At 34.6% G+C, this 138,911-nt stretch overlaps 1 protein-coding gene, 2 long non-coding RNA genes, 1 other non-coding gene and 2 pseudogenes across 4 annotated transcripts in view; 4 read left to right on the top strand and 2 right to left on the bottom strand.

Annotated features, from left to right (window-relative positions):
- Positions 1-252: 252 nt before the first annotated feature.
- On the bottom strand, positions 253-2,402 carry LOC110643679 (serine carboxypeptidase-like 45; annotated as a pseudogene).
- A 16,787-nt stretch (positions 2,403-19,189) lies between these two features.
- LOC131178498 (F-box/LRR-repeat protein 13-like) lies at positions 19,190-21,578 on the top strand. The gene is made up of 3 exons (XM_058143459.1): positions 19,190-20,585; positions 20,758-20,946; positions 21,206-21,578. Exons 1-3 carry the CDS (start codon positions 19,377-19,379, stop codon positions 21,464-21,466), a joined length of 1,659 nt encoding a protein of 552 aa, XP_057999442.1. The 5' UTR covers positions 19,190-19,376; the 3' UTR covers positions 21,467-21,578.
- Positions 21,579-22,009: 431 nt separating this feature from the next.
- Positions 22,010-83,861, bottom strand: LOC110643695 (serine carboxypeptidase-like 45; annotated as a pseudogene).
- Positions 83,862-87,736: 3,875 nt separating this feature from the next.
- LOC131179036 (U6 spliceosomal RNA) lies at positions 87,737-87,844 on the top strand. The gene has a single exon (XR_009148043.1). It is a non-coding gene; the product is annotated as a U6 spliceosomal RNA (small nuclear RNA).
- A 27,099-nt stretch (positions 87,845-114,943) lies between these two features.
- Positions 114,944-116,998, top strand: LOC131178497 (uncharacterized). Its single transcript, XR_009147427.1, has 2 exons — positions 114,944-115,118; positions 116,764-116,998. It is a non-coding gene; the product is annotated as an uncharacterized LOC131178497 (long non-coding RNA).
- A 21,649-nt stretch (positions 116,999-138,647) lies between these two features.
- Positions 138,648-138,911, top strand: part of LOC131178496 (uncharacterized) — a 2,050-nt gene continuing 1,786 nt past the window's right edge. Inside the window, exon 1 of the long non-coding RNA XR_009147426.1 lies at positions 138,648-138,822. This is a non-coding gene — a long non-coding RNA (uncharacterized LOC131178496). The remainder of the gene's footprint in view (positions 138,823-138,911) is intronic.

The following is a 138,911-nucleotide window of genomic DNA, read 5'->3' as shown; positions in this document are numbered from 1 at the left end:
CTTTTAGATTGGGCTCCTGAATGTCAAACTTAAGCCCAAAAATCCATCCCACTGTTCTTATTACTTTAATGTCTAAATCTTTAAAGATATTCATGTGTTAATAAATATTTTATTTTTCCCTTTTTATGTACTCCATTTCTGTAAAGATAATCAGAACCTGATATTAATATTTTTGTTTTAAATGAATTTTTTTTTTTTGAGAATGAAGTTCTGAAATGCAGCTACTAAGAATTACGTTCTGAAATGCAGCTACTAATAAGTTTTCTCCGTAGTTAAAACAGGATGTTGCCTGCAGAGTTGGTGGGTTCCTAGAGTGCTTACAGGCTGATTAGAAGCTTCTTGTAGATAAAATTGAAACTTTGGTTTCAAGGGATGATTGTGGACTTTGAATTGTGATTGCCCATATGAAACGCAGATATGAAACGCAGACATCGACAGTTACATCATAATCATCAATTTCGAAAGGAACTTCTGAATTAAAAAGCTGAAAGAGAGCCTCTCATGCGCTCTCTCCAAAGCTGTGAAGTGTTACATACTGAACTGATAAGTTCATAAGCAGCATCTGATAAGAAGCTGTGAGACCAGTAATAGTCACCCTCTGAGTTGAGATCAGTATTATACTCCAAGAGAGGGTTTCCTATCTGAAAATGTAAATAGCTTATATAAGTATGGAGGGAAAATGGGTTTCAATGCTTTACTTACAGTTATGCCCTTCAAACTGAAATTTAGTCCTGACTCAACAATGAGCTTCGCAAGTTGTGGAACATAGTGACCTGAAAACGAGAAGTCCAGATAATAAGGTATCTGACAAGGAGACAGGAATTTCCTACGTGTTTCCTTGAGCTAGATTTACCTGTATAGCTATCTCCAGGGATGAAGAAATCTCTGTTCTTGTACTCAGGAAATTTGACAAACCACTGCTGCAAGAATATGAGATTGTCTTGTGCTAAAAAGAAAAAGAGTCTGATGTCAACACTTTTGATTAAAGCAAATCCAGAAAATAAATTTAAGGCCTTTCTTTTTTGGCTCCAGGGAGCCATTATGTTTATTTGAAAAAAAAAGAAAAGGTGAATTACCATAATTTCAAAATATTAATCCAGAACTTAAACTGATTAAGCAAACAGGCCATAAAGTCTAGATTGCAGTGCCTGAGACCCCAACGTTTTGCCATTTATTTCAATGTGTCCAAAAAAAATGTTTCTTTTGAATCTGTAGGCATGCAAAGGTATAATGTTAAGCATTAACCAAACTTATTTGGAGTAGAAGGTTATCTTAACCTGTAATAGTGTCGTTCGCAGAGTCATATAAAGATTTATTAGTAGAATAAGAGAAACAAACCCCGGCTGGAGATTCCAAATATACCATATTTGCTTCTGCAGAGACGAGGAAAGCTAGAATTATGTACTTTAAACAAAATAGTATTGGAGGAATCTCTGCAACTCTTGTGAGATTACAAGCTACAACCCCAGTTATATGGGGTTGGTCAATGCACACAATTAAACGAAAAACAATACTATGTAACAACTATAAGGGGAAGACCAACCCCACATATATTCTGAATCAAAAAGAAAACAAAGAGAGGCAGACGTGGACAATGTTATATAGGCAAACCTTTATTCCAACTATATTCATTTAGGATAAATTTTAACAACCGTCCTTGAATTTATATATTTGTAACACTGCAGTCATTTAACTTTAAAATATAACATAAAACCCCATAAACTTTCAAATTTTACACACTAAAATCTAAAATCTTTCTGACTTTCAATTACTGATTTTTCAGTTAGAAACTGATGTGAATAGCTCCCGCATGACGCTTAGTCAACATTTCTTTCTCCTCTCTTATGCAAAGTATGTAAAATTATTCTATTTATGCATAAAAAATTATTTTGTCTATAGAGAGAAGAACGATTCAATTTACACATGGCTTGAGAGAGAAAAGAGGAATACTGACTAAGTTCCATGCTGGAATTGTCTATATCAGCGTCTAACTGAAAACTAGTAATTAGAGGTTATACGGATTTTACTGTGTAAAATTTGAGAGTTGATGGAGTTTTATATTACATTTTTAAGTTGAGAGACTGCAATGTTACAACTAGATAAGTTCAGGGATAGTCGTCAAAATTTATCCTATTCATTTATGATGAGATTCTCTCCACCACTTGGCCTGCATGGGCCATGCTCATAGAACAGTTAAATAAAACGAAGGTTTAACCACAGAACAAGAGGCTTTGAAGCAGGGTCTGTTTCTGCTTCAACAAAGTAATAGAAAAGAGCTCTCTGTTGTTTTTTTATCAATGGTAATGTACCCTGCATATTGCTGAAAACTGACTTGTGGTTGCCCTACTCACTATTTTATCATCTTCTTTGGAGGAAAATCCTTCTGCTGTGAATATTTGCATGAAAATTGTGCAAATTGTAGCAAATAGGATTATCCATAACTGAGATTGCAAGGCGTAGAGAGAAAGGGAGAAAGAAAAGTAGCTAAAAAGTAAAGGAAAGCACAATGTATAGGGTTCCAAATTATACACGTTTTATAGCCTTGCAACTTCAAATAAGATAAAATTGCGCTCAGCACACTTGAAAATAGTGTACGAACTACCTTTCACTCTCAAATATGAAATTGACATAAGAATTAGGCTAATGTAATATTGAATTGACTTTATATTATATTGATTTATGAAATAAGAAAATGAATAAGGCCAGTTGATAAATGTACAATTGACCAATTATAGAGAGAGCGAGAGAGAGTTTTAGCTAATGGCTGAAGGCATATTGATATTAGAAACACAATAAATTAACAGCTGGCTAAATTTGATTGGCTTTTATAAGCTTGCCTAAGACATGATGACCTGAAACCAGCTAGTTGGCTTAAAAACCTGTGAGTTTGAGTTCCAATCGGACTCAATAGTATTAAAAAAAAATTACTAGTCATACATCATAATTTAAATTTTTATTTTTCATTTTTATTTAATTTAAATTAAGTTAACTTTAATTATTTAAATTATTTTTCTCTATGTATTAACAAAAAATTTAGTATATATATATATATATATATATATATATATATATATATATATATATATATTCTTGATTTAATTTTTTTTATAATTTTAATTTTTTATATAATTTGTTGTTAATTTTTTGTATATGATATAATATATGAAAATTCTATTAAGTTCCTAATACTAAATATAGAGTTTCTTTTTCATTTTTTTAATTTTATAATATTTTTATTTTACTTAAATATATTTATTTTCAATAGCCAATTAAATTTAATCATTTATTATCATAATACAATATAATTATGTGTTTTTTTTTGTCTATCCAATTATTCCCTCCTCTTTCCCACTTTTATATACATTTATCATAATATAATATAAATAGATTATGAATTAGGCCAAATACATCATCAGACATCCGAACTTTTTGACTTTTGCTTATTAGACACCTCAATTAATTCTTTTACCCATTAAACACCTGAACTTTAAAAAAAAAAATACATTTAAACACATAAATGCACATCAGCATGTATTGTAACACCCCTATGTTCGGTAGTGCGTTCTACTGTTCCAGTGACCAGTGTCGGTCCGGACAGCTAGGATGCCTAGAATTACATTTAAATGTTAGTGAGGAGACATAAAATAATGAAATACAAAAAAAGAAAATACAAGAAAAACAAAGGAAAAATAATAGCAATGAAATGTAACCAAGTTAAACGAGCCGGAAATCGTAGCGATGGGTGACCGCACCGGGAAGTTGCGGCGTGGACCGTTGACTAGCCCTGGACCGCAGGGAACCCTGGAAAATATTTTTAGGACTTAAATAGACCCCTATTGAAGTATAAATACCATTAGAAATATTAAATAAAAAATTAAATAATTAGTACAAAGAAAAGTGAGAAATCAAAAAACGGACAAAACCCGGTGTTACCAAAAAAATCGGGAATGCAACCCGAACAGGGGCATTGTGGTCATTTGACACCCCGAGTTGTCTTTTGACCTAAATGTTCATTAAAAATAAATGATATTACACTTTGAAAATATCATGAAAATTAAAATTGTGGTATATTATAGGAATAGTAAAAGAAATGAGGTAAAATGAGTGAATTGTGAAACTTTGTATTATTAAATCTTAAATAATGGTTAGTGCTCTGCTAACTTAGAATTGTGGGACACTTAAGAGCTAAAATGGGAGAAATGAGATCATCTTTAAGCTTGGGAAATAACCAGCCGAATTCATCCTCCATGGGACTCCATGGCCACACCTTGAAGTCCTCCATGCATCCATGATCCAAGCTTCTAATGGTTATGGTTTCTTCATTAAAAGTGATCACCATACACAGTAGATAGGCAGCAAGAAGACCAAGTTCATCTTATGAAGACACCAAAGCCTAGAAATGACTATAAGCAAGTCAAACAGCTTGCACAAGTTCGGGTCCAAAAACTGGCCGAACCAAAATTGACCTAAAATGACCTAAAGTGACCAATTTTGATGCACTTTGACCAGCAATAGTAAAATGACCATAACTTGGTCTACATAACTCAGAATGACCTGAAATTTTGCCCCGCGTGCAATATGACATAGATCTTCAAGTTTGTAGTTTTGACTGAAACCCAAAAATCGAGGGAACTAGGTCGTCCGGCTAGGTCAAACTAGTATCCCGAAATCCAGCAAATTGCAAGAAAATGCAAGATACATGGAAATGAATTTGGTAACATTTACCAACCCTAAAAGACTATCAAATGTGACATATTAGTAACATTAAAACCTAATTTACTTAGAATGCATCGAGGGTCGACATATTAGGTTGACTAAGTAAATAATAGAATTCAGTGAATTAATTATCAAACATTATCGTTAGAGACAGTTTAAATGAGTACTGAAACATTTCAAATTGTGTTTCTCAGTTAGCAAAGACTCAGGGAAAGGGAAGGAAACACTGAGTCAAGGCCAGGAGACAGTTATCAAAGGTTTGTGCACAATAAGTATTTCTTTTGAATTTTTCAATTGAAATAAATTACGATTATTTATATGTTATTGTTTTAAATTGTGTTTGTGCACAATAATTTTGACTTCTCATTTTCTACTTAAAAATTTAATTCAACATTATAGTTTTAAATTGTGTCCGTGCACAATACTTTTATATTCACTGCTTTTACTAGCAAATTTATTTGAAGAAATGAGTTATGAATAATTTTTGATTGCTTTGGTCTTCAGAATATTATTTGGAACTTATTGTGTTGCCAACTTTGCAAATGGAAATTTTGAGATAAAATGTGATTTATGGTTTGTATGAAATATTGTGATTTGAAATTGTTTTGATTCACACTTGGCATGACACTGTTACTATGTTCCTCCTCCATTTATGGGGTGAGTTGATATATTCCTCCCTCTTTGACTTATCAGTCTGGGGTGAGTGTGATTATGTTCCTCCCTCTTTGACTTATCAGTCTGAGGTGAGTGTGGATGAGTACTCATTATTCAGCTAGCTTCCTCCCTCATTGATTTCGATTATTGGGGTGAGTGTGTCTTGTCGTGGTGTACAACACGGTATGTGTGGAAAAATTGTGTCATGGCCTAAATTGTGATATTGATCGGCAACACTGTATTATTCAATTATTTGATCAAATAGTGTTATTGATTGGCAAAACTGTATTATTCAATTATTTGATCAAATTGTGTTATTGATTGGCAAAACTGTATTATTCAGTTACTTGATCAAATTGTGTTATTGATGGGCAAAACTGTGTTACTCAGTTATTTGATCAAATTTGTATTATATGAACTTTGTAAATTTTGTGAACTATTTGATTTGTGAATTGTCAATAAAAGATTTATATATCGCATTTCAAATTGTTATTGTGCACCACTGAGTAAATTTTACTCAGCGATAGCTTTTCATTGCTGTCGCAGGTAGACAGACTGACAGGGCAGCGGACTAGGCTGCTAGTACTACATTGAGAGATCATCGGGTATATTGAGTATACCACATTTTGCATTTTGTACTGTAATGTATGTTCACTGTATGTATATATTGTTCTTGGTTTTGAGCAGTTGTAAATTAAAATTGTACATTGAAGTTGTAAAATAAATTATGAGTTATTTTGACTTGTAAAATTTGTATTATATTTCTTTTATCTCATCCTTTGAAAATATTGAAAAATTATTGTAGATTTGAGTTGAGAAATATATTTGAAGTGCTTTTTACAGGTTTTCTGAAGAACTGTTTTATTCAAAATACAGAGGGCACTCCGCCAAAATTTTTACAGAAATTCCTAATAATTCAAATGTGTTAGCTCTTTCACTTAAGTTCAAAAAAATTTTTAACACCTGTAAATAGTGCTCACCACTGTAAAAAGAAGTAAGAAAAGTTTTAAAATCCCTTGTAGTGTATTTAATGGGTTATCAGTAGATGAATTTGGTAATTCATTAGGTATACTACGGGATCATGTTATGCCTTACAGAGGGGTAGGGTGTGACATGTATCATGAGAGCACACACCAAGAAGCACGGGAAGGAGATTTTTTCAGCCTATGTAGCATGTATAATGGCCAGCTAGTGCTAGTGCTTAAAAATGACAGTTGTTCTTGACATTTATTCATTCCTCTTCCACTTGCTTTGAATCTTTAACACCTTCTTTGAAATTTTTCTTTGAATCTTCTTTCTTTGTTAGCGTCTGTAGATCCTACACATTCTGAGTAAAAAGAACCATTATTTTGTGAATTTGAGGAAAGTGGTGAAATCAGCGTTTCTAATAGAATCTAGCCCAATCAATATCGTGTATCCAATATGCCATTGTGGAACAGTGAAGGTTTCTTGGACAAGGATGAATCCTGGAAGAAGATTTTTTAGTTGCAGACATTATAGGATGAGTTCAACATTCTTAATTTATGAAATTTGATTATGTTTTTTCATTGTATTATTATTATTATTATTATTATTATTATTATTATTATTATTATTATTATTATTATTATTATTATTATTATTATTATTATTATTATTATGTTCAGAGATGAAGACTGCTATTGCATTTGGATTTTTCTATTGGTGTGATCCTCCTACACCTAAACTATTATTTTTTGTGTCTTGAATTTTGGATATGTTTTTCATGGACCCGAATTATGACCTGATCCGAAAGTTTTTGCGCTGCGACCCGATTGAGATAAAAAGTGAGATCTGTAGTGGTAGCGGAGGGCACGGGCCGATAGGCCGGGGCTTGAAGCCCACCATTGATCTCCTTAGGGGTGCGAGGGCAATGCTCCCACGGTATGGAACAGTATAAATATTGAAAGATTCTACCCTTTGTGATAGAGTTGTGAGATATTTGAGAAGCACACTGGGGTTAGGGTTTGAGAGTTCTGATTGACTATATCTTGCTCTTTTCATCATAGTGGAACTTTTTTTTTGTCTTGCCCGTGAACGTAGACCTTATGGTTGAACTGCATTAAATCTTGTGTTATTCTTCTTCTCTTTTCAATACTGTGTGATTGTGCAATTTGTATATGTGCCTTAGATTTGCGTGCTTATTATAATAAACTGGTATTAGAGCTTTGTAAGCAAAACCTAGGATTTACAGATGGCATCATTTCCATTTGTCTAACATGTATACATCTGTCATGTCAGGCACAAGGCCAGCAGGCAGGCATGAAGCCAAAAATAGAATCAGGCACAATGGCTAATGGGCAGGCATAAAGCCTGTAGAATAACTATATCAGACATATATTGTCTATCAATGGTTATTCCTGTGGGCAGTACTGCAATCTATAGTCCCTAATTGGTATACTAATCGATTCATGCTATATAAATGAGTCTAGGTATACTTTGGGCAAAATAGTATTTTTAAATATTTATAGTTTCATTAATTCATGTTATGCACTAATTGTGTTTCATAACATTTTCATGTCACTTGTAATGAGAAACATAAGTCCCACATATATACGCTTATTATTTTTATGTTTAACAAGTCATTTTGATTAATTTCATATCATATGCTAAGTCATTTTATGAACCTTTCTCAAAGTCCAAATTTGATGTCTTAAGTTCACCTAACAATTGGGTCAGGATGTGGCCACTGTTTGGCCACACTTCCTCCATGGAAGTTGTCCCTCTATGTCTTGTCTTTGTTTTCCTTTTTAAATTAGGTCATTTGAAGTTTTAGAACTTAAGGTTCCTTAACTCACTCTAGTTTCAGAACCAGGCAGATTCTAGAGTCACTTTTTCCCTAATTATTTGGACATGTTACATCCACTTTTAGACTTAATGTTCTTCATAGAAGTTGTTACCCTATGTCTTATGATCACTCAGAATTTTGAATTACAATTTTTCAAGTTTTGTAGAATTAGTTATAACTAATTAACTATCCTGAACTCAGGTACCCTATGTCTACAGGAGTCCAGGTTCAGGTCAGTGGCTTTGACTCCCATTTTAGGATTCTTACACTCAAATTTTGAGAAAAGTTTCTAATCAAAGTTGAAGCCCTATCTCTTAGGTTTTCAGAACAGTTTGGCTCATCCCATTTGGGATTTCTTAGTGGGAGATATGTTGTAAATACTATTCTGGGGTCAACTGGTGGTTTAGTCAAATTTAAGGTTTTGATGTACTGACTTTTTCTAGCAATTTGGCCTAGTTCCCTTGGGTTCTAGGTTCTGGTCAAAACATCAATATTGTATATCTATGTCTTATAAAAATTTTGGCATTGGTTTTATTACATTTGCAATTTTTTAGACCAAGTTATGGCATTTTTGCCAAAACTGGTCGAATAGGTTCAAGTCCAGAATTTCTGACAATTTGGTTCTGTATAGTTTTGTTAACCTAATTTTTGCTAGCAATTTGGTTTAGTTAGAGGTAATTCTGGGTTCTGTCTTCTTCATCAAAGTTATGCTCCTATGTCTAATCTTTTCAATGGTATAAAAATCAAGTCATTCTGACCTTTCTAGGGGAAGTTATGGCCAAATGAACATGAATTTGGTCATTTTTCTGGGTTTAGGGTATGGACAGCCGGATTCAAGCAGGATTTAGGTCAATTTGTGGACAAAATTTGGGCATAGTTTCTTCATGAAAAATGGATTATTTTGGCCCTAGTTTCATCTCCAATTGGCCTCGTACCAACTGGAGCAACACATTTCTAGTTATAAGTCAAAATCCTCACTGGACTCAAAGAGTCCCACAACCTGCATAGAAAATACGCTCCCAATTCATTTCCTCCAATCTCCCAAACTACAACTTGGCATTCATGGCACTTCTAAATATCATCAATTCACCTCAACAAAGTCAAATTCTAGCAATTACACAAAATTCTCAATTTATTGTCAAAACCCTAATTCTAATTATATAACTCAATTAATTCAATTTGTACCACTTTCAATACATATATTCATATCAAGCATCATCTTTAAACTCATTTACATCATTTAAAAACATCAAAGTCCAATAAATTTCTTGACTACAGAAAATTAGGGTGTTCAATTCCACAGCCATTTCTTTTAATTTCATGTAATTCACACCTAATTTGGCATGCATACTACACTTAGGAGTTGAAAGAGAGGTTTTACAGTGCTAACCTCTTGTTGATTACTTCTTGGCTTGTGTAAACTTTGAAATTCCTTCACTTCTTAGCAGCCAAACTCTTTCTTATGGTGTGGGGATAAATTTTAGTGAAGGGAGTTTAGGGTTTTGGGGTGAGATGTGGGGAGAAATCAAGCTTGGAAAGAATAAAAATGGAGGAGAAGCTGAGGGAAGAATTCAGCCATGGAAGAAACAAAAGGAAGAAGAAGACTTCATTAGGTGATTTTTGTCTCATTTCACTCTTTCTTATCCCTTTAATAATTATTTGTTAAGCTTTAATTGGTTAAACTTTTTAATGATGTCATTATGACATCATGCTCATGTAATATATATTATTTCCTTTTCTTTTCTTTTCTTTTTCCTAATTCTATACATAAATTTCACAATTTAATTTATTTTATGTATTTTAATCTCTCTCATTTTAATTGACATTTGGGTCAAAATTCAACTATGGGACTGAAATGACCAAAATACCTTTCGTTAAGCTTGTCAGGTTATTTTTGGTCTGTACCGATTAATAAATTTCTTTGAATTTTCTTTGACATTTTTAATGTCATTTGTACCTCAATAAACCTTTAATTAAGTCTCAAAAATTTATTTTATAGGGTTTCTCACAGGTTTGGGGCCGGCAACTGTCTTCACAATTGCTTTCCAATATGGTTACCCATCGCCTAAACCTCGGCTCTTTAACCTATTGGAATCTCATTTCTTTTATTTTTCTTAGCTTTTACTTGGTCTTTATTCCATCATTTTATGTCTCCTCACCCTAGTTTAATTGTAGTTCAAGAAATTTTGGCTGTCTGAATAGATATTAGTCATCGAAACAGTAGAATGTATGGACTACCTAAAGTGGAGGCATTACAATAAAAGCCAAATGCAGTACTGCTAATCTTATCCCTTATTGGCATGCCAATCTATCCAACCCTTAGACTACTGTCTAGGCATACTTAGGCTAATTATCATTGTTAACAATTCCACATTCTCAATATTTCATCATTATGTCATCATTTCATTCATTGTGGGAGCATAGGTCCAAAACACAATTTCACAAGTCATTCATGTAGATCATGCCATTGGAATTAAATACCATTCACAATTTAAGCCATTATATTGACATTTCATAGTTTTCAAAATTTTACCTCAACTTCCTTAACAATTTTGACCAAAGTATAACAGAAATTAATCCATACATTCTTCATGAGATTTGTAGATCTATGTTTTAGGCTTATTTTGGCTTTGGAATCACTCAATTTGCATATGTGTAGCTTAAGTTATAGCTATTTTACCAAAACTGGTCCAATGACCAATTTTCAGTGTCAAGGCTTTCTAGAATTCAGATAGATTCTAGACCCATTTTATCAAGCTATTTTGGATCATTGTAGTCATAATTTAACTTTGTGTTCCCCACATGAATTGTTCCCCTGTGTCGTAGGATTACACAGGTTTAAAAATCACTTAATTTAGGGTTTTGTAGAGTGAGTTATGGTTAAAAGATTAACCCTGGTTCACGGATGCAGTACCTTGCAGATTCCAAGTTTCCAGGTTTTCAGGTCAATTTTGCACTCAATATTTAAGTATTTTACACCTAGAATTTGAGCAAGGTCTCTAAAACAAAGTTGTAGGTCTATATCTTAGATTTCCAGAACATCTTGAATCACCTCAATTGGATTTATATGATAAGAGTTATGCACTATTTACTACATGGGGGTCATAAGGCAATTTGCTGGAATTACAGGAAATTCCAGATTTAGCAATTCTAATTTACTCTAGAAGTTCAACTAAGTTACCCTAAGAATTTGGTCTAGGTCAAAACACAAAACTTGTAGGTATGGGTTTCAACTTTAATTTGGCTTTGGTTTCATAACAATTGAAGTTGTGTAACTCAAGTTATGAGCAATTGAATTCACTAGACTCAAGTTGTCCAGAATCATTTCCAAGGCACAACACTACATTCACTCAATTGGTTTGCCATTTCATCAACATTTTACAACAATTACATACCAAATGATCTTAATTTATGCATAAACACATTAAATAAGTCACAAGAATTGAAAACCCTAATTTCATAAAACCCTAATCCAATTTACCATAAACTTCAAAAACAATAAGTTCCATAGCACTAACCTTGTGCACAAGCTTCATTTAACTTCAATCAATTTTCCAATCAACCAAAAACTTGATCTTCAAACTTTTCTCACCCAAACCAAAATTCCCCTCCTTCATTACAATCCATAACTTCAATTAATTCAAAAGAAAATCTCATAATCAAGCTTAGAATTCATGAATTCACCATTAACTAAGCTTAGAACATGGCTTACCTTGATTTGGTCACACTTTCTCTTCACCAAAACTTCCAAATTCTTTGAATTTCTTGTATGCTCTCTTCAAAATTTTCTCTCAATACCAATTTTTCTCTCAATTTCCTATAGGATTAGTGGAAGGATTTTAGGGTTTCAAGCTTGGTTGTAAGCTTTAATGGAGGAACAAAGTGAAAGAGAAATGGAGAGAGCGTAGCCGGCCGATTTGATGAAGACGATGACTTTTTATTAATTTTTGTCTCTTTAGTTGATATTTATATTAATTAAATTACGTAATGGAAAAGTTGTAAATAATAAGAATGGCAAAATTGTAAATATTTGAACATTAATCATCATTAGGTTTTGACTAAGTAACTAATTATGTTTAATTTTTATAATCTTAATTAATTAAATTAATCCTACTTAATTAACTTAATTACTCTAAGTCAATGTTAGGCCTTTAAATTTAATTGGCCTAATTTTTCTCTTACTGGGTTTATGTTTATCTTTTCTATAATACCCGATAAGTCCTTAATTTTACTTTTTACCTTAGCTTTAATTTGCTTATTTGTCCTCATTTCTTTTCATTTTATTGACTTATTAATTCATAGAAACTCCTCAATTAAGTCTTAAACAAAAGTCTCATACGGTTCTACATGAATTTGGAGTACAACTAAATCCACAGTCACTTCCCAATGGGGTTACTCATCGCTGTGTCTTGTGCTCATTTAACCGATTTGTATTCCACTTCTTTTATTTTTCTTCAACCTTAATTGATCTTTATTTAATTTAATTTTGACTCCTCACTCTAATTTAAATGTAGTTCTAGACATTTTAGCTGTCCGAATAGACTTTAATCGCCGAAACAGTGGAATGTACGAAACCACCTAAAGTGAGGATGTTATAGTTACATTTTCTATTATGCAATCAAGTCATGGCAATTTTTAGGTATACTCTTATCTACATGGGGCATGTTCTTCTTTAACATGTCCTGTGTCATTTCACGTATACTTTAACATGCCCCATGTCGTTTCACAAGTCTAGCAACACAAGGTATGTTTTGATACTTTTGGGATTTCTTTTGAACACATTCACTTATACTTTCATGTTTATATCTTTTTGAGCAACAATTTGCTTATCCATTGCACCTTAAACATTTTGAGTTCCTAATTATACATATTTTGAGCTATTTGTTTATTCATATACTCTTTTGCCATTTAATTTGAACCAATGAGGAAATTGTCTAATTTGAGTTTGGGCATGGGCCAAATTTTTGTAAAATTTTTTGCTTTTTTGGAGTATTTGCATTAATTCATTGCATTTCATTCATTCATTCTTAGTTAGTTTACACATATGCATATACCTATACACGCATACAATTGCATATACTTACCATATAGATTGCATATAGCGTTTATTTAATTTTTGCATTCATTTTAGGATCATGCATAGTATAAAAATAATTTTTACCTAATTCTTAGAAGGGTGAGAGTTGCTTTGAAGAGCAATTAAGCTTACCTTTAAAAGGGTTTGATGGATTGAAAGTTCTAGATAGGTGCAAGGTTCTGAAATTCTTGCTTAGATTTATATCTTCTCAGCCTAGGGCCACCCAATCAATTACATTGAGTTTGAGTGCTCAGAGCAAACTCTAGGGTAAGAAGTAGCTAATTGTGTCTCACCAATCCTAGAATAAGTCTTCTAGACCTTTGAGGCAAAATCCTAGCATGCACTTGGAAAATAAATATTTAGGCATTCTTTTGGATTTTAAACCCTCATTTTAGCCTTAACCAACTCTTACTTAAAAATTACCCTTTGGAACCCATTTGAGCCTACATTTATCCCCTTTAGTTCCTTGGTACCCATAATTTCACTTAGCCCTTAACTAAAGCACTCCCTACCTTTAATGAGAATAATTGTTTAAATGATAGACACACTACATAAAAAATTAAAAAAAAAAGTAATATATATATATATATATATATATATATATATAGAAATAACTAGATGAGAGAAGTAACTAAAGTAAAAAATGGTAGCTATTGAATGATATTATGAAAAGAAATTCACTACCCAACTATATAAAGAAATGAGTTTGGAGGTGAATTAAAAGGAACAAATGAAATTCAAATTCAACGTTATTTATATAGTCCCTCAAAAATTTCAAATTTGTTATGCTAGCATTGTTGATTCATTGTAAAGTTCTTCCTCCCATTTGATTCAAAATAAAGAAGAAGAAGAAGAAGAAGAAAAAGAAGAAAAAGAAGAAAAAAAAGAAGAAAAGAAAAGAAAAAATATATATATTTGTGTTTCTTGATCTTTTAATAATTTAATTATTCTCATACTTTGTTTCCCTTATATTCTTTCTTTGTTAGTCAAATTATTACCCCTTAGTCCCATTATAACCCTTAAAAGACCTTTTGATCATTTGCTTGTGTATTACTACATTAGTGGAGATTGGAATAGTTGGTTTGCCTATGGGATTAGAAAATATTCATCCATTTATCTATTTCCATCATCAATATAGAGACATTTTAGTTTATGGATGGTTCCAGAGTCTATTTGGGCATGAGTTCTCTTTGAAATTAATTGGTTTGGGTTTGATGAGGATGATAATTGACCCAAAGCTAAACGGTGATAGCTTTGATGAGAATTGAATTTCTCATACCTTGAAGGTGAGCATATGATCTTTTGATGGCTAGAGGTAAGCTTGAGAGCTTGTATGAGTGATTTTCATGATTCTTAGAAGAAGGTACCCCAATTGCATATTTTATTTTTAACTTACTTGAGGACAAGCAAGGATTTGAGTTTAGGGAAATTTAATACACATATTTTGTATAGGCATTTTATGGTCATTTTACATCCATTTTGCCTTTTTATTTTAGTGTTTTATAGCATTTTAGTCTTTAATTTAGTTAAATTGCTAATTTTAATATTTTATATTTAATTTTTGAAATTTTTATGTTTTTAATAGGTTTTAAGGTGATTTAAAGATAAAAATGAATGGAAATAATTTAACATTATTTAAAGGCTTAGAGTAGTGAAAAAGTCGAAAAAATTTTGCTTGGAGAAAAGCCAAAATTTCCTTGAGAAGTCCCACGGGACATGCTACTTCTCAAGTTTGTTAAAGGCAAAAGGTTAAGGGAGGTAGCAATTTTCAAACAAAGTCACATGCCCTATGTGACTTCACCAGTTTTTCCACAAGAGGCATGTTGAAATCCAATATGGGGCATGTTGCCTGGCAGATTTTTATGCTGATGAGGATTATTTTTTACACCTCACCACTTTTCTACCTTTTGTCCTTATCCCTTTTAACCTATTTTAGGGCAAATTTTTAGAGACATATAAATTCATTATTTTCTCTTTTTAGAAGTGGGCAAGCCAAACAAGAACAAGCCATAAAGAAAATAAAAGAAAAGAAAAAGAATAAGGAGGAAAGGAAGAAAAAGATCATGACAAAGTGAAGAAGAGGGAGACGCCATTTTCTGGATTTTCTCCTGCAAAAGTGACTTACAGCTGCAGATTTTCTGAGCTTTGGGACTTTCCTCACATGGGCTTTTCTACTCTTAACTCTATTTCATATTTCTTTTGCTTATTTTGAGAGATTCCATTATAAATGTCTGTTTGGCATTGAATTTAGAAAGTCAAAACTACTTTTCTAAATAAAAGTATAATGTTAAATGTTAAAAAAAATAGTTTAAAAATTCTAACTATTATATTTAAAAAAATATATTTTTTTTCAATAGCAATTCCAACAGTAATATCAAATAGGCCCTAAATATCACTATGAGTGAGTAGATTTTCTAAGATTTCAGAGTTGGGTTGTAATGTTTTGAATTAATTTGTGAATTTGGATGGGTTTTATACAAATTTATGATATTTATGAGTTTTGATTCATTCCTTGTGTACTTTATTGACTTGCCTAGTATTGGATCCAATTGGGTATGGTTTTTTTTTATTGAAGGATCGAAAGGTGAAAATTATTAATAGATAATCAAGGTTTTGAACTTAATTACCTAGTGTTAGAGATAAACTAGGGATTAAGAAGATTAATTGGTTGATTAAAAAGTTTAATGGGTTTTAGGTAAGTCAAACATCGCACGAGAGTAGGGTTTGATTTTCTTAAAACTGTCTTTAGTTTGCTTAAGAAAATCATTAATAGATAATTAAGGATTTGAACTTAATTACCTAGTGTTAGAGATAAACCAGGGATTAAGAAGATTAATTGGCTGATTAAAAAGTTTAATGGGTTTTGATTAAGTCAAATATCGTACGAGAGTAGGGTTTAGTTTTCTTAAAATACTAATTAGTTTGCTTGAGAAAGAAATCAATGGATATTAGAATTAGCCACCTTCAAAACATGGATTTTCTTAAAAATTGGATGAACCTAGCCAAATCCCATTTGGTTTAAAGTACGAACCCCAACTCTGAAGTCACTTTTATCATTAATTAACTTTTGTTCTTGTTTATTCATTATTAATTTAGTTAAATTTTACTTAGTTAAGAATTTATCTACATTACTCATTGTTTATTTTCTTTATTTTCACTTAAATTGCTGCATTTAGTTAATTTAGTTCTCCTATAAATTTTCATTAGTCTAAATAATCAAAACAACCATAGTTTAGTATTTATACACAATTCCTCGTGGGAATAATACTCTATTACTTAATACGGCCCGTGTATTTGTGAAAAGTACACATCAACTACAAAAGTATTACTTCATATTTTTCACAAGTCTAAATTTTCATAACACTTTGGGTTTTAAATGCAATTGGATATTGATATTTAAAAAAAAAGAAATTAAAACTTTTGAATTATTTCTAGAAAAAAAGGTTAATTTATAATTTTTTTAGTTAACTAAACATTGATCAAAATTAAAAAAAAAAACTTCCATATTAACTTTTTTTTTTAAAATATGAAATTTTATTTTTAAATATTGTTGTTATAAAATTTTATTTTGAATTAAATAGATGTTAAATATAAGTGGGGTAAAAATTTTAAACTTATATAAAAGTTAAAATTAATTTAAATCATGAAAATTATATAATTATAAAGAATATAAAAACTCAAGAATATTCTTAGCAATCAAATTGGTCTCCTCTTTTCCATATATATATATATATAGTCTGTATCTATTGTATGTACTCATTATTTAATTTTTTTATGTATAATTTTTTTTTATTAATTTTCATATGTAATATAATATAATATTACATACTATTTACATTATTAAAAATTTGGGAGGACAAAATATATAAAATAATAATTTTCTATATGTAGTCTTTTGGTTTCTTCGATGACACTGTTGCAACAAATTAGTTGGTTTCAAATTATAGGTTGAATGTAGTGTTTAAATCATTAACTTCGTTTATATACCTGTTTAATACAATTTTTTTAGATATAATCATTTTTGTTTTTTTAGATAATATTTATAATTTAACTATATGACTTATGAATTTATAAAAAATTTTACGTTATAACGAACTTTTGTTTGTCAATGCTCTAAATTTTCACACTTTTAAGTTATAATGGAATGGAGAGCAATTAACTCGATTATATTTCCTTGTACTTATTTTATTAGCGTGACGAAATTTTTACCTTTTGATATAAATAAGTAATAATTGAATTTAAATAATAAAAATAAAAATATTAGAATAATAATTACCTTTTGATAACAATTATAATGTCTTTTTTTTTTTACTTCTATCTTTATTTTTATATATTATTTTGATATGAATTATTTTTAGTAACCAGTTAAAATTGAATAAAATGATAATCAAAATTATGACTGAAAGAGAAACTAACAATCAAAACTATATTAAATTAACTGATTTATCTCAATTTTGACTATAGATTAAAAAATAATTTAAACCATGCTAAAATTGTTTTAAAAAATTAGCTATAATTATAAAATTTTGTAAGTTTTTTTTTTATATTAAGCCTTTAAATTACATATTATCATTTACTATCAACAAAATTATTTATGATTTAGGATTTTTATCTATATAAATATTTTTTGAAATAAGAATTATAATAAACTAATATTTTAATATGTTAATTTCTCTCTCTTCTCCCTCTCTTATCGCCGCGTCTGGCGATGCTGCCGGTCGGCTGGTTGCTCGCCGGTCAGTGGTAGTTGACTGAAGCAGCTTGGTCGCCGGTCAGTGGTAGTTGACCCCTCACCGGTCGGAAAGTATAGAGAAAAGAGAGAGAAGAGATGGGGGAAAGAGAGGTCTACTGGATGTTTGGTTTTTTTTTTTTTTTTTTTGAAATTCTGGGAATGAATATGAACAGACATGTTGTCCAGATTCATTCCTGGAAAATTTTAAATTTTAAATTTAATTTTTTATTTTTATTTATTTTTTTATTTTTATTATTATTTTTTTTTGGTTGTTACAATTAGGATAAAGTTTTTCTTTTTCCACAATTAGCTCCGAATTTCTGTTTCTATTGAATAAATTTTTATATACTCTAGGAGATGTATTTCCATTCCTAAGGCTAAAGAATTGTTTTTTTTTTTTTTTTAATTTAAATTTTTTTACTCTCCCCATTATTATAACATAAATATCTATACATAATTTAAGATAATTTGTATATGACCGAGAATTCAATTCAATAATAATAAGAATTTTAATTCAAATAAATTTATAATAAAATTTTCGTACTTTTTTTTTATAAAATTTGATAAATTATTAATAAAAATCATTAGATATGTACATCATAATTTTTTCATAAAAAAACTACAAATATAAACTATTAAAATTTTTGGTTTAGATATAATCTGGATAGAGAAATAATCTTCTAGTGGTCTTTTCTATTTGAAATTCACTATTTAAAATAATAGTTAATTTAAATTATATTATTTAAAATAAATAACATATAAATAATAGTTATTTATATACTATTTAGCATATAAATAACATATAAAAGAAATTCTATTCAAAATAGGAAAGCTAAAAAAGATTTTAAATATAATTTCAGCAACCTAATCCTTCTCTGATAAGGATTCCTCGAATTCAACTCCAGTATACATAGCAGCCTAGACATTTATAGTTGCACGTAATTCTTTCTGGCGGAGACAAAGCGAGAAGGAAAAAAAATAAAAAAAAAAAAAAGAAGAGATTTTTCTCTCTCTCTTGCATTTAGCAATCCACGTCCTTTTATCAGGTACGTTATTTTGATTTCTATATATTTAAAATTTAAACTTTTTGCGTTTCTCATATTCAAAACTAAATCCAACAATACATTAGATTACTAAACCCTTAATCAAACCCGACCATCAAAATGTTTAAGTCAGTATTTTTTTAGTTAAAGTTGATCAATTTATTAGTCTAATACATTGACCTGTTAATCCAATTGTAGTTGCTTCTGCTTTTCTCTTTTAATCCAAATTTATTTCTATTTACTAATCCAAGATGGACATGGAAACCTATGCTAAACTATTTTAGCTCAGAATCTTAAATTCTAATCAAATCAGAAGGATCTGTGCTGACAGTTGGTCGCGGTACGAGTATGGACGAGAGGGTAGAAGCAGCAGTGGATTATATTTCTCTACTGCCAGAGCATATATTACACCATATCTTGTCTTTTCTCCCCATCAAACAAATTGCGAAAACCAGTGCATTGTCAAAGACTTGGTGTCAAGCATGGAACGCGTTCCAGATTTTGGAATTTGATTTTAACGCTATTTTTAGTGGCAATCGAAATCTTTACCGCTATCCAGATTTAGAGAACAACAGACAGAAGTTGTATGACACTGTTGAACAGATTTTGTTACGCCGTCGCAGGCAGATGATTACTCTCACCAAGTTCACAGTTATCGTTCCTGCGGTTTACCAAAGACCAGAAGTAGTATCCACTATGGACAGATGGATTTGCCATGCCTTGGGGAGTCATGTAAAAGACCTAAAAATTGCAGTTGGTCCATCCGGCAATGAAGAAGAGTACTCGTACAGCTTGCCTCAACCTGTTTTTAATGCAATTTCAATACAGGTCTTGGACTTGGACAACTGCAAGTTGAAGCTGCACCCTGGCGGAGATATAAAATTACCTTCCTTGAAAAAACTGTCTCTTACTACTGTTTTTGCAGATGATATCGTAGTCAGCAAACTTTTGGCTGGCTGTCCTCTGATTGAAGACTTAAATTTCATTTGGTGCTTTGGTTTCAAGACTCTACAAATACTTGATCATCATGCTAATCTCTTAAAACTCCGCGTGGAATGGCTTGAACATCTTGAACAAATTAAGTTGGAAGCACATAATCTCCGTTCATTGGAACTGCATGGTCCATCTTGGCCTTCTAGATTGGAGGTGGTCTCCTTGAAAAATTTGACGAGCTTAATAATATCTAAAGCTCCTATTACTGATAAGTGGCTGAATGAGCAATTGAATAAATTTGCTCACCTGGAAAACCTGGATTTGTTTAGTTGCCCTATGTTGACGAGTATTAAGATTTGGAGTTCCCATATTCATACACTTCACATAAGTTCTTGCAAAGAGCTAGCAAGAATTGAGATTGATACGCCTAATTTAAGCATCTTTTCATACTCTGGCGATATAATTTCATTTTCTTCAAATGATTTGATCCTATCCGAGGTTATGTTGTGTTTAGAATCTAAAATTATGGATGTTTCTTGGTACATTAGATGGATTGAATTTCTCGATAAGTTCAACCAACATTGCAAGGTACTGAATTGGAAGTTGACAAGTGGAACAGGAAAGGTATTTTTTTTATTTGAATGTTTATGTACATATTCTTGTGTAGATTTTAGTTCACCATGGGCTTTAGAAATAAAAAAGCCTTCTTAGCTATGTCTTAGCTGGTGGTGAATTAATTATTTGTGCAGAGTTTATTTTACTAATAACTATGATTTTCTGTGGTTTATTTGTGCAGAGCTTTCTTATTCCAAAGGAAATAAGACAAATATTATCCCCTCCATTATGTAAAGTGAAAGAATTGAAGCTTTCAATTTCAAATCAAGATGAGAGTTTTACAACTGCTGAACTTGTGGATGCTATGCTCTGGATTTCTCCTCATCTGCAAAGTCTACGCATATATTCCAGCTTAAAATCTTTTTTTAAGGTATGATGAATTCAATTGGGAATGATAGTATATAAATTTAGAAGTAATTCCAAATGTGAATTAATGTTGAATTAATGCTGTGTTTAGGAGTTACTTGAGTAATGTTTTCTCCATTAAGATTGTAAATGCCATTATAGCTTAATTTTATTTTGTGGTGAAATAAATGCATATCAATCTTAATGGGAACTTCAATTGCAGAAGTGAACTTTGGAATTTTTCGTAACTTAATAACGTTACTATTATTCATCATTTGTTCCAGTTTTCATATAAGCAGCCAACAAATGAAGGAGAAAGTGGTTGTTACAAGTCTCTCCCTGTTTCATGCTGGAACCATTGTATGGAGGAAGTAAATATCAAGCAAATTTCTTATGCTGTGATACCAACCTGGCATTATTACACAGAGGATGTACAGATGAAGCCAATCTCTAATCATGAAGAAAGGAGTTACATTTTGAAGCAAGACATTTGGGAGAAGATTGAAAGTGGTCTTTTAGATTGGGCTCCTGAATGTCTAATTTAAGCCCCAAAATCCATCACACTGTTCTTATTACTTTAATGTCTAAATCTTTAAAGATATTCATGTGTTAATAAATATTTTATTTTTCCCTTTTTATGTACTCCATTTCTGTAAAGATATTCAGAACCTGATATTAATATTTTTGTTTTAAATGAATTTTTTTTTTTGAGAATGAAGTTCTGAAATACAGCTACTAAGAATTACGTTTAACTTCGTACTTATAATAACTAATGCACAAATCAACATCTTGCCATAATTACTAGATTTTGTTAAACTCCTTATTTTACTTTATATTTACGTGGGAGTGTATATGTAGCTTCATTATTCAATAAAAAATTTCTTTAATATATTTATTAAATTTCATGAATGTTTTTGTTAAGCTGTTCATAAAGGCTAGACAGAGATTCAATAGTAAATGAATTGCATCAACATTCCTTTTTTTCCAAAAGAAAGAAAGAAAGAAAGAAAGAAAGAAAGAAAGAAAAATGGCAGTGCTTTATCAAGGACACAGAATTCACTGCTGGAAATTTTCATCCATGTTCTTAATTAGGCAAGTGGAATGCCTGCTAGAAATGCTTTAAATAATGCTAGTGATCTCTTGGGTGATGAAAAGGGTGCCATCTGAGATCCGTCTCTGATACTTGTAAATGTTAGGATCTGTCCATATACTTGTGTCCATCCACCAACCTGTGAAAAAGAAAAATTAAGAAGTTAGGTTAGAAGGGAAAGATCAAGCACCAAGTCATCATTTAGTTCAGGCTAGAAAACCTGTTTATCTTCAAACAAGGTCTGTAAGTTGCAGTTGAGACCAAAATCCTTGTCCCAAGAAATGGAATAACTGAATCTTGATCTCTGCTGCACAATTTCTTTCAAATATGTTAATATGACTAGAACTTGTGTCCGTTTACCAAAGATGTTAATATGCTTAACGATTCATACCTGTACACTAGAACTCGAATGCCTAAACTGACCAGTGAGCCCACGACATCAATAGTAGGTATCTCTAGGTTTTGCCCATCATAGTTGACTACTCCGCAATATACATATTTTATATCAGAAGATTCAGAGCGTACAATTTCATGATTAAGAGCAAAATTTAAATCTAGGGGGTGAGAATTATTAATTACTGGCTGCAGAAGCTCCAATTGCTGATTCCAACAAGCTGGGCATGAAGAGCTTCTTGCACACCTTTCCTGTTCAAGTAAACATAAGTCTTCCTTGTACACAAAGATCAATATTCTCTCCAGCTTCCTGTATAGAGACAAGCAGTATACAATAATAAGTTTTCGCCGTAGTTAAAACAGGATGTTGCCTGTAGAGTTGGTGGGTTCCTAGAGTGCTTACGGGCTGATTAGAAGCTTCTTGTAGATAAAATTGAAACTTTGGTTTCAAGGGATGATTGTGGACTTTGAATTGTGATTGCCCATATGAAACGCAGACATCGACAGTTACATCATAATCATCAATTTCGAAAGGAACTTCTGACGAAAGTTGAGCGCTTACTGCTCTACAAGCAGCTGAAAGAGAGCCTCTCATGCGCTCTCTCCAAAGCTGTGAAGTGTTACATACTGAACTGATAAGTTCATAAGCAGCATCTGATATGAAGCTGTGAGACCAGTAAAGTCACCCTCTGAGTTGAGATCAGTATTATACACCAAGAGAGGGTTTCCTATCTGAAAATATAAATAACTTATATAAGTATGAGGGAAAATGGGTGTCAGAATTCACTTTTGTTTCAATGCTTTACTTACAGCTATGCCCTTCAAACTGAAATTTAGTCCTGACTCAACAATGAGCTTCGCAAGTTGTGGGACATATTGACCTGAAAACGAGAAGTCCAGATAATAAGGTATCTGATAAGGAGACAGGAATTTCCTACGTGTTTCCTTGAGCTAAATTTACCTGTATAGCTCTCTCCAGGGATGAAGAAATCTCTGTTCTTGTACTCAGGAAATTTGACAAACCACTGCTGCAGGAATATGAGATTGTCTTGGGCTAAAAAGAAAAAGAGTCTGACGTCAACACTTTTGATTAAAGCAAATCCGGAAAATAAATTTAAGGCCTTTCTTTTTTGGCTCCAGAGAGCCATTATGTTTATTTGAAAAAAAAAGAAAAGGTGAATTCCCATAATTTCAAAATATTAATCGAGAACTTAAACTGATTAAGCAAACAGGCCATAAAGTCTAGATTGCAGAGCCTGAGACCGAAACGTTTTGCCATTTATTTCAATGTGTCCAAAAAAAATGTTTCTTTTGAATCTGAAGGCATGCAAAGGTATAATGTTAAGCATTAAACAAACTTATTTGGAGTAGAAGGTTATCTTAACCTGTAATAGTGTCGTTCGCAGAGTCATAGAAAGATTTATTAGCAGAATAAGAGAAACAAACCCCGGCTGGAGATCCCAAATATAGCATGTTTGCTTCTGCAGAGACGAGGAAAGTTAAAACAAACCCCGGCTTGTCTATCAATGATTATTCCTGTGGACAGTACTACAATCTGTAGTCCCTAATTGGTATACCAATCGATCCATGCTATATAAATAAGTCTAGGTATACTTTGGGTAAATTAATGTTATTAAGTATTTATAGTTTCATATTAAGTGCTAGTTGTATTTAATAACATTTTCATGTTACTTATGATGGAAACATAAGTCCCACATGCATATTCATGTCACTTTTATGTTTAACAATTCAATTTGATTCACTTCATATCATATAACAAGTCATTTTATGAACTTTTCTCAAGGTCCAGATTTGATGTCTTAAGTTCACCTAACAAATTGGTCAAGGTATGGCCACTGTTTGGCTATACTTCCTTCATGGAAGTTGTTCTTCTATGTCTTGTCTTCGTTTTCCTTTTTTAATTCATGTCATTTGAAGTTTTAGAACTCAAGTTATGGTCAAATAACCACAACTGGTTCATAGTCTCATTCTGAGTCTAGATTCAGGCTGATTCTGAAATAAATTTTTGTCTAATTAATTGGACATGTTACAGCCACTTTTAAGCCTAATGTTCTTTATAAGAGTTGTTACCCTATGTCTTATGATCACTCAGAATTTTGAATTACAATTTTTCAGGTCTTGTAGAATTAATTATAGCAAATTAACTGGCGTGGACTCAGGTACCCTGTGTCTACAGGATTCCAGGTTCAGGTTAGTGGCTTTGACTCCCATTTTAGAGTTCTTACACTCATAATATGAGGAAAGTTTCTAAATCAATGTTGAAGCCCTATCTCTTAGGTTTCTAGAATAGTTTAGCTCATCCCATTTGGGATTTCCTATTGGGAGATGCTATAAACACTATTCTGGGGTCAAGTGGTGATTTAGTCAAATTCCAGGTTTTGATGTGCTGACTTGTTCTAACAATTGGCCTAGTTCTCTTGGGTTCTGGGTTTTGGTCCAAACATCAATATTGTAGATCTATGTCTTATAAAAATTTTAGCATCGGTTTCATTGTATTTGCAATTTTGTAGACCAAGTTATGGCATTTTCGCCAAAACTGGTCGGGTAGGCCTATATCCAGTAATTTCTGGACAATATGGTTCTAGACAGTTTTTGTGTCCTAATTTTGGCCAGCAATTTGGTTTGGTTAGAGGCATTTCTAGGCTTTGTGTTATTCATGAAAGTTGTAGTCCTATGTCTAAGCTTTCCAATGGTATAAAATTCAAATCATTTGGACCTGTTTAGAGGGAGTTATAGCCAAATCAATGTGCACTGTTTATTTGGTCATTTTTCTGGGTTCAATGTATGGTCAGCCGAATTAGAACAGTAATTTAGTCAAGTTTTGAACAAAATTTGGGCATGGTTCTTCATGAAAAATAGAGTGTTTTGGGTCAGGTTTCACCTCCAATTGACCTCATACCAATTGGATCCACACAATTTCAATTATAAATCAAAAACCAAACTGGACTCATTGAGTCCCACAACCTGCACAAGAGAGCACTTCCAATTTCAAGTTCCTCCAACGCCCTTACTTCAATTTAACATACATGGCACTTCAATTAAGCAATAACCAATCTCAAGATACCAATTTCCAATAATTTCACAAAAGCCCTAATTTATAGTCAAACCCTAATTCAAGATTTATATCTCAAGTATACTAATGAAATTTAACTCCAATTACATTTAATTTCATTCATCAACATCACTAATCAAGCTTAGGTAAGTCAAAATTTTCAAACTTCTAAGGTTCTTTAAGCTACCAAAAATCCATGATGTTCATTCATAAGTGTTTTATCTCATTTACTTACAATTTTTAACTCCAATTAAACCCTTAACATAGAATAAAGAGAAAGAGAAGAGATACTAGCACTAACCTCTTTGGAGCTCAACCTAACCTTGTTCAAACTTAAATTTTCCTCCACTTCTTGGCTGCCCCTATCTTCCTCAAGGTGTGGGATTAATTATTTATGAAGGGACTTAGGATTTTGGGGTGAGAAAAAGGGAGAAATCAAGCTTGAAATCAAAAGAAAAATGGTGGAAGGAGTTGGCTCCCATGGTTCGGCCAAATGATCAAGGAAGAAGAAGATGGTGGTTTTTAATTCATTTAGTCAAATTTGTCTCTATTTAAGCTCTTCCTTATCCCTTATAATTGGTTGTTAAATTCCCATTGCTCATAATGTATTAATGATGTCAATATGACATCATGCTTGTGCAATTAATTTTTATTTCTTTTTCTTTTCTTTTCTTTTCTCATTTCTAAGCATAATTTCATGATTTAATTTATTTTATGTGTTTTAATCCCTCTCATTTTGATTGAAATTTAGGTCAAAATTCAACTCTGGAGTTGAAATGACCAAAATGCCCTTCACTAGATTCATTGGGTTATTTTTGGTATATACCGATTAACTAATTTTCCTGAATTTTTTTTAACATTTTTAGTGTCATTTAATCTTCATAAATCCTCTAATTTAATCTCGAAAATTATTTCCTAGGGTTCCTCTCAGGTCTGGGGTCGACAACTGTCTTCATAGTCGCTTCCCAGTAGGGTCACCCATCGCTGTGACTCCGGCTCGTTTAACCGAGTCACACTTCGCTTTTTTTACTTTTCTTTAATTTCACTTAGTCTGTATTTAGTCAATTTATGTTTCCTCACTCTAGTTTGAGTGTAGTTTTAGACATCCTGGGTGTCAAAACAGACATTAATCGTCGGAACAGTAGAATGTACGAATTACCTAAAATAAGAGCGTTACAATATTGATATTAGAAACATAATAAATTAACAGCCGGCTAAATTTGCTGGGCTTTTATAAGCTTGCCTAAGACATGATGACCTGAAACTAGCTAGTTGGCACCCAAAAACACTTGAAATTTTCTTTGCCAGTTTCTTGATCTCGGTAGCATCCTTTTATATTAAAAAAAATACTAGCCATATCATCAAGTTTTAACTTAATTATGTTGAAGTGGTCTTAAAAAACTGTGAGTTTGAGTTCTAATCGAACTCAATAGTATTAAAAAAAATTACTGGTCATACATCATAATTTAAATTTTTATTTTTCATTTTTATATAATTTAAATTAAGTTAACTTTAATTATTTAAATTATTTTTCTCTATGTATTAACAAAAAATTTAGTGTATATATATATATATATAAATTCGTGATTTAATTTTTTTTATAATTTTAATTTTTTATATAATTTGTTGTTAATTTTTTTATATGATATAATATATGAAAATTCTATTAAGTTCCTAATACTAAATATAGAGTTTCTTTTTCATTTTTTTAATTTTATAATATTTTTATTTTACTTAAATATATTTATTTTCAATAGCCAACTAAATTTAATCATTTATTATCATAATACAATATAATTATGTGTTTTTTTTTTGTCTATCCAATTATTCCCTCCTCTTTCCCGCTTTTATATACATTTATCATAATATAATATAAATTGATTATAAATTAGGCCAAATACATCATCAGACATCCGAACTTTTTGACTTTTGCTTATTAGATACCTCAATTAATTCTTTTACCTATTAAATATCTGAACTTAAAAAAAAAAAATACATTTGAACACATAAATGCACATCAGCATGTATCATGAGAGCACACGCCAAGAAGCACGAGAAGGAGATTTTTTCAGCCTATGTAGCATGTATAATGGCTAGCTAGTGCTAGTGTTTAAAAACGACAGTTGTTCTTGACATTTCTTCATTCCTCTTCCACTTGCTTTGAATCTTTAGCACCTTCTCTGAAATTTTTCTTTGAATCTTCTTTCTTTGTTAGCGTCTGTAGATCCTCCACATGAAGGAGCGGAAGCATGAAAGTTATTCATTAGAGCATTGAATTTCAAAATTTTTCTTCTAGGGTTACATGCATCATGCCACATCTCTTATGTGTCTAATTAATTTCAATGCTCAATTGCATATTAAAATACTTTTAATATGTATTAGGATCTTTGTTTGCCATTCAAGATTGTGAATTAACAAATTAATTCATTTAAACCTTAGTTTACAAGAGAAGTTAGAGCACTAATCTCTTTGATGCACAATGGATGTAATTGGCACTTTGAGGAAGAACCTAGGACCCCAAGTGTTGTCCCTTTAGCTTGTCTGTAACACCCCTATATTCGGTAGTGCGTTCTACTGTTTTGGTGACCAGTGTCTGTTCGGACAGCTAGGATGCTTAGAATTATACTTAAATGTTAGTGAGGAGACATAAAATAATGAAATACAATAGAGGAAAATACAAAAAAAAGGAAAAATAAGAGCAATGAAATGTGATTAAGTTAAACGAGCAAAAAACCGTAGCGATGAGTGACCGCACCGGGAAGTTGCGGCGAGGACCGTTGACTAGCCTTGGACCACGGGGAACCCTGGAAAATATTTTTGGGACCTAATTAAACACCTATTGAGGTATAAATGACATTAGAAATTTCAAAGAAAAATTAATAAATTAGTATAAAGAAAAACAAAAAATCAAGAAACAAATAAAAATTGGTGTTACTGAAAAATCGGGAATACAAACCGAATAGAGGCATTTTGGTCAATTGACACCTAGAGTTGCCTTTTGACCTCAATGTCCATTAAAAATGAGTGATAGCACACTTTGAAAATGTCATGAAAATAAAAAATGTGGTACATCAAATAAATGATGGAAGTTTGGGGCATAATTACAATTAAGGGAAAATTTGGATTATTAAACATTTAATCCACCTTAGTGGAGCACTATGGATTTGTATATTGATTAAGTGGACAGCATATCCCACTTCAGCCACTTCTTCTTCTTCATTTCATCTTCAAGCAGAATCCAATCCTCCCAAAAACTCCATGGATGGCTAAAGCTTCAAGCTCTCGTCCACCAAGATCAAGCCATGAAATCTTCAAGGTTCTTTCATTAAACTTTATCCTCATACCTTGGGCAGCATATTGAGAGCAAAAAGAAGGAGTTTTGTTAAGGTTTGACCAAGCTCCAAAAAGAGGTAAGGGTCCAATTCACTTCCTTTCTTAAGTAAAGTTTATGTTTAGCTTGAGATGAGTTGATTGGTGATGAAAATTGATGGAATTGTTGAGTTATTGGACTGCCCAATTTTAGATAGCCATGGGAGCCTATATTATTTGAGTATTTTGCCCAATTTATTTTGCTGGAATTGTGCTGAATAAATATAGAAGTTCCAAGAATGAATATTGAAGTATTGGGAGGAGGAGGATTGCCAAATTGGGAGTGTGAATTCTCTTATGCAGGTTGTGATTGTTGGCAGTGTATAAATTAGGTTATAAGTGTAAAGTTGTGACTCCAATTGGTATGAGGCCAATTGAAGATGAAACTAGACATAAAATAGGCCAACTTTCATGTAGAAGTATTGTCTAAATTCGGCCAAGAAGTGACCTAAAAGAATGACCAAATCCGGAATTGCATGACATGAAAACCCAGAATTTTGACCATATGAATAGTAGTCAGTATTTTGGCCATAACTCACTCAAAACAGATCCAAATGACCTGAAATTTATACCATGAAAAGCTTAGACATAGAGCTACAACACTTATGAAGACACCAAAGCCTAGAAATGACCAGAACCAAGTCAAAATACTTGCACAATTTGGGTTACAAAAACTAGTCGAATTGACTTTGACCTAAAAATGACCTAAACTTTGCAATATAAGTGCAACTTGACCAGCAATAGTAAAATGACCATAACTTGGTCCATATAACTCCAAATGCCCTGAAACCAGTGCCAAATTTTCACTAAGACATAGGCCTACAATAATGGTATTTTGACCAAAACCCAGAAACTTAGGGAACTAGGTCAATTAACTTGATTAAATTGGCATACCAAATCTGGAAATGATTTAAATGACCATTAACTCCAGCAAAGTGTTTTAAGTATAATTCCCACTAGAAGTCTTCAAACAAAATGAGCCATACCATTCTGGAAAGCTAAGAAATAGACCTTCAACTTTGTTTTAGACCTCTCCCTCACCTTATGAATGTAAGAAGCTAAAATGTTGGGTCAAACTACTGCCCTAGTTGAACATCCTGTCACTATAAGACCATTGAGTCCAGTCCAATAACTTGACCATAAGTAACTCTACAAGGCTTAAAAAATTACAAAAAAAAAATTTTTAGTGACCATAAGACATAGGGTAACATATCCTATGAAGAGTAATAGACCTAAATATGGCAGCAACCTACTCAAATAAAATTGGCAAAGTGTAATACTAAAACTGCCTAGTAAGGGAACCAAAATTCAGAATTGACCTAGTTATGGTCAATTGACCACAACTTGAGTTATACAAATCCAAATGATATGATTCAAAAAGGAAATTAAAGAAGACACAATGAGAAACAATTTAATGAAGAGAAATCTGTTAAATTTACACTGTAGCTTGGTCCAATAGATAGTAAACATTGGCCATAAAATTTGAATAATTACAATAAAATGCAATAAGCTTTGAAATGAAATTGGCAACATATGTCAACATGTGAGGAATGAAAAATGGAACATATTAGTGACATTAAAACTAATTCACCTAGTGTGCATTAAAGATCAACATTATAGGTTGAGTAATGAAAGGAATAGTATTAATAAAATTTAATTATTGAACTTTATTATTAGAAATAATTTAAATGAGTACTGAAACACTTTAAATTGTGTGTTTCAGTTAGAAAAGACACTGGGAAAGGAAAAGACCCATTGAGTCAAGGCCAAGAGGTGACTCATCAGAGGTTTGTGCACAACTAGTTTTTAATTGATTTTGTTCTGAGTATTTCATATGATTAAATGACGTTATTTTCCTTATGCATTATGTTTATCAAGTATTGGATTTAATTCAATGATTATTGAAATTATTATAGTATGTATGAATTTAGCTTTGTGAAATGGTATTTCAACAAGTATTAAGCATTGTTGTGGATTGAATAAATTATGTTTTGGAAAATTGTGATAGAATATATTTTGAATTGTGATGGGCAATTTGCATGGAAAAATACAAATTTATGTTTAGAATTGTGATGAGCATAAAAATTATTGGACATTGGAATTGACTTTGAATTGAATTGTATTGTGATTTATGCTCATAAAAAGGATAAAGAGATTGATGATATTGTTTTATATCTCACTATAGATGCTTGACTAGGTTATTACCCGCCTCTCTCATTTGTTGAGGAGACAATGGAGTTAGCTTTATTTTGATTACCATGGTACGTGCACAGGCTTAGATTTTCCTCTTATTAGAGGTTAGTGAAGGAGCGGAAGCATGAAAAATACAAGTTTGTACCATTGAATTCAAAAATTTTCACCTAGGGTCACATGCATCATGCAAGATTTATTTTTATCTATTTGATTTCAATGATAAACAACATATTAAAACTCTTCTAATATGTTTTTGGATCTGTATTTGCCATTTAAGATTTTATAATTAATCAGATTAATTTTAGAACTCTAGATTAAATCAAGAACAAATACACTAACCTCTTGATGCACTGCAGCGTATTTGTGCCTTTGGGATGCGTCTTTAGGACACCAGATGTTGTCCCTTTAGCTTGTCCACACCAAGATCACCTATGACAGCTCTTGAACAGCTTCTAAAGTTTTTTCTATTAATTAGAAAATCAAGTTTTGCCTTTTAAGAGATTAAAGATATAAACAGGACAGTAGAAACGATTTCTAGTATTTTTAATTCAAGAGATTGTTTGCTAATCTCTTGGAATAGATGAGAGATGAAGAAGAAGAGAGAATGGAAGCCTCAAGGGTGGTGGCACCAAGGAGGCAGCAGCTGGTTATATTTTTTACTTTTCATAACAACACTTATATAGCTAGGTCACAACTTAAAACCCTAGCCACATGTCACCTTTTGATTGGTTCTAGGTTTAATTGACCCAATCACATTGTGCCAAGTGTCAAACCTATATTTAATCTTAATTTTAATCATCTTACATGATTAAAAGACATTTGGCGCTTATGTGTAATGCCATGTGTCACCATCTCATGGTGCCACATGTCACCTTGTGAAATGACCAAAATGCCCCTGTGTCTTAATTTTGAGTTCTCAATCCAAAATAATTATTTCTCTTCTTCTAATCAATTTATATCAAATATAAATTAATTAATTAATCTCTATTAATTAATTTCTCATTAATTAAATTCATATTTAAACACTTTAAATATAAATTTAACTTATACTATAAATCCAATAATCTAGATTTGGTTTCAAGTCATGCTAGGGACTTTGCAATCTAATTGCAAACCAAACCTATTTAATTAATCAATTAAACTCTTTAATTAATTAATTAAATCATATTTAATTTGGTGATTACTTGTGTATGTGTGTGACTTACTAGGCTCATCACTAATTGGCAATGAGACATGATATCAACTCTTAATATCATCAGAACTCTTTCTTACCATAAATGATTTCTCTAAATCATTTTATGCACCTCATAGACCATGGTTAACACCTAGCAATAAGGTTTACCTTAAATGAACCTATAATCATATGTTACCATGCACTAGAATCTCTCTGTTACAAAATCCCAATTCAAGTTGGAGTCATGATTTATGTCAAACCCCATTTGCTATGAATATTATGTTCTCTTTTAATTCCAGTTCTTGATTAAAAAATTTTCTCATCAGAAACTCTTTTCTGATTAAATCTATCTGTCCTGGCCAGGAACTTGAAACATCAAGAACAATTAAATGAACATAGGATTTTATCCCTATTTACTTAGAGGAACAGATTCCATCTTGATCAACACCTACCTCCATATATAACTAGTAGGAGCCAACACATGCCCATATACCCATACACAGTACAAGTATGAAAACAGTATCAAACTCAAACCACCTATATACAAGATAAGTGTGCTATCTCAGGTCTAAAGATTATATGCACTGATATGATTTATGACAATACATTGACAAGAGTAAACTCTATGTGCTTGTCATAAGCGTCACTGGTTCGGCCTACTTATCATATATAAGTGTCTATCATGTTTGTCATATGGCATGAGACTCACCATTCCATCTTATTTATATCTCATATAAATAACTTGGGAACAAACATGAATATAATCTTTCTGGATAAGTCATGTCCTTATTATGAAGTATCCTCGATTGTGAACCTATTTATGATACTTTGTGCTAGAGATACTGTCACTCATATTCTTAACAACTTAAAAATAGAATTTCTAACAAAATATCAATGGACCTTTTCTATTACACATAAATATATTATGTAAACGGAAAAGTAGAAAATGCCTTTTATTAATAAAATATGTACAAGATACATACTAAATGATATGCTCTAGGGCATACTACTAACAATCTCCCACTAGCACTAGAGCCATTCATTACAATATCTTAGACCCATCTTCTCAAAATGTCAGTCTAGCTGAGTTAGTGACATAGGCTTAGTGAATGGATCAGCTGGATTTTCAGCTGATGCTATTTTCTGCATGGTTACATCGCCTCGTCCAACTATTTCTCTGATAATGTGGTAGCGCCTTTCTATGTGTTTGGATTTCTGGTGAGACCGAGGTTCCTTAGCCTGTATGACTGCTCCATTATTGTTACTGTGTAGTGGAACTGCTAACTCAATGGAAGGAACTATTGCAAGTTCTGTCATGAACTTCTTTATCCAAACAGCTTCCTTTGCAGCATCTAATGTAGCAATATACTCAGCCTCGATAGTGGAATATGCAGTCGTACTCTGTTTGGAACTCTTTCAACTGACTGTACCTCCATTACAAATGAACACATACCCAGAGGTAGACTTTCTATCATCGATATCTGATTGGAAATCAGAATTAGTATAACCATCTAATTGCAAGTCTCCACCTCCATATATCAAGAATAAATCCTTAGTTCTTCTCAAGTACTTAAGGATATTCTTGACAGCCATCCAGTGTTCTAAACCTGGATTGGATTGATACCTGCTAGTCAAACTACCAGCATATGCGATATTCGGCCTAGTACACAACATTGCATACATTAAACTTCCAATAGCCAAAACATATGGAATCCTAGCCATTTTATCTCTTTCTTCAGGTGTCTTTGGAGACATCTCTTTAGAAAGGTGGATACCATGTCTCATTGGTAACAATCCTCTCTTGGAATCAAGCATGTTAAACCTCTTTGACACCTTTTCCAAGTATAGACTTTGGGATAAACCAATTATTCTTTTCGCTCTATCTCTATAGATGCGAATCCCAAGAATATAGGTTGCCTCCCCTAAGTCTTTCATGGAGAATGTATTTGACAACTATACCTTTACAGTTGTCAACATACCTGCGTCATTACCCATCAACAGTATATTATCCACATATAAGACAAGGAAAGTGATAGCACTGTCACTAACCTTCTTATATACACATGGCTCATCCTCATTTTTGATAAAACCAAATGATTTAATGGCTTCATCAAAATGGATGTTCCAACTCCTCGAAGCTTGCTTCAACTCATAAATGGATCGCTTTAGCTTGCATACCTTGAAACCATCTTGGGATTCAAAACCGCTAGGTTGTTCCATGAAAATGTTTTCTTCAATGTATCCATTGAGAAAAGCTGTTTTGACATCCATCTGCCAAATTTCATAATCATAGTATGCAGCTATTACTAATAGAATCCTAATTGATTTAAGCATGGCAATAGGCAAGAAAGTCTCCTCATAGTCGATTTCTTGCCTTTGGAGAAACCCTTTCGCTACTAGCCTTGCCTTATAGGTCTCTACCTTTCCATCAGAACTAATTTTCTTCTTGAAAACCCATTTGTTCCCTATAGGTACAATACCTTCAGGTGGGTCAACAAGATCCTAAACTTGATTCTTATACATGGAATCAATCTCGGATTTCATAGCATCAATCTATTTTAAAGAGTCTATATCTGATATAGCTTCTTCATAGGTAAGTGGATCATCTCCATGAACCACTTCTTCATGAGTAGACAACTCTTGTTCTTCTTCATGAAGGAAACCATATCTCACTGGTGGGTGAGATACCTTGGTTGTTCTACGAGGAATGGCTGTAGATGTTTTATCAATGGGTGTAGGTTGACTAGATGGATCTATATCCATCTGATCTGTTGGTTGGTCAGAATTCTCCAATTCTAACTCTATTTGCCTTCCTTTGCCTCCTTCTTGAACAAACTGTTGTTTAAGAAATGTGGCATCTCTACTTACCACAACCTTTTGTGAAGTAGGCAAATAAAAATAATATTCAAAACTATCTTTTGGATATCTAATAAATCGACCCTTTTTTGATCTGGTTTCCAATTTATCAGTGTTCAGCTTTTTGATATAAGCTGGATAACCCCAAATCTTAACATGCTTAAGACTTGGTTTTCTTCCATGCCATATCTCATAAGGTGTGGAAGAAACTGATTTTGATGGAATCCTATTCAGAATATATAAAGCTGATTCTAATGCAAATCCCCAAAAGGAGATTGGCATATCAGTATAGCTCATCATACTATGTACCATATCCAATAGGGTACGATTTCTCCTTTCAGATACACCATTCAGTTGTGGTGCTCCTAAAGGAGTCAGCTGGGAAACAATGCCGTGCTCTCTCAAGTATTCATCAAATTCAGTACTCAAATATTCACCTCCACGATCTGATCGAAGAGCTTTAATGCTCTTTCCTGTTTGATTTTCTACTTCAGATTTAAATTCTTTAAACTTTTCAAAGGATTCATGTTTGTATTTCATTAAATACAAATACCCAAACCTTGATTTATCATCAGTAAAGGTAATAAAGTAATGAAAACCGCCTCTAGCCATTTCCTTAAATGGACCACATACATCACTATATATTAGCTCTAAAATATTTTTAGCCCTTAGCCCTTGTCCAACAAAGGGTGATCTAGTCATTTTGCCCTGAAGGCAAGATTCACAAGTTGGAGTAGGCTCAGAGCCCAATGAGGATAGAATCCCCATTTTCTCCAGTTTTGCAATCCTATCTTCTGCAGCATGACATTATCTTAAATGCCAAATATATTTTTAACTTGAGTTGGTTTTCACCATGGCATTGCATTCATTTAGATCACTTACATTCATTTTGTGTTTGTCATTATTATCTAAATAATAAAGACCGTCATTCATATAACCCGAACCAATATATTTATTTTCAAAATAAATATTGCAAACATCATCTGTGAACTGAAATTCATAGCCATTTCTAGTCAAACTAGATATAGAAATGATGTTCTTAAAAGCATCAGGTACTTATAAAATATTATCCAAACACAAAACATGTCCAAACATGTAAAAAGATTTAGATCCTATGGCTAAAGCTTCAACAGTTGAGCCATTGCCAATCCGGACTCTAACATCTTGAGAACGCAAGCTGCTACTATTTACTAGTTCCTGCATATCATGAGAAATGTGAGAACTGGCATCAGTATCTAAAACCCAAGCTGTAGATGAACTATGAGTATCATCAGAATCTATATAACAAGATATGGACATACCTTCTGAAGGTTTATCCTTCTTGTCCTTCAGAGAAGCAAGATACTCTGGGCAGTTCCTTTTCCAGTGCCCATCCTTCTGGCAGTGGAAACGCTTTCCTTTGCCTCCTTCAGCTTTAGTCTTCCCTTTCTGTTTAACTATTTTATTGGAAGGACCAGGAATCTGAGATTTCTTTTTCTTATTGCCCTTCTTCTTGTTGGACTTTCCAGTAGAAGAAGATGCAATCAAAGCTACCTCTTTTCCTTTATTGCCTGGCATATTCTTTTGGGCAATAACTAGCATGTTGAGTAAACCAGCTAAGGTGCATTCTTGTTTAGTCATATGAAAATTTGTCACAAAATTCCCAAAAGACTCAGGAAGGGACTGAAGGATCAAATCCGTCTGTAGTTGGAAATCCATGTTGAAGTCAAGATGTTCCAGCTACTCAATTAGCTGAATCATCTTGTGGACATGATCCCCAACATTCTGTCCCTCAGACATCCTCATACGGAATAGCTGCCTAGATATCTCATACCTAGCATTCCTGTTGTGCTCACCATACAACTCTTGTAGGTGAAGGAGGATCTCACTTGCACTCTGCATGTTCTCATGCTGCTTCTGTAACTCATTACTCATAGAAGCAAGCATGTAACACTTAGCTCTCATATCATGCTCCTTCCACTTGTCCAAAGTTTCATGTTCCTCTTGGGTGGCCTCTGGAGGTAAGGGACCAGGAACATTTGAGTCTAGAACATATCCTATATGTTCAAGGTTCAGGACAAGTTTCAAATTTCTTAGCCAATCAGACAGATTAGGTCCTGTCAACCTATTGCGATCAAGTATGCTTGCAAGGATATTGAATGGTGGTAGTTGTTCTGTGCTCATTATTATCAGAAAATTAACTGCAGAAAATAACCAGATTTATTAGTAAATATATCATGTAATTAACCATAATGATTATGGTCTTTTAATCAAATTAGTCCTCCCACTAACTTAGCGAATCCTACACTTCCAAAGTAGAAAACAGAAATCCTAGTTGGATAGATTTCTAGTGGGTGATTGAATTCTTATAATTCTATTGATCATCCTCAGGTACATTCGTTATTGGAATTACAATAAACTAAAAGTGAGCAACTCCTTGCCCATCATATCTCATGTGAGGTTCAATCCTTTATCTAGCCCCTAATGCTCAAAATCTCAGGTACATCCATTATTGACTTATCTTGCATTAGTTAAGTTGATCCCATTGAGCCAGTAATTATGCAAATAATCTTAATGTTCTCAGGTACATCCAATATTGGCCACCAAACCATTTACATATTTACAACATCTCATGCTTAACAATTATTCTTAAGAAAATCTCTTAAATTAATTGCATCTTATGCAAGCATTTAAAATTTCTTAAAATAATTGCTTCAATGGAGGGCCCATGTTATAATTACTTTAATTATAACATTTCCAACTTAATAATTTGTTTGGAAGATTTTGTGGTCATCCTAATTACTATTAAGGTCTCACTATGCACATTATCCATTTAGCATGCATATATCACATACTGCATACATTCACATACATCTCATGTATTCATGGACAATAAATAAATATGGTATGATCATGGACTTTCTAATGGATTCAGTTCTGAGCCACCAAGAATTGAATCAGGGCATTCCTAGGTTTATTTTATTCATTTATATTATAAGAGTTGCTGAAGGAGTACATAATCAACACTTGATATTGAATTCCTCCCACTGGTCCCACCAATGCTCTTGACCTCCTTGATCTTCTTGCAATCCAATATTACATAGTAATCCTTGGCATACCAAGGTGAATTTAGAAGAACTAAATAAATGAAATTACAACCCAAAATTTATTACAACCTTAATAATACATGCCCAAAAATAAATTAAAATAAATTAATTTAAATTACAATCCCAAAGAAACATAAAAGAATAAATCCAATCACATTGGTCTTTTATAGTCCATGATCATCCATCATGCATATCACCATTTAACAATTAAATAAAACATACATACCTAAATTAAATTGAATATCTCATATTCAACTTAAAAATACAGATTTGAATATGATTCAAACAAATTTAAAAATTCAGATTTGAATCACATTCAAACAAATTTAAAAATTCAGATTTAAATCACATTCAAACAACCTTAAAAATTCAGATTTGAATCACATTCAAATAATTTTTAAAAATCAGATTTGAATTACATTCAAACAATTTTTAAAAAATTCAGATTTGAATATTATTCAAACAACTTTAAAAATTCAGATTTAAATATGATTCAAACAACTTTAAAAATTCAGATTTGAATCACATTCAAACAACTTTTAAAATTCTGGTTTGAATCAAAATTTAATTGTGTAATTAAAACTACTAATTAAACACTTTAATTAGTCATAGGATAGGCCTTAGATCATACAACAATTGCAGAATTTAAAACCAAACCTTGCGCCACCCATGAAGCCCAAACCATGCGCACCATGTTGGAGTTCATCAAGCATGCCGCCACACATCCATTGCAACCAGCAATGGATAAATCATCTCATGATCAAAACACACAATTAAATCATATAATCAACAATCTAAATGTCAAATATAGTGGCTCTGATACCAATTGAAGGAGCGGAAGCATGAAAAACACAAGTTTATACCATTGAATTCAAAAATTTTCACTTAGGGTCACATGCCTCATGCAAGATTTATTTTTATCTATTTGATTTCAATGATAAACAACATATTAAAACTCTTTTAATATGTTTTTGGATCTGTATTTGCCATTTAAGATTTTAGATTAATCAGATTAATTTTAGAACCCTAGATTAAATTAAGAATAAATATACTAACCTCTTGATGCACTGCAACGTATTTGTGCCTTTGGGATGCGTCTTTAGGACACCAGATGTTGTCCCTCCAACTTGTCCACACCAAGATCACCTATGGCAGCCCTTGAACAGTTTTTTCTATTAATTAGAAAATCAAGTTTTGCCTTTTAAGAGATTAAAGATGTAAACAGGACACTAGAAACGATTTCTAGTATTTTTAATTCAAGAGATTGTTTGCTAATCTCTTGGAATAGATGAGAGATGAAGAAGAAGAGAGAATGGAAGCCTCAAGGGTGGCGGCACCGAGGAGGCAGCAGCTGCTTATATTTTTTTCTTTTTATAACAACACTTATATAGCTAGGTCACCACTTAAAACCCTTGCCACATGTCACCTTTTGATTGGTTCTAGGTTTAATTGACCCAATCACATTGTGCCAAGTGTCAAACCTATATTTAATCTTAATTTTAATCATCTTACACGATTAAAAGACATTTGGTGCTTATGTGTAATGCCATGTGTCACCATCTCATGGTGCCACATGTCACCCTGTGAAATGACCAAAATGCCCCTGTGTCTTAATTTTGAGTTCTCAATCCAAAATAATTATTTCTCCTCTTTTAATCAATTTATATCAAATATAAATTAATTAATTAATCTCTATTAATTAATTTCTCATTAATTAAATTCATATTTAAACACTTTAAATATAAATTTAACTTATACTATACATCCAATAATCTAGATTTGGTTTCAAGTCATGCTAGAGACTTTGCAATCTAATTGCAAACCAAACCTATTTAATTAATCAATTAAACTCTTTAATTAATTAATTAATTAAATCATATTTAATTTGGTGATTATTTGTATATGTGTGTGACTTACTAGGCTCATCACTAATTGGCAATGAGACATGATATCAACTCTTAATATCATCAAAACTCTTTCTTATCATAAATGATTTCTCTAAATCATTTTATGCACCTCATAGACCATGGTTAACACCTAGCATAGCATGCCATGGCCACCCAATTAGTAATAAGGTTTACCTTAAATGAACCTATAATCATATGTTACCATGCACTAGAATCTCTTTGTTATAAAATCCTAATTCAAGCTGGAGTCATGGTTTATGTCAAACCCCATTTCCTATGAATATTATGTTCTCTTTTAATTCCAGTTATTGATTAAAAGATTTTCTCATCAGAAACTCTTTTCTGATTAAATCTATCTGTCCTGGCCAGGAACTTGAAACATTAAGAATAATGAAATAAACATAGGACTTTATCCCTATTTACTTAGAGGAACAGATTCCATCTTGATCAACACCTACCTCCATATATAACTAGTAGGAGCCAACACATGCCCATATACCCATACGCAGTACAAGTATGAAAGCAGTATCAAACTCAAACCACCTATATATAAGAAAACTGTGCTATCTCATGTCTAAAGATTATATGCACTGATATGATTTATGACAATACATTGACAAGAGTAAACTCCATGTGCTTGTCATAAGCGTCACTGGCTCGGCCTACTTATCATATATAAGTGCCTATCATGTTTGTCATATGGCATGAGACTCACCATTCCATCTTATTTATATCTCATATAAATAAATTGGGAACAAACATGAATACAATCTTTCTAGATAAGTCATGTCCTTATTATGAAGTATCCTTGATTGTGAACCTATTTATGATACTTTGTGCTAGAGATACTGTCACTCATATTCTTAACAACTTAAGAATAAAATTTCTAACAAAATATCAATGGACCTTTTCTATTACACATAAATATATTATGTAAACGGAAAAGTAGAAAATGCCTTTTATTAATAAAACATGTACAAGATACATACTAAATGATATGCTCTAGGGCATACTACTAACAGTTAGATCTAATTTTTTTTTTGTTATGGCCCTTTCAGAAGTTTCATTATTGTGATGTGTACTGTGCACGATGATTCGACCTCCCCGACCATAGGGAATTAGAATCCGATTTGACCTCCCCGATCATGGGAGTTAGAATCACCCCGAAGATGGCCCTTTCGGATTAGTCTTGCATAGTTAGTGAGATAAAGAATGGTTTTTGAATAGTAAAGAATTTCGATTTCAAATGAGATTTATGCATAATTGATTTTGTTAGAATTAATCTTTATTTCCATGATTGCTGGAATTACTTTAAATGTCCAGTTGTAATTTGATAAATTGAATTTCTTGCTCAAAGTCATTTTAACTAATGATTTATATTATTGGCAACGAAGATTTTGACTTTTGGAATTTTGTTGAATTTCGAGACTTTCAAATTAATTGTTATAATTTTGTCAATGTATATTGTACTATGTTTTAAATTATAGTTGTGCACCACTGAGTTCACCACTCAGCGATAGATTTGTATGCTATTGCAGGTGAAAAGAGCATAGAGCAGTTGAGTAAGCTTCTTTGAAGACACATTCAGATCAGCTCCAGGTATATCATAGGTATACCCATGTACATAGGTTTTGATGTATGCATGTAATAATATGTATGTATGTAATAATATGTATGTAAATTATTTGAGCAGTTGTATAAAAACTCTTGTAAAATATTTGGTATATAATTAAATGTAAATTATTGTATTGTAAATTTGAGATTTCATTTACCTGTATAGTTTTGTAATATTAATTTTTGAGTCTTGTAATTAATGAAATGTTTTTTTTATGATGAGGTTGGTTTGAAAATGAAATGATTTGAATATTGAGATTGAATTATGAGATGAAATGAAGTTTATTTGAGTTGTATTTGAGAAAACATATTGGGAGTATTTTCCTTTTCAAGTTTGAAGAACTGTTTTCTCAAAATACAGCCGGCACTTTGCCAAAATTTTGAAAAAATTTTTTTATAACACCAGATTTTAATCGATGATTTAAATTTCACGAAAGTTGAGTTAAAATCCCTTGTAGTATATTTAATGGGTTACTGGTAGGCAAGTACGGTAATTCATTAGGTGTACTACGGGATCATGTTAAATCTTATGGAGGAATAGGGTGTGACATGTTTATTGGCATCAGAGCAATGGTTTTAAAGTAAATTTTGAACTGTGAATTTGAAATCTTTTTGTCAGTAAATACAACTGCTCAAATATTTGATACATATAGTACATTTACATAATAAATATGAACTAATGGAGAGAAATCTCCTTGTGTTGGTTGTACAGGAAATAACAAATCTAGTGAAAAGATATGAAAGAGAAGAATGAGACAATAGAACAGTATGTGATGGCGGAAGTACAAGGTGAGGCCCCAGCCCCTCAGAGAGTCAGAAGCCCGACTTTATCAGCCCCACCTGTATAAATTATTGCACAAATGGCCCAGCAAATGGCCACTTTCTTTTAACAAATAGCTAATAATCTGTCAGCCCAAGCCCAAGTACAGACCCAACCCCCACAAGGGTAGCATGAAATAGAGAAGAATGAAAGACCTAGTGATCAGAGCTCAAATGGTAAATTGGGAAAAAGGAAGAACACTGGAGAGCCTAGTGGTTATGGATCTGATAGAGGCGGATCTTTAGGGCAGAGGCCACCAAGGTATAGTCGTCGAACAACTAGAAGTTCATATCCTCCTCGCATCTGCAACTCTTGTGGCAAACTACATTGGGGTATTTGTTGTAAAGCCACTGGAGCCTGCTACAATTGTGAAAAGCTTGGACACTTTGTTAGAGATTGTACTAGAGCACCTCGATCTACTCTCCGGAGTTCACAGACAGTCGGTCAGAGTCGAGATAGAAATAGAGTTGGTACTCCTTGTAATCATAGCATAACAAATCAACCCGAACATAGTAGTGCATCAGTCAGAGCGTCCACTATGTGCCAAGGAGAAAGAACAGAAACTTTGGATGTAGCTGCTAGTAAGTTCTTAATTTTTGAAAGAAATAATTAGTTATTATTGGATCCCAGCACTACTTATTTGTATGTTAGTGTTGGAATTATATGTTCTGTTGCTATTCTTTTACATGGGAATAAATTTTGATGTATTAGTGATTAGTCCTTTAAGATAAGGATTGTGATAATGAGTGAAATTAGTTTTGGAAGAGTTTGTTAGCGAAAAGTATTTTCTAACACACCATAAATTATAAAGCTAATTGGCAAGCCTACTTAATGTAAGGCAAGAGGACCTAAAAGTAAGTTGCAGTAATAGACTTACTCTAGACAAGGGTAAAGATGTTACAGTTAGTAATTATTAATGGATATTGTAATTAGAATAAGTTTAGGATATAAGTGAACTCAAAAAGGATAAGATATAAGAAAATTTGATTTATTGGAATGTATCGTAGTAACTATGCAATATTCTTGATGTTTGTACTGTAAGCTGCAGATTATAGTACTGACTTGAGATTATTGTGTAGAACTATGTACTACTCGATAGTACACCAAGATGAAAATAGTTGCCAACGGCATCTGTTTTGGTATAGTTATGCCAAGATAGATTTTTATTGTTGGAAATGAGTTTGGAAATCCTACTTAGGGATTTAAAACTCAAAAGTTAGAATATCGAAAGGTTATAATTCAGTACAAAAGGAAGTAAATTATAGAATATTGGTAGATAAACGAGTTGTGGAAGTGAAAATTTGAATAGTTGATTTAAATGAAACAAGAAATGTTACGAATATGAGTAAGATTGTTGACTAGAATGGTCAGAGGACCAATGATTAGATAAATAATTCTAACATGACCACAATGGTCATTCGATAAGGAAACATGAATTGAAATATTAGACAGAATGATAGTAAGAAAAGATTAGTGCTATATAAACAAACTGAATGTTATATTAGATTGTTAAAAGTCTTACACAAATTCAAAGGAAAGAAGATTATACGATCATATAGAAAGGAGAAAAACTAAGCTCTCACTCCATAGAACCATACAAGGTCCTAGAAAGAGTGGATTCGTTAGCACACAAAATTGCTTACTTCTAAAAAGGTGAAATGAATTTAAATTCAACATATGATGGGGAAACTCATAAAGATCTTAGTACATGAGGTGAAGCAGCTGAGAAATAAATGTATACGTTTGGTTAAGGTGTTATGGACCATCATTCAGGCCAAGAAGTTACTTAGGAACGAGAGGAGGATATGAGGAGGCAGCACCCACAGTTATTCAGAGACTAAAATCAGGTAAAATTTCGAGACGAAATTTATTTTAAGGGGGGGAGAATTGAAACACCCCTATATTCGATAGTGCGTTCTACTGTTATGGTAACCAGTGTCTGTCTGGACAGCTAAGATGCTTAGAATTATACTTAAATGTTAGTGAGGAGACATAAAATAATGAAATACAATAGAGGAAAATACAAGAGAGACAAAGGAAAAATAAGAGCAATGAAATGTGATTAAGTTAAACGAGCCAAAAACCGTAGCGATGGGTGACCTTGCAGGGAAGTTCTGGCGAGGGCGATTGACTAGCCGGATGCGGGAATCCTGAAAAATATTTTTGGGACCTAATTAAACATCTATTGAGGTATAAATGAAAATAGAAATGTCAAAGAAAAATTAATAAATTAGTACAAAGAAAAATAAAAAATCAAGAAACAAATAAAAATCGGTGTTACCGAAAAATCGGGAATACAAACCGAATAGGGGCATTTTAGTCAATTGACACCTAGATTTGCCTTTTGACCTAAATGTCCACTAAAAATAAGTGATAGCACACTTTGAAAATGTCATGAAAATAAAAAATGTGGTACATCAAATAAATGATAGAAGTTTGGGGCATAATTACAATTAAGGGAAAATTTGGATTATTAAACATTTAATCCACCTTAGTGGAGCACTATGGATTTGTATATTGATTAAGTGGACAGCATATCCAACTTCAGCCACTTCTTCTTCTTCATTTCATCTTCAAGCAGAATCCAATCCTCCCAAAAACTCCATGGATGGCTAAAGCTTCAAGCTCTCATCCACCAAGATCAAGCCATGAAATCTTCAAGGTTCTTTCATTAAACTTTATCCTCATACCTTGGGCAGCATATTGAGAGCAAAAAGAAGGAGTTTTGTTAAGGTTTGATCGAGCTCCAAAAAGAGGTAAGGGTCCAATTCACTTCCTTTCTTAAGTAAAGTTTATGTTTAGCTTGAGATGAGTTGATTGGTGATGAAAATTGATGGAATTATTGAGTTATTGGATTGCCCAATTTTAGGCAGCCATGGGAGCCTATATTATTTGAGTATTCTACCCAATTTACTTTGCTGGAATTGTGTTGAATAAATATAGAAGTGCCAAGAATGAATATTGAAGTATTGGGAGGAGGAGGATTGCCAAATTGGGAGTGTAAATTCTCTTATGCAGGTTATGATTGTTGGCAGTGTATAAATTAGGTTATAAGTGTAAAGTTGTGACTCCAATTGGTATGAGGCCAATTGAAGGTGAAACTAGACATAAAATAGGCCAACTTTCATGCAGAAGTATTGTCTAAATTCTGCCTAGAAGTGACTTAAAAGAATGACCAAATCTGGAATTGCATGACATGAAAACCCAGAATTTTGACCATATGAACAGTAGTCAGTATTTTGGCCATAACTCACTCAAAACAGGTCTAAATGACCTGAAATTTATACCATGGAAAGCTTATACATAGAGATACAACTCTTATGAAGACACCAAAGCTCAGAAATGACAAGAACCAAGTCAAAATGCTTGCAAAAGTTGGGTTACAAAAACTGGCCGAATTGACTTTGACCTAAAAATGACCTAAACTTTGCAATATAAGTGCAACTTGACCAGCAATAGTAAAATGACCATAACTTGGTCCATATAACTCCAAATGCCCTGAAACTAGTGCCATATTTTCACTAAGACATAGGCTTACAATAATGATATTTGGACCAAAACCCAGAAACTTAGGAAACTAGGTCAATTAACTTGATTAAGTTGGCATACCAAATCTGGAAATGGTTCAAATGACCATTAACTCCAGTAAAGTGTTTTAGTATAACTCCCACTAGAAGTCTTCAAACAAAATGAGCCATACCATTCTGGAAAGCTAAGAAATAGACCTTCAACTTTGTTTTAGACCTCTCCCTCACCTTATAAATGTAAAAAGCTCAAATGTTTGGTCAAAGCTACTGCCCTAGTTGAACATCCTGTCACTACAAGACCATTGAGTCCAGTCTAATAACTTGACCATAAGTAACTCTACAAGACTTGAAAAATTACAAAAAAAAAAAAAAATCTTAGTGACCATAAGACATAGGGTAACATATCCTATGAAGAGCAATAGACCTAAATATGGCAGCAACCTACTCAAATAAAATTGGCAAAGTGTAATACTAAAACTGCCTAGTAAGGGAACCAAAATTCAGAATTGACCTAGTTATGGTCAATTGACCATAACTTGAGTTATACAAATCCAAATGACATGATTCAAAAAGGAAATTAAAGAATACACAATGAGAAACAATTTAATGAAGAGAAATCTGTTAAATTTACACTGTAGCTTGGTCCAATAGATAGTAAACATTGACCGTGAAATCTGAATAATTACAATAAAATGCAATAAGCTTTGAAATGAAATTGGCAACATATGTCAACATATGTCAACATGTGAGGAATGAAAAATGGAACATATTAGTGACATTAAAACTAATTCACCTAGTATGTATTAAAGGTCAACAGTATAGGTTGATTAATGAAAGGAATAGTATTAATAAAATTTAATTATTGAACCTTATTATTAGAAACAATTTAAATGAGTACTGAAACACTTTAAATTGTGTGTTTCAGTTAGAAAAGACACTGGGAAAGGAAAAGACCCATTGAGTCAAGGCCAAGAGGCAACTCATCAGAGGTTTGTGCACAACTAGTTTTTAATTGATTTTGTTCTGAATATTTCATATGATTAAATGACGTTATTTTTCTTATGCATTATGTTTATCAAGTATTGGATTTAATTCAATGATTATTGAAATTGTTATAGTATGTATGAATTTAGCTTTGTGAAATGGTATTTCAACAAGTATTAAGCATTGTTGTGGATTGAATAAATTATGTTTTAAAAAATTGTGATAGAATATATTTTGAATTGTGATGGGCAATTTGCTTGGAAAAATACAAATTTATGTTTAGAATTGTGATGAGCATAAAAATTATTGGATATTGGAATTGACTTTGAATTGAATTGTATTGTGATTTATGCTCACAAAAAGGACAAAGAGATTGATGATATTATTTTATATCTCACTATAGATGCTTGACTAGGTTATTACCCGCCTCTCTCATTTGTTGAGGAGACAATTAGTTTTGTTTTGATTACCATGGTTCGTGCACAGGCTTAGATTTTCCTCTTATTAGAGGTTAGATCTAAGTTTTTTTTGTTATGGCCCTTTCGGAAGTTTCATTATTGTGATGTGTACTGTGCACGATGATTCGACCTCCCCGACCATAGGGAGTTAGAATCCGATTCGACCTCCCCAACCATAGGGAGTTAGAATCACCCCGAAGATGGCCCTTTCAGATTAGTCTTGCACAGTTAGTGAGATAAAGAATGGTTTTTGAATGGTAAAGAATTTCGATTTCAAATGGGATTTATGCATAATTGATTTTGTTGGAATTAATCTTTATTTCCATGATTGCTGGAATTACTTTAAATGTCCAGTTGTGATTTGATAAATTGAATTTCTTGCTCAAAGTCATTTTAACTAATGATTTATATTATTGGCAACGAAGATTTTGACTTTTGGAATTTTGTTGAATTTCGAGACTTTCAAGTTAATTGTTATAATTTTGTTAATGTATATTGTACTATGTTTTAAATTATAGTTGTGCACCACTGAGTTCACCGCTCAGCGATAGCTTTGTTTGCTATCGCAGGTGAAAAGAGCAGAGAGCAGTTGAGTAAGCTTCTTTGAAGACACATTCAGATTAGCTCCAGGTATATCATAGGTATACCCATGTACATAGGTTTTGATGTATGCATGTAATAATATGTATGTAAATTTATTTGAGCAGTTGTATAAAAACTCTTGTAAAATATTTGGTATGTAATTAAATGTAAAATTGAGATTTCATTTACCTGTATAGTTTTGTAATATTAATTTTTGAGTCTTGTAATCAATGAAATGTTTTTTTTATGATGAGGTTGGTTTGAAAATGAAATGATTTGAATATTGAGATTGAATTATGAGATGAAATGAAGTTTATTTGAGTTGTATTTGAGAAAACATATTGGGAGTGTTTTCCTTTTCAGGTTTGAAGAACTGTTTTTTCAAAGTACAGCCGGCACTCTGCCAAAATTTTGAAAAAAAAAATTTTATAACATTAGATTTTAATCGATGATTTAAATTTCACGAAAGTTGAATTAAAATCCCTTGTAGTATATTTAATGGGGTACCGGTAGGCGAAGTACGATAATTCATTAGGTGTACTACGAGATCATGTTACATCTTATGGAGGAATAGGGTGTGACATTGTCCACACCAAGATCACCAATGGGCAATCCCCAATTTGCTTCTCAAGCTTTTGCCAACCAATTATAAATTGGGTTCTTACCTTTAGAGAGGTTGTATGTATATATAGAACACTAGAAACAATTTCTAGCAATTTTAATTCAAAGAAATTTGGGTAATTCTCTTTGAATTGATGAGAAAAGATGAAGAGAGGAGAGGGAGAAAGAGGTGTCGCCACACATAAGAGAGAATGGAGAGGGGTGGCTGATTTTTTTTTTTCTTATGACATCTCTTTATATAATTAGGTCAAGTAATCACTTAAACCCTATGCCACATGTCACCACCACATTGCATCTTATTTTTAATTGACCTAATCACATTAAGCCAAGTGCTAAAGCTAGACTTAATCTTGACTTTGATCATCTTACATAATAGGAAGACAAATGACAAGCTAATATGGTGCCATGTGTCACCATCTCATGGTGCCACATGTCACCATGTGGAATGACCAAATTACCCTTATGTTGTAATTTTGAGTTCTTAACCCAAAATCATTATTTCTCCTCTTCTATTCAATTTATATCAAATATAAATTAATTAATCTTCATTAATTAATTTCTCACAATTAAATTCATATTTAAACACTTTAAATATCAATTTAACTTATACTATACATCCAATAACCTAGATTTGGTTTTAAGCCATGCTAGGGACTTTGCAATCTTATTGCAAAACAAACCTATTTAATTAATCAATTAAACTCTTTAATTAATCAATTAAATCATATTTAACTTGTTGATTAACTGGTGTATGTGTGTGACTCACTAGGCTCATCACTAATTGGCAATGAGATATGATATTAACTCTTTGTCACACCCTACCCCTCTGTAAGGCATAACATGATCCCGTAGTATACCTAATGAATTACCAACTTCGTCTACTGATAACCCATTAAATACACTACAAGAGATTTTAAAACTTTTCTTACTTCTTTTTACAGTGGTGAGCACTATTTATAGGTGTTAATTTTTTTTTTGAACTGAAGTGAAACAGCTAACACATTTGAATTATTAGTAATTTCTGTAAAAATTTTGATGGAGTGCCATCTATATTTTGAATAAAACAGTTCTTCAAAAACCTGTAAAAAGCACTTCAAATATACTTCTCAATCTTAAACTCCAACATTTAATCAACACAATATGTTTCTCAACATTTGTCAACTCAAATCCACAATAATTTTTCAGTATTTTCAAAGGCTGAGATAAAAGAAATATATCACAATATTTACAAACCAAAATAATTTACAATTTATTTTACAACTTCAATGTACAATTTTAATTTACAACTGCTCAAAACCAAGAGTACTATATACATACAGTGAACATATATTACAATACAAAATGCAAAATATGGTATACTCAATATACTCGATGATCTCTCAGTGTAGTACTAGCAGCCTAGTCTGCTGCCCTGTCAGTCTGTCTACCTGCGACAGCAATGAAAAGCTATCGCTGAGCCAATGTCTCAGTGGTGCACAACATTAACCAAATACAACTTTAAATCACAAATCATAAGTCATATAAATAGTGGATACTTAAAACCATAGTTAAATTCAAAGACAGAGAATGTCATAAAGAATTTAAACTCCATTTCATAATATCACAATAAATATCAATAAATCACACACACAGCTTAATCATGTTCCAAAGTTCAATTCATCCCAAAAGCCGATGGCTAGTGAGGAATTCAATTCATCCCAAAAGCCGATGGCTAGTGAGGAATAACATAGCTAGCTAGCAATAATATGAGTACTCATTCTATTCGTCCTCAATAGGCACACACCTCAACACTTCAGCCTGAGAGGGAATTGAATTCATCCCACTAGACAAGCTAGCGAGGAATTCAATCAATATACATGATAGCTGTGGATTCAAACCATTTATAATGCTTTTCAATCAATAAGTATCCATCAAATATCATTCAAACAATTTCTCACAATTTAAAACAATAATATACAAATAGTCATAATTTATTTCAATTGAAAAATTCAAAAGAAATAACTGTTGTGCACAAACCTCTAATAACTGTCTCTTGGCCCTGACTCAGTGTTTCCTTCCCTTTCCTTGAGTCTTTGCTAATTGAAACACACAATTTGAAGTGTTTCAGTACTCATTTAAACTGTCTCTAACAATAAGGTTCAATAATTAATTTATTGAATTCTATTATTTCCTTGGTCAACCTAAGATGTCGACCCTCGATGCATTCTAGGTGAATTAGGTTTTAATGTTACCAATATGTCACATTTGTAGCCTTTTAGTATTGGTACATGTTACCAAATTCATTTCCATGTATATTACATTTTATTGCAATTTGTCGGATTCTGGTATACTAATTTGACCTAGCCAGATGACCTAGTTCCCTCAGTTTTCAGGTTTTGGTCAAAACTACAAACTTGTAGGTCTATGTCTTATTGCACGCGGGGCAAAATTTCAGGTTATTCTGAGTTGTGTAGACCATGTTATGGTCAATTTAACAATGCTGGTCAAAATGTACCAAAATGGTAACTTTAGGTCATTTTTAGGTCACTTTTGGTTCGGCCAGTTTTTGGACCTGAACTTTTGCAAGCTATTTGGCTTAGTTCTGGCCATTTCTGGGCTTTGGTGTCTTCATAAGAATTGTAGATATATGTCTCAAATATTCATGACAAAAATTTCAGGTCAATTGGACCTGTTTTGGGTGAGTTATGGCCAAAACACTAACTGCTGCCCAAATGGTCAATTTTCAGGTTTTCAAAGCACTAATCCGGATTTGGTCATTTTTCAAGTCACCTTCTAAGCAGAATTTTGGTAAGCTTCCTCCATGAAAGGTGGCACATTTTGTGCCTAGTTTCACCTCCAATTGGTCTCATACCAATTGGAGTCACACACTTAAGGTTCTAAGCCCAAAATATGCACTGCCCTATTGTACATTGTTCACCCTTTACCAATTACACATCCTATGCTTACCAAGTCACTCTTCCATGTCATTTCTGGTTTGTACCATAACATAAACACATTTAGCAATTCATTTTTGGTCATTTTGGCAGCTTATAACCATTCTCAATATGCACATTATAGTACAGAATTTTCCAAGTCCAATTACAACAATTAACCACAAGACATACCTCATTTACATGTCCAAATTCAAACCACTATACACATATCCAAATTCAAGCAATTATTCATATACACATGCTGCCATCAATGACAACATAATTCAACAATATTTCATGAACTCAAGCACTTCAATCTTCTTCATGAGGCTGCCACAAGTTTACACATATCCATCAATTGCCATTTTCACTTTTTAAGCTTCCGAATTATACCTTACACATGGAATTCAAGTACAATACAATCAACCATTTAAATCATCATTCAAACCACTATTTACATGCAAGAATAAACTATTCTTATTGAGGTTCCATGGCTGCCAAAATGTACATCTCCCTTAAAACATCAAACTTCAAAAATTCTTCCACAAATCAACTACCCATAACATCCATTCAAGGTTTAATGAAACAAGAATAAAAAATACATACTTACCACTTTTGAAATTCTTCAAAACCTCACCAAAACTTAATTTTCTTGTTGCCTATCTACTGCCCAAGTTGTGTAGAACAACTTTAGTGAAGGAAAATGTAAGGAAATTGGCTTGGATCATGGAAGAGTGAAGCTTGCATGGAGCTTGGAAGCTTCGACAATGGAGGATTCTTTTCTTCTTGGTTTTGGCTGGTTTTGGCAAGGTGAGGAAGATGAGTGATCTGCTACCGTATGATGTTTAATGGTCCACTTAATGGAGTTAGTGGAGCACTAAGTAAGGATTTAATATTTGTTTTATTCTAAAATTTCCAAATTCCCACATTTAACTCCTATCTTTTACTATTTAAACTATGTACCACCAATTTAATTTTTCATGACATTTTCCAAGTGTAACATCATTTATTTTTAATGGACATTTAGGTCAAAAGACAACTCGGGTGTCAAATGACCACAATGCCCCTGTTCGGGTTGCATTCCCTATTTTTCGGTAACACCGAGTTTTGTCGTTTTTTCTATTTTCCGTTTTTCTTTGTACTAATTAATTAATTTTTCTTTGATATTTCTAATGGTATTTATACTTCAATGGATGTCTATTTAAGTCTTAAAAATATTTTCTAGGGTTCCCCGCGGTCCAGGGCTAGTCAACGGTCCACGCCGCAACTTCCTGGTGCGGTCACCCATCGCTAGGATTCTCAGCTCGTTTAACTTGGTTACATTTCATTGCTATTATTTTTCATTTGTTTTTCTTGTATTTTCTTTCCTTGTATTTCATTATTTTATGTCTCCTCACCCATATCTAAGTGTAGTTCTAGGCATCCTAGCTGTCCGGACAACACTGGTCATTGGAACAGTAGAACGCACTACCGAACATAGGGGTGTTACACTCTTAATATCATCATAACTCTTTCTTATCATAAATGATTTCTCTAAATCATTTTAGGCATCTCATAGACCATGGTTGACACCTAGCATAGCATGCCATGGCCACCCAATCAGTAACAAGGAATACCTTAAATGAACCTATAATCATATGTTACCATGCACTAGAATCTCTCTGTTATAAAATCTCAATTCGAGCTGGAGTCATGGTTTATGTCAAATTCCATTTACTATGAATATTATGTTCTTTTTTAATTCCAGTTCTTGATTAATTAGATTTTCCTATCAGAAACTCTTTTCTGACTAAATCTGTCTGTCCTGTCCAGGAATTTGAAACATCAAGAATAATTAAATGAACATAGGATTTTATCTCTATTTACTTAGGGTAACAGATTCCATCTTGATCAACACCTATCTCCATAAATAACTAGTATGAGCCAACACATGCCCATATACCCATACATAGTACAAGTATGAAAGTAGTATCAAACTCAAACCACCTATATACAAGATAACTGTGTTATCTCAGGTCTAAAGATTATATGCACTGATATGATATATGACAATGCATTGACAAGAGTAAACTCCATGTGCTTGTCATATGCGTCACTGGTTCGGCCTACTTATCATGTATAAGTGCCTATCATGTTTATTATATAACACGAGACTCACAGTTCCATCTTATTTATATCTCATATAAATACTTTGGGAACAAATATGAATACAATCTTTCTGGATAAGTCATGTCTTGTGTGAAGTATCCTCGATTGTGAACTGATTTATGATACTTTGTGCTAGAAATACTGTCACTCATATTCTTAACAACTTAAGAATAGAATTTCTAACAAAATATCAATGGACCTTTTCTATTATACATAAATATATTATGTAAACGAAAAAGTGAAATTGCCTTTTATTAATAAAATATGTACAAGATACATACTAAATGATATACTCTAGGGCATGCTACTAACAATCTCCCACTAGCACTAGAGCCATTCATTACAATATCTTAGACCCATCTTCTCAAGATGCCGGTCTAACTGAGCTTGTGACATAGGCTTAGTGAATGGATGTAACATCCTCATTGTAGCAATTCCGTATATTATACTGTTTCAGTGACCGATGTGGGTCCGGATAGCTAGAACATCTGGAAAAATATTTAGACTAGAGTGAGGAATCATAAATAACTCAAATATTAATAAGAAAAATTTAAGAAAAATTTTAGAAATAAAATACAACCAAGTTAAATGAGCCGGGACCTTGGCGATTGGTAACCCAGTGGGAAGTTGCAGTCCTCGCAGCTAAGAGCCCTAAACCCGGGAGAAAATTCATAAAATAATTTTTGGGACTCCAGAGAAGAGTCATTGAGGCTTCTATGGCATTAGAATGCCAAGAAAAGGCTTAGAAAAATTTTTAGATCAGTACAGACGATTTTGGCTCAATAAGCCAAATGGAGGGCATTTTGGTCATTTCGTCTTCAAAGATGATTTTTGACCGACTTATCCAGTTAAGTAAATAATTATTATGATCTAAAATATGAATAAATATTGCTAAAAATTTAATTAAAAATAAGTACAAAAGAAAAGAAAAGAAAATGAAATAAAAGTCATATTTATGACATAAGCGTGATGCAATTAAAATATTTTCACCCAACCAAATTTTGACACATCATTATAAACTACTTAAACATGAATAAAATGAGATAAAAATTGAAAAAGTGGATAATCATCTTCAACCTTTGGGTAGCAGAAACGTAGAGAGAGAGAGAGAGAGAGAGAGAGAGAGAGAGGAAAGAAAACTCCATGGAAGCTTGATCAAGCTTGAGCTAACCCACCAAATCACCTTAAAATCACTAACTTGCTTCACTAAAAATTGATCTTACATCTTAAACAACCTCTAGTCAGCAAAAAGAAGAAGGAAAAAGGAAGATTTGAAAACTTGGAAGAGTGATCAATTGAGGTTAGTGTCCAATTCCTTGACTCTTTCATTTAAATTCTTGTTAGAATGATAAATTTGAGCTAGGATATATGAGATTCCATTAAAAATAAATATGTTAAGGTGTTATCCTATTTTTTCCAGCCATGGATTTGTTATGGTTTTGATGGTTTTTTTCAATTAAATGAGTGAATAGGCTGCCCTTGATATGATTGTATCACTCAAAACATTAGTTTATGAGTTTAGTGCAAGAAAATGAAACTTTGGAATTCTAGGGCTAGGGTTTGAAACTCAAATATGGGCGTAGATGCAATTGAACACAAAATGATATTGTAATGGTCATTTAGTGACCATTTGGTGTAGTTTGAATTGGAAATGGAGTGATTGGTGACATTAACTAATGTAGAGAATTAGACTGCCTTAAGTGTGCATTCTGGACCCTTTGAGTCCAGTGTGCTCTTTGGGTTATAACTCAAGCTACGTAACTCCAATTGGTGCAAGGCTAATTGGAGGTTAGACTAGACACAAAATGCAACAACTTTGATGAAGGAAACTATTCCAGAAAACCAACCTAAGTGGCTCTAAAAATTGATCTAATCCGGGTGACCAATATGCAGTCCCTATAAAATGACCAAATGAAAAGTGTTCATTCATTTGGTCATAACTCAGTGTAGAGAAGTCCAATTGACCTGAATTTTTAGCAGTAGAAAGCTGAGACATAGCCCTACAACTTTTATAAAGAAAACAAACCCAAATTTTGAACATAACATATCCAAAAATTGACCTGTAGTCAGTGTACAAAAAACTGTAGAATTGATTCTGCCCAGAATTTCTGGAAAAATTGCAATTCGGCCAGTTATGATTTTTAGGCCATAACTTGATCTACAAAACTCCAAATGGAGTGATTTAAAAAAAGAAATGTAACTAGACACAATAAAGAACAACTTTGATGAAGAACATTTGGCCAAATTCTCAATGTAGAATGGCCTAATGGAATAGTGAACTCTAGCACCCAAAAACTGAAATTTTGAATTATTCTCCAATGGTTAGAAGTATGGATTGGCAACTAATGCCAATACTTTTGGGAACCAAAATATGGTAAATCTATGTGATTAAAACTCATGTAACTATTATATATGAAAAGTCAATATTTTGACTTAAATGACCAAATGAATAGTAACCTTACATGTTAAGTACAAATATTCAAGAAATAACTTTGTAATATGCCCTAGTAGGCCTAATGTGATTGGTTTGGATAGGTTGGCATGCCAATAGGGTTCTGATAGCAGTACTGCATATGATGTATGGCTCCATGCCATTCTGTGATATGATAGCCTATGGCTATGCTGATTATGATGTTCTACTTGGCTTTATGCCTTATTGCTTTCATGGCTTATTAGCCATTCTGTCTACACACCGGGAGACACATTGTGACCGATGGTGTGACGGCCTGAGGTACCTGGCACCCAGTGCTAGTTTACCCGTTTATCAAGTCCGGTCAATTTGTATATGTTACTTGGGCATGGAAAAGTATAAATGTAATTGAATTGATTATTAAAGGAAGTAAGGAAATTAAATATCAAGATAAAGAATAAGAATGATTACAATAATAAAAAGAGGCTCAAAATCATCAAGAAAATGATTAATAAAATGCTAGAAAGAGTTAATATCATAAAATATAATTAGCCTTCGACTAAACAGTAAGTTAGTAATTATTTATTTCTTATAGGCACAATAACTAGGAAATTTTTACTTTTATTTGTATATTATATTTTCTTTTATTATTGGTACCACTAAGCTTTATGCTTAGTACGTCACTTTTGCAACGCGTAGGTACTGAAGATTTGGCCAGACAGCCCTGCAGACCACAAACTGGGTGAGACTTGTATACAGATCTGTATAGTGTCCGTGTCACCTCACAGACTACAGTGCATTGGTAGGACACTAGGTCCCATTTTGGTATTTTGGTATTGTATTTTGTAATTAAACTTTTATTTTCTCATGTATAAATTGAAACTCATGTAATACATTTTAGTGGTAATGCAAATATTTGTAATTTGTGTTTATAAATGAAAATTTAGAATTTATTGATGATTTGAACATGATTATCATGAGAAATGAATGAATGTCAAATAGAAGAAGTTGTGAGATATGATTGAGAATATTGAGATTATGTTGATACAAATGGAATTTGAGAATGATTGGAATCACTGTAGCAATTCCGTACATTCTACTGTTCCGGTGACTGGTGTCGGTCCGGACAGCTAGATTGTCTGGAAAAACATGTAGACTAGAGTGAGGAATCATATATAACTCAAATATTAATAAGAAAAATTTAGAAAAAATTTTAGAAATAAAATACAACCAAGTTAAATGAGCCGGGGCCCTAGCGATGGGTAACCCAGTGGGAAGTTGCTGTCCTTTGAACTAGGAGCTCTAAATCCAGGAGAAAATTCATAAAATAATTTTTGAGACTCCAGAGAAGAGTCATTGAGGTTTCTATGGCATTAGAATGCCAAGAAAAGGCTTAGAAAAATTTTTAGATCAGTACAGACGATTTTGGCTCAATAGGCCAAACGGAGGGCATTTTGGTCATTTTGTCTTCAGAGATGATTTTTGACCGACTTGTCCAGTTAAGTAAATAATTATTATGATCTAAAATATGAATAAATATTGCTAAAAATTTAATTGAAAATGAGTAGAAAAGAAAAGAAAAAAAAATGAAATAAAAGTCATATTTATGACATAAGCGTGATGCAATTAAAATATTTTTACCCAACCAAATTTTGACACATCATTATAAACTACTTAAACATGAATAAAAGGAGATAAAAATTAAAAAAGTGGATAGCCATCTTCAACCTTTGGGCAGCAGAAATATAGAGAGAGAGAGAGAGAGAGAGGAAAGAAAACTCCATGGAAGCTTGATCAAGCTTGAGCTAACCCACCAAATCACCTTAAAATCACTAACTTGTTTCACTAAAAATTAATCTTGTATCTTAAACAACCTCTAGCCAGCAAAAAGAAGAAGGAAAAAGAAAGATTTGAAAACTTGGAAGAGTGATAAATTGAGGTTAGTGTCCAATTCCTTGACTCTTTCATTTAAATTCTTGTTAGAATGATAAATTTGAGGTAGGATATATGAAATTCCATTAAAAATAAATATGTTGAGGTGTTATCCTATTTTTGGCAGCCATGGATTTATTATGGTTTTGATGGCTTCTTTGGATTAAATGAGTGAATAGGCTGCCCTTGATATGATTGTATCACTCAAAACATTAGTTTATGAGTTTAGTGCAAGAAAATGAAACTTTGGAATTCTAGGGCTAGGGTTTGAAACTCAAATATGGAGGTAGATGCAATTGAACACAAAATGATGTTTTAATGGTCATTTAGTGACCATTTGGTGTAGTTTGAATTGGAAATGGAGTGATTGGTGACATTAACTAATATAGAGAATTAGGCTGCCTTAAGTGTGCATTCTGGACCCTTTGAGTCTAGTGTGCTCTTTGGGTTATGAATCAAGCTAGGTAACTCCAATTGGTGCAAGGCCAATTGGAGGTTAGACGCGACACAAAATGCAACAACTTTGATGAAGGAAACTGTCCCAGAAAACCAACCTAAGCGGCTCTAAAAATTGACTTAATCCGAGTGACCAATATGAAGTCCCTGTAAAATGACCAAATGAACAGTATTCATTCATTTGGTCATAACTCAGTGTAGAAAGGTCTAATTGATCTGAATTTTTAGCAGTAGAAAGCTGAGACATAGCCCTACAACTTTCATGAAGAAAACAAACCCAAATTGTGATCATAACATATCCAAAAACTGACCTGTAGTCAGTGTACAAAAAACTGTAGAATTGATTCTGCCCAGAATTTTTGGAAAAATTGCAATCCGGCCAGTTATGGTGTTTAGGCCATAACTTGAGCTACAAAACTCCAAATGGAGTGATTCAAAAAAACAAATGTAACTAGACACAATAAGGAGCAACTTTGATGAAGAACATTTGGCCAAATTCTCACTGTAGAATGGCCTAATGGAACAGTGAACTTTAGCACCTAAAAACTGAAATTTTGAATTATTCTCCAATGGTTAGAAGTATGGATTGGCAACTAATGCCAATACTTTTGGGAACCAAAATGTGGTAAATCTATGTGATTAAAACTCATGTAACTATTATATATGAAAAAGTCAATATTTTGACTTAAATGACCAAATGAATAGTAACCTTACATATTAAGTACAAATATTCAAGAAATAACTTTGTAATATGCCCTAGTAGGCCTAATGTGATTGGTTTGGATAGGTTGGCATGCCAATAGGGTTCTAATAATAGTATTGCATATGATGTATGGCTCCATGCCATTCTGTGATATGATAGCCTATGGCTATAGTGATTATGCTGTTATACTTGGCTTTATGCCTTATTGCTTTCATGGCTTATTAGCCATTCTGTCTGCACACCAGGAGATACATTGTGACCGATGGTGTGATGGCCCGAGGTACCTGGTACCCAGTGCTAGTTTACCCCTTTATCCAGTTCGGTCAATTTGTATAGGTTACTTGGGCATGAAAAAGTATAAATGTAATTGAATTGATTATTAAAGGAAGTAAGGAAACTAAATATCAAGATAAAGAACAAGAATGATTACAACAATAAAAAGAGGCTCAAAATCATCAAGAAAATGATTAATAAAATGCTAAAAAAAGTTAATATCATAAAATGTAATTAGCCTTCGACTAAACAGTAAGGTAGTAATTATTTATTTCTTATAGGCACATGAACTAGGAAAATTTTACTTTTATTTGTATATTATATTTTCTTTTATTATTGGCACCACTAAGCTTTATGCTTAGTGCGTCGCTTTTGCAACGCGTAGGTACTGAAGATTTGGCTAGAGAGCCTTGTAGACCACAAACTGGGTGAGACTTGTATACAGATCTACATAGTGTCCGTGTCACCTCATAGATTACAGTGCATTGGTAGGACACTAGGTCCCATTTTGGTATTTTGTACTGTTTGTATTTTGTAATTAAACATTTTTTTTCTCATGTATAAATTGAAACTCATGTAATATATTTTAGTGGTAATGCAAATAGTTGTAATTTGTGTTTATAAATGAAAATTCAATATTTATTGATGATTTGAACATGATTATCATGAGAAATGAATGAATGTCAAATAGAAGAAGTTGTGAGAAATGATTGAGAATATTGAGATTATGTTGATACAAATGGAGTTTGAGAATGATTGGAAATGTATTGGAAGTGTTTTTCACAGGTTTCGAAGAACTGTTTTCTCCATTTTTAGCCGGTGCACTACCAGATTTTCTATAAAATTTTCGGAACCTCAAATGAATTTATAATTTTAATAAATGACTTAAATGAGTTAAATTTCACAAATTGCACTTTATAACCATGAAGAAATAAATTAAGGAAGGATAAAAATAATTGGGATAAAATTGGGTGTTCCGGTACACTGTGTGGTATATCTTGCTCGGCTACACTGTAGACGGGTAAGGGGTGTCACAATGGATCAGCTGGATTTTCAACTGATGCTATTTTCTGCATGGCTACATCGCCTTGCCCAACTATCTCTCTGATAATGTGGTAGCACCTTTCTATGTGTTTGGATTTCTGGTGAGACTGGGGTTCCTTATATCCAAACAACCTCTTTTGTAGCATCTGATGCAGCAATATACTCAGCCTCTGTAGTGGAATCAGCAGTCGTACTCTGTTTGGAACTCTTCTAACTGACTACACCTCCATTACAAATAAACACAAACCCAGAGGTAGACTTTTTATCATCGACATTTGATTGAAAATCAAAATCAATATAACCATCCAATTACAATTCACCACCCCCATAAATCAAGAATAAATCCTTAGTTCTTCTCAAGTACTTAAGGATATTCTTGATAGCTATCCAGTGTTCCAAACCTGGACTAGATTGAAACCTGTTAGTCAAACTAACAACATATGCGATATCCGGCCTAGTACACAACATTGCATACATTAAACTTTCAATAGCCAAAGCATATGGAATCCTGGCCATTTTATCTCTTTCTTCTGGTGTCTTTGGAGACATCTCTTTAAAAAGGTGGATACCATGTCTTACTGGTAACAATCCTCTATTGGAATCAAGCATGTTAAACCTCTTTAACACCTTTTCCAAGTATAGACTTTGGAATAAACTAATTATTCTTTTTGCTTTATCTCTATAGATGCGAATTCCAAGAATATAGGTTTCCCTCCCTAAATCTTTCATGGAGAACATATTTGACAACTATACCATTACAGCTGTCAACATACCTATGTCATTACCTATCAACATAATGTCATCCACATATAAGACAAGGAAAGTGATATCACTATCACTAACCTTCTTATATAAACATGATTCATCCACATTTTTGATAAAACAAAATGACTTAATGGCTTCATCAAAACGAATGTTCCAACTCTTCGAAGCTTGTTTTAACCCATAAATGGATCGCTTTAGCTTGCATACCTTGGAACCATCTTGGGATTCAAAACCCCTAGGTTGTCCCATGAAAATGTTTTCTTCAATGTATCCATTGAGAAAAGCTGTTTTGACATCCATCTGCCAAATCTCATAATCATAGTATGCAGCTATTGCTAATAGAATCCTAGTTGATTTAAGCATGGCAACAGGCGAGAAAGTCTCCTCATAGTCGATTTCTTGCCTTTGGCGAAAGACTTTCGCTACTAGCCTTGCTTTATAGGTCTCTACCTTTCCATCAGAACCAATTTTCTTCTTGAAAACCCATTTATTCCCTATAGGTATAATACCTTCAGGTGGGTCAATAAGATCCCAAACTTGATTCTTACACATGGAATCAATTTCGAATTTCTTAGCTTCAATCCATTTTGAAGAGTCTATATCTGATATAGCTTCTTCATAGGTAAGTGGATCATCTCCATGATCTACTTCTTCATGAGTAAACAAGTCTTGTTCATCTTCATGAAGAAAACCATATCTCACTGGTGGGTGAGATATCCTGGTTGATCTGCGAGGAATTACTGTAGATGTTTCATCAATAGGTGTAGGTTGACTAGATGGATTTATATCCATTTGATCTGTTGGTTAGTCAGAATTCTCCAATTCTAACTCTATTTGCCTTCCTTTGCCACCTTCTTCAATGAACTGTTGTTCAAGAAATATGGCATCTCTGCTTACCACAACCTTTTGTGATGTAGGCAAATAAAAATAATATCCAAAACTTTCTTTTGGATATCCAACAAATCGACCTTTCTCTGATCTAGTTTCCAATTTATCAGTGTTCAGCTTTTTGATATAAGCTGGACAACCCCAAATCTTAACATGCTTAAGACTTAGTTTTCTTCCATGCCATATCTCATAAGGTATGGAAGAAACTGATTTTGATGGAATCCTATTCAGAATATACAAAGCTGATTCTAATGCAAATCCCCAAAAGGAGATTGGCATATCAGTATAGCTCATCATACTACGTACCATATCTAATAGGGTACGATTTCTTCTTTCAGATACACCAGTCAGCTGTGGCATTCCTGGAGGAGTCAACTGAGAAACAATGCCATGCTCTTTCAAGTATTCATCAAATTTAGTACTTAAGTATTCACCTCCACGATTTGATCGAAGAGTTTTAATACTTTTTCTCGTTTGATTTTCTACTTCAGATTTAAATTCTTTGAACTTTTCAAAGGATTCATGTTTGTATTTCATCAAATACAAATACCCAAACCTTGATTTATCATCAGTAAAGGTAATAAAGTAATGAAAACTGCCTCTAGCCATTTCTTTAAATGGACCACATACATCACTATGTATTAGCTCCAAAATATTTTCAGCTTTTAGTCCTTGTCCAACAAAGGGTGATCTAGTCATTTTGCCTTGAAGGCAGGATTCACAAGTTGTAGTAGGTCCAGAACCCAATGAGGATAAAATCCCCATTTTCTCCAGCTTTGCAATCCTATCTTCTGCAACATGACCTAATCTTAAGTGCCAAATATATTTTTGAACTTGAGTTGATTTTCATCATGGCATTACATTCATTTAGATTGCTATACTCTGGGCAGTTCCTCTTCCAGTGCCCATGCTTCTTGCAGTGAAAACACTTTCCTTTGCCTCCATCAGCTTTGGTCTTCGCTTTCTGTTTGGCTATCTTCTTAGAAGGTCTTAGAACTTGAGGTTTCTTTTTCTTATTGTCCTTCTTCTTGTTGGACTTTCCAGTAGAAGAAGATGCAATCAAAGCTACCTCTTGTCCTTTATTGCCTGACATATTCTTTTGGGCAATAACAAGCATGTTAAGTAAACCAGCCAAGGTGTATTCCTGTTTAGTCATATGAAAATTTGTCACAAAATTCCCAAATGACTCAGGTAGGGACTAAAGGATCAAATTCGTCTGCAGTTGGAAATCCATGTTAAAGTCAAGATGTTCCAGCTACTCTATAAGCCGAATCATCTTGTGGACATGATCCCCAACATTCTGTCCCTCAGACATCCTCATTCAAAATAGCTACCTTGATATCTCATACTTAGCATTCTTGCTATGCTCACCATACAACTCTTGTAGGTGAAGGAGGATCTCACTTGCACTTTGCATATTTTCTTGCTGCTTTTGTAACTCATTACTCATAGAAGCAAGCATGTAACACTTGGCTCTCATATCATGCTCCTTCCACTTGTCCAAAGTGTCATGTTCCTCTTGAGTGGCCTCTGGAGGTAAGGGACTAGGAACATTTGAGTCTAGCACATATCCAATACGTTCTAGGTTCAGGACAAGTTTTAAATTTCTTAGCCAATCTGAAAGATTAGGTCCCATCAACCTATTGTGATCAAGTATGCTCGCAAGTATATTGGATGGTGGTGGTTGTTGTGTGCTCATTATTATCAGAAGAATAACTACAAAAAATAACTAGATTAATTAGTAAATGTATCAAGTAATTAACCAAAATGATTATGGTCTTTTAATCAAATTGGTCATCCCACTAACTTGGCGAATCCTACACTTCCAAAGTAGGAAACAAAAATCCTAGTTGGATGGATTTCTAGTGGGTGATTGAATTCTTATAGTCTTATTGATCATCCTCAGGCTCATCCATTATTGGAATTACAATAAACTATAAGTGAGCAACTCCTTGCCCATCACATCTCATGTGAGGTTTAATCTTTTATTGAAATAAGAATTAATTAAGTATTATATGTAGGAAAAATTAAATAGGACATGGAAGGAATTAAGAGAATTGTATAAAAATAATAGTAATTAAAATTATAATTTAAATATTTAAAATTGAGATAATTATATATAAGAGAAAAAATTGATTAAAAATAAAACAAATCTATCTTCTTCTTCTTTGCTTGGCCGATCTCACTCCCTCTCTCTTCCTCATCCATTTCTTATATTTTTGCTTAACTTCAAGCTTTTAAACCTCCATTCTTCCATAAATTTCCACACAAAATTAGTCGAAAACCTTTAATTAGCCTATGATTTAGTCTTGCTCATTTTAATGGACATTTAGGTCAAAAGCCAACTCTTGAGGTGAATTGACCAAAATGCCCCTCATCGGGTTATAGTCCATCTTTTTCCATAATACCCAATGAATCCTTAGGTTTTGATTCACTTATTTGTACTTCTTCCCTTTTTCTTTCTTTGGTTTTCAAATTCCCAATAATTTCTAAATTAATCCTTTATTGAGGTTTCTATAAGGTTCCTCTCGAAATTAGGGTAGCAACTGAACTCGCAGTCGCTTCCCTGGTCGGTCACCCATCATCGAGACTTAGGCTCATTTAACCGAGTTGTGCTTTATTTTTCTTATTTTCATCCAACCTCATTTGATTTTTATTAATTTAATTTATGACTTCTCTCTGTAATTTAATTATAGTTCTAGCTAGACATTCTAGCTGTCAGAACAGACATTAGTCACCAGAATAATAGAATGTACGAAACTACTTAGTGTGAGGGTATTACAGAATTAGTTCTTAATTTGAAGAAAAGAAGCAAGAGTTTCAAGAAAATTGAAAGGATTGTGAAGATAGAAAGTTAGCTAAGTGAGGTAAGTGAAGTGTGAGGGTATTACAGAATTAGTTCTTAATTTGAAGAAAAGAAGCAAGAGTTTCAAGAAAATTGGAAGGATTGTGAAGATAGAAAGTTAGCTAAGTGAGGTAAGTGAAGATTCTTGTTTAACTAGTAATGAATTTATAGATTTAAATTTTGATTTTGGAAGTTTTGATGGAAATTGCTTGAAATTGTGTATAATGCGAAGAAGGAAAGATTTGGTCATGATGGTAGAAGTTAGGGTTTATGAGTTTTGATATGATTAATTTGATTCCTAGGCTTGAATGAAGTAATAAGCATGATTAGGAACTTGAAATTTGATTGAAATTGAAAAATGGCAATTAGTGTTTGTATGTAATTAGGGTTTTTATGATATGGAGCTTAATTAATGTTAATATGATTATATTGTGACTACTGGATGTACAATTAGTGAGAAACAACCATGATTTAGTGGAGAAATTAAGTGAATTGAAGTGGTACCCTAAGTGCTGAATCTGGACAGCTTGAGTCCAATGGGGTTAAATGCTCATAACTTGAGCTACATAACTCCAGTTGATGTGAAACTAATGGAAAATGAAAATAAGACAAAATGCTAAAACTTTCATGTAGAACATTTGACCTAAAATGTCACGCCTTACCCTTCCGTAAAACATGACATGATCTCGTAATAATATACCTAAGGAATTATCGCACTCCGTCTACCGATAATTCATTAAACATACTACATGGGATTTTAAACGAATTCAATTCATGTTCCAATTTAAAATTTTCAATAAAAGGGTTATTAGTGGTTTTAAGATTAAGATAATACCATGAAATTTATTTAAGAGAAGAAATAAGTATTTTTAAAACTTTAAGAAATTTGGTGAAAAATGATGTGGTGATAGCTAAAAATATAATTAACCAAAAATTTGCAACCTGTTAGAAATCTATACAACATATTTATATTTCATAATTCATCAACACAACATTTAGAATAAACATTTTCTTCATTCACAATCTAAAAGGAATAAATATTTACAAATTTACATTCGTTTAAAGTCGCAAAAATAATATTACAATGATTATGTACAACTACTCAAATATTCTTACATACATATAATTGTCATTACATCAGAAACAAACTTCAAAAAGGGTATAACTAAAATATACTCGAGTCCCAAAATAACACAGCTTCTACTGCTCTCACTTTGCAGTCTTTTCCTTTCCTTTAACTACGACAGCATAAAAATAGCTATCACTGAGTATTTCACTCAGTGATGCACAACTTAATAATTTATAAATCATCATAAACCATGAAATCATTTTACAACAAAATATTTCCTTATTCAAAATTTCATGAAACACAAAAATAATATCAAAATCTACAATAACACATTTTTCAAATCATGTAGAAATAGTCAATGTCACAAATAACATTTAGAAAAAGTTAGTGTTGCCAACAATCACACAATTTAAGCCATGACACAAAATTTCACGATCAATGCCGTATTGTACACCATAATAAAGCTATCTCAACCTCACTAACCGTTATTAATGAGGGAGGGCTAGCTAACAAATATGAGTACTCATCCAATCTCAACCTTAATTGGCAAGCCAGAGAGGGAGGTAATATAAACAATCTCAACCTCACTAGCCGTTACTAATGAGGAAAGCAAATAATTCTGTCATGCTAACTATGGTTTAAAAATAATTTAAACAATTCCCATTCAAATACTCAAGCATTTCAAATCATCATAAGTCAACACATAGGGTTGGCAACACAATAATTTCTCAAACACTTCTAAAACATATTCATTCTAGCCACCCCCTTACTACAATAACATCAATGGCTAACATTCGCCTTTTCAACACAATAATAAATTCATTTCAACATTAAAATATTCTTAAAGCAATATAAATAGTTCACAATTACAAAGGAAACTCAAATTTGATTTATAGAAAGTTTATTCATTTCATTTGAAATTTAAAACACAAGGAAATCAATTTGTGCACAAACCTTAACTTAGACTTCTTCAAGTTGTGCACAAACCTTAACTTAGACTTCTTTCTTGGACTTAATTCTCCCTTTGTTCCAAAGTTCTCTTATCCACTGAAAATATATAATTTCAAAGTTTTAATACTCATTCTAACTTCCACTCATAGCTAATTAATTAAATTCCTAAGATTGCTACACATTTTAACCATACCCAACTGTAGGGCAGCATTAGAACATGACTTTTGAACCCAATTTCAACTTAGTTTCAATCATAATTTGTTAAAGTAATCTTCATGAAAGTTATTTCTCTATGTCTTAGCTTTAATTACCATTTTGAATCACTTACTTTGGTAGTCTAGGTCATTAGTTATGGTCAAAATACTAGACACTATTCCATGTGCCTTATCCTGCAGTTTCAGATTTTCTAGATTTTCACCTTAAACTTGCATTCCATATCTGAGCACCTTATACTCAGAATTGGTATTAGGCCTCTGAAACAAAGTTTTAGGCCTTTGTTGTAAGTTTCCAAAGCACCTCAATTGGAGATGTACAAAGAAAGTTATGCTCTGTTTACTACCTGAAGGTCATGGCAAAATTGCTGACTTGTAGGAAATTTCAGTTTTGAAGTTTTGACTTACTCTAATATTTTAACCAATTTACTCTAACATCTGGGTCTAGGTTCAAACATGAAAGTTGTAGTTCTATGTTTTATGATTATTTTGGCTTTGGAATCATCTAATTTGCATTTGTATAGCTTAAGTTATGGTCAATTTGCCAAAACTGTTCAGCTGGTAATTTCTCAGGTTTCCAAGTCAGTTCCAGAATCCAGTCAGGTTTCTAAACCTACTTTGTCTAGTTAATTTGGATAGGTTACAACCATAATTTGGCATTATGGTCTTCCTATAAATTGTTTCCCTGTGTCTCAGGATTACACAAGTTTAAGATTCACTCAATTTGGAGTTTTGTAAAGTGAGTTATGCTTAATTAAGTGAGTATTGTTCATTTGATCAATTTTCCAGGTTTCAAATTTGCATTGCCAGATTCTAGCCCTAATTGAGGTAACTTTTGACCATTTTCTAATCAAGTGTTCTGCATGAAAGTTTTAGCATTTTTCTTAGGTTTTATTTCCCGTTGGTTTCACATCAATTGGAGTTATGTAGCTCAAGTTATGAGCTAATAACCTCACTAGACTTAAGCTGTCCAGATTCAGCACTTAACACACCACACCCATTTCTTTAATTTATTCACCAAATCATCAATATTTCCCAACAATTGCACATCAGTTGATCATAATATAAGCATAAAATCACTAAATAGGCCACATACCATAAAAACCCTAATTGCTCAAAAACCCTAATTGCTCAAAAACCCTAATTCCATCTTTCAATTCCAATCAAATTCAAGTATATATTTCATGTCTACCACTTCATTCACTTCTAAAAATCAAGTTTTTGACATCCATGCACATAAACCCTATCTCCATAACCTTAGACCCAATTTCAATTCTTCACATCTTGCATGATTTTAAGTAATTTCCTGTAACACCCCTAAGTTCGGTAGTGCCTAGGATGCCTAGAACCACACTTCAATGAGAGTGAGGAGACATAAAATAATGAAATACAAGAAAAGAAAGTACAAGAAAAACAAAGGAAAAATGATAGCAAAGAAATGTGATCAAGTTAAACGAGCCGGGAAACCTAGCGATGGGTGGAAGTCACGGCGTGGACCGTTGGAACCCTGAAAAATATTTTTAGGACTTAAATAGACCCTTGTTGAAGAATAAATATCATTAGAAATATCAAAGAAAAATTAAATAAATAGTACAAAGAAAAGTGAGAAATCGAAAAGCAGAAAAACAAAATCGAACATAACCGGCATTATGGTCATTTGATGCCCCGAATTGTCTTTTGACCTAAATGTCTATTAAAAATAAATAATATTACACTTAGAAAATGAAATGAAAAATTAGTTTAGTGGTACCTAATACAAATAGCCAAAAATGGAGTGAAAAATGTATAAATAACACATTTAAGCTTATTATATTGTTAAATGGGTGAGTGGTCCACTAATGAATAAATTAAACATGTAATGGGGCAGGTGTAAGTCAAAAATGCCATCTGAATTCTTCATCTTCTCCAATTCTCCCAACATTGCCGATTTGAGAAAAGGATAAGTCCACCATTAACGTTTTCTCCAAGCTCATCTAATCCCTCATTTCAACCCCAAATCACCTAGGGTTCTTCATTAAACTTTGTCTACACATCACAAGGAAGATATTGACACCAAATTTGAGAAGTTTGGTGAAGGTTTAGCAAGTTACAATCAAAGGTAAGTTTACACTTTTGAGAATTCCTTTGTTAAACTTTATGTTCATGTTATGGGTGTTAGTTTGGTGAAGGAAATTTTAAAGTTTAAATAGTTATTGAGATAGCCATTTTTGGACAGCCATGGGGTCATGCATTTGATGATTTATTATGCATATAATTGATGAGAAATAATGTTGATCATGGTGATTTAATATCCTAGTGAATTATTTCACATATATATGTTGATTTATGCACTTGGATGGGAATTGGTTAATTTGTAGGGCACTTTGATGTTGGAGGACAATTTTCGGCAGCTTGGAAAACTTGAGTAAATGTATGTAGTCATGGAAGTGTAGGCAGAATATTGACCTAGAAGTATTGATGGATATGTATGTAGATTGATATTGTAAAGTGTATGTAAGATTTGTAATGGTTAGGTGTGTATGTAATGGTATTTAGAACTTGTGAATGTGAATTATATTTGGTGTGTTGAGGGTAATTGTAATCTGCCCAAAGTAATGTTAATGTAAAGTAGAATATGCTTTTGGTAATGTACCAAAACAGATTGGTAGGGAAGTGAACAAATTGCAAGGTAAATGTGTGTGATTGATGTGTGTTAAGCAAAGTAACCAAGGGCAGTGTACATTTTAGCTAATAAGTTTAAATGTGTAACCTCAATTGGTATGAGACCAATTGGAGGTGGAACTAGGCACAAAATGTGCCAACTTTCATTGAGAAAACATACCAAAATTCTGCTTGCAAGGTGACCTAAGAAAATGACCAATTCGGATTAGGTGCAATTAGGACCTGAAAAATGACCAATTGGGCAGTAGTGAGTGTTTAGGCCATAACTCACTCAAAACAGGTCCAATTGACCTGAAATTTTAACCATGAATAGTTAAGACCCATACCTACAAGTCTTATGAAGACACCAAAGCCCAGAAATGACCATAAGCAAGTCAAACAACTTGCACAAGTTCGGGTCTAAAAACTGGCCGAACCAGAGTTCACCAAATTGACCAAAAATTGACCTAATTGGTACCATTTGACCAGCAATAGTATAATGACCATAACTTGGTCTACTTAACTTGGATTGACCTGAAATTTTGCCCCGCGTGCAATAAGACCTAGATCTACAAGTTTGTAGTTTTGACCGAAACCAGAAAACCGAGGGAACTAGGCCGTCCGGCTAGGTCAAACCAGTATCCCGGAATCCAGGAATTTGCATTAAAGTGCACTAAGCAAGGAAATGACTTTGGTAAAACATACCAAATCTAAAACCCTATCGAATGTGACATATTAACGACACTAAAACTTAATTTACCTAAAACGCAACGAGGGTCGGTATATTAGGTGATTAAGTGAATAATTGAGTTCAGTGCATTATTTACCAAACACCATCGATAGAAACAATTTAATTTAGTACTGAAACACTTCAAATTGTGTTTCTCAGTTAACAATGACTCAACAAAAGGGAAAGAAACACTGAGTCTAGACCAGGGAGGCAGTCATCAGAGGTTTGTGCACAACTAGTTTTCAACTGATTTTGTTCTGAATAATATTTCATATGATTAATTATATGTTATTGTTTTAAATTGTGTTTGTGCACAACAACTATTTCTCTTGAATTTTTCAATTGAAATAAATATTGATTATTTGTATATTATTGTTTTAAATTGTGGAAATGTGTTTGATGAACACTTATTGATTGAAAAACATGGTGAATGGTTTGAAAAAATTATTTGAATGATATTGATGGATACTTATTGATTGAAAAGCACTGTAAATGGTTTTTGTGGAAATTGAAGTGAATTACGAATTGTGTTGCCATTTTGTGAATGGAATTATAACTTTGGAAATTTATTGGATTCTTACGGATCATTTGAATAAAATGTTTGGAATTGTTTTGACTCACAATTGGCATGACACTGATACTATGTTCCTCCTCCTTTAATGGGGTGAGTGTGATTATTCCTCCCTCTTCGACTTATCAGTCTGGGGTGAGTATGATTATGTTCCTCCCTCTTTGACTTCCCAGTCTGAGGTGAGTATGGATGAGTACTCATTAGATAGCTAGCTTCCTCCCTCATTGATTTCGATTATTGGGGTGAGTATGTCTTGTCGTGGTGTACAACACGGCATATATGGAAAAATTTGTGTCATGACCTAAATTGTGTTATTGATTGGCAACATTGTATTGTTCAATTATTTGATCGAATGGTGTTATTGATTTGCAAAACGATATTATTCAGTTATTTGATCAATTGTGTTATTGATTTGCAAAACGATATTATTCAGTTATTTGATTGAATTGTGTTATTGATTTGCAAAACGATATTCTTCAGTTATTTGATCGAATTGTGTTATTGATTTACAAAACGATATTATTCAGTTATTTGATCGAATTGTGTTATTGATTTGCAAAACGATATTATTCAGTTATTTGATCAAATTGTGTCATTGATTGGAAAAACTGTGTTATTCAGTAATTTGATCAAATTGTGTATGAATTGGCAATACGGTATTCTTAAGCTATTTGACTTATGAATTTTGATAATTTGTGAATTGGAGTTTAAATTCCTTATGACATTCATTGTCTTGAATTTAACTATGGTTTTAAGTATCCACTATTGATATGATTTATGAATTGTGATTTAAAATTGTATTTGGTTAATGTTGTGCACCACTGAGACATTGTCTCAGCGATAGCTTTATTGTAGAGAGATAGCTAGTACATCCAGCGAGGGATTACCTGGTATAACGAGTATACCAATATTTTGCATTTTGTACTGTAATGTATATTCACTGTATGTATATTTTGTTGTTGGTTTTGAGCAGTTGTAAATCCAAATTGTACATTTGACTTGTAAAATAATTATGAGTGGTTTTGGCTTGTACAAATTGTATTATATTTCTCATATCTCAATCTTTGAAAAACCACTGTGGATTTGACTTGATAAATTGTTGTGTTGAGAAATGTATTGGAGTTGAGATTTGGAAAATAATTGAAGTGCTTCTTACAGGTTTTCTGAAGAACTGTTTTATCCAAAACACAGATGGCATTCTGCCAAAATTTTTACAGAAATTCCAAATAATTCAAATAAGTTAGTTGTTTCACTTCAGTTCACCAAAGTTTTTAACACCTGTAAATAGTGCTCACCACTGTAAAAGAAGTAAGAAAAGTTTTTAAAATCCCTTGTAGTATATTTAATGGGTTATCAGTAGACGGAGTTGGTAATTCATTAGGTATAATACGGGATCATGTTATGCCTTACAAAGGGGTAGGGTGTGACATTTCCATAACAACTTCTACACAATCAACTCAAATTCAATGAATTAATAAATAATTAAACTTGAATCTTAACTTACCTCGCTTGACCCAATTGCTATCTTCACAATTTACCCAAATTTCTTGAGTTCCTTGCTTCCTTTCTTCTAATGTAAGGCTAATTCAAGGTTTTAATTTGATTTGCTATGAGAATCATGGAAGAAATCAAAGATTTTGGAGTTTGATTTGATCAACAATGGAGGTAGAGAGAGCCGAAGGAGGACGGCAGCCAAGGGAGGAAGATGAATGAATTTTTTTGCTTTTTCTTAATATTTATCCTAATTAAATCATTAATGGGATTTTGGTAAATATGTGGAATGGCAATCTTGTAATTATATAGTCTTTCTTCATCATTTGAAGACTTTTGGATAATTATGTTTAATTTTTCTAATCACAATTAATTAAACTAATCTAATTTCATTAATTTAATTTGTCTTATTTTTTGTTAATTTTAGACTCTTAAAATTAATTGAATAATTTTTACTCTTACTAGATTTTTGTTCTTCTTTTCCATAATACCCGATAAGTCTTTAGCATTTGTATTTCACCTTAGGTTTTAATTTACTTATTTGTGCTTATTTCCTTTTTATTCTTTGATTTATTAATTCTCAATAATTTCTCAATTAATCCTTAATTAAGGATTTTATAGGGTTCCACACGAATTAGAGTAACAACTAGACCTAAGGTCACTTCCTAGTGAGGTTACTCATCACTGGGGCTTGTACTCATTTAGCCGATTCCTACTCCATTTCTTTTATTTTCCTTCACTCTTACTTGATCTTTATTAACTAAAATATGACTCATCACTCTAGTTTAAGTGTAGTTCCAGATACTCTAACTGTCCGAATAGACATTAGTTACCGGAACAGTAGAATGTACGGAACATTAGGGTGTTACATAAAAATGGTCAGAAGACACCTTAATTAGGGCTAAAATTCGTCAATTCAAAACTGAAACCTGGAAAACTGACCAAATGAACAGTACGTACTTAATTAAACATAACTCACTCTATAAAACTCCAAATTAAGTAATTCTTGAACTTATGTAATCCTAAGACACAAGGGAATAGTTCATATGAGGACTATGAAGCCAAATTATGACTAAAACCTACCCAAATTAGCTAGATAAAGAGAGTGCAGAATTCTGCCTGAATTCTGGAATTGCCCTGAAACCTGAGAAATTGTCACCAAAACAGTTTTGGCAACATGAACATAACTTAAGATACACAAATGCAAATTAAATGATTCCAAAGCTAAAATAACCATAAGACATAGAACTACAATTTCTATGTTTTGACCCAGACCAAATTTGTAACGCCCTCACTTTACGTGGTCTGTACATGCTACTATTCCGGTGACTAACGTCTGATTAGACAGTTGGGATGTTAGGAACCATATTTAAACTAGAGTGAAGAGCCATAAATAAACTAAATAATGATCAAGCAAAGTTAAAGAGAAATCAAAGAATGAAATGCAAATGGGTTAAAGGAGCACAAGGTTCTGGTAATGGGTAACCCTACTGGGAAGCAACTGTGGGTTCAGCTACCAACTCCAGACTTATGAGGAACCCTGTGAGATAATTAATTGGGATTTAATTGAAGGATTAATGAGGATTAATGACAATGAAAATGTCAAGGGAATGCAAGAAAATCTATGCCAATCGGTAAAGACAATTATAACTTGAGGACATTCGATGAAGGACATTTTGGTCATTTCACTTGGAGAGTTGACTTTTGATCAAAATGTCAATTAACTTAAGTGAAATTAATAAAATAAATTATGAAAGAATTTTTAATGAAAATTTAAAATGAAATATGTAATGAAAAGAAGAAAATAAAAGAAATAAAAATTTAACTCTCAATTATGACATAAGCATGATGTATGGATGACATAAATAAAAATTTAAACCAATTAAATCTAGACATATATATATGTATATATATATATATATAAGACAAGAGTAATAAATTTCTTCTTATCAATTAAAAAGGACTCATCTTCTTCTTCATCTAGAGTTGGCCGAACCTCACTATCAACCATCCTCCATTAAAGCTTCTTTCATAGCTTCAATTTGTTGCTTTTCTCACCATAAAAACCCTAGTTCCCAATATAAAATTTTGATAATTCATCTTGCTAGAGTGATTGGGAACAAAGAGAAGGAGAGAAAGTGAAGAATTGGGAACTTGAAAATTCAACAAAAGAGGTTAGTACAATTTCTAGCTATCTCTCTTCTTTGATTCTTGAAACGAGGTTGAATTATGTTAGAATTGATTAAAAATTTGAAGAAATTAATGCACAATTGAAACCCTTGAAATTCGGTCAACCTTGATGAAGTGATGGGTTGATGTGTTTGATGACCTTAAACTTGCTTATGTGTGTTGATGGATGTATATACATGATTCGTAATGGAAGTTTCAGTGAATTGCATGAATTTAAGAAGATGACCAATTAGGGTTTGGAGAATTAGGGGTTTTAGAGGTATGATGCATAATAAATGTTCTTTAGGTCAATTAGTGACCAATTAATGTGTTTTGATGGTGAATTGATGTGTTGGTTGAGATGAGATAATGAGTTGGAAGTGTTGCTTGTGTGCTGGAATTCTAGACCTCTGAGTCTAGTGTGCTTGCATGGCTATAAGTACAGCTAGACAGCTCTAATTGGTATAAGGTTAATTGGAGATGAAACTTAAGATCTAAAGCCACAAATTTCATGAAGAAACCTTGCTTAGAAATTGACCACAAATTTCCTTAATGTTGGCTTGAATCTAGAATGACCTAATCTATACCTATAGAAATGACCATATGAATAGTAAATGTTCAAATAGGCATAACTCACTGTAAAAAGCTCCAAATGACCTGATTTTTAAACTTATATAAAGCTTAGACATAGTAGAACATTTTTCATGAGGATTAGGAACCCTAATTCTGACCCTAACCTAATCAAATTGCTAGTTGAATTTAGTCCAGTAAATTTGCCTGGACCAAACCTGACCTAGAAATTCTGGACTTTAAGCCATCCGACCAGTTGTGGCAAAAATGCCATAACTCAGTCTACAAAACTGCAAATACAGTGATTCAAAAGCCAAAATCTTCATAAGACCTAGAACTACAACTTTACTGTTTTGACCAGAACCTAAAACCAAATGCAACTTAGAGAAATGGCTAGGAGAAATTAGGAATTCCTAATCTGGAAATTCTTGCACCTGGACAGATTGACCATTTAACACCCGAACAGTAAATGAGCCATAACTTCCAGTAGAAAACTCCAATTGGGATGAGCCAAATTAATATGAAAACTTAAGAAATAGAGCTACAATTTAACCCTTACTCAAATTTTGAGTGAAAGGACCACAAATATGAGTTGTAAAGACTGACCTGAACTTAAACCTAAAATTTTGTATGTATAGGGTTTTGAGTCTAGGTTAGTTAATTAGTCATAACTCACCCTATACAACCTCAAATTTAGTGATTCTTAAACTTGTGTAACCATGAGACATAGGGAAACAACTCGTATGGAGAACATTAGGCTAAATTATGGCTATAACTAGTCCAAATAGCCTAACAAAGTTGAGTTCTAGAATCTGTCCTGTTCTAGAACAGTATTGGTCACTGGACCAATACTTGGTAAATTATCCATAACTAGAGCTAGAAAACTTCAAATTAGATGATTTAAAAAGGAAATTAAACTTAAGACAATAAGGAATAACTTTCATGAAGAAAGTGGGGTCAAATTAGTACTGTAACTTGATCTAAAATGAGAGTGAAATCAAGAATGAAATTCTAGAATTTATGAAACATCACATAAATAACTTGGAATATAGTTGGTATTCAACACCATTAGCTCAATGAGCTTGAATGTGAGATGAATATGTATTTGGAATCCATGTTCCCAACATGATTGAAACCAAAAATGCTATGAAGCATGAATATAAAATATGATGATAATATATGACCGATGAATGCTTAAAAACACTAAGTGCCCACGTAGGCCTAGACATATGTGTTTGATTAGATAGATTGGCCTACCAAGAAGGGATCGATATGTTTAGCAGTACTGCCTATAGCTTTTATGCCATTCTATTATATATGACTTGTGTACCATTCTGTTACATTTGGCTTTATGCTCGATATATGACTTTATGCCCATTTATGACTTTCAAGTCATTCTGTTGATATTATGGCTTTTAGCCATTCTACATACATGGTTGACATTATGTATCCCATGGTATAATGGCCCGAGGCACCACGTTGTCCAGTGCTCAGAAACCCGGGTATCCAGTCCAGTCTATCTGTCATAGGTTACTTGGGCAGTTATGAATTTAAATGGGAAGCAATTTATAAATCATAAAAAAAAAATAAATTTCATTTATTTATTTAGTTTATTTTTATTTTATTATTGCACCACTAAGCGTTATGCTTAGCGTGTGGATTTTTTCTCGCGTAGGTACTGGAGATAAGGAGAAAACTCAGTAGACACCTGACTGAGATTTTTGAGAGTTCGGATCTACATTAGAGTTCAGTGTGTCACCTCATTAGCAGTGCAGCTATGGCCCACATGAGCCATCTTAGATTATTTTTTTTGTATTTTTGTATCATGTAAATATTTATTATCTTGTAATGTAAACCATGAGAATTGTATAATTTATTTAGTACACTATGTAAATTTAATAAAAATTTGTGCATCCCATGTATGAATTATGAGTTGTAAATTGATATTAATGAATGTGAAAACTTTATGGAGATGAGGATGGATGAAAATGAATTTTGAGATTTGACATTATGGATAATGGATATTGAAATTTAGATTTGATATGAGATATTATTTTTAACAGGTGAATAATGAATTACGTCAAATGTTAAGTAAACAGGAGAAACTCCGTCAGTTTCTCTATTTGAATATTTTGGTCTAATTAATAATGAAATCGAAATTAATAATGGATAAAACAAGATAAGATAAGGTGCTCCGGCACAGAGCATGACAGTCCTTGCTCAGCTAAGGGGTGTTACAAAATTCTTAGAGCAAAGTAGCTGAAACTTTAGAGTAAGTCAGAACTTCAAAACTGAAATTTTTTGCAACTCATCAATTTTGCCCTGTGACCTCTATGTAGTTAATAGGACATATTTTTCTCTGTACATCTCTAATTGAAGTGCTACAAAATGATTTGGAAACTTAAGACAAAAGCCTAAAACTTTGTTTGAGAGACCTACTACAAATTCTAAGCATAAAGTGCTTGGATATGGAATGCAAATTTAGGTAAAAATCTGGAAAACCTGAGAATCACAAGGTAAGACACCCAGGAGCAGTACCTAGTATTTTGATCATAACTAGTGGCCTAGACCTCCAAATTGAGTGATTCAAAATGATAATTAAAGCTAAGACATAGAGGAACAACTTATATGAAGATTACTTTGACAAATTATGATTGGAACTAGGTTGAAATTGAGTTTAAAAGTCATCTTCAAAGGTTGCCCTGAAATTTGAAAAAGTGAGAATGTGTAATAATCTTAGGAATTTAATTAGTTGGCTATTAATAAAAGTTAGAATGAGTATTGAGACTTTTGAAATTGTGTATTTTCAGTGGAGAAGAGAACTTTGGAGTAAAGGGAGAATTAAGGCAAAGTAAAGAGATTAAAATAAAGTTTATGCACAACTTGAATTTCTCTTATGTTTTAAATTGCAAATGAAACTAATGTGAATTTCCTTTGTATTTGAGAAATGTTTACATTGTTTTGAGAATATTTTGAATGTTGAAAGGAATGTGTTATTGTGTTGAAAAGGCAGATGTTGGCCATTGATTTTACTGTAATAAAGGGGTGGCCGGATTGATTGTGTTTTAGAAGTGCTTTGTAAAATTGATGTGTTGCCAATCCTATATGTTGATTTGTAATGATTTAAAATGTTGTGATTTGAATGGAAATTGTTTTAAATTATTTTGAAACCATAGTTGGCATGGTATCTTTGATTGTTCCCTCAGTAATAACGGTTAGTGAGGTTGAGATTGATTTGTTACCTTCCTTCTCTAGCTTCCTTCACAATTTAGAAATGGATTCTAAAATCTGTTTTTAAATTTAGAAATGAATTCCAAAGTCCTAATCCCCCGAATTAAAGCATATGTTAAACTTAACGGACTTGCCACGTTAGCCTTTCTAATCCCCTAAATTAAGCTCTAACACTAATAATCCCTAAACATAATTAACCTACCTAAATTGAAGACTATTTCCCTAAATCCCTAGATTTTGCCTTAGGTAGCATTGAAGATTCCTTCCCTTACTCTCCCCTTCTTATTCTTCTTCTACTACTTTTACTCATTCTTATTATTGATTCCTTTCCTTCCTCCTCTTGCTTCTTTGCTAATGAAATCCCTTAACCTACAGTACCACCTCTTGTTTTCCAATTCCTCAACACATGCCTCCATTTGTGTTTTTAGTGAATGTTGAAGAGAACCCAACTGATGAGTCCTCCTCACTTGACTACTAGCAATGGCAAATTGCAGAGTATGTTATTTGGTAGGCATTAAAGAGAACCCAAATACTTGTATTATTTGGTGATTCTATGAATTTATTTTCATTTTTATTTGGTGATTTTGAGTAGTGATTCACTTTCCTATTTTCCAGCTTGGACCTATGGGTTGTCGGATTGTAGTCACCGTTCCTATTTCCTGTTTCTTATTTCATTTTACTAGTAATGTCAAGTGTGATATCATTGATTTGGTAATTTTGTTTGTCATTTTACTGAGATACAATGTTGAGAGGCAATTTTAATGTGTAGATAGTATTTGTTTTATTGGTGTTGGGTTCATTATCCCTTGTACTTTGTTTTTAGATAAATGGTTGATCCAATTTCTACTTTTAATATTATTGATGGCAAATGGAGATTAGCATGCCTAATTTAAGGGGTTTAGATCTTAATTTTTGGGGGATGAAGGAGGCTAATGTGGCAAGTCTATTAAGTTTGACAAATGTTTAAAATTATAGGTGCAATTAAATCAATGTTAGTAGCTCAAGTGTAATTGTTAAAATAAAAGTTTAGGGTATAATTGAAAAAATTAGTAAAGTTTGGGAATTTTTTGCCATTTCCCATTATATTTTATAAATGCAATTTTTATTTTGATTATATCATAATTTTAAAGAATTATAATATTAATAATATATTATATTATATTGAAAGCATATATTTATTATCTAATATTCTAATTATATTTCCATATAAAAATTAACTTGATTTCGTAAAAACATTAAATTTAAAGGACAAATAACTAAATGTTATAAATATATCTTTTACATGAATTATATCATCATTTTAAATGATATATTATTTTTAGAATAATTATAAATAAAATGAATACATTTACAACAATATGAAATATAATAACTAATATAAATTTTATAGTAAATAAGCTAACTCACAAGCTTATAAATGAGCTTTTATCATGAGCCTATAAATGAGCCCTCTAGCCTATTTAAAAAGTCAGCTTACATGTTTGTTAAACAAGTCAACTCACAAGCTTATTTAGCAAGCTGGCTCGTGAGCTTGTAAATAAATCAACTTGTGAGTTTTAATGAGCCGAATACTACTGAGCTCTAGTTTTACTCGTTTATTAAATGAGCCTAAAAATCAGGCTCCACCATCACCTTGCAACTTTACATAGTAAACTCCTTTACTTTCCTCGACTATTTTTTATTGTTTTTGACTTTATGTTTCAATTTTGGCTATGGCCATTGCAATTATTTGCTTATATAAATTCAATGAAAACAATTGTAGAAAATGATTGAGCTGAATCTGTTATATGGGTTTCATTGCCACTTGGTATGATTCTGATAAAAGCCTAAAAACATAGATTAAAAGCCATGAATATCAAGTATGTCAAAATCCAAGTGTAAGAACTTTTAAATAAAACGTGTAAAAAGATTAACTAGATCTAACATTTATGAAATAACAACTATTTATCACAATTTCAAAAAATATATATATTTATCATAAATAATTAATATCCTTAATTTTTTTATATAATTTTAACAAATAAATTTTGTTATTTATCATGATTTTCATTTTTATTTGTCCTTTTCTCTAAACTGTGCAATATATCTACGGCTATAAACAATTTGACTCACACTCACTTTAGAACTTTCTCTACTGTAGTATGTATGTTCTCAGTAACAACTCTATTTCTATATCCAATGGCCTCAAAAAGTTGGCTCTTTGATATGATTGAATTTTTTTTTTCCTCTATTGCACTATAGTGCATATTTTAATACCAACAATATAAATGATCTATCTTATATGCATTTAAGTTATAAATATGTACGATTAAATTTATGCCCAATTTTAGCAATTGAAGTCTCTGCAGCCAGTGATTAACAATTCTCACCCTTAGGTGTAAATTTTGTTCCTAATCATGAAATTGTATGTTCTGATATGAAGTGTGTGACTAGTAGAGAGTAATGCACAATGGAAGGAAAACCAAGAGATACCTACTATTGATGTCATGGACTCACTAGTTAGTTCTGGCATTTGGGTTCTAGTGTATTGGTATCTATGGTTAAGCATATTAACATTTTTGTCTTGCCCTTATGAGCAATTTAACAAGAGTGTTAATGAAATTTAATAATTATATGAATCAATTATTTTTATTGAATAATGAAGCTACATATATACTCTACATAAATATAAAGCAAAATATGGAGTTTATTAAAATCTACTATTTATAAACACATGAATATTTTCTAAGATTTAGACATTAAAGTAATAAAATAACAGTGGGCCAAATTTTAGGGTTTAAATTTGACGTATAGGAATCCAATCTAAAAGACCATTTTCAATCTTCTACCAAATGTCTTGCTTGAAAATGTAACTCCTTTCTTCATGATTAGAAATTGGCTTCCTCTATATATCCTCTGTATAATAATGCTACGTTGGTATCATAGCATAAGAAATTTGCTTGATATTTACTTCCCTTATACAATGGTTCCAACATGAACAGGAAGAGAATTGTAACAACCACTTTCTCCTTAATATGTTGGCTTCTTATATGAAAACTGAATCAAGTGTTGAATAATAGTAAGCTAATTAAGTTCTAAAATTTCCAAAGTTCATTTCTGCAATTTGAAAATTTTCTTGAGATATTACATTAAAATTGATATGCATTTATTTCACTAGAAAATAAAATTAATCTATGATAGTATTAAAATTGATATGCATTTATGATTCCTAATTGAATTCATCATACGTTAAAAAATGATTTTAAGCTGGAATCTATGTGTAGACTTTGTCGATGAGGAAAAATCTAGAGTATGGCATTTGCAAGTTCGGCAGTTGTAAAACTCTCATCTTGATTTGAAATTAAAAGCTTCAATTCTTTCACTTTACATAATAGAGGGGATAAGATTTGTTTTATTTCCCTTGGAATAAGAAAACTCTACGCAAATAAACCCTAGAAAATGATAGTTAGAAGTGGAATAAACTATGCACAAATAATTAATTCACCACCGGCTAAAACATAGCTAGGAAGGCTTTATTGTTTCTAAAGCCTGTGGTGAACTAAAATCTACACAAGAATATATATATATATATATATATATATATATATATATATATATATATATATATATATATATATATAAACATTCAAATAAAAAAAATACCTTCACTATTGTACTTGCCAACTCCAAATTCAGTACCTTGCAATATTGATTGAACTTAGCGAGAAATTCAATCAATCTAATGTACCAAGAAACATCCAAAGTTTTAGTTTTGAAACACAAAGTAACCCTGGATAGATCAAATTATTTAAAGAAAATGAAATTATATCACCACAGTATGAAAAGATGCTTAAATTAGGTGTATCAATCTCAACTCTGTCTAGCTTCTCACATGTTATGCGAAGCATACAAATATGGGAACTCCAAATCTTAATACTCATCAACATAGGGCAACTAAACAAACTCAGGTATTCTAGGTGAGCAAATTTATTCAATTGCTCATTTAGCCACTTATCAGTAATAGGAGCTCTTGATATTATTAAGCTCGTTAAATTTTTCAAGGAGAGCACCTCCAATGCAGAAAGCCAGTATGGACCATGCAGTTCCAATGAATGAAGATTATGTACTTATACCTTAATCTGTTCAAGATGTTCAAGCCAATCGATACGGAGTTTTAAGAGATTAACATGATGATCAAGTATCTGAAAAGTCTTGAAACCAAAGCAACGAACAAAATTTATATCTTCAATCAGAGGACAGTCAGCTAAAAGTTTATGGATTACGATATCACCTGCAAAACTAGCATTAAGAGACAGTTTTTTCAAGAAAGGTAATTTTACATCTCTGTCCGGATGCAGTTGCAGCTTGCAACTTTTCAAGTCTAAGACCTGTATTGAAATTGCATTAAAAATAGCTTGAGACAAATTGTAGTACTCTTATGAAAACTATAAATACATATGAGCTACTTTATATATTGGAGTTGAATTCAATGAGTCCTTATCAAATATGGATTGTTGAATTCGATGAATCCTTACAAATAAGGATTAGTCAGTGAAATTATATATAAAATTTATTTTGTTTTCCTATTATGAATAGAATTTCTTTTATATATATTATTGATATACTAAAACTAATAAGTTCCTACTAACATCCTGATTTGTTTTTCAAATTTGAACAAAACGCACACATGCTTCCCGATATCTCTTCTTAAGTCAAGCCTAAGCAAGAGCCCAATTACCGTAATTTCGTCGAGCTTAGAGGTTGGTATTCGTAGTTAGAAATCTTGCAAGTTATTATATACTTGGACCTTCTGTAGGACTTGGCTTAAAGGTTGATTTATGTATTAGGCTTCATAGTTTTGCGGAGAAAACTTTACTGTAATATTATAAAAATTTTAAATTTAATAATTTTTATTTTTATTTTAAATAAATATATTAATATTTAATGTTCAATTAAAATAATATAAATCACTGTCTTTTTTTTTTCACATCCTATTGTTCCTCCCTCTTCTCACTATATATAAACTATCTTCATTTTCTACAGGGGGCAGAATATCTCACACCTAACCATGAGATTCTCACCCTTAGCCATGAGTTAGAGCTAATAACATCTTTATTTGCAAAAGAAGCAGAATACTCACATTCGACCATGAAAAGTTCACATTTAGCCATGGGAAGAGGTCTAGAAGGTTCATGGATAGCCATGGGATTCATCATGGGCACATGGCTTCTTATGAAGTGCATTTGGAAGTCTTTTAGAGGCCATGAGGTGCATGGCCAGCCATAAGTTTCATCTTGGGTGCATGGCTTCTTATGAGATGCATTTGGGAGAGTTTTAGAGGCCATGAGGCATATGGCCAGCCATAGGAAGTCCCTTGGGCACATGGCTAGTCATGAGACACACTAAAGAAGCACATGAGCTGCATGGGAGGGTGCGGGATGAGTGTTGGATACACACATGGCCATGAGAAGTGTTTAGACACACCACAAGCCATGGGTAGCTCACCAAAGGCCATGAGATTTGCTATTTGGTTATTTTAGTGTTATTATGTATGTGAATTTATTGTTCCTAAGGTTTTAGGTCATTTTGGCTTTGTATTAGGAGATAAATATAAATAGAATATTTAAGGGTTTTAAACACAACTTTGAGATATTCATGGTTCTTGACCACAAGTTGGTATTAGGTCTTGAATCCTTTGTTTTCCTATTTGAATTATTCACTTGATTCTCCACCATAAGGTTGGTTTTGGGTTAAGTGATTTGAAGTAGGAGAATCTAATTGTGAGGTTTCTAAGGAGTTGATTCAAATATTTTGGAGGTTTCTTGGCAAGTCCATTAGGGTTTTCATCATTTTGGTATCAAAGGTTTAGGTCTTTTATCAGGTTGGTTATCCTTGTTCTTTTGTTTGTTAATTTCAATTAATGTTGTGTTTGGTATTAATTTCTTTTGTGTTAGATTTTTTTGTCTTTTAGGGTTCCTTATTTGTGTTGCATTTTGATCGTCTTTCTCTATCCATTAGTTTGCATTTTGGTGTTTTAAATTTTTGTTTTACGCGATTTGCTTCAATTTCATTTGTTATTTGGTTAATTCATGCAAGTCCTTTGAGCTTATTGTTTATTGATTTCCATTGTTGGGTATTATTTATACAATTGTTTATATATTGGTGTTTGATGAAATATCTCTTAGGACCATATTCTTTGGTTTGAGCAATTGTTATATTGAATTGATTATTCCAGCAATCTTAGTGATATCTTAGTTGTTTTATTGGTAGTTTTGCATATTTAGTTTAAAAAAAAAAGAAAAAATATAAAAAAGGTGAATTGCTACTAGTATTATGGGTTTATCACAGTAACCCCATTTCCTTGAGAATTACTAATAGAAAAGTATGTGTGTGTGTGTGTGTGTGAATATATATATATATATATATATATATATAAGTTATGATTGAAAATTGCAAAAGATGGAATACAATTTGAGTTATTTGTTGGTTGCTTAAGACATTGCTTGGGTTAGAGACTTTGATTTTGTTGGAATTATTTTGGGCTGATTAATGAATTGAGATTCTTCATTGAAATATTCTCTGAAATTTCATTCTTAATTTGGTGTCTTTTATTTGTTGGCTTTAGTCTCAGATTATATATTTTTTTTTGTGAACTCGTTTTTTCATCTTGTTCTTGGATATCTTTTGTGTTGAGCCTTGTGAGTCATGTTTGAGGTTGAATAGTTCATTAAAGAGCTAAAAGAGGTGAAAAAGAGTGGTAAAAGACTTGAGTGGTGAGATATAAAACGGAAAAAGTTTTGTTGTGTGAAACAAGAGGGAAGTGACATCCTTAAGTGCAAACATGTGAGGGATTGTTGTGAGAATTTATTTTTTTTTTTCTAACATTTTCTTGTATGTTTATAAATATGGGGTAGTGGTGAGAAAGTAAGTGGTAGAAGAAGAGCTGTAGATAACCCATTTTATATACAGTAGCAATTTGACAGAATGAATGTAATGTTTGAAGACATGAGAGAAAGAATAGAGCAATATGATGATATGTTGACTGAATTGATAAGGGATAGAACTAATGAAGGGAGATCTAATAGAAGGAGGCCAAATAGATAAGCTGAAATTCCTCCCTTAAAAAATTCTGAGGAAGAGTTAGATGAGGAGTTTGGAGATGAAGATAGGATGTCTATTGTTAATGATAGGAGACATAGACCAAGAGCTAGTAGGAATGAAGATAGACCTAGGAGAGAGCAAAAGAGGAGAGAAATAGTAGATGGAAATGTAGGGAGTATTAAAATGAAAATTCCATCATTTCAAGGAAAGAATGATCTTGATACTTACCTTGAGTGGGAAAGGAAAGTAGAATTGGTATTTGACTATCATAACTATTTTGAGGAAAAGAAGGTGAAGTTAGTAGTAGTAGAATTTACTGACTATGCTATTATTTAGTGGGATCAGATGGTGATGAGTAGGAGGAGAAATATGGAAAAGCCTATTGGGACTTGGGATGAAATGAAAGCTATCATGAGGAAGAGATTTGTGCTTAGCCACTACTATCGAGAGTTACATCAAAGGATGCAAAGACTAATGCAAGGGTTTAAGAGTGTCAAGGACTACCACAAAGAGATGAAAATAGCAATGATAAGGGCTAATGTGGAGAAGGATGGAGAAGCCACTATGGCTAGATTTTTTGCATGGACAAAATAGATACATAACTGATGTTGTTGAGTTGCATCACTACATTGAGTTAGAGGATATGGTGCATCTGGCCATGAAGGTGGAGAAACAACTTAATCGGAAGGGGATGTCTAAGTATAGTAGTAGTGTGCATTTAAGTTCTAAATTTTCATGAAACCTAGTGGGGAAAAAGAAAGAAAAGAATGAGGAGTTTGTTTCTAAGGTTAAAAAAGAGGATTGGAAAGGGAAGGATAAAGTGGAAAGTAAAGAAAAGGGTATGACTTCTACCCCAACAAGCAGGAATAGGGACATCAAGTATTTTAGGTGTTTGGGGACTGGACACATTGCTTCTCAATGTCCAAACAAAAGAGCTATGGCGATGAGGAACAATGGTGAGATAGAATATGAAGAGATGCAATATTCTGTATAAGATGTCTAGTTCAAAAAAAGATGTGTAGCTCGATTATAGATGGGGGAAGTTGTTACAATGTAGCTAGCACTTCGATGGTTGAGAAGTTAAACTTGCCTACCTTGAAGCATCCAAAACCTTATAGGTTGCAATGGCTTAATAAGCGTGGAAAGGTAAAGGTGACAAAGCAAGTGCTAGTAACATTCTCTATTGGGAGATATAAGGATGAGATCCTTTATGATGTGGTACATATGCATGCTTCACATGTCTTGCTTGGCAGACCTTGGCAATTGGATAAAAGGGCTATTTATGATGGTTACAAAAATAGGCACTCTTTTAAAGTGGATGGGAAAAGGATTACATTGGCACTACTGAATCTTATTTAAGTGGATGAGGATCAAGTGAGACTTAAGAGAGCATTTGATGAGAAAAATAAGTTAGAGAGTGAAAAGCGTCAAAAGGCTAAACAACAAAGTGAAAGAAAAAGTGTGGAAATTGAGAGGAAAACAAAGAGCAAAGAAAATAACTTAAGAGGAGTTGCAAAAAGAGAGTGTTCAGGGCAAAAGGAGAGAAGAGTGAGCCTAATTGAAAAAGAAAGCAAGTTTAAGAAAAATTTTTATACTAACCTATCTATGGCTAATTCCTATTTGTCTTTGCCTAGCTATGTGTTCCAAAGGAGAATGAGGTTGTATGTGCAAGAAAATAGTGAAAGGATAGTATGCAAGAGATAGTGCCTATGGAAATTGAAACATCATCTAATAGAGGGAGCACTCTTAATCCTATTCTTAAAGCTATATTATTATGATTTAAGTATGTTGAAAACATTTATGAAATTGATGATGATTTTGTTGGAGTGTTTGTTCTGTAACACCCTAGGCAAATCCCACATCGACAAAACACGGGAGAGATGCTGGGTTCATAAGTTGATAGTTCGTAACCCCTATTGACGCGTTTTAAAACCGTGAGGGCTTCGGCCCAGAGCGGACAATATCACTAGTGGGCCGGGCCATTACATTTCGGGGACATCCGATAAAATTGGAACGATACAGAGAAGATTAGCATGGCCCCTGCGCAAGGATGACACGCACAAATCGAGAAATGGTCCAAATTTTTCAAATGTAATGGCCCGGCCCACTAGTGATATTGTCCGCTCTGGGCCGAAGCCCTCACGGTTTTAAAACGCATCAATAGGGGTTACGAACTATCAACTTATGAACCCAGCATCTCTCCCGTGTTTTGTCGATGTGGGATTTGCCTAGGGTGTTACAATCCACCCCCCTTATGGGACTCAGTGTCCTCGCTGAGGTTTGCCCCACCATCGTTCAAGGTTGCACGCGGAGCGGCTCTGATACCACAAATGTAATGGCCCGGCCCATTAGTGATATTGTCCGCTCTGGGTCGAAGCCCTCACGGTTTTAAAATGCGTCAATAGGGGTTACGAACTATCAACTTATGAACCCAGCATCTCTCCCGTGTTTTGTCGATGTGGGATTTGCCTAGGGTGTTACATGTTCAGTTTGAGAAAAGTGCATCTAAAGAGAAGCATATTCATGATGGATTTTTTACTAAAGAAAATAGAATTTTTGTGCCTAAAAGTTCCATGCATGATTTGCGCGTGCATTTTTATGATAAAGTGAAAGATAGTATAAATATGCATGAACACTTGAAAACTTTGAATTGTGTGATGAATGTGATTAAGAATAGGTTTGCTGGATATTTATGGACAAAAGATAGATGTTTTGTATCTAAGTGTCTTATGCATGAGAAAAGTGAGCAAGGATTACATAATTGTGGTTTAATTGACCCTTATGAATATGTTAAATTTATAGAGCCTATGAAAGAACAATCTTTTTGTATGCATCATTTGATAGGTAATATTGAAAGTGTAGCTTTTACAATTGGATATAATTTCCTTGTTGATTGTGTTATTATTTTTAATATTTGTAATCCTCTCCTTTATTGTCATAAAGGTGTAAATTCGTATGTTGTAACAAAAATTATGTAAACTTTATTTTTGGAAATTGTCATCATAAGTATGTAATTTTAATTTAGCCACATGAGTGGTTAATGAGGTTGTAAATTAAAGATTTTTTTTTTTTTGTGATTATGCTCCTTGTGTGGAAATTGATGTTGATGGGTAATTTGATTATTATTATTGGATAGAAATGACATAGAAATTGAGACTTGCACAGGTTATGAAAATATTTTAACAGGTGAAATGTTAAAATTTAGGGGAAACTCTTGCAGTTTCTCCATTTAATAAAACAGTTGGGTTATGATGTAAATAAATTGGCAAGAAAATAAGTAAAATAAATAAGACACAGAGTTAGGTGTTCCATGCACCGAATGTGATATCTCCTTACTTGGTTTCACTATAGACTAAGTAAGGAGGTGTTACATTTAGTGGTATCAGAGCAAGGTTTAGGCGTTCCTAGACCTAGATAGCAAGTTATGACATATATGTGCAGACATGCACTGCATTTATTAGGGATTGAGGTGACTCTTATGCATATCTACTCTCTTGTTTGTTTTAGGTTGGTAGAATGGACTCTGATACTCCTCGGGCTATTGAAGAGGAAGCGGGGAGTTATGCTCCAGAAAGTAGTAGTGTTAGAGGTGTGAGAGATTCTGCAGCACCAATAGCTACTAAGCAACCTGTAAAACCTCAGCAACAGTTTTTCCAGCAGATAGCTGATTTACTCTGGTAGGTGACGGGAGTTCACACACAGCCCACACAAAAATCACCATTGGAAAAGCTGTAAAAGTATGGGGTTATGGACTTTAGAGGGAAAAAGGAAAATGACCCAGCTGTTGCAGAATATTGGATGGAGAGGACTGAGAGAGTTCTCTAGTAGCTGCATTGCACACCTGACCAGAGCTTGGAGTGTGCAGTCTCACTACCACAAGAGGATGCTTATCAATGATGGGACAGAGTAATCAGGGTAGTGCAGCCAGATGTGGTGACATGGGACTTTATTCTAGCAAAGTTCAGAAAGAAGTATATTAGTCATATTTACTTGGAAGACAGGAGGAGAGAATTTATTTATCTGAGGTAGAGACAACTGATAGTAACCGAATATGAGCGGGAATTTATCCGGTTGAGTAAGTATGTTAGGGAGATTATTCCCACAGAGGCAGAGAGATGCAGAAGGTTCGAGGAAGGCCTCAATGATAGCATTAGACTTCATATTACAGCATTACAACATACAAATTTCACCCAGCTTGCATAAGCAACTATGAATGTGGAGAGAGTTCGAGCTAGTGAGCAAAGTAGAAGGGGTGAACAGCAGAAGAGAGGTTGGCCAGTCTAGCTCCACATTCACAGCCAGTAAGAGGCCCAGGGGGTAGTCTAGTCAGGCACTGACTTAGAGGCTAGGACAAGGGTCTAGGTCCACATTCAGGAGAGGCCAGCCAGCAGCATCAGTGGCTAGTACACCAGGACCAGTAGTGAGAGGTCTCGTCCAACACAGAGCAACAAGTGGTCAGTACTGAGAATGAAAATCAGTGATATACAGGTCCCATTATCCAATCTATATGCCGTCTATTATAGGTTACTATGAGTATTGAAGTAAAGTCTTCAATTGTGATCATAGAGATAATAATTTCAAATAAGATATGATAAAGTGCAATCAACCCCATTCACTGGTATGACTAATAAGTGTGGATTTATTGACTTATTTTTATGTCATGATGTTGTATATTTGTTTTAAAAACATTTAAATACTCTTGTATGAATATAATGAGTATATTATGTGATAGTATGCATAAGGAAAATTATTTTATTTTAAATTAAGAATGCATTACTAAGAGATTTAGCTTAGCGCAAAGATTATTTTCTCGCGCAGGTATAATAGTTAAAGTGTAGATAGGGGCTGATAGTAGATAGAATGGATCTGCAGAAAAGTCCAGAGTTACCATATTTCGGACTTTTGGGTAGATGCATCAATATCATTCTCATTGTATAGTTTTTCTCATATGTGTGTATGGCTTATGTTATAACAAAAATTATGTAAACTTTATTTTTGGAAATTGTAATCATAAATATGTAAGTTTAATTTAGCCACATGAGTGGTTAATGAGGTTGTAAATTAAAGATATTTTTTTTTGTGATTATGCACCTTGTGTGGAAATTGATGTTGATGGGTAATTTGATTATTATTATTATATAGAAATGATATAAAAATTGAGACTTACACAAGTTATGAAAATATTTTAACAAGTGAAATGTTGAAATTTAGAGAAAACTCTTGCAGTTTCTCCATTTAATAAAAGTAGTTGGGTTATGATGTAAATAAATTGGCAAGAAAATAAGCAAAATAAATAAGACACAGAGATAGGTGCTCCGTGCACCAAATATGATATCTCCTTACTCGGTTTCACCGTAGACTAAGTAAGGAGGTGTTACAGTGAGTGGCTGGACTCAAATAATGTTAGACTCTGCTTTGACAATGAAGCAATGGTTGCAGCCTTAGCCATAGGGTCTACATATTTGTATCTAAAAGGACATGTTTTGTACTTAGATCATGTATTATGTGTACCTGATGCTTTCAAAAACATTATTTCTATATCTTGTTTGATTAGAAATGAATATGAATTTTAGTTCATAGATGATGTGTGCAATATTTATTTTGGAAATAAAATTATTGGCATGGGTAGTTTGCATGACGGACTTTATTATTTGGATAATAATGATAAATACAAAACCAGTGCAAGTGATCAAATTGAATTTAATGTCATAACTAAAACCAAATTAAGTCCAAAACATCTTTGGCATTTTTATTTTTAGGTCATGTTACAGAAGATTGGATTACAAAATTGGAGAAAATGGGAATTTTGTTTCCATTGGGTTCTGAACCTACTCTACTTTGTAAATCCTACCTTCTAGGCAAGATGACTAGATCTCCCTTTGGAGGATAAGGACTAAGAGCTGAAGATATTTTTGAGCTGGTACATAGTGACGTATGCGGCCCATTTAAAGAAATGGCAAGATAAGGTTATCACTACTTTATTACCTTTACCAATGATAAATCTAGGTATGGGTATTTGTATTTAATGATGTATAAACATAAATCCTTTGAAAAGTTCAAAGAATTTAAATCAAAAGTAGAAAATCAAACAAGAAAAAGTATTAAAACTCTACTATTAGATAGAGGAGGAGAATACTTGAGTATTGAGTTTAATGAGTTCTTAAAGAAGCACGACATTATTTCTTAATTGACTCCTCCAGAAATGCCACAATTAAATGGTGTGTCAGAAAGGAGAAACTGTACCCTATTAAATATGGTATGAAGCATGATGAGTTATACAGATCTCCCAATTTCCTTTTGGGGATTTGCACTTGAGACAGCTTTCTATCTTCTTAACAGAGTTCCTTCCAAATCAGTCTCTTCCACCTCATATGAGATATGGTATGGAAGACAATCAAGTCTTAAGCATGTTAAGATTTGGGGTTGTCCAACTTATATTAAAAATCTAAAGGCTGAGAAATTGAAAACTAGATCTGAAAAGAGACGATTTGTTGGATATCTAAAAGATAATTTCGGATATTATTTCTATCTCCCTTCATCACAAAGAGTTGTGATAAATTGAGATGCCATATTTCTTAAAAAGGAGTTTATTCAAGAAGATAGCAAAGAAAGGCAGATAGAATTGGAATTAGAGAATTCCAATGAACCAACAGGCCAAATGGATGTTGATCCAATAGTCAACCTCAACCTATTGATGGTGTATCCATAACACAACCTCGAAGGTCAACTAGAATATCTAGTCCACTAGAGAGATATGGTTTTCTTCATAAAAATGAATAAGACTTTTTTGTTCATGAGGAATTGGATCATGGTGATGATCCTATGACCTATGAAGAGCTATATCAGATATAGACTCTTCTAAATGGATTGAAGCAATGAAATCTGAGATGGATTCTATGTATAAGAACTAAGTTTAGGATCTAGTGGACCCACTTGAAGGTATTGTACCTCTAGAGAATAAATGGATTTTCAAAAAGAAAATTGGTTCAGATGGAAAGGTGGAGACCTATAAAACAAGGCTAGTTGCGCAAGGGTTTTGCCAAAGGCAGGGGATCGACTATGAGAAGAGCTTCTTGCCTGTTGCTATTCTTAAATCCATTATAATTTTATTACCTATAGCAGCACACAATGATTATGAAATTTAGTAGATGGATGTCAAAACAACCTTTCTCAATGGATATATTGAGGAAGACATATTCATGGAACAACCTAAGGGGTTTGAATCCCAAGATGGTTCCAAAGTATGCAAGCTAAAATGATCTACATATGGGTTAAAACAAGCTTCGAGGAGTTGGAACATCCATTTTGATGAAGTCATTAAATCTTTTGGTTTTATCAAAAATAAGGATAAGCCCTGTGTATACAAAAAGGTTAATGGGAGCGCAATCACTTTTCTGATTTTGTATGTGGATGATATTTTATTAATAAGTAATGATGTCAGCATGCTTACTACTATAAAACTATGGTTATCAAATACTTTCTGTAACACCCCCTACTTGATCCACAGTGAAACCGAGCAAAGGAATGCCATATTCTATGCACGAAGCACTTAAACTTGTATTAGAACAATTTTCTTTCCTAATGTTTACTTTTTAATTTTAATAATAAATTTCAAATGAAAAACTGCAAGAGTTTTTCCTGAACATTTAAGATCCACCTGCTAACAACAATATTTATAATTTCTAATTGCAACAATATTGATCATCAATTCTAATCATATTTGTATTCAACTTTATTCCTTCATTATATGCAAATATTAATATAACATATATTCTGACATCCTCTGGTTAAATATATAAGTTTATAAACCTGTAAATGTAACAAAATAAGTTTATACTTAAATTACAGTCATCCAAAATAAATTTACATCATGTGCTTTTGGTACATGACAAATGGGCATACAAAAATGAGTGATAAATTGCTTCTAGTATAAGTAGTGCATCTACCACAAAGTCCAAGTATGAGGTGACTTTGGACTTTACTTTAGATCCACTCTTTCCTTTCCTGTCTGACTATCTACTCCTTACCTTCTATGCCTACACGAGGAAAAACCTACGCGCTAAGCTTTACAGCTTAGTGGTGCACTCTTATTTAAAAAAAAAAGTTCAAAAATAAAGAAACTCAAACATCAAATCTATAACCATTTCCAAATACAAACATACTAAATCGATTAAATGATACAATAATTATATGAAATCTTTAAAGTTTCAAGGTTTAACATAATTCTCATTATATTTGTGCACATTTCTCAATTAAATCACATTTCAAGATTTGTTATGTGCCCACAGTAACCTATGACAGAACTGTGTGGACTAGATATGGGACTCCCGGTATTGAACACTTGGTGTCTTTGACCGGTTTAACAATGGATACTCAGTGCTTTTATATAACTGTCAACATGTACCATAATAAAATCTGGCCTTAAAATCCATGGATAAAGGATCACTGACTGGGCACTCAGTGCCTTTAATAGTCATTCATCAATCCTTTAACATAATTAATGTAGCACTGCTAATGATGTCCCCTATTGGCATCCAATCTATCTAAACCTATAATTCACCGTCTAGGTTTATCCAGGCTTAATAAGGTAATTATCATTTTTATTTTCATATGATGTAATCAATAATACTTGTATGCACATAAACTTTTGCCATTACCATATTTTCATATCGCATGCAATTAAATTTCATATAGTTATACAAAATTTACACATATGATGACCATTGTCAAAATCCAACAAAAATTAGACTTTATGCATTACTTTGCTCAAGCATTTTGACCGAGTAATTGCAAGAATTAAATTCAACTTTCTTCATGAGATTTTTAAATTTATGTCTTAACTTTAATATAGTTTTTGAATCACTTAATTTGTATTTAAAGATTAAAAGTTATGGTCAATTAATCAACAGCTGTTCTTAAGCAAAATTTCAACTTCACCGGTTACAGGGCAGGTTCTAGACAAATTTTAGAGTCCAAATTTGAATAGGTTGCAATTAGATTTTGCCAATTCATTCTTCATGAAAGTTATTCTCTTAAATCTTAACTTTCCAACAAAATAAGAATCACCTCATTTAGAGTTTCCTAGGGTAAGTTATACCCATTTTACTTTGGACAGTTCAGAATACACTCATAACAAGTTCCAAATTATGTGCCCTATTTTCTAGCCAATTTTAAGGTCACTTACACACAATTTTTGAGCAGCATTCCTTCATGAAAGTTTTGGCCTTATGTCTTAACTTTCATTTTCCATAAATTTCATGTCATTCAGAATATAGAATGCAAATTATTGGCCTATGAATCACTATTGTCCTAAATTTCTAGTCAATTTAGGTAAACAGAGCAACAAAGTTAAAATTCCACCAAAAATTCTAAAAACAAGGGTTTCATGGCATCTTTCCTATAATTGAACTTTCATAAGTCTATTTCAATCTCCAATTTGAATCATTTCAAAATCACGACTACAACTCAAGTTATGAATGAAAATGTGCAAACTATTCCAAACTCTAGTCATAGTCAGAGCAGTAATAGGAAATGCAAGAATTTCACCATGCAACCAACAAAATCAATTTTCAGTTATAACTACAAAGTTTTAGGGTATTCATTTAGATTTCCAATGGTTCAAGACTCACACTAGTTTAAGTTTTGGAGCACAAGTTATGAATTTTCAAAATCGAGTGTCCTGCTTTTAGAAATTATCAAGTCAGTTTTCTAGATTTAAATAGCAAAAAGTTTTGCCCTCAAATACCATCTTAGCAGGGGAATTAGGTCTAGCACAAAACTACAAAGTTTAGAGAATTCATCAAGATTTTCATAAACATAAAGATCATAGAAATCTAACTTTTCTAGCTCAAGTTATGAATTTTTAAAGATGACTAATCCTGTAGGCCTACTGGCAGAACTAAGGTTCCATCACTCCTACCAACTATATTTCTCACTATCTTATATTTTCTTCTTATTCCTAGTGATATCCTTACTCAAATTTGATAAAAAATAAAGGTTAAAGCACTAACCTTAAGGGAAAATTAGCTGCTATCCCTCTTCTTTCAAGCCTCCACCAAATCCCTCAAGGAAAGTAGACTCCTTCAAGCTTGAATCACTAGTTCTTCTTGCTTCCTTGCTTATGCCTTCCAAAAATGGTTTGATCTAGGGTTTTGTTTTGGTTTCTCTCCTTCAAATTTGAAAGAAAATGGCTATTAAAAGAAAGGAAAAGAAAAGAAAAGAGAGATGGATGAGTGGCTGGCTAGATGGGAGAGGAAGATAAGGTGGATATTTTGGTTTTTACCCATTGGTCCTTAGTGAGGTTTCAACTTCCTATTTGTTGAACACTTTATCATTTCTAATTTTTCCCTTCAACTTTACAATTGACTCAAGTTAGTCTTCAAATCTTTTATTTTCCCCTTAGCTTATTGATTAATTCACTTTAGTCCTCTAACTCTTAGTGGCCAACTTCCTAGGTATAAAAGGAAGTAAGTGCACACCCACTTACTTCGCCATTTATGTCCTTTTTCCTATCTTAACTTAATTTAATTGCTTCTTTTCATTTCTTTGACTTGTTAATTCATAATTATACCTTAATTAAGTCTTAATTAAGAGTTTTACAAGGTCCCACATGAATTGAAGTAGTAAGCAGACCCAAAATACCGATTTTTAGCCACTTCCCAGGGGAGTTAATCATTGTCGAGACTTGTGCATATTTAATTGATTTATTATTTATTTCTTTTATTTTCCTTCAACCTTACTTGATCTTTATTAAATTAAATTATGACTCTTTACTTTAATTTAAGGGTGGTTCCAGATATTCCAGCCGTCTGAACAGACGTTCATCGCTAGAATAGTAAAATGTATGAAACTACCTAAAGTGAGGGCATTACACTTTCTCCATGAAAGACTTAGGAGAAGCAACATATATTCTTGGAACTTGTTTTTATACCTATAGATCGAAGAGAATGACAGGTTTATCCCAAAGTTTTTACTTGGAAAAGGTGTTAAAGAAGTTTAACATGCTTGATTCCAAAAGGGGATTGCTACCAGTAAGGCATGGTATCCACCTTTCTAAGGAAATGTCTCCAAAGACACCTAAAGAAAGAGAAAAAATGATCAGAATTCCATATGCTTTGGCAATTAGAAGTTTAATGTACACAATATTGTGCACTAAACTGGATATCACTTACGCTGTTAGTTTGACTAGCAGGTTTCAGTCTTATTACGGTGTGTATTACTAGACAACTGTTAAGAATATCCTTAAATACTTGAGAAGAACTAAGGATTTTTCCTTGATATATGAAGGAGGTGATCTCCAAATAGATGGTTTTGTAGATTTTGATTTTCAACTAGATGTGGATGATAGAAAGTCTATCTCTGGTTTTGCGTTCACATGTAATGGAGGAGCAATAAGTTGGAAGAGTACCAAGAAGTCAACAACTGCAGACTCCACTATAGAAGCTGAGTATATTGCTGTATCAGATAATACAAAGGAAGCTGTTTGGATTAAGAAGTTTGTAACAGAACTTGGAGTGGTTCCATCAATTGTATCACTAATTCCATTGCATTATGATAACAATGGTGTGGTTATATAAGCAAAGGAACCCCGGTCTCATTAGAAGTCCAAACACATAGAAAGGCGATACCATATTATTAGAGAGATAGTTGGAAGAGGTGATATAGCCATGCAAAAAATAGCTTCAGTGGATAATCCAGCTGTTCCCTTGACCAAAGCCATAACACAAAACCAGCTAGATTGACATATTAAGAAAATAGTCTCAGATTCTGTAATGAATGGCTCTAGTGCAAGTGAGAGATTATTAGTAATATGCCCTAAAGCATATCATTGTACTGTATCATATAAATAATTATTCTCATTTGATGGCAATTATTCTTTTCATTTATGTTCAGATGGTTCGAATTTAATTTGAAAAAGGCTCTTTAATATCTTGTTAGATATTCTATTCTTAACTTGTTAAGAATATGAGTGACAGAACTATCTAGTATAAGTATTATAAATTTGGTTCACAAGCTAGGATACTTAATTGGGCATGACTTATCCAGAAAGATTGTCACTTGTGTTTGTTTTTTATGGATTAGTATGAGATACTAATAGGATGGAATGGTGAGTCTCATACCATATGAAAAACATGGTGGACACTTATATAATAAGTAAGCCGAACCAGTAATACAAGATGACTAGTACATGAAGTTTACTTTTGTCAATTCAAAGTCATCTAGAACATAATAGTGCACATAATCCCTTGACCTGAGATAACACAGTTATCTTGTATATAGGCAGTTTGAATTTAATATTGCTTTCTTACTTGTACTAGGTATGAGTATATAGGCATATGTTAGCTCTGATTAGTTATATATGGAGATAGATGTTAGTCAAAATGGGATCTGTTACCCTAAGTAAATAGGGATAAAATCCTATGTTCATTTGATTGTTATTGATTATTTAAGTTCCTGACTAGGACAGATAGACTTAGTTAGAAAATAGTTTCTAACAAGTACGTCTTATTAATCAAGAATTAGAATTAAAAGGGAACATATGGTTCAGTACAATTGGAGTTTGGTATAAACTTGTTAGTAGTATGCCCTAGAGCATATCATTTAGTATGTATCTTGTACATAATTTTATTAATAAAAGGCATTTTCACTTTTCCGTTTACATAATATATTTATGTGTAATAGAAAAGGTCCATTGATATTTTGTTAGAAATATTATTCTTAAGTTGTTAAGAATATGAATGACAATATTTCTAGCACAAAGTATCATAAATAGGTTCACAATCGAGGATACTTCATAATAAGGACATGACTTATCCAGAAAGATTGTATTCATATTTGTTCCCAAGTTATTTATATGAGATATAAATAAGATGGAATGGTGAGTCTCATGCCATATAACAAATATGATAGGCACTTATAAATGATAAGTAGGCCGAACCAATGACACTTATGACAAGCACATGGAGTTTACTCTTGTCAATGTTTTGTCATAAATCATATCAGTGCATATAATCTTTAGACCTGAGATAGCACAGTTATCTTGTATCTAGGTAGTTTGAGTTTGATCTGCTTTCATACTTGTACTATGTATGGGTATATGGGCATGTGTTGGCTCCTGCTAGTTATATATGGAGGTAGGTGTTGATCAAGAAGGAATCTGTTCCTCTAAGTAAATAGAGATAAAATCCTATGTTCATTTAATTGTTCTTGATGTTTCAAGTTCTGGCCAGACAGATAGATTTATTGAGAAAAGAGTTTACGATGAGAAAAATCTTTTAATCAAGAACTGGAATTAAAGAGAACATAATATTCATAGCAAATGGAGTTTGACATAAACCATGACTCCGGCTTGAGTTGGGATTTTGTAAGAGAGATTCTAGTGCATGGTAACATATGATTATAGGTTCATTTAAGGTACATCTTATTACTAATTGGGTGGCCATGGCATGCTATGCTAGGTGTTAACCATGGTCTATGAGGTTCATAAAATGATTTAGAGAAATCATTTATGGTAAGAAAGAGTTCGATGATATTAAGAGTTGATATCATGTCTCATTGCCAATTAGTGATGAGCCTAGTAAGTCACACACATACACAAGTTATCACCTATTTAAATATGATTTAATTAATTAATTAAAGAGTTTAATTGATTAATTAAATAGATTTGGTTTGCAATTAAATTGCAAAGTCCTAGCATGACTTGAGACCAAATCTAGATTATTGGATGTGTAGTATAAATTAAATTTATATTTAAAGTGTTTAAATATGAATTTAATTGATGAGAAATTAATTAATAGAGATTAATTAATTAATTTATATTTGATATAAATTAATTAGAAGAAGAAAATAATTATTTTGGGTTAAGAACTCAAAATTAAGACACAGGGGCATTTTGGTCATTTCACAGTGTGACACGTGGCACCATGAGATGGTGACACATGGCATAACACATAAGCTTGCCAAATGTTTTTAATCATGTAAGATGATTAAAATCAAGATTAAATATAGGTTTGACACTTGGCACAATGTGATTGGGTCACTTAAACCTAGAGCTAATCAAAAGGTGACATGTGGCTAGGGTTTAATGTGTTAACCTAGCTATTTAAGTGTGGTTATGAAAAGAAGACATAACCAGCAGCCTCTCCTCTCAATTGTCACGCCACTTTGAGCCTCTCTAGCTATTTCTCTTCATCTCTCATCAATTCAAAGAGATTAGCCATCAATCTCTTGAATTAAGAACACTAGAAATTGTTTCTAGTGTCCTGTTTACATCTCTAATCTCTTAAAAGGCAGAACTTGAATTTCTAATTAATAGAAAAGGCTTTAGAAGCTGTTCAAGGGCTGCCATAGGTGTTCTTGGTGTGGACAAGCTAGAGGGACAACATCTGGTGTCCTAAAGACGAATCTCAAAGGCGCAGACACGCTGCAGCACATCAAGAGGTTAGTGTAATCGTTCTTGATTTAATCTAGGGTTCTAAAATTAATCTGATTAATTTTAAAATCTTAAATGGCAAATACAGATCCAAAAACATATTAAAAGAGTTTTAATATGTTGTTTATCATTGAAATCAAATAGATAAAAATAAATTTTGCATGGTGCATGTGACCCTAGGTGAAAATTTTTGAATTCAATGGTATAATCTTGTGTTTTTCACGCTTCCGTTCCTTCAATTGGTATCAGAGCCACTATATTTGCCATTTAGATTGTTGATTATATAATTTAATTGTGTGTATGATCATGAGATCAAGAGATTATTGCTGGTTACAAAGCAAGGTGTGGCGTCACACATGGTAAAGCCACCAATGGTGGCGGCAACAATGGTTCCATGGGTGGTTCAAGGTTTGGCTTTTAATTCTGCAATTGTTGTATGATCTAAGGCCTATTCTTTGACTAATTAAAGTGTTTAATTAGTAGTTTTAATCACACAATTAAATTATGATTCAAATCAGAATTTTAAAAAATGTTTGAATGTGATTCAAATCTGAATTTTAAAAGTTGTTTGAATGAGATTCAAATCTGAATTTTTAAAGTTGTTTGAATCATATTTAAATCTGATTTTTTAAAATTGATTCAATAAAATTCAGATCTGATTTTTTAAAAAATATTTGAATGTGATTCAAATTTGATTTTTTAAAAAATGTTTGAATGTGATTCAAATCTGAATTTTTGAAGTTGTTTGAATGTGATTCAAATCTGAATTTTTAAATTTGTTTAAATGAGATTCAAATCTGAATTTTTAAATTTATTTGAATCATATTCAAATCTGGAATTTTAAGTTGAATATGAGATATTCAATTTAATTTAAGAATGTATGTTTTATTTAATTGTTAAATAGTGATATGCATGATGGATGATCATGGACTATAAAAGACCAATGTGATTGGATTTATTTCTTTTATGTTTCTTTGGGATTGTAAATTAATTAATTTATTTTAATTTATTTTGGGCATGTATTATTAAGTTTGTAATATTTTTGGGTTGTAATTTCATTTATTTAAGTTCTTGTAAATTCGCCTTGGTATGCCAAGGATTACTATGTAATATTGGATTGCAAGAAGTTCAAGGAGGTCAAGAGCATTGGTGGGACCAGTGGGAGGAATTCAAGATCAAGTGTTGATTATGTACTCCTTCAGCAACTCTTGTAAAATGAATGAATGAAATGCACCTAGGAATGCCCTGATTCAATTCTTGGTGGCTCAGAATTGAATCCCTTAGAAAGTCCATGATCATACCATATTTACTGCTTATCCATGAATGCATGAGATGTATGGGAATGTATGCAATTATATGATATATGCATGCTAAATGGATAATGTGCAAAGTGAGACCTTAATAGTAATTAGAATGACCATAAAATCTTCCAAACAAATGATTAAGTTGGAAATGCTATAATTAAAGTAATTATAACATAGGCCCTCCATTGAGGCAATTATTTTAAGAAATTTTAAATAGTTGCATAAGATGCAATTTATTTAAGAGATTTTCTTAAGAATAATTGTTAAGCATGAGATGTTGTAAATATGTAAATGGTTTAGTGGCCAATATTGGATGTACCTGAGGGCATTAAAATTATTTGCATAATTACTGGCTCAATGGGATCAACTTAACTAATGCAAGATAAGTCAATAATTGATGTACCTGAGATTTTGAGCATTAGGGGCTAGGTAAAGGATTGAACCTCACATGAGATGTGATGGGCAAAGAGTTGCTCACTTATAGTTTATTGTAATTCCAATAATGGATGTACCTGAGGATGATCAATAGAATTATAAGAATTCAATCACCCACTAGAAATCCATCCAACTAGGATTTCCGTTTTCTACTTTGGAAGTGTAGGATTCGCTAAGTTAGTGGGAGGACCAATTTGATTAAAAGACCATAATCATTTTGGTTAATTACATGATACATTTACTAATTAATCTGGTTATTTTCTGCGATTAATTTTACGATAAAAATGAGCACAAAACAACCACCACCATCCAATATCCTTGCAAGCATACTTGATCACAATAGGTTGACAGGACCTAATCATCGATTGGCTAAGAAATTTGAAACTTGTCCAACCTTGAACATATAGGATATGTTCTAGATTCAAATGTTCTGGTCCCTTACCTCCGGAGGCCACACAAGAGGAACATGAAACTTTAGACAAGTGGAAGGAGCATGATATGAGAGCTAAGTGTTACATGCTTGCTTCCATGAGTAATGAGTTCTGAAGCAACATGAGAACATGCAGTGCGAGTGAGATCCTCCTTCACCTACAAGAGTTGTATGGTGAGCACAAAGAGAATGCTAGGTATGAGATATCTAGACGGCTATTCCGTATGAGGATGTCTGAGGGGAGAATGTTGGGGATCATGTCCACAAGATGATTCGGTGATTGAGCGGTTGGAACATCTAGACTTCAACATGGATTTCCAACTACGGATGGATTTGATCCTTGATCCTTCCTTCGAGTCTTTTGGGAATTTTGTGACAAATTTCCATATGACTAAACAGAATGCACCTTAGCTGGTTTACTCAACATGCTGGTTATTGCCCAAAAGAATATGCCGGGCAATAAAGGAAAAGAGGTAGCTTTGGTTGCATCTTCTTTTCTTTGGAAAGTCCAACAAGAAGAAGGGCAATAAGAAAAGAAACCTCAGATTCACTGGTCCTTCAAGAAAATAGCTAAACAAAAGGGAAGACCAAAGTGACAAAGGCAAAGGAAAGTGTTTCCACTACCAACAGAAAGTGTTTCCATTGCCAACAGAAATTGTTTCCATTCCCAGAAGAAAGTTTTCCGAGTGGCGAGTATAGCAATCTAAATGAAAGCAATGCGTGGTGAAAACCAACTCAAGTTCAAAATATATTTGGCACTTAAGGTTATGTCATGTTGCGGAAGATAGGATTGCAAAATTGGAGAAAATGGGGATTCTATCCTCATTGGGCTCTGAGCCTACTCCAACTTGTGAATCTTGCCTTCAAGGCAAAATGACTAGATCACCCTTTGTTGGACAAGGGCTAAGAGTGAAAATATTTTGGAACTAATACATAGTGATGTATGTGGTCCGTTTAAAGAAATGGCTAGAGGGCTTTCATTATTTTATTACCTTTCTTGATGATAAATCAAGGTTTGGGTATTTGTATTTGATGAAATACAAACATGAATCCTTTGAAAAGTTTAAGGAATTTAAATCAAGTAGAAAATCAAGCGGGAAAAAGTATTAAAGCTCTTCGATCGGATCGTGGAGGTGAATATTTGAGTCTTGAATTTGATGAATACTTGAGAGAGCATGGCATTGTTTCTCGGTGACTCCTCCAGAGCATACGGTGAATGGTGTATCTGAAGGAGAAATCGTACCCTATTGGATATGGTACGTAGTATGATGAGCTATATTGATATGCCAATCTCTTTTTGGGGATTAGCATTAGAATCACCTTTATATATACTTAATAGGATTACATCAAAATCAGTTTCTTACACACCTTATGACATATGGCATGGAAGAAAACCAAGTCTTAAGCATGTTAAGATTTGGGGTTGTCGACTTATATCAAAAGTGAACAACGATAAATTGGAGACCGGATCGAGAAAGGGTCGATTTGTTGGATATCCAAAAGATAGTTTTGGATATTATTTTTATTTGCCTACTTCACAAAGGTTGTGATAAGTAGAGATGCCACATTTCTTGAACAATAGTTTGTTCAAGAAGGAGGCAAAGGAAGGCAAATAGAGTTAGAATTGGAGAATTCTGACCAACCAACAGATCAGATGGATATAGATCCATCTAGTCAACCTATACTCATTGATGAAACATCTACAATTTGTTCCTCGTAGAACAACCGAGGTATCTCACCCACCAGTGAGATATGGTTTTCTTCATGAAAAAGAACAAGAGTTGTCTACTCATGAAGAAGTAGATCATGGAGATGATCCACTTACCTATGAAGAAGCTATATCAGATATAGACTCTTCAAAATGGATTGATGCTATGAAATCCGAGATTGATTCCATGTATAAGAATCAAGTTTGGGATCTTGTTGACCACCCACTGAAGGTATTGTACCTATAGGGAACAAATGGGTTTTCAAGAAGAAAATTGGTTACGATGGAAAGGTAGAGACCTATAAGGCAAGGCTAGTAGCGAAAGGGTTTTGCCAAAGGCAAGGAATAGACTATGAGGAGACTTTCTACTTTGTTGCCATGCTTAAATCAATTAGGATTTTATTAGCAATAGTGCATACTATGATTATGAGATTTGGCGGATGGATGTCAAAATGCTTTTCTCAATGGATACATTGAAGAAAACATTTTCATGGAACAACCTAAGGGATTTGAATCCCAAGATGGTTCCAAGGTATGCAAGCTAAAGCGATCCATTTATGGGTTGAAACAAGCTTGAGGAGTTGGAACATCCTTTTGATGAAGCCATTAAATCCTTTGGTTTTATAAAAAATGAGGATGAGCCATGTGTATATAAGAAGGTTAGTGACAGTGCTATCACTTTCCTTGTCTTATATGTGGATGACATCTCGTTGATAGGTAATGACACGGGTATGTTGACGACTATAAAGGTATGGTTGTCAAATACATTCTCCATGAAAGACTTAGGGAGGCAACCTATATTCTTGGGATTCGCATCTATAGAGATAGAGCGAAAGAATAATTGGTTTATCCCAAAGTCTATACTTGGAAAAGGTGTTAAAGAGGTTTAACATGCTTGATTCCAAGAGAGGATTGTTACCAGTGAGACATGGTATCCACCTTTCTAAAGAGATGTCTCCAAAGACACACGAAGAAAGAGATAAGATGGCAGGATTCCATATGCTTGCTATTGGAAGTTTAATGTATGCAATGTTGTGTACTAGGCGGATATCGCATATCTTTATTAGTTTGACTAGCGGTATCAATCCAATCGAGTTTGGAACAACTGGATAGGTATCAAGAATATTCTTAAGTACTTAAGAAGAACTAAGGATTTATTCTTGATTTATGGAGGTGGAGACTTGCAATTGGATGGTTATCTTGATTACGATTTCCAATCGGATATCGATGATAGAAAGTCTACCTCTGGATATGTGTTCATTTGTAATGGAGTGCGATCGGTTGGAAGAGTTCCAAGCGAGCACATTGCAGATTCCACTCGAGGGCTGAGTATATTCTTTGCATCGAGATCTTTGCAAAGGCTGTTTGGATAAAGAAGTTCGTGTGAGAACTTACAGTAGTTCCTTCCATTTAGTCGCGGTTCCATTACCTTTGTGACAATAATGGAAGCGATCATCTGAGCTAAGGAACTAAGGTCTCACCCAAAATCCAAACACATAGAAAGGCACTACCACATTATCGGATATATAGTTGGGCAAGCGATATAACCATGCGAGAAAAATAACATCAGTGAAAAACCGGTGATCCATTCACTAAGCCTTTGTCACAAGCTCGATTAGTGACATCTTGAGAAGATGGGTCTAAAATATTGTAATGAATGGCTCTAGTGCTAGTGGGAGATTGTTAGTAGTATGCCTAGAGCATATCATTTAGTATGTATCTTGTACATAATTTTATTAATAAAGGCATTTCCACTTTTCCGTTTAATAAGATATTTATGTGTAATAGAAAATGTCCATTTATATTTTGTTATAAATATTATTCTTAATTTGTTAAGAATATGAGTGACAATATTTCTAGCAAAAAGTATCATAAATAGGTTCACAATCGAGGATACTTCATAATAAGGACATGACTTATCGAGAAAGATTGTATTCATATTTGTTCCCAAGTTATTTATATGAGATATAAATAAGATGGAATGGTGAGTCTCATGCTATATGACAAATATGATAGGCACTTATAAATGATAAGTAGGCCGAACTAGTAACACTTATGAGAAGCACATGGAGTTTACTCTTGTCAATGTTTTGTCATAAATCATATCGATGCATATAATCTTTAGACACGAGATAGCAGTTATCTTGTATATAGGTAGTTTGAGTTTGATCTGCTTTCATACTTGTACTATGTATGGGTATATGGGCATGTGTTGGCTCACTGCTAGTTATATATGGAGGTAGGTGTTGATCAAGAAGGAATCTGTTCCTCTAAGTAAATAGAGATAAAATCCTATGTTCATTTAATTGTTCTTGATGTTTCAAGTTCTGGCCGAGACAGATAGATTTATTCGAAAAGAGTTTACGATGAGAAAAATCTTTTAATCAAGAACTGGAATTAAAGAGAACATAATATTCATAGCAAATGGAGTTTGACATAAACCATGACTCCGGCAGGTTGGGATTTTATGTGAGAGAGATTCTAGTGCATGGTAACATATGATTATAGGTTCATTTAAGGTAAATCTTATTACTAATTGGGTGGCCATGGCATGCTATGCTAGGTGTTAACCATGGTCTATGAGGTTCATAAAATGATTTAGAGAAATCATTTATGGTAAGAAAGAGTTCTGATGATATTAAGAGTTGATATCATGTCTCATTGCCAATTAGTGATGAGCCTAGTAAGTCACACACATACACAAGTTATCACCTATTTTAATATGATTAAATTAATTAATTAAATAGTTTAATAGATTAATTAAATAGATTTGGTTTGCAATTAAATTGCAAAGTCCTAGCATGACTTGAAACCAAATCTAGATTATTGGATGTGTAGTATAAATTAAATTTATATTTAAAGTGTTTAAATATGAATTTAATTGATGAAAATTAATTAATAGAGATTAATTAATTAATTTATATTTGATATAAATTAATTAGAAGAAGAAAATAATTATTTTGGGTTAAGAACTCAAAATTAAGACACGAGGCATTTTGGTCATTTCACGATTGTAACACGTGGCACCATGAGATGGTGACACATGGCATAACACATAAGCTTGCCAAATGTTTTTAATCATGTAAGATGATTAAAATCAAGATTAAATATAGGTTTGACACTTGGCACAATGTGATTGGGTCACTTAAACCTAGAGCTAATCAAAAGGTGACATGTGGCTAGGGTTTAATGTGTTAACCTAGCTATTTAAGTGTGGTTATGAAAAGAAAACATAACCAGCAGCCTCTCCTCTCAATTGTCACGCCACTTTGAGCCTCTCTACCTATTTCTCTTCATCTCTCATCAATTCAAAGAGATTAGCCATCAATCTCTTGAATTAAGAACACTAGAAATTGTTTCTAGTGTCCTGTTTACATCTCTAATCTCTTAAAAGGCAGAACTTGAATTTCTAATTAATAGAAAAGGCTTTAGAAGCTGTTCAAGGGCTGCCATAGGTGTTCTTGGTGTGGACAAGCTAGAGGACAACATCTGGTGTCCTAAAGACGAATCTCAAAGCGCGGACATTTGCAGCACATCAAGAGGTTAGTGTAATCGTTCTTGATTTAATCTAGGGTTCTAAAATTAATCTGATTAATTTTAAAATCTTAAATGGCAAATACAGATCCAAAAACATATTAAAAGAGTTTTAATATGTTGTTTATCATTGAAATCAAATAGATAAAAATAAATTTTGCATGGTGCATGTGACCCTAGGTGAAAATTTTTGAATTCAATGGTATAATCTTGTGTTTTTCACGCTTCCGCTCCTTCAAAACTATGACTTCATCTTGAATTAGGATTTTGTAACAGAGAGATTCTAGTGCATGGTATGCATGATCTGAAGGAACGGAAGCGTGAAAAACACAAGTTTATACCATTGAATTCAAAAATTTTCACCTAGGGCCACATGCATCATGCAAGATTTATTTTTATCTATTTGATTTCAATGATAAACAACATATTAAAACTCTTTTAATATGTTTTTGGATCTGTATTTGCCATTTAAGATTTTAAAAATTAATCAGATTAATTTTAGAACCATAGATTAAATCAAGAACGATTACACTAACCTCTTGATGCACTGCAGCGTGTCTGTGCCTTTGAGATTCGTCTTCAGGACACCAGATGTTGTCCCTCTAGCTTGTCCACACCAAGAACACCTATGGCAGCCCTTGAACAGCTTCTAAAGCTTTTTCTATTAATTAGAAATTCAAGTTCTGCCTTTTAAGAGATTAGAGATAAGCAGACACTAGAAACAATTTCTAGCATTCTTAATTCAAAAGATTGATGGCTAATCTCTTTGAATTGATGAGAGATGAAGAAGAATAGATGAAAACCCTCAAAGTGGCATGACAAAGGAGAGGAGTGGCTACTGGTTGTATTTTATTTTCTGATAACAACACTTATATAGCTAGGTTAACACATTAAACCCTTGCCACATGTCACCCTTTGATTAGCTCTAGGTTTAAGTGACCCAATCACATTGTGGCAAGTGTCAAACCTATATTTAACCTTAATATTAATCATCTTACATGATTAAAAACATTTGGCAAGCTTATGTGTAATCCCATGTGTCACCATCTCATGGTGCCACGTGTCACACTGTGAAATGACCAAAACGCCCCTGTGTCTTAATTTTGAGTTCTTAACCCAAAATAATTATTTTTCTTCTTCTAATTAATTTATATCAAATATAAATTAATCAATTAATCTCTATTAATTAATTTCTCATTAATTAAATTCATATTTAAACACTTTAAATATAAATTTAACTTATACTATACATCCAATAATCTAGATTTGGTTTCAAGTCATGCTAGGGACTTTGCAATTTAATTGCAAACCAAACCTATTTAATTAATCAATTAAACTCTTTAATTAATTAATTAAATCATATTTAAATAGGTGATAACTTGTGTATGTGTGTGACTTACTAAGCTCATCACTAATTGGCAATGAGACATGATATCAACTCTTAATATCATCAGAACTCTTTCTTACCATAAATGATTTCTCTAAATCATTTTATGAACCTCATAGACCATGGTTAACACCTAGCATAGCATGCCATGGCCACCTAATTAGTAATAAGGTTTACCTTAAATGAACATATAATCATATGTTACCATGCACTAGAATCTCTCTGTTACAAAATCCCAACTCAAGCTGGAGTCATGGTTTATGTCAAACTCCATTTGCTATGAATATTATGTTCTCTTTTAATTCGATTCTTGATTAAAAGATTTTCCTCATCGAAACTCTTTTCAATAAATCTATCTGTACGGGCCAGGAACTTGAAACATCAAGAACAATTAAATGAACATAGGATTTTATCTCTATTTACTTAGAGGAACAGATTCCATCTTGATCAACACCTACCTCCATATATAACTAGTAGGAGCCAACAGATGCCCATATACCCATACACAGTACAAGTATGAAAGCAGTATCAAACTCAAACCACCTATATACAAGATAACTGCGCTATCTCAGGTCTAAAGATTATATGCACTGATATGATTTATGACAAAACATTGACAAGAGTAAACTCCATGTGCTTGTCATAAGTGTCACTGGTTCGGCCTACTTATCATTTATAAGTGCCTATCATGTTTGTTATATGGCATGAGACTCACCATTCCATCTTATTTATATCTCATATAAATGACTTGGGAACAAATATGAATACAATCTTTCTGGATAAGTCATGTCCTTATTATGAAGTATCCTCGATTGTGAACCTATTTATGATACTTTGTGCTAGAAATATTGTCACTCATATTCTTAACAACTTAAGAATAATATTTCTAACAAAATATCAATGGACCTTTTCTATTACACATAAATATATTATGTAAACGGAAAAGTGGAAATGCCTTTTATTAATAAAATATGTACAAGATACATACTAAATGATATACTCTAGGGCTTACTACTAACAATCTCCCACTAGCACTAGAGCCATTCATTACAATACCTTAGACCCATCTTCTCAAGATGTCGGTCTAACTGAGTCTGTGACATAGGCTTAGTGAATGGATCAGCTGGATTTTCAGCTGATGCTATTTTCTGCATGGCTACATTGCCTCGTCCAACTATTTCTCTGATAATGTGGTAGTGCCTTTCTATGTGTTTGGATTTTGGTGAGACCTTGGTTCCTTAGTCTCAGATGGATCGATCCATTGTTGTCACGATGTAGTGGAACCTGGCGACTCAATGGAAGGAACTCTTGTAAGTTTTGTCACGAACTTCTTTATCCAAGCGACTTCCTTTGCAAGATTCGATGCGAATATGCTCGACCTCAGAGTGGAATCTGCAGTCGTACTCTGTTTGGAACTCTTCCAACTGACTGCACCTCCATTACAAATGAACACATATCCAAAGGTAGACTTTCTATCATCAATATCTGATTGAAATCAGAATCAGTATAACCATCCAATTGCAAGTCTCCACCTCCATAAATCAAGAATAAATCCTTAGTTCTTCTCAAGTACTTAAGGATATTTTTAACAGCTATCCAGTGTTCCAAACCTCGATTGGATTGATACCTGCTAGTCAAACTAACAGCATATGCGATATCCGGCCTAGTACACAACATTGCATACATTAAACTTCCAATAGCCGAAGCATATGGAATCCTGGCCATCTTATCTCTTTCTTCAGGTGTCTTTAGAGACATCTCTTTAGAAAGATGGATACCATGTCTCACTGGTAACAATCCTCTCTTGGAATCAAGCATGTTAAACCTCTTTAACACCTTTTCTAAGTATAGACTTTGGGATAAACCAATTATTCTTTTTGCTCTATCTCTATAGATGCGAATCCCAAGAATATAGGTTGCCTCCCCTAAGTCTTTCATGGAGAATGTATTTGACAACCATACCTTTATAGTTGTCAACATACCTGTGTCATTACCCATCAACAGTATGTCATCCACATATAAGACAAGGAAAGTGATAGCACTATCACTAACCTTCTTATATACACATGCCTCATCCTTATTTTTTATAAAACCAAAGGATTTAATGGCTTCATCAAAACGGATGTTTCAACTCCTCAAAGCTTGTTTCAACCCATAAATGGATCGCTTTAGCTTGCATACCTTGGAACCATCTTGGGATTCAAAACCCCTAGGTTGTTCCATGAAAATGTTTTCTTCAATATATCCATTGAGAAAAGTTGTTTTGACATCCATCTGCCAAATCTCATAATCATAGTATGCAGCTATTGCTAATAAAATGCTAATTGATTTAAGCATGGCAACAGGCGAGAAAGTCTCCTTATAGTCGACTCCTTGCCTTTGGCGAAACCCTTTCGCTACTAGCCTTGCCTTATAGGTCTCTACCTTTCCATCAGAACCAATTTTCTTCTTGAAAACCCATTTGTTCCCTATAGGTACAATACCTTCAGGTGGGTCAACAAGATCCCAAACTTGATTCTTATATATGGAATCAATCTCGGATTTCATAGCTTCAATCCATTTTGAAGAGTCTATATCTGATATAGCTTCTTCATAGGTAAGTGGATCATCTCCATGATCTACTTCTTCATGAGTAGACAACTCTTGTTCTTTTTCATGAAGGAAACCATATCTCACTGGTGGGTGAGATACCCTGGTTATTCTACGAGGAACAGCTGTAGATGTTTCATCAACGGGTATAGGTTGACTAGATGGATCTATATCCATCTGATCTGTTGGTTGGTCAGAATTCTCCAATTCTAACTCTATTTACCTTCCTTTGCCTCCTTCTTGAACAAACTGTTGTTCAAGAAATGTGGCATCTCTACTTATCACAACCATTTTGTGAAGTAGGCAAATAAAAATAATATCCAAAACTATCTTTTACATATCCAACAAATTGACCTTTTTCTGATCTGGTCTCCAATTTATCAGTGTTCAGCTTTTTGATATAAGATGGACAACCCCAAATCTTAACATGCTTAAGACATGGTTTTCTTCCATGCCATATCTCATAAGGTGTGGAAGAAACTGATTTTGATGGAATCCTATTCAGAATATACAAAGCTGATTCTAATGCAAATCCCCAAAAGAAGATTGGCATATTAGTATAGCTCATCATACTACGTACCATATCCAATAGGGTACGATTTCTCCTTTCAGATACACCATTCAACTGTGGCGTTCCTGGAGGAGTTAGCTGAGAAACAATGCCATGCTCTCTCAAGTATTCATCAAATTCAGTTCTCAAATATTCAACTCCACGATCTGATCGAAGAGCTTTAATACTCTTTCCTGTTTGATTTTCTACTTCAGATTTAAATTCTTTGAATTTTTCAAAAGATTCATGTTTGTATTTCATCAAATACAAACACCCAAGCCTTGATTTATCATCAGTAAAGGTAATAAAATAATGAAAGCCCCCTCTAGCCATTTCTTTAAATGGACCACATACATCACTATGTATTAGCTCCAAAATATTTTCAGCTCTTAGGCCTTGTCCAACAAAGGGTGATCTAGTCATTTTTCCCTGAAGGCAAGATTCACAAGTTGGAGTAGGCTCAGAGCCCAATGAGGATAGAATCCCCATTTTCTCCAATTTTGCAATCCTATCTTTTGCAACATAACATAACTTTAAGTGCCAAATATATTTTGAACTTGAGTTGGTTTTCACCATGGCATTGCATTCTTTTAGATCACTTGCATTCAATTTGTGTTTGTCATTATTATCCAAATAATAAAAACCATCATTCATATAACCCGAACCAACATATTTATTTCCAAAATAAATATTGCAAACATCATCTGTGAACTAAAATTCATAGCCATTTCTAGTCAAACTAGATATAGAAATGATATTCTTAAAAGTATCAGGTACATATAAAATATTATTCAAACACAAAACATGTCCAAACATGTAAAAAGATTTAGATCCTATGGCTAAAGCTTCAACAGTTGAGCCATTGCCAATCCGGACTCTAATATCTTGAGAGCATAGTCGCTACTATTTGCTAGTTCCTGCATATCATTAGAAATGTGAGAAGCGCACCGATATCTAAAACCCAAGCTGTAGATGAACTATGAGTATCATCAGAATCTAAATAACAAGATATGGACATACCTTTCAAAGGTGTATCCTTCTTGTCTTTCAGAGAAGCAAGATACTCTGGGCAGTTCCTTTTCCAGTGCCCATCCTTTTGGCAGTGGAAACACTTTCCTTTGCCTCCATCAGCTTTAGTCTTCCTTTTCTATTTAGCTATTTTCTTGGAAGGACCAAGAATCTGAGGTTTCTTTTTCTTATTGCCCTTCTTCTTGCTGGACTTTCCAGCAGAAGAAGATGCAACCAAAGCTACCTCTTTTCCTTTATTGCCTGGCATATTCTTTTGGGCAATAACCAGCATGTTGAGTAAACCAGCTAAGGTGCATTCCTGTTTAGTCATATGGAAATTTGTCACAAAATTCCCAAAAAACTCAAGAAGGGACTGAAGGATCAAGTCCGTTTGTAGTTGGAAATCCATGTTGAAGTCAAGATGTTCCAACTGCTCAATCAGCTGAATCATCTTGTGGACATGATCCCCAACATTCTGTCCCTCAGACATCCTCATACGGAATAGCTGTCCAGATATCTCATACCTAGCATTCCTGCTGTGCTCACCATATAACTCTTGTAGGTGAAGGAGGATCTCACTCGCACTCTGCATGTTCTCATGTTGCTTCTGTAACTCATTACTCATGGAAGCAAGCATGTAACACTTATCTCTCATATCATGCTTCTTCCACTTGTCCAAAGTTTCATATTCCTCTTGAGTGGCCTCTGGAGGTAAGGGACCAGGAACATTTGAATCTAGAACATATCCTATATGTTCAAGGTTCAGGACAAGTTTTAAATTTCTTAGCCAATCAGAGAGATTAGGTCCTATCAACCTATTGCGATCAAGTATGCTTGCAATGATATTGGATGGTGGTGGTTGTTCTGTGCTCATTTTTATCAGAAAATTAACTGCAGAAAATAACCAGATTAATTAGTAAATGTATCATGTAATTAACCAAAATGATTATGGTCTTTTAATCAAATTGGTCCTCCCACTAACTTAGCGAATCCTACACTTCCAAAGTAGAAAACGGAAATCCTAGTTGGATGGATTTATAGTGGGTGATTGAATTCTTATAATTCTATTGATCATCCTCAGGTACATCCATTATTGGAATTACAATAAACTATAAGTGAGCATGTAACACCCTCCCGGTAACCATTCCATACATTCTACTGTTCCGGTGACCGGTGTCGGTCCGGACAGCTAGAACGTTCGGAAAAATATTTAAATCAAAGTGAGGGACCATAATTAACTCAAATATTAATGAGAAAAATTTAGTAAAAATTTTAGAAATAAAATACAACCAAGCAAAACGAACCGGTGCCCAAGCGATGGGTAACCGGAGGGAAGTTGCGGTTCTCGCAACGAGGAGCCCTAGACCCGGGGGAAAAATTATAAAATAATTTTTGGGACTCCAGAGAAGGGTCATTGAGGTTCCTATGGCATTAGAATGCCAAGAAAATATTTAGAAAAATCTTTCAATCGGTACAGCAAATTTTGACCCGTTAAGCCAAACGGAGGGCATTTTGGTCATTTCGCCTTCAGAGGTGATTTTTGGCCGACTTGTCCAGTTGAGTAAATAATTAATATGACATAAAATATGAATAAATACTACTAGAAATTAAATTGAAATTGAGTAGTGATGAAAGGAAAAGAAAAATCAAAGAAAAGCTTATTTATGACATCTTGATGATGTCATTTATAAATTGTGACCAATCACAATTAAGCAACCCTTTGACTAACAAATAAAAGAGACTAAATAAGACCAAAATAACAAAATTTCAGCAGCCATCTTCCTCACCCAAAAACGTTACATTCTCTCCCAAAACCCTATTCTTCCATGGGAGCTTAATGGAAGCTTGAGACAACCCACCAAATCACCATAAAACCTTTAGTCATCTTCACAAAAATTTGCCCTAGCACCTTGCTAAAGCTTTTGGCAGCCAAGAAGAAGAAAGAAAGTGAAGCTTTCTCAAGCTTGGATTGGCATACAACAAGGTTAGTGCACTATATACCTAAAACTCCTTAATTTCATGAATGAGCACTTGAATTTAGTAAGAAAATGTCATTTAAATGAACAAAATTCATGTGTGTGTGTACATGAATTTTGGCTGCCCTAGTGGAGAAATAGTAAGGAGTGTTTTTGATGAGCTTGAAGTGAACTAGAATTATGTTGAAAGTTTATAAACATAAGAATAATAATTTGGTATGCTAACTAAGGCATTATGTAGGAAACATAATGTGAAGCTAGGGTTTTGGAGAGTGAAATTTGGTTTTGGCTTATGAAGTGGTAAGTGAACATTATAAGGGTCAATTAGTGACCATTTTAGGTATGTTGACCATAATTAGAACTTAAAAATAGAATGGCAAAGTGAAAGTAAAATCTGCCCTATGGACAGCAGCATAGGGACTGAAATTTCAGTCCCTTTGCACTGCCATAACTTGGGCAGTGGTAGTCCAATTGAAGTTTGGCCAATTGGACATGAAACTAGGCTTATAATGGCACATTTTTGCTGAAGAAACCATGCCCAAAAGACCAAAGCAAAAGGGTCAAAACCCAGCTCCAATCCGGATTCCCTGCACTGAATTCTGCAGAATTTGACCAAATGAACAGTAACTGTTCATTTGGCCATAACTCACTGTAGAATTGGTCAATTGGTCTGAAAGTTTTACAGCAATAAGTTAAGACATAGACAAACAACTTTCATGAAGGAACCTACCCCAAATTATGGCCAGAACCCAACCAACCAAGTGACTCAAGTTACTGTTCCTGCACTGTAGATATGGTAAATTTCTGCAGAATGCAATCCGGACAGCTTGGGTTTTTGAGCCATATCTGGAGCTACAAAACTCCAAATGGAGTGATTCAAAAAAGGAAATTCAACTAGACAAAATAAGGAACAACTTTCATGTTTTACATTTCTTCAAATTCCAACAGTAACAGTGTCCAATGGAACAGTGAAGTAAGGGCACCAAAACTGAAATTTTCTGCTAGTATGGGTTGCACCTTGAAATTGCAAAAACACTTAATGCCAACAAGTTTTAAACACCAAATGTGGTATGTTGGGAGTGCCAAAGTTGATGCACACATTTTTATGCTAAAAGTCAACATTTTTGGTTGACCAATGATGAATAGTGACACCAAAAAAGTTGAAATTCACAAATTGAAGAATTTAAAAGTTTCAAATGCCCTAGTATACCTAACAAGATTGGTTTGGATAGTTTGGCATGCCAATAGGGTTCCGTTAGCAGTACTGCACATGGCAAAAATGCCATTCTGTGATTTCATGGCTTTTAGCCATTCTGGCTTTATATTGAGACTTGACCTTGTGCCTGATATTATTTACAGCTTGTTAGCTGTTCTGTTGCACACCGGGAGATACATATGTGACCGATGGTGTGACGGCCCGAGGTACTAGGTACCCAAAGGCGGTTACCCGTTATCCACCCAATGCCTAGTGTAGGTTACTTGGGGCAACCAAATGAATAAAAGTGAATAAAACTAATGATTTAATGAATATACCAAGACCAAACAAAGAAAGCATACACATTGTATACACATTTATTTTCTTGCTATTTTCTTCTATTATATTATTGCACCACTAAGCATTATTGCTTAGCGCGTTGCTTTTGCCACGCGTAGGTACTGGAGATCCCGATCGTGAGCCCAGTAGACCACAGACTGGGTGAGTCTATCTGACAGTTCTGCTCAGTGTCCGTGTCACCTCACTACCTGCAGTGCATCGGTAGGGCACTAGGTGTCATTTTGTCATTTTGATATTTTGTAGCAGATTTGTATTTTCTCATATGTATTTGAACTCATGTAATATATTTTGATGTATATGTAAATTATGAAAATTGTATTTGTTAATGGAAAAGTAGTTGTTTATTTGTGATTTACATGCGAACATCACATGTGAATGATGAATGAAAATGGAAATTGAAATGTGGAAATCATGATATTGAATTTGGTGTTGATAATGGATGTTTGAGAAATATTGTTGAGATTTTGGGATATTGGAGTTTGAGATGATGAAATAAAAATATTGGAAGTGTTTTTAACAGGTTCCGAAGAACGGTTTTCTCCATTTTTAGCCGGTACTCCGCCGGATTTTCTTTAAAATTTTCGGAACCTTAAATGAATGATACTTTTGATAAATGGTTTAAATAAATTGTATTTCATAAATTATATGCAAAAGCATTGTCTAAATTAATTGAGGAATATTAGAGTGTGCCGTACACCGGTGGCATTACTTACTGGGTATACCGTACACTGTAAGGGGTGTCACATTTAGTGGTATCAGAGCACGGTTTAGGCGTTTCTGGGCCTAGATTGAGTCCATACCATGCATTGCATTTGTAAGAGTCGAGGTGACACTAACGCAGATCTGTTTATTTTTCTTATTTTGAATAGGATATGGATCCTTCATCACAGAGAGCCGTTGAGGAGGAAGTGGAGAGTCATGCTCCACCTGTAGCAGCTGAGACTGGGGGCATGAGAGAATCTGCTCCACCACCAGCAGAGCCTGCCACCTCCACGTGCCATGTTCCAACAAATGGCCGACTTCTTTAGACAGATGGCTGGGGTAATGCCAGCACCACCACCACCACCAGCTCCACAGCAGAAATCACACCTGGAAAGGTTAAGAAAATTTGGGGCAGTGGATTTCTATGGTAAGAGAGAAGATGACTCTGTTGCAGCCGAGAATTGGTTGAACAGAACGGGCAGAGTACTAAAACAGCTCCACTGTACTCCAGAGCAAAACCTGGAAGCTGCCATCTCCTTGCTGCAAGATGATGCCTATGAATGGTGGGACACGGTGTCCAGTGAAGTGCAGCCAGAAGCTGTAACTTGGGATTTCTTTCTCTCTGAGTTCAAGAAGAAGTATGTGGGTACTGTATATCTGGAAGAGAGAAGAAGAGAATTTATTAACCTGAGGCAGAGACAATTGTCAGTGGCTGAGTATGAGAAAGAATTCGTCCGATTAAGCCGCTACGGAAGGGAGATAGTCCCAAATGAAGCTGAAAGATGCAAGAGATTTGAAGAGGGACTAAATGACAACATCAAGATCCAGCTCACTGCCTTGGGAATCACAGAATTTACCAAGTTAGTGGAAGCTGCCATAAAGGTTGAAAAAGTGAGAATTAGTGAGTGGACTAGAAGAGAGAGGCAGCAGAAGAGGGGACCGGGTCAGTCGAGTTCAGCTCCGTGATCGTGGAAGAAGTTCAAGGGTCCTCCCGCACAGAGTTCAGCCCACCACCGGTCGTGGTCACCTCGAGGCCCAGCCACGATTCACCCCTAGGAGAGGTCACCCACACCATCGGTGGCGCGCCTCGTGGATGGGGTTCAGGGGACCAGCCCCGGCATCTTCTGCATGTCCGCACTGTCAAAGATGGCATAAGGGGGAGTGTTGGAGAGTGACTGGTGCCTGCTTTAGATGTGGGTCAACAGAGCATCAGTTGAAAAACTGTCCACGCAGAACTACTACAGCTACTCCAACACAAGCGTATGCACTGCCCCGCACTACGTAGAGGTAGAAAATCTGCAAGTCCGAGGTCAGAGGACCATCACGAGGCTCAGATCCGAGCCGCAGAGAGGCCCGACAGCGGACCACCCGCAAGAGCCTATGCTATTAGAGCTCAGAGGAGCAAGATGCCCGGATGTCATCGAGTGCGTTCTTCCTCTACACTACACTGTGCATGCATTGGTGGATCCAGGATCCACTCACTCATACATCTGCATCAATCTACCCGTAGAAAGGGGGATACTGGTAGGGGAGAGTGACCAAGACATTCTGGTCACTAATCCATTGGGTCACAGTGTGGTAGTGAACAAGGCATACAAGGGTTGCCCGTTAAGGATTCAGGGGTATGAATTCTTGGCAGACCTGATTGAGTTGCCTTTCCACGAGTTTGACGTGATTTTGGGAATGGATTGGTTGTCACGTCATCAGGCAATGGTTGACTGCAAATTGAAGAGAATTTCTTTGAAAACCCCTGAGGGTAATGAGATCACAGTTGTGGGTGAAAGGACAGATTTCCTGTCCAATGTCATCTCAGCCACTGTTGCAAGAAGAATGATGAGAAAAGGCTGTGAAGCCTACCTAGCACATGTGGTGGATACTAGGCAGGCTAAGCCAAACCTGAGTGACATACCCACAGTGAGAGACTTCCCAGAAGTATTTCCTGAAGAGTTACCTGGTTTGCCACCAGAAAGGGAAGTTGAATTTGCCATTGAGACACTGCCGGGTACAGCACCCATTTCCATTGCTCCTTATAGGATGGCACCCACGGAATTGAGGGAGTTGAAAACTCAATTGCAAGAGTTGTTGGATAAGGGGTTCATACGCCCCAGTGTGTCACCATGGGGAGCTCCAGTGCTGTTTGTGAAAAAGAAGGATGGGACTTTGAGGCTTTGTATTGATTACCGGCAGTTGAATAAAGTGACTGTGAAGAACAAATATCCGTTGCCTAGAATTGATGATCTGTTTGATCAGTTGAAGGGAGCAGGAGTATTTTCTAAGATTGATCTCAGATCAGGGTATCATCAGCTGAGGGTAAAGGATGTAGATGTGCCCAAAACTGCATTCAGGACCCGGTATGGGCATTATGAGTTTCTGGTGATGCCCTTTGGCTTAACAAATGCGCCAGCGGCATTCATGGACCTTATGAACCGTATCTTTCATCCATACTTAGATCGGTTCGTAGTGGTCTTTATTGATGACATTTTGGTGTATTCCAAGACCAGGGAAGAACATGATGAGCATTTGAGGATTGTTCTGCAAACCCTGAAAGAAAAGAAGCTGTATGCTAAGTTGTCCAAGTGTGACTTCTGGTTGGATGAGATTGCATTCCTTGGACACATAGTGTCAGCTGATGGGATTAGGGTGGATCCCAAGAAAATAGAAGCAGTGATGGAATGGAAGCCTCCCAGAAATACAACTGAGGTCAGAAGTTTCTTGGGGTTAGCTGGGTATTACAGGAGATTTGTGAAGGGATTTTCCCTAATAGCTGCTCCAATGACCAAGTTGTTACACAAGAATGTCGATTTGACTGGAATGACAAGTGTCGCACCAGCTTTGAGAAATTGAAGGCTATGTTGACAGAGGCACCGTGTTAACACAAACAAGGTCGTGAAGGACTTTGTGGTCTCAAAGTGATGCCTCTCATAATGGGTTAGGATGTGTGTTGATGCAAGAGGGGAAAGTGATCGCCTATGCTTCCGCATACCTAAGGCCACATGAACAAAATTACCCTACCCATGATTTGGAGCTTGCAGCAATTATCTTCGCACTGAAGATATGGAGGCATTACTTGTATGGTGAAAAGTGCTACATATACACAGACCACAAAAGCCTGAAATACTTGCCAACCCAGAAGGAGCTCAACCTTAGACAGAGGCGATGGATTGAGTTCCTGAAGGATTATGACTGTGTAATTGACTACCATCCTGGGAAGGCAAATGTAGTTGCTGATGCTTTGAGCAGAAAATCCATGACAGCTCTGAGATCTTTGAATGCCCGTCTATCCTTGGTTCGAGATGGAGCTATTTTGGCTGAGTTGCAAGTGAGGCCAAACCTGCTACAGCAGATTTTAGATGGGCAAAAGGCAGATGAAAAGTTAATGGCTATTATGAGCAAGGTCTCAGAGGGAAAAGCAACTGACTATGTGATGGAAGCAGATGGGTGTCTGTATTACAAAGGAAGACTGTGTGTACCAGATGATGGGGAATTGAAGACCAGTATTCTAAAAGAGGCACACACCAGTGTATATGCTATGCACCCAGGAAGTACAAAGATGTATCATGATCTGAAGCTTCAGTATTGGTGGCCTGGTATGAAGAAAGACATAGCTGACTATGTGACTAGATGCTTGACATGTCAGCAAGTCAAGGCAGAACACCAAGTTCCATCAGGTTTGCTACAGCCTATACGCATACCTGAATGGAAATGGGATCGGGTCACCATGGATTTTGTAAGTGGTCTGCCTCTCACCCAGAGGAAACATGATGCAGCATGGGTAATAGTGGATAGATTGACAAAGTCAGCACACTTTCTGCCAGTTAGGACTGACTACTCACTAGAGAGGTTAGCAGAATTGTATATTAGTGAGATAGTTAGACTGCATGGAATTCCACTTTCCATCATATCTGACCGAGACCCAAGGTTTACATCGAGATTTTGGAAGAAGTTGCATGAATCCTTGGGTACACAACTCCATTTCAAAGATGACTTTCCATCCTCGACGGATGGGCAATCGTAAAGAGTAATCTGTAAACAATTGACACCCATCCAATTGATACAACTCTTGAATTGAAATGATAACAATAACGTGAAATACTTGTCAGATCCTTGAGGATATGCTGAGGAGTTGTGTCATTGAGTTTGAGGGAAGTTGGGATAGATATCTCCCATCGCACTGTGATACAACAATAGCTACCGTGCTAGCATCCAAATGGCCCCATATGAAGCACTATATGGAAGAAAATGTAGAACTCAGCAGTCTTTGGACTGAATTGGGTGAAGATAAATCGGTAGGGCTGACACTGTGAAACAGATCAAGAGAAGGTAAAGATAATCAAAGCTAACTTGAAGGTTGCCTCGCATGCATGTAAATCTTATGCCGACCTGAAGAGAAAAGAAATAGAATATGTGGTTGGCGACAAAGTGTTCCTCAAGGTGTCACCGTGGAAGAAAGTGTTGAGGTTTGGAAGGAAGGGTAAGTTGAGCCCTAGGTTCATTGGCCCATATGAAGTCATTGAACGTGTGGGTCCAGTGGCCTATAGGCTAGCTTTACCACCAGAGCTGGACAAGATCCATAATGTGTTTCACGTGTCCATGCTCAGGAGATATCGCTCGGATCCTTCACATGTCATCTCCAGAGAAGAAATTGAAATACAAATGGATTTGACATATGAAGAAGAACCTCTACGGATCTGGCTCGGGAAGTGAAAGAGTTGAGGAATAAGCGATTCCATCGTGAAAGTGCTTTGGAGGCACCACAACACCGAAGAGGCAACTTGGGAAAGTGAAGAGACGATGAGGCAACAGTTCCTCAACTGTTTGCATCAGTAAATTTCGAGGACGAAATTTAAATTAGAGGGGAGTTGTAACACCCTCGGTAACCATTCCGTACATTCTCTTATTCGGTGACGGTGTGTCGGTCAGACTAGAACGTCCGAAAAATATTCAAATCAAAGTGAGGGACCATAATAAACTCAAATATTAATGGGAAAAATTTAGTAAAAATTTTAGAAATAAAATACAACCAAGCAAAATGAACCGGTGCCCAAGCGATGGGTAACCGGAGGGAAGTTGCGGTTCTCGCAACGAGGAGCCCTAGACCCGGGGGAAAAATTATAAAATAATTTTTGGGACTCCAGAGAAGGGTCATTGAGGTTCCTATGGCATTAGAATGCCAAGAAAATATTTAGAAAAATTTTTCAATCGGTACAGCAAATTTTGACCCGTTAAGCCAAACGGAGGGCATTTTGGTCATTTCGCCTTCAGAGGTGATTTTTGGCCGACTTGTCCAGTTGAGTAAATAATTAATATGACATAAAATATGAATAAATACTACTAGAAATTAAATTGAAATTGAGTAGTGATGAAAGGAAAAGAAAAATCAAAGAAAAGCTTATTTATGACATCTTGATGATGTCATTTATAAATGTGACCAATCACAATTAAGCAACCCTTTGACTAACAAATAAAAGAGACTAAATAAGACCAAAATAACAAAATTTCAGCAGCCATCTTCCTCACCCAAAAACGTTACATTCTCTCCCAAAACCCTATTCTTCCATGGGAGCTTAATGGAAGCTTGAGACAACCCACCAAATCACCATAAAACCTTTAGTCATCTTCACAAAAATTTGCCCTAGCACCTTGCTAAAGCTTTTGGCAGCCAAGAAGAAGAAAGAAAGTGAAGCTTTCTCAAGCTTGGATTGGCATACAACAAGGTTAGTGCACTATATACCTAAAACTCCTTAATTTCATGAATGAGCACTTGAATTTAGTAAGAAAATGTCATTTAAATGAACAAAATTCATGTGTGTGTGTACATGAATTTTGGCTGCCCTAGTGGAGAAATAGTAAGGAGTGTTTTTGATGAGTTTGAAGTGAACTAGAATTATGTTGAAAGTTTATAAACATAAGAATAATAATTTGGTATGCTAACTAAGGCATTATGTAGGAAACATAATGTGAAGCTAGGGTTTTGGAGAGTGAAATTTGGTTTTGGCTTATGAAGTGGTAAGTGAACATTATAAGGGTCAATTAGTGACCATTTTAGGTATGTTGACCATAATTAGAACTTAAAAATAGAATGGCAAAGTGAAAGTAAAATCTGCCCTATGGACAGCAGCATAGGGACTGAAATTTCAGTCCCTTTGCACTGCCATAACTTGGGCAGTGGTAGTCCAATTGAAGTTTGGCCAATTGGACATGAAACTAGGCTTATAATGGCACATTTTTGCTGAAGAAACCATGCCCCAAAGACCAAAGCAAAAGGGTCAAAACCCAGCTCCAATCCGGATTCCCTGCACTGAATTCTGCAGAATTTGACCAAATGAACAGTAACTGTTCATTTGGCCATAACTCACTGTAGAATTGGTCAATTGGTCTGAAATTTTTACAGCAATAAGTTAAGACATAGACAAACAACTTTCATGAAGGAACCTACCCCAAATTATGGCCAGAACCCAACCAACCAAGTGACTCAAGTTACTGTTCCTGCACTGTAGATATGGTAAATTTCTGCAGACTGCATTCCGGACATCTTGGTATTTTGAGCCATATCTGGAGCTACAAAACTCCTAATGTATTGTTTCATAAAAAGTAATTCAACTACACAAAATGAGGAACAACTTTCATGTTTTACATTTCTTCAAATTCCAACAGTAACAGTGTCCAATGGAACAGTGAAGTAAGGGCACCAAAACTGAAATTTTCTGCTAGTGTGGGTTGCACTTTGAAATTGCAAAAACACTTAATGCCAACAAGTTTTAAACACCAAATGTGGTATGTTGGGAGTGCCAAAGTTGATGCACACATTTTTATGCTAAAAGTCAACATTTTTGGTTGACCAATGATGAATAGTGACACCAAAAAAGTTGAAATTCACAAATTGAAGAATTTAAAAGTTTCAAATTCCCTAGTATACCTAACAAGATTGGTTTGGATAGTTTGGCATGCCAATAGGGTTCCGTTAGCAGTACTGCACATGGCAAAAATGCCATTCTGTGATTTCATGGCTTTTAGCCATTCTGGCTTTATATTGAGACTTGACCTTGTGCCTGATATTATTTACAGCTTGTTAGGCATTACATTTGCCACGGAGATACATATGTGACCGATGGTGTGGCGGCGAGTACTAGGTACCCAGTGCCAGTTTACCCGTTATCCAGTCCAGTCGTCTAGTGTAGGTTACTTGGGGCAACCAAATGAATAAAAGTGAATAAAACTAATGATTTAATGAATATACCAAGACCAAACAAAGAAAGCATACACATTGTATACACATTTATTTTCTTGCTATTTTCTTCTATTATATTATTGCACCACTAAGCATTATTGCTTAGTGCGTTGCTTTTGCCACGCGTAGGTACTGGAGATCCCGATCGTGAGCCCAGTAGACCACGCATCGGGTGAGTCTATCCGGCGATTCGCTCGATGTCCGTGTCACCTCACTACTGCGATTGCATCGGTAGGGCACTAGGTGTCATTTTGTCATTTTGATATTTTGTAGCAGATTTGTATTTTCTCATATGTATTTGAACTCATGTAATATATTTTGATGTATATGTAAATTATGAAAATTGTATTTGTTAATGGAAAAGTAGTTGTTTACTTGTGATTTACATGCGAACATCACATGTGAATGATGAATGAAAATGGAAATTGAAATGTGGAAATCATGATATTGAATTTGGTGTTGATAATGGATGTTTGAGAAATATTGTTGAGATTTTGGGATATTGGAGTTTGAGATGATGAAATAAAATTATTGGAAGTCTTTTAACAGTTAGAAGAACAGTTTTCTCCATTTTTAGCGGTACTCCATGGATTTTCTTTAAAATTTTCGGAACCTTAAATGAATGATACTTTTGATAAATGGTACTTTTGATAAATGGTTTAAATAAATTGTATTTCATAAATTATATGCAAAAGCATTGTCTAAATTAATTGAGGAATATTAGAGTGTGCGGTACACGGTGGCATTACTTACTCGGGTATCTTGTACGGGTAAGGGTGTCACATTTAGTGGTATCGAGCACGGTTTAGGAGTTTCAGGCCTAGATTGAGTCCATACCATGCATTGCATTTGTAAGAGTCGAGGTGACACTAACTTGAATCTGTTTATTTTCTTATTTTGAATAGGATATGGATCCTTCATCACGAGAGCCGTTGAGGAGGAAGTGGAGAGTCATGCTCCACTGTGTGATTGAGGCGGGGCATGAGAGAATCTGCTCCACCAGCTCAGGCAGAGCCTGCTCAGCCTCCACAGGCCATGTTCCAACAAATGGCCGACTTCTTTAGGCAGATGGCTGGGGTAATGCCAGCACCACCACCACCACCACCAGCTCCACAGCAGAAATCACACCGGGAAAGGTTAAGAAAATTTGGGGCAGTGGATTTCTATGGTAAGAGAGAAGATGACTCTGTTGCGGTAGAATTGGTTGAGCAGGCAGGCGAGTACTAAAGCAGCTCCACGTACTCGAGCAAAACACGGAAAGCGCCATCTCCTTGCAAGATGATGCCTATGAATGGTGGGACACGGTGTCGATGAAGTGCAGCGGAAAGGCGTAACTTGGGATTTCTTTCTCTGAGTTCAAGAAGAAGTATGTGGATGCGTATATACGGAAGAGAGAAGAAGAGAATTTATTAACTGAGCGAGAGACAATTGTCGGTGGTGAGTATGAGAAAGAATTCGTCAGATTAAGCGCTACGGAAGGAGATAGTCCCAAATGAAGTGAAAGATGCAAGAGATTTGAAGAGGACTAAATGACAACATCAAGATCCAGCTCACGCCTTGGGAATCATAGAATTTACCAAGTTAGTGGAAGCTGCCATAAAGGTTGAAAAAGTGAGAATTAGTGAGTGGACTAGAAGAGAGAGAGCGTGAGAAGAGGGGCCGGGTCGGTCGAGTTCGGCTCTCTGCATCGGGAAGAAGTTCAAGGGTCCTCACACGCAGTTCAGCCCTAGCCACCGGGTCGGAGTCGATCTCGAGGCCGAGCCACGATTCACCCCTAGGAGAGTCGGTCCACACCATCGGTGGCGATTCTCCGAGGATGGGGTTCGAGGACCAGCCCGGCATCTTCTGCATGTCCGCTTGTCAAAGATGGCATAAGGAGAGTGTTGAGAGTGACGGTGCTGCTTTAGATGTGGGTCAGAGCATCGGTTGAAAAAGCATCCACCAGAACTACTACGGCTACTCCAACACAAGCGGACACTGCTCCTGCACCACGTAGAGGTAGAAAATCGGCAAGTCTGAGGTGTAGGACCATCACGAGGCACATGAGCAGCGAAGAGGCTGACAGCCACCACAGAGCCTATGCTATTAGAGCTCGGGAGGAGCAAGATGCCGGATGTCATCGAGTGCGTTCTTCCTCTACACTACACTGTGCATGCATTGGTGGATCCGGGATCCACTCACTCATACATCTGCATCAATCTACCCGTAGAAAGGGGATCTTGGTAGGGAGAGTGACCAAGACATTCAGTCACTAATCCATTGGGTCACGCAGTGTGGTAGTGAACAAGGCATACAAGGGTTGCGTTAAGGATTGGGGTATGAATTCTTGGCGGACTGATTGAGTTGCCTTTCCACGAGTTTGGCGTGATTTTGGGAATGGATTGGTTGTCACGTCATCGAGCAATGGTTGACGCAAATTGAAGAGAATTTCTTTGAAAACCCACGAGGGTAATGAGATCACGATTGTGGGTGAAAGGGACGATTTCTGTCCAATGTCATCTCGACCAACTGTTGCAAGAAGAATGATGAGAAAGGTGTGAAGCCTACCTAGCACATGTGGTGGATACTAGGCGAGCTAAGCCAAACACAGTGACATACCCACGGTGAGAGACTTCCCAGTATTTCTGAAGAGTTACAGTTTGCCACGAGAAAGGAAGTTGAATTTGCCATTGAGACAACTGCAGATCTGCACCCATTTCCATTGCTCCTTATAGGATGGCACCACGGAATTGAGGAGTTGAAAACTCAATTGCAAGAGTTGTTGGATAAGGGGTTCATACGCTGATGTGTCACCATGGGGAGCTCGGTCTTTGTTTGTGAAAAAGAAGGATGGGACTTTGAGGCTTTGTATTGATTCTGGCGGTTGAATAAAGTGATTGTGAAGAACAAATATCCGTTGCCTAGAATTGATGATCTGTTTGATCGGTTGAAGGGAAGCGAGAATATTTTCTAAGATTGATCTCGGATCGAGTATCATCGGTGAGGGTAAAGGATGTAGATGTGCCCAAAGCGCATTCGGGACCGGTATGGGCATTATGAGTTCTGGTGATGCCCTTTGGCTTAACAAATGCGCCCGGTATTCATGGACCTTATGAACCGTATCTTTCATCCATACTTAGATCGGTTCGTAGTGGTCTTTATTGATGACATTTTGGTGTATTCCAAGACCGAGGAAGAACATGATGAGCATTTGAGGATTGTTACGCAAACCACGAAAGAAAAGAAGGCTGTATGCTAAGTTGTCCAAGTGTGACTTAGTTTGGATGAGATTGCATTCCTTGGACACATAGTGTCGGTGATGGGATTAGGGTGGATCCCAAGAAAATAGAAGCGATGATGGAATGGAAGCCTCCCGGAAATACAAGCGAGGTCGAAGTTTCTTGGGGTTAGTTGGGTATTACAGAGATTTGTGAAGGATTTTCCTAATAGCTGCTCCAATGACCAAGTTGTTACACAAGAATGTCGATTTATTTGGAATGACAAGTGTCGGACCGGTTTGAGAAATTGAAGGCTATGTTGTGAGGCACCGGTGTTAACACGGCCGATGTCGAGGAAGGACTTTGTGGTCTCTGATGATGCCTCTCATAATGGGTTAGGATGTGTGTTGATGCAAGAGGGGAAAGTGATCGCCTATGCTTCCAGACTAAGGCCACATGAACAAAATTACCCTACCCATGATTTGGAGCTTGCGGCAATTATCTTATGCTTGAAGATATGGAGGCATTACTTGTATGGTGAAAAGTGCTACATATACACAGACCACAAAAGCACGAAATACTTGCCAACCGGAAGGAGCTCAACCTTGAAGCGAGGCGATGGATTGAGTTCTGAAGGATATATTTGTGTAATTGACTACCATCACAGGAAGGCAAATGTAGTTCTTGATGCTTTGAGCAGAAAATCCATGACGACTCTGAGATCTTTGAATGCCCGTCTATCCTTGGTTCGAGATGGAGCTATTTTGGCTGAGTTGCAAGTGAGGCCAAACACCTCTGGCAGATTTTAGATGGGCAAAGCGGATGAAAAGTTAATGGCTATTATGAGCAAGGTCTCGGAGGAAAAGCAAGCGACTATGTGATGGAAGCGGATGGGTGTGCAGTATTACAAAGGAAGGCTGTGTACCGGATGATGGGAATTGAAGACCGATTATTCTAAAAGAGGCACACACCGGTGTATATGCTATGCACCGGGAAGTACAAAGATGTATCATGATGAAGCTTGATGTTGTGGCACAGTATGAAGAAAGACATAGTGACTATGTGACTAGATGCTTGACATGTCGACAAGTCAAGCGAACACCAAGTTCCATCGGGTTTGCTCTGACCTATACGCATACCTGAATGGAAATGGGATCGGGTCACCATGGATTTTGTAAGTGGTTTGCCTCTCACCCAGAAGAAACACGATGCAGCATGGGTGATAGTTGATAGATTGACCAAGTCAGCACACTTTCTGCCAGTTAGGACTGACTACTCACTGGAGAGGTTAGCAGAATTGTATATTAGTGAGATAGTTAGACTGCATGGAATTCCACTTTCCATCATATCTGACCGAGACCCAAGGTTTACATCGAGATTTTGGAAGAAGTTGCATGAATCCTTGGGTACACAACTCCATTTCAGCACAGCTTTCCATCCTCAGACGGATGGGCAATCAGAAAGAGTAATCCAGGTAAACAATTGAAACCCATGAAATTGATACAAATATTGAATTGAAATGATAACAATAACGTGAAATACTTGTCAGGTCCTTGAGGATATGCTGAGGAGTTGTGTCATTGAGTTTGAGGGAAGTTGGGATAGATATCTCCCACTGGCAGAATTCGCATACAACAATAGCTACCAGGCTAGCATCCAAATGGCCCCATATGAAGCACTATATGGAAGAAAATGTAGAACTCCAGTGTGCTGGACTGAATTGGGTGAAGATAAACTGGTAGGGCCAGACCTGGTGAAACAGACTGAAGAGAAGGTAAAGATAATCACAGCTAACTTGAAGGTTGCCTCAGACAGACAGAAATCTTATGCCGACCTGAAGAGAAAAGAAATAGAATATGTGGTTGGCGACAAAGTGTTCCTCAAGGTGTCACCGTGGAAGAAAGTGTTGAGGTTTGGAAGGAAGGGTAAGTTGAGCCCTAGGTTCATTGGCCCATATGAAGTCATTGAACGTGTGGGTCCAGTGGCCTATAGGCTAGCTTTACCACCAGAGCTGGACAAGATCCATAATGTGTTTCACGTGTCCATGCTCAGGAGATATCGCTCAGATCCTTCACATGTCATCTCGGAGAAGAAATTGAAATACAGTCGGATTTGAGATATGAAGAAGACCCTCTACGGATGCTGGCTCGGGAAGTGAAAGAGTTGAGGAATAAGCAGATTCCACTTGTGAAAGTGCTTTTGAGGCACCACACCACCGAAGAGGCAACTTGGGAAAGTGAAGAGACGATGAGGCAACAGTTCCCTCAAGCTTTTGCATCGGGTAAATTCGAGGACGAAATTTAAATTAGAGGAAGAGTTGTAACACCCTCCGGTAACCATTAGTACATTCTCTTTGTTCGGTGACGGTGTCGGTCAGGACAGCTAGAACGTCAGGAAAAATATTCAAATCAAAGTGAGGACCATAATTAACTCAAATATTAATGGGAAAAATTTAGTAAAAATTTTAGAAATAAAATACAACCAAGCAAAATGAGCAGGTGCCCAAGCGATGGGTAGCAGGAGGAAGTTGCGGTTCTACGAGGAGCCCTAGACCGGGGAAAAATTATAAAATAATTTTTGGGACTCCAGAAGAAGGGTCATTGAGGTTCCTATGGCATTAGAATGCCAAGAAAATATTTAGAAAAATTTTTCAATCGAGTGACAAATTTTGACCCGTTAAGCCAAGCGGAGGGCATTTTGGTCATTTCGCCTTGAGGTGATTTTTGGCGACTTGTCCAGTTGAGTAAATAATTAATATGACATAAAATATGAATAAATACTACTAGAAATTAAATTGAAATTGAGTAGTGATGAAAGGAAAAGAAAAATCAAAGAAAAGCTTATTTATGACATCTTGATGATGTCATTTATAAATTGTGACCAATCACAATTAAGCAACCCTTTGACTAACAAATAAAAGAGACTAAATAAGACCAAAATAACAAAATTTCAGCAGCCATCTTCCTCACCCAAAAACGTTACATTCTCTCCCAAAACCCTATTCTTCCATGGGAGCTTAATGGAAGCTTGAGACAACCCACCAAATCACCATAAAACCTTTAGTCATCTTCACAAAAATTTGCCCTAGCACCTTGCTAAAGCTTTTGGCAGCCAAGAAGAAGAAAGAAAGTGAAGCTTTCTCAAGCTTGGATTGGCATACAACAAGGTTAGTGCACTATATACCTAAAACTCCTTAATTTCATGAATGAGCACTTGAATTTAGTAAGAAAATGTCATTTAAATGAACAAAATTCATGTGTGTGTGTACATGAATTTTGGCTGCCCTAGTGGAGAAATAGTAAGGAGTGTTTTGATGAGCTTGAAGTGAACTAGAATTATGTTGAAAGTTTATAAACATAAGAATAATAATTTGGTATGCTAACTAAGGCATTATGTAGGAAACATAATGTGAAGCTAGGAGTTTTGGAGAGTGAAATTTGGTTTTGGCTTATGAAGTGGTAAGTGAACATTATAAGGGTCAATTAGTGACCATTTTAGGTATGTTGACCATAATTAGAACTTAAAAATAGAATGGCAAAGTGAAAGTAAAATCTGCCCTATGGACAGCAGCATAGGGACTGAAATTTCAGTCCCTTTGCACTGCCATAACTTGGGCAGTGGTAGTCAATTGAAGTTTGGCCAATTGGACATGAAACTAGGCTTATAATGGCACATTTTTGCTGAAGAAACCATGCCCAAAAGACCAAAGCAAAAGGGTCAAAACCCAGCTCAATCCGGATTCCCTGCACTGAATTCTGCAGAATTTGACCAAATGAACAGTAACTGTTCATTTGGCCATAACTCACTGTAGAATTGGTCAATTGGTCTGAAATTTTTACAGCAATAAGTTAAGACATAGACAAACAACTTTCATGAAGGAACCTACCCCAAATTATGGCCAGAACCCAACCAACCAAGTGACTCAAGTTACTGTTCCTGCACTGTAGATATGGTAAATTTCTGCAGAATGCAATCCGGACAGCTTGGGTTTTTGAGCCATATCTGGAGCTACAAAACTCCAAATGGAGTGATTCAAAAAAGGAAATTCAACTAGACAAAATAAGGAACAACTTTCATGTTTTACATTTCTTCAAATTCCAACAGTAACAGTGTCCAATGGAACAGTGAAGTAAGGGCACCAAAACTGAAATTTTCTGCTAGTGTGGGTTGCACTTTGAAATTGCAAAAACACTTAATGCCAACAAGTTTTAAACACCAAATGTGGTATGTTGGGAGTGCCAAAGTTGATGCACACATTTTTATGCTAAAAGTCAACATTTTTGGTTGACCAATGATGAATAGTGACACCAAAAAAGTTGAAATTCACAAATTGAAGAATTTAAAAGTTTCAAATGCCCTAGTATACCTAACAAGATTGGTTTGGATAGTTTGGCATGCCAATAGGGTTCCGTTAGCGATCGCACATGGCAAAAATGCCATTCGTGATTTCATGGCTTTTAGCCATTACGGCTTTATATTGAGACTTGACCTTGTGCACGATATTATTTACGACTTGTTAGGCTGTTACATTGCCTGGGAGATACATATGTGACCGATGGTGTGACGGCCGAGTACTAGGTACCCAGTGCGGTTACCCGTTATCGATCCGATCGTCTAGTGTAGGTTACTTGGGGCAACCAAATGAATAAAAGTGAATAAAACTAATGATTTAATGAATATACCAAGACCAAACAAAGAAAGCATACACATTGTATACACATTTATTTTCTTGCTATTTTCTTCTATTATATTATTGCACCACTAAGCATTATTGCTTAGCGCGTTGCTTTTGCCACGCGTAGTCTTGGAGATCCCGATCGTGAGCCCAGTAGACCACAGGGTGGGTGAGTCTATCGGCGATTACGCTCGATGTCCGTGTCACCTCACTACTGCGATTGCATCGGTAGGGCACTAGGTGTCATTTTGTCATTTTGATATTTTGTAGCGATTTGTATTTTCTCATATGTATTTGAACTCATGTAATATATTTTGATGTATATGTAAATTATGAAAATTGTATTTGTTAATGGAAAAGTAGTTGTTTACTTGTGATTTACATGCGAACATCACATGTGAATGATGAATGAAAATGGAAATTGAAATGTGGAAATCATGATATTGAATTTGGTGTTGATAATGGATGTTTGAGAAATATTGTTGAGATTTTGGGATATTGGAGTTTGAGATGATGAAATAAAAATATTGGAAGTGTTTTTAACAGGTTCAGAAGCAGTTTTCTCCATTTTTAGCGGTACTCCATGGATTTTCTTTAAAATTTTGAACCTTAAATGAATGATACTTTTGATAAATGGTTTAAATAAATTGTATTTCATAAATTATATGCAAAAGCATTGTCTAAATTAATTGAGGAATATTAGAGTGTGCGGTACACGGTGGCATTACTTACTCGGGTATCTTGTACGGGTAAGGGGTGTCACATTTAGTGGTATCAGAGCACGGTTTAGGAGTTTCTGGGCCTAGATTGAGTCAATACCATGCATTGCATTTGTAAGAGTCGAGGTGACACTAACGCAGATCTGTTTATTTTTCTTATTTTGAATAGGATATGGATCCTTCATCACAGAGAGCCGTTGAGGAGGAAGTGGAGAGTCATGCTCCACCTGCAGCAGCTGAGACTGGGGGCATGAGAGAATCTGCTCCACCGGCTCGAGCGAGCTGCTCGGCCTCCACGAGCCATGTTCCAACAAATGGCCGACTTCTTTAGACAGATGGCTAGGGTAATGCCAGCACCACCACCACCACCAGCTCCACAGCAGAAATCACACCTGGAAAGGTTAAGAAAATTTGGGGCAGTGGATTTCTATGGTAAGAGAGAAGATGACTCATTGCGGTAGAATTGGTTGAGCAGGCAGGCGATACTAAAACAGCTCCACTGTACTCCGAGCAAAACACGGAAGCCGCCATCTCCTTTGCAAGATGATGCCTATGAATGGTGGGACACGGTGTCGATGAAGTGCGACGGAAGCAGTAACTTGGGATTTCTTTCTCTCGAGTTCAAGAAGAAGTATGTGATGCTTGTATATCCGGAAGAGAGAAGAAGAGAATTTATTAACTTTGGCGAGACAATTGTCGGTGGTGAGTATGAGAAAGAATTCATCCGATTAAGCCGCTACGGAAGGAGATAGTCCCAAATGAAGCTGAAAGATGCAAGAGATTTGAAGAGGGACTAAATGACAACATCAAGATCCGACTCCTTGCCTTGGGAATCACGAATTTACCAAGTTAGTGGAAGCTGCCATAAAGGTTGAAAAAGTGAGAATTAGTGAGTGGACTAGAAGAGAGAGGCGAGAAGAGGGGCCGGGTCGGTCGAGTTCGGCTCTGCATCGGGGAAGAAGTTCAAGGGTCCTCACTGCACGAGTTCAGCCTAGCCACCGGGTGGTCGATCTCGAGGCCTGAGCCACGATTCACCCCTAGGAGAGGTCGGTCCACACCATCGGTGGCGATTCTCCGAGATGGGGTTGAGGACCAGCCGGCATCTTACGCATGTCCGCCTTGTCAAAGATGGCATAAGGAGAGTGTTGGAGAGTGGCGGTGCTGCTTTAGATGTGGGTCAGCAGGCATCGGTTGAAAAAGCTGTCCACCAGAACTACTACGGCTACTCCAACACAAGCGAGATGGACTGCTCCTGCACCACGAGAGGTAGAAAATCGGCAAGTCTCGAGGTGTAGGACCATCACGAGCACTGCATCGAGCGTGAGAGGCGAGCGGACCACCTGCAAGAGCCTATGCTATTAGAGCTCGGGAGGAGCAAGATGCCGGATGTCATCGAGTGCGTTCTTCCTCTACACTACACTGTGCATGCATTGGTGGATCCGAGATCCACTCACTCATACATCTGCATCAATCTACCCGTAGAAAGGGGATCTTGGTAGGGAGAGTGACCAAGACATTCGGTCACTAATCCATTGGGTCACGATGTGGTAGTGAACAAGGCATACAAGGGTTGCCGTTAAGGATTGAGGTATGAATTCTTGGCGGACTGATTGAGTTGCCTTTCCACGAGTTTGACGTGATTTTGGGAATGGATTGGTTGTCACGTCATCGTGCAATGGTTGTTGCAAATTGAAGAGAATTTCTTTGAAAACCCACGAGGGTAATGAGATCACGATTGTGGGTGAAAGGAATGATTTCTGTCCAATGTCATCTCGACCAATTTGCAAGAAGAATGATGAGAAAAGGTGTGAAGCCTACCTAGCACATGTGGTGGATACTAGCGAGGCTAAGCCAAACTCGAGTGACATACCCACAGTGAGAGACTTCCAGTATTTCTGAAGAGTTACAGTTTGCCACGAGAAAGGAAGTTGAATTTGCCATTGAGACAACTGCAGATAGACCCATTTCCATTGCTCCTTATAGGATGGCACCCACGAATTGAGGAGTTGAAAACTCAATTGCAAGAGTTGTTGGATAAGGGGTTCATACGCCCCTGATGTGTCACCATGGGGAGCTCCAGTCTGTTTGTGAAAAAGAAGGATGGGACTTTGAGGCTTTGTATTGATTCTGGCTTGAATAAAGTGACTGTGAAGAACAAATATCCGTTGCCTAGAATTGATGATCTGTTTGATCAGTTGAAGGGAGCAGGAATATTTTCTAAGATTGATCTCAGATCAGGGTATCATCAGCTGAGGGTAAAGGATGTAGATGTGCCCAAAACTGCATTCAGACCGGTATGGGCATTATGAGTTTACGGTGATGCCCTTTGGCTTAACAAATGCGCCAAGTATTCATGGACCTTATGAACCGTATCTTTCATCCATACTTAGATCGGTTCGTAGTGGTCTTTATTGATGACATTTTGGTGTATTCCAAGACCGAGGAAGAACATGATGAGCATTTGAGGATTGTTACGCAAACCACGAAAGAAAAGAAGGCGTATGCTAAGTTGTCCAAGTGTGACTTACGGTTGGATGAGATTGCATTCCTTGGACACATAGTGTCACCGATGGGATTAGGTGGATCCCAAGAAAATAGAAGCGATGATGGAATGGAAGCCTCCCGAAATACAACCGAGGTCAAGTTTCTTGGGGTTAGTGGGTATTACAGAGATTTGTGAAGGATTTTCCCTAATAGCCGCTCCAATGACCAAGTTGTTACACAAGAATGTCGATTTGACTGGAATGACAAGTGTCGCACGTTTTGAGAAATTGAAGGCTATGTTGACAGAGGCACCAGTGTGCACACACGATGTCGGGAAGGACTTTGTGGTCTCTGGTGATGCCTCTCATAATGGGTTAGGATGTGTGTTGATGCAAGAGGGGAAAGTGATCGCCTATGCTTCCGCATACCTAAGGCCACATGAACAAAATTACCCTACCCATGATTTGGAGCTTGCAGCAATTATCTTCAGACCAAGATATGGAGGCATTACTTGTATGGTGAAAAGTGCTACATATACACAGACCACAAAAGCACAAATACTTGCAACCCGGAAGGAGCTCAACCTTAGCAGAGGCGATGGATTGAGTTCTGAAGGATTATGACTGTAATTGACTACCATCACGGGAAGGCAAATGTAGTTCTTGATGCTTTGAGCAGAAAATCCATGACTCTCCGAGATCTTTGAATGCCCGTCTATCCTTGGTTCGAGATGGAGCTATTTTGGTGAGTTGCAAGTGAGGCCAAACTCACTGGCAGATTTTAGATGGGCAAAAGGCGGATGAAAAGTTAATGGCTATTATGAGCAAGGTCTCGGGGAAAAGCAATCGACTATGTGATGGAAGCGGATGGGTGTCTTACAAAGGAAGACGTGTGTACCAGATGATGGGGAATTGAAGACCAAGATTCTAAAAGAGGCACACACGGTGTATATGCTATGCACCGGGAAGTACAAAGATGTATCATGATCCAAGCTTCGGTATTGGTGGCACAGTATGAAGAAAGACATAGCCGACTATGTGACTAGATGCTTGACATGTCAGCAAGTCAAGGCAGAACACCAAGTTCCATCAGGTTTGCTACAGCCTATACGCATACTTGAATGGAAATGGGATCGGGTCACCATGGATTTTGTAAGTCGTCTGCCTCTCACCCAGAGGAAACATGATGCAGCATGGGTAATAGTGGATAGATTGACAAAGTCAAGACACTTTCTCGCGATTAGACCGACTACTCACTAGAGTGGTTAGCAGTATTGTTTATGAGTGAGATAGTTAGACTGCATGGAATTCCACTTTCCATAATATGTTTCCGAGACCCAAGGTTTAGATCGTGATTTTGGAAGAAGTTGCATGAATACTTGGGTACACAACTCCATTTCAAAGACTTTCCATCCTCGAACGGATGGGCAATCGTAAAGAGTAATCCAGTAAACAATTGAAACCCATGAAATTGATACAAATATTGAATTGAAATGATAACAATAACGTGAAATACTTGTCAGGTCCTTGAGGATATGCTGAGGAGTTGTGTCATTGAGTTTGAGGGAAGTTGGGATAGATATCTCCCACCAGCGCACTCGCATACAACAATAGCTACTGTGCTAGCATCCAAATGGCCCCATATGAAGCACTATATGGAAGAAAATGTAGAACTCAGCAGTCTTTGGACTGAATTGGGTGAAGATAAATGGTAGGGCCGGACACAGTGAAAGCATCAAGAGAAGGTAAAGATAATCAAAGCTAACTTGAAGGTTGCCTCGCATGCATGTAAATCTTATGCCGACCAAGAGAAAAGAAATAGAATATGTGGTTGGCGAAAAAGTGTTCCTCAAGGTGTCACCGTGGAAGAAAGTGTTGAGGTTTGGAAGGAAGGGTAAGTTGAGCCCTAGGTTCATTGGCCCATATGAAGTCATTGAACGTGTGGGTCAAGAGGCCTATAGGATAGCTATACCACCAGAGCAGGACAAGATCCATAATGTGTTTCACGTGTCCATGCTCAGGAGATATCGCTCAGATCTTTCACATGTTATCTCCAGAGAAGAAATTGAAATACAGCCGGATTTGACATATGAAGAAGAACCTCTACGGATCCTGGCTCGGGAAGTGAAAGAGTTGAGGAATAAGCAGATTCCACTGGTGAAAGTGCTTTGGAGGCACCACAACACCGAAGAGGCAACTTGGGAAAGTGAAGAGACGATGAGGCAACAGTTCCCTCAACTGTTTGCATCAGGTAAATTTCGAGGACGAAATTTAAATTAGAGGGGAAGAGTTGTAACACCCTCCCGGTAACCATTCCGTACATTCTACTGTTCCGGTGACCGGTGTCGGTCCGGACAGCTAGAACGTCCGGAAAAATATTCAAATCAAAGTGAGGGACCATAATTAACTCAAATATTAATGGGAAAAATTTAGTAAAAATTTTAGAAATAAAATACAACCAAGCAAAACGAACCGGTGCCCAAGCGATGGGTAACCGGAGGGAAGTTGCGGTTCTCGCAACGAGGAGCCCTAGACCCGGGGGAAAAATTATAAAATAATTTTTGGGACTCCAGAGAAGGGTCATTGAGGTTCCTATGGCATTAGAATGCCAAGAAAATATTTAGAAAAATTTTTCAATCGGTACAGCAAATTTTGACCCGTTAAGCCAAACGGAGGGCATTTTGGTCATTTCGCCTTCAGAGGTGATTTTTGGCCGACTTGTCCAGTTGAGTAAATAATTAATATGACATAAAATATGAATAAATACTACTAGAAATTAAATTGAAATTGAGTAGTGATGAAAGGAAAAGAAAAATCAAAGAAAAGCTTATTTATGACATCTTGATGATGTCATTTATAAATTGTGACCAATCACAATTAAGCAACCCTTTGACTAACAAATAAAAGAGACTAAATAAGACCAAAATAACAAAATTTCAGCAGCCATCTTCCTCACCCAAAAACGTTACATTCTCTCCCAAAACCCTATTCTTCCATGGGAGCTTAATGGAAGCTTGAGACAACCCACCAAATCACCATAAAACCTTTAGTCATCTTCACAAAAATTTGCCCTAGCACCTTGCTAAAGCTTTTGGCAGCCAAGAAGAAGAAAGAAAGTGAAGCTTTCTCAAGCTTGGATTGGCATACAACAAGGTTAGTGCACTATATACCTAAAACTCCTTAATTTCATGAATGAGCACTTGAATTTAGTAAGAAAATGTCATTTAAATGAACAAAATTCA

Source organism: Hevea brasiliensis, chromosome 3 (assembly GCF_030052815.1).
Source record: "Hevea brasiliensis isolate MT/VB/25A 57/8 chromosome 3, ASM3005281v1, whole genome shotgun sequence".
In the NCBI taxonomy this organism is placed as follows: Eukaryota; Viridiplantae; Streptophyta; class Magnoliopsida; order Malpighiales; family Euphorbiaceae; genus Hevea; species Hevea brasiliensis.
Note: the sequence above shows the minus strand (reverse complement) of the source record. Positions and strands in the feature narration are given on the sequence as shown.

Coding starts and splice junctions, on each gene's coding strand:
- LOC131178498 (XM_058143459.1), top strand. CDS start 19,377: ATGGACGAGAGGGTAGAAGCAGCAGTGGATTATATTTCTCTACTGCCA. Junction 20,586..20,757: donor TGACAAGTGGAACAGGAAAG/GTATTTTTTTTA, acceptor TTATTTGTGCAG/AGCTTTCTTATTCCAAAGGA. Junction 20,947..21,205: donor GCTTAAAATCTTTTTTTAAG/GTATGATGAATT, acceptor CATTTGTTCCAG/TTTTCATATAAGCAGCCAAC.